The sequence below is a fragment of the Hylobates moloch genome, unplaced genomic scaffold (genome assembly GCF_009828535.3).
Source record: "Hylobates moloch isolate HMO894 unplaced genomic scaffold, HMol_V3 SCAFFOLD_9, whole genome shotgun sequence".
NCBI lineage: Eukaryota > Metazoa > Chordata > Mammalia > Primates > Hylobatidae > Hylobates > Hylobates moloch.
In genome coordinates this window covers 62264202-62408380 of record NW_026652284.1, presented here as the reverse complement: position 1 = coordinate 62408380, position 144179 = coordinate 62264202, and the positions used below count along the sequence as shown (strand labels likewise).

General features: G+C 36.9%; 1 long non-coding RNA gene across 1 annotated transcript; it reads right to left on the bottom strand.

Annotated features, from left to right (window-relative positions):
- Positions 1 to 52991: 52991 nt before the first annotated feature.
- On the bottom strand, positions 52992 to 112334 carry LOC131384182 (uncharacterized). The gene is made up of 3 exons (XR_009214770.1): positions 112249 to 112334; positions 70655 to 70762; positions 52992 to 53194 (listed from the first exon to the last, which is right to left on the bottom strand). It is a non-coding gene; the product is annotated as an uncharacterized LOC131384182 (long non-coding RNA).
- Between the last annotated feature and the right edge of the window lie 31845 nt (positions 112335 to 144179).

The following is a 144179-nucleotide window of genomic DNA, read 5'->3' as shown; positions in this document are numbered from 1 at the left end:
AAAACAGTTTGGCATTTTCTCATGGAGTTAAATATACGCTTACCATATTATCCAATAATACAATCAATCTTTACTATTCACAAATTCCATATTAGTGAATTTGCCTACTTGCTAAAATTTATTCGTGACCCCCAAAATCAATAGTCACCAGCAGTTTTGCAGTGGCTCACTAACATGTGCAGAGCGGCCAAAAATTTCAGTCATGCAACATGCTCTTTCCCAGCTGGGACTGAACAAGGTGATGCTCTGACTTTGAGTTTTAGTTCTTATACCATAAATAAGTGTGCTTTCTGTAGTCTAGTTAGTTTTTGGCATTTTTGTGCTTTCAGTGAGTGATTCTGAAGTTTAAAATGGCCCCCATGTGTGTAGCGCTGGAGTGCTGTCTAGTGTTTCTAAGCACAAGAAGGCTATGCTGTGCCTTACAGAGAAAATTTGTGTGTTGGGTAAGTTTTGTTCAGATGTGAGTTACAGTGCAGTTGGCTGTGAGTTAAATGTTAATTAACCAATAATATATATTAAATAAGGCATCGTTAAACAGAAACACAGAAAACAGTTATGTATCAGTTGACAAAAACATTGTCACCAAAGGCTCACAGGAACTTGACCCCATATTTCCCCCAGGAGCAATGTCTCATTACTCACCGATTTAGTCTTCAAGAAGACCTCACAGTACATAACTACCACAAATAATGAAAATTGACTGTGACACTCCTAGGTATTTACTCAAGATTAATGAAAACTTATATTTAAATAAAGGCATTTATATTTGGCTTCATAGCAGGTTTTTTCATAATTGTCCAAAACTGAAACCTATCTAGTTTTCTATTAGTGTCACAACAAATTACCACAAAGGTAGCCACTTTAAACAATACAAAACTATTATCTCACAATTTCCTTAGGCCAGAAGTTTGACAAGCTTAGCTTAGTTTCTACTTAAACTCTCACAAGGCTGAAATCAAGGTGTTAATATGGCTGTGTTCCTTTCTGGAGGCCCTAGGGAAGAATCCATGTTTCTGCTCATTCAGGTTGTTGGCAGAATTTTCATTGCAACTGTAGGACTGAGAGTTTTGTCTTCTTTTTGACTGTCAGCTGAGAGCTCTTATCAGAATCTAGAGGCTACCACATTCCCTGGCTTGCATCCCCTGTCCTCCATCTTCAAAGCCAACACAGCCAGTTGCTTTCTTCTCATATTGCCTCTCTTCCACAGACTCTTCTGTCCTCCTCATCTCCCACCCTTCAGTCCCAGGCTATGCCTTCCTAACAAACTGTTCACATTTTTTTTGAGATAGAGTCTCGCACTGTCACCTGGGCTGGAGTGCAATGGTGCGATCTCGGCTCACTGCAACCTTCGCCTTCTGGGTTCAAGCGATTCCCCTGCCTCAGCCTCCGGAGTAGCTGGGATTACAGGTGCCCGCCACCACGCCCGGCTAATTTTTTGTATTTTTAGTAGAGACGGGGTTTCACCATGTTGGCCAGGCTGGTCTCAAACTCCTTACCTCCTGATCTGCCCGCCTTGGCCTCCCAAAGTGCTGGGATTACAGGCGTGAGCCACCGTGCCCGGCCCAAACTGTTCACATTTTAATACCAAGGTCCTGCCAACAATCTGCATAAATTTTTAATTCTAATCAACTTTGGTCTTCTCTACTTTTCCTTCTTTTTGACCCAAACAACACTTACCTATGCTTGACCAGGAATGATACTTTGCGGCCAGTCTGCAAGTACTTACTGAAACTCAGAAGAAGTATGTAGCAGCCTAGCAGACAGTGTGTTGAAGTCCACAGCCACCAATGAGAGGTGACAACATGCTGGCAGTCCTCACATCCCTCACTTGCTCTCGGCGCCTCCTCTGGCTGGGCTCCCACTTTGGCGGCACTTCAGGAGACCTTCAGCCCACCGCTGCATTGTGGAGCCCCTTTCTGGGCTGGCCAAGGCGGGAGCCGGCTCCCTCAGCTTGCAGGGAGGTGTGGAGGGAGAGGCACCAGCGGGAACCCGGGCTGCCTACAGCGCTTGCGGGCCGGCTGAAGTTCCGGGTGGGCGTGGGCTTGGCAGGCTCCCCGCCCCCCTCCTCGGAGCAGCCGGCCGGCCCGGGCAATGAGGGGCTTAGCACCCGGACCAGCGGCTGTGGAGGGTGTACTGGGTCCCCCAGCAGTGCCAGCCCCCCGGCGCTGCGCTCAATTTCTCACGGGGCCTTAGCTGCCTTCCCGCGGGGCAGGGCTTGGGACCTGCAGCCCGCCATGCCTGAGCCTCCCACCCCCTCCATGGGCTCCTGTGCGGCCGGAGCCTCCCTGACGAGCGCCACCCCCTGCTCCACGGTGCCCAGTCCCATCGACCACCCAAGGGCTGGGGAGTGTGAGCGCACGGCAGGGGACTGGCGGGCAGCTCCACCTGCAGCCCCGGTGTGGGATCCACTGGGTGAAGCCAGCTGGGCTCCTGAGTCTGGTGGAGATGTGGAGAACCTTTATGTCTAGCTCAGGGATTGTAAACACACCAATCAGCACCCTGTGTCTAGCTCGAGGTTTGTGGATGCTCCAGTCGACACTCTTGTCTGGCTGCTCTGGTGGGGCCTTGGAGAACCTTTGTGTCCATACTCTGTATCTAACTGATCTGATGGGGACGTGGAGAACATTTATGTGTAGCTCAGGGATGGTAAACGCACCAGTCAGCGCCCTGTCAAAACAGACCACTGGGCTCTACCAATCAGCAGGACGTGGTTGGGGCCAGATAAGAGAATAAAAACAGGCTGCCCGAGCCGGCAGTGGCAACCCGCTCGGGTCCCCTTCCACACTGTGGAAGCTTTGTTCTTTCGCTCTTTGCAATAAATCTTGCTACTGCTCACTCTTTGGGTCCACACTGCTTTTATGAGCTGTAACAGTCACCGCGAAGGTCTGCAGCTTCACTCCTGAAGCCAGCGAGACCACGAGCCCACCGGGAGGAACGAACAACTCCAGACGCGCCGCCTTAAGAACTATAACACCTCGAAGGTCTGCAGCTTCACTCCTGAGCCAGCGAGACCACGAACCCACCAGAAGGAAGAAACTCAGAACACATCCGAACATCAGAAGGAACAAACTCCAGACGCGCCACCTTTAGAACTATAACACTCACCGCAACGGTCCGCGGCTTCATTCTTGAAGTCAGTGAGACCAAGAACCCACCAATTCCGGACACACCAAGAACCTTTCTGAAAAGTTTCTTCTAAAAGTAAATAAGTCCTTGAGATAATTTTTTAAATCAGTTCTGAAAATCCCCATGCTGGGTTATTCTCCAGGTCTATAACAGATAGGGTGACTACTGAGACGCAGACGTTGTCAAATTTTGGTCAAGAATTAAAAGAAATTTCTATGATGTGATCCAACAGTTAACTCAGATTCTCACTGGGTAAGGAGGGCACCGCTACCCTGACAGCACAAACTTCTATGTGGGTGGTGTATGCTATTTGCTAGAGACAGGATTTCTAGTCTCGATGTCAGTTGAGAAATCATGTTTGACTTAATGAGGAAAATAAACATATAAATAAAATACTCAGTTACAAATCGCCATGATTGAAATGTCATTGTTATTAAAAATCCTCATGAGGAGAGGGAGCTGAAATAGAGTTCTGGGGTTACAGTGTTTACATATTTTTGGCTGCCAGAAGAAGTTTATCGGAAACCTCCTAAATCTTGGGTGTAATATTCCTCCATTCAAAGTTGATTAACTCATTTTAAAATTTTTTATATTTTCCCTAGCACTTTCTGTACTAATATAAGAGACAGAGATATTGGGTCTCTAATTAGCTGCTGCTTCAAAATTCGTACTGGGAACTTGAAAGATCCAGACTGGTTTCTAGCTTCCACATTCCTCCTCATTCCCAAATGAGAGGCCAAAGCTTCTGCCGAGGAACAGTCTTTAATTAGCTCCAGCTTCATTACTTAGGTGTTAGCATCATCATTGTTGCTCTTGAAATAACCTAAATGCTACAGCTCAGTTCTGATCACTATGTGTCTCTTTTGTTCCTAAACATCATTTTAATTAGTTTGTCTGCACTTTGTATCTATGTCTTTTTATCTTGATTGCTATTCCTGGATTCTTCTTCTGGTTATCTGCCCCATATCCTAATAACCAACTAAGATAAGGGTATTTTCATCAGAGTCAGTCTGGTGTTAGAGAACTCTTTAGCCAGTGACATATTTTTGGATGGTGTTGCAAGGACTTCTGGATATTGGTCTTGCCAGGTTTTCATCTCTAAAACTTACCATCCCTCCTAATGGACTATCCCTGTTCTTCATTGTGCTCCCTTTTCTATTTCCTTTTCCAACTGCTTATCTGAAATTTACTATTATCATTACACTTTTTCCAAGGGAAAATTAGGGCAGCTTAAAATTGGCATTCGTTGAGAATCCATGGGATATTATGAACCCAATAAGGTCACTAAGAGAGTGAAGATGGGCCTCTATGTGCCGAGTCTGGATGAGATGGTGGCCAAAGTGCAGAAAGTTGACATGACACTGAGCTAAGAATCCAATCAGAAGACATGGATAAGGCAGATTTTCCTCTGGCCCCAGGAAATTTCATACATAGCTGCAGCTCCCAGTTCGGTAGAAAACAACTAAGAACAATGAGATCTCACCTCTCTCTTCTTAAGTTCCTTTCCATCTCTTAAAAACATTAACATAAAAACACCCCTTTTCCTATCCCTTTTTCTCCAAATCCTCTAAACTTCTGTACGAACTTAGTATCTACTTAGACAATTCCATTTTCCCCACTCTAAAGAAAAAGAAAAGAAGTACTGTAGAATTGCAGTTTTTCCTTCTCTTATAGATCTGTTTTACTAAACAAACTCCAGGAGCTCAGAAAGGGGAAGTGCTCAATCCAAACTCTGGGAGGGGTAGAAACTTTGCCTCTTAGGTAAGATAAACCTTTGTCTCATACCTGCAAGCATAGCAAACTTGACCTCCAAGTATGGTACTAAAATAAATCATAGAAAACTAAAGTGAAAGGTTCATGTGATGGTATATATCCATTTATGTGTATGTAAAGTACTAAACCCTGGTAGCCTCACTAAATTTCCAGATAATTACCACAATATGATAATAGTTGTGATACAGTAGTTCTTGAATATGGGATACTTCATTAAAAATTCATGCTTATCAACTAGAACTAGGTAGAAAATATTCAATTTTCCTGCCCTCTTTCTTCCTCCATACAACTAGACAATCCCCTGGCTATTGTATCAATCTGCCTGTTCCTCTGCATAGCCCCAACTGCCAACCAACACGTTCAACTGAAAGTCTACTCCATAAGCTCCATATTTTTAGAAATCAAAATTTTGGCCTTTCCCACTGACTATTTGCCCCTTTGGAATATATTATTTCTAGCAATGTTACAATTATTCATTTAATGAGACAACTTAAAATTCTTTGTAGGGGGATTATTCATTTCAACTATTATTTCAATAGTTTTTCAGGAACAGGTGGTGTTTTGTTACATTTTTAAGTTCTTTAGGTGTGATTTCTGAGATTTTGGTGCACCCGTCACTCGAGCAGTGTACACTGATCCCAATGTGTATTCTTTTATCCCTCACCCCGGTCCTACCTGTCCCCTCAAGTCTACAGAGTCCATTACGTCATTCTTATGCTTTTGCATCCTCATAGCTTAGCTTCCACTTATAAATGAGAACATGCGATGTTTTCCATTGCTGAGTTACTTCACTTAGAATAATGGTCTCCAACTCCATCCAGGTTGCTGGAATGCCATTATTTCATTTCTTTTTATGGCTGAGTAATATTCCATGGCACATATATCTATATCTATATCTATATATATAATATATCAAATTTTCTTTATCCATTCATTGGTTAATGGGCATTTAGACTGGTTCCATATTATTGCGATTCTGAATTGTTCTGCTATAAACATGCATGTGCAAGTGTCTTTTTCATATAATGACTTCTTCTCCTCTAGGTAGATACCCAGTGGTGGGACGGCAGGATCAAATGGTAGATCTACTTTCAGTTCTTAAAGGAATCTCCACACTGTTTTGCATAGTGGTTGTACCAGCTTACATTCCCACCAGCAGAGTAAAAAATGTTCCCTTTTCACAACATCCACATCAACAACTATTAGTCTTGGATTTTTTTTTTTTTTTTTTTTTTTTTTTTTTTTTAAGACAGAGTCTTGCTCTTTGCTCTGTCACCAGGCTGGAGTGCAGTGGCGCAATCTATGGTCACTGCAATCTCCACCTTCCTGGCTCAAGTGATTCTCCTGCCTCAGCCTCCCTAGTACCTGGGATTACAGGCACGCGCCACAATGCGCAGGTAATTTTTGTATTTTTAGTAGAGACAGGGTTTCACCATGTTGGCCAGGATGGTCTCAATCTCCTGACCTCGTGATCCACCCGCCTCGACCTCCCAAAGTGCTGGGATTACAGGCATGAGCCACCACGTCCGGCCTGGATTTTTAAATTATTGCTATTCTTGCAGGCATAAGGTGGTACTGCATTGCAATTTTGATTTGCATTTCCCTGATAATTAGTGACGTTGAGTATTTTTTCATATGTTTGTTGGCCATTTGTATATCTACTTTTGAGAATTGTTTATCCATGTTCTTAATCAACTTTTTTACGGGATTATTTGTTTTTTTCTTGCCAATTTGTTTGAGTTTGTTGTAGATTCTGGATATTAGTCCTTTGTCAGATGTATAGATTATGAAGATTTTCTCCCATTCTGTGGGCTGTTTGTTTACTCTGCTGACTGTTCCTTTTCCCATACGACAGCTCCTTAATTAAGTCCCACCTATTTATCTTTGTTTTTGGGTTTTGTTTTTCTTTGTTTTGTTTGTTTGTTTTTGAGACAGAGTCTCACTCTGTAGCCCAGGCTGGAGTGCAGTGCTGTGATCTCAGCTCACTGCAACCTCCACCTCCTGGGTAAAAGTGATTCTCCTGCCTCAGCCTCCCAAGCAGCTGGGATTACAGTTGCACACCACCATGCCCGGCTAATTTTTGTAGCTTTTAGTAGAGACGTGGTTTCGCCGTGTTGCCCAGGCTGGTCTCAACTCATGGGCCCAAGTGATCTGCCTGCCTCAGCCTCCCAAAGTGCTGGGATTACAGGCATGAGCCACCACACCCAGCTTATCTTTGTTTTTATTTCATTTGTTTCAGGGTTCTTGGTCATGAAATCTTTGCCTAAGCCAATGTCTAGAATGGTTTTCCCAATGCTATCTTCTAGAATTTTTAGTTTCAGGTCTTAGATTTAAGTCCTTGATCCATCTTGAGTTGATTTTTATATAAGGTGAGAGATGAAGATCCAGTTTCATTCTTCTACAGGTAGCTTGCCAATTTTCCCAGCATCATTTGTTGAATAGGCTGTCCTTTCCCCACTTTATGTTTTTGTTTGCTTTGTCAAAGATCAGTTGGCTGTAATTATTTGGCTTTATTACTAGGTTCTCTATTCTGTTCCATTGGTCTATATGCCTGTTTTTATACCAGTACCATGCTGTTCTGGTGACTGTAGCCTTGTAGTATAGTTTGAAGTTGCATAATGTGATGTCTCCAGATTTGTTTTATTTGCTTAGTCTTTCTTTGGCTATATGGGCTCTTTTTTGGTTCCATATGAATTTTAGGATTGTTTTTTCTAGTTCTGTGAAGAATGATGGTGGTATTTTGATAGGAATTGTATTGAATTTGTAAATTACTTTTGACAGTATGGTCATGTTCACAATATTGATTTTGCCCATCCATGAGCATAGGACATGTTTCCATTTTTTTGTGTTGTCTATGATTTCTTTCAGCAGTGTTTTGTAATTTTCCTTATAGAAGACTTTCACGTCCTTGGTTAGGTATATTCCTAAATATTTTATTTTATTTTATTTTGTAGTTATCATAAAAGGGATTGAGTTCTTGATTTGATTCTCAGCTTGGTTGCTACTGGTGTATAGCAGTGCTACTAATTTGTGTATATTAATTTTGTATCTTGAAACTTTACTGAATTCATTTATCAGATTTAGGAGCTTTTTTCTTTTGCCTATCCCACCTAAAAACTCTCAGTCAACTTTTAAAAAATGTTTCTCCATCTATCACGTTATTTTTATTCCTATTGTCACTGCCCTGGTCTAGGTGCTTTCCATTACATTCTTCGGCTACTGAACTACCTCCAAATAAATCTCCCTGGCTGCAGTTTTATTTTACTCCCCCATCAATCATCCTAATTTATCACAGTCAGAATGGCCTTCCTAAAAATAGAAGAGTTTTAGACTTTACCACAAAGCTTTTCCAGTGCTTCACACACTGCATTTTCACAGTAGAAACTGTTCAACATATACTTGTAAAACAAAAAAATGCATGTTATTCAGAATATCTTTTTCACATGAGAGACACTTTTCACATGAGAGGCACTCAATAATTAGAATAAATTTTCTAGTTGATGTTAATTTTTAATAGATCTTGAAGTAGAAGGCCTGAAAACTGAGAAATATGAATATATTGCTCATAAAGACGGTAATCAGATTTAGCTTCCAAAATGTACCTGAACAATGTTCCAGCAATGCTCCTGGGATGCTAAAAGGGTCCTTTTATCAGCTTAAGTTCTAACTTCATCATTTTCAATTAGTTAATTATTTGTTTAGTTTCATCTAAGTGAAGTTTCCCATAGATCCAAATGTCTCCTCCAAATTCCTGATATTTTTCTGTAATATTTTAGGTATGTCACTGTCATTGTCTTTGTTAAATAGAAATACACACATGTATGCACATACACATATGGGCACACATACACACATACATTTAACAAATGAATTAATTTCAAAAACACAAAATCAAGCTTTATGCTCATTATAATATTTTATTTCTTAAGATGCATATTTCTAAAAATTCAAGAAGTAGAATGTCCTTGAGTAGCTTCACTTGTTTTCAGTGTAAATTAGAACAACTAAAATCCCCTCTTAGAATTCTAAACACCCTAAAGTCAAACCATAGAAAAATGACTCTAAACAATTTTGCCTAGTAGGCAATTTGATACCCAAAGGAAATTAGACAGCCAATTACTCGAGTTATATAAACCCCTGCTGCAAAGAAGAAAAATCCAAAAAAGCTAGTCTCAAATAAAATAGAGGAAACAATAATATTACATAACAAGGATGAAGGTGATGTTTTATAATTCCTTTTCTTTCTTTGTGGTTCAAGCTATACCAGTCATGTATGACAGTTGCATAATTTTATCTCTCTAATCAGCAATGACCACTTTTGTAAAGGAGAATGACTTCTATACCAGGTCAAAAACAGTGTGAATCGTTCTATAGGAAAAAATTCTTTGAAAAAAAGTTCATTTAAGACTGTTTACTATCACAGAGGCAGAAAACTGTTTCTATTATCCACATGAACCAGCATTACTGCTTTAAGTCCAAAGCACAGTTGCCAAGATTGATGTGAGTCATTAAGCTGCAAGCAGATACTAAGACTTGGAAGGTCCAAGGCATTGCACACCATTCCAGTATACTGCAGCCCATAATGTCTAGGCAATCAAAGGTCAAATGAAGACAGCACAAGTCTACTATTATGGAAGATTATTTGGCACACACTCTCAATTTCACTGTCTTCCCTGGTGGTCAACAGTATTAACCTGAAATGCTATAAATTTTATACAAAACTTGCCACAGGAAGCATGATCCCTTTAGATAAAACTTGAAAGTGAATTGCCTATAACATGAGTAACTTGTTATTGCATGCCAATTCACTCCTTTTGGACACTCTATTTTGAGTGAAAAGAGACCTAACAATTTCACTACTTCCAATTTTTACATCCCCACACTCTGATCTCTGGACAATCAAATCAAAGAGTGAGAAAGTCCAGTCAGGAAGAAGCACAGCACCTAGCATCATCTCCTCATGCACACAGCCAGAAGGAATGGGACACAAAAGAGAGAACCACATCTTATTATATATGAGCCGGAGGAATGCATATTTATTGCTCTAACTTTCAAAAGGAAATATTTAAAAATTAGGAAGAAATAGACCTGTGAATATACTAAAATTCCTCACATAATTTAATGGTTTTCCAGTATCCTCAGTCTCTCCCTTTATAACTTCCTCTCCCATTAGGCCTTCAAACTTGTTAGTTACTACATTATTTTTTAATCAAGTCATGCTACCAGTAGTACAAACCACTGTTCTCTCTGTTTCCAACACTCAAATTTCAGCTTCTTTTATACCTTCATCCCTTACTGTTCACTCTTGGAACTCTATGCTCCAGTTGTCCCCAATTTGGGCCAATTTCCCAATGGAAACTATTTATTCATTCATTCATTCATTTCATCATTCCTGGACTTTGCAAATGCTGCTTTTCACTTGAAAAGTCTTCATGTTTGCCCTTATTACTTAACTAACCCTTAATCTAATTACTTCCTCTTCCAGATCTATTGATATCCAGTTAGGTGCAACTTCTGTATGCTCTTGTTGTACCTTATTCTTATTTCTATATTATCATGTTTTATGTTCTATTTTGTCACATTATTTGACTAAAGTCCACCCTCTCCTTAAAGAAAGGGACTGTTTTTTACTTCTCTATCCCTGGCCTAGGCAGTCCCCAGCACACAACAGGTACTGAATAAAAAATTATTGAATAAATAAGTCCAAATAAATAAGATGTATTTTTAAAAATTATTTAACTGTGCTTTCGACCCAGAAATTCATTCTCCAGGAATGAGGTAGTGCATTAGACAATCAGGCGTGTGTTCTGTTTCTTTTCTAAAATGGCAGAATAGAGGATTTTCAGCATGCTTCTGCCACTTGGGAATAGCAAGACAGTGCATAAAGATCAACTCTGTGAGCTTTAAATCAAGAAGGAAAATGTGAATCCACTGGAATCATGGACACCCCAGTTGCCAGGGAGAACACTGACAGCTCCTGTGACACCATCCAACTCATAAAAGTGAGTGAAGCCCCAGGAAAAGCTACAGGCATTTTCCCAGACCTGGGACCTAGGCATTGAGGGAACATACCTCAAAATAATAAAAGCCATTTATGACAAACACACAGCCAATATCCTACTAAATAGGCAAAAGCTGGAAGCATTGCCCTTGACAATGCCAAGACAAGGATGCCTATTCTCATCTCTCCTATTCAGCATAGTACTGGAAGTCCTAGCCAGAGCAATTGGGCAAGAGAAAAAACTAAAAGGCATCCAAATAGGAAAAGAAGAAGTCAAACTATCTCTCTTCACTGACAATATGAGTCTGTACTTAGAAAAGTCCATAGTTTCCATCCAAAGACTGATAGATCTAGTAAACAACTTCAGCAAAGTTTCAGGATACAAAATCAATGTCCAAAAATCAGTAACATTTCTATACACCAATAATTTTCAAGCTGAGAGCCAAATCAAGAACATAATCCCAGTTACAATAGTCACACACAAAAATAAAATACATCAAAATACCTCCAACCCAAGGAGGTGAAAGATCTCTACAAGGAGAACTTCAAAACGCTGCTCAAAGAAATCATCATAGACGGGCCGGGTGCGGTGGCTCATGACTGTAATCCTAGCACTTTGGGATGACGAGGCAGGTGGAGTGCTAGAGGCCAGAAGTTCAAAAACCAGTCTGGCCAACATGGTGAAAGCTCGTCTCTACAAAAAATTAGCTGGACGTGGTGGCAGGCACCTGTAATCCCAGCTACTTGGGAGGCTGAGACAGGAGAATCACTTGAACCCGGGAGGTGGAGGTTGCAGTGAGTAGAGATCGCACCACTGCACTCCAGCCTGGGCAACAAGAGTGAAACTCTGTCTCAAAATAAACAAATAAATAAGGAATTATCATAGACAACAAAAATAAATGAAAAACATTCCATGCTCATGTATTGAAAGAATCAATATCACTAAAATGGCCATATTGCCCAAAACAATCTACAGATTCAATGCTATTCTCATCAAACTACCAACGTAAATTTTCACAAAATTAGAAAAAAACCTGTTCTATTAATAAATTTCACGTGGAACCACAAAATAGCCCGAATAGCAAAAACAATTCTAAGCAAAAAGAGCAAAATTGGAGATACCACATTACCTGACTTCAAACTATACTGTAAGGCTACATTGACCAAAATAGCATGAAACTGGTACAAAAATAGACCCGTAGACCAATGAAACAGGATAGTGAACCAAAATATAAAGCCACACATCTACAACCATCTGATATTTGACAAAGTCAACAGTGAGGAAAGATGTCTACTAAATAAACGATGCTGAGAGAGCTGGCTAGATTCATTCAAAAGAATGAAACTAGACCCCTACCTTTCATCATATACAAAAATTAACTCAAGAGGGATTAAAGATTTAAATTCAAACTATAAGAATCCTAGAAAAAAAAATGTAGGAAAAATTATTCTGGATCTGGGCCTTGGCAAATAATTTGTGACTCAGTCCCCAAAAGCAATCGCAACAAAAACAAAAATCGACAAATGGGACCTAATTAAACTAAAGAGCTTCTGCACAGCAAAAGAAACTATCAACAGCATAAACAGACAACCCACAGAATGGAAGAAAATATTTGCAAACTACACATTTTCCCTTCCATGGAAAATTAAGGTACACGTTTTATTATGACCTTAATTATGTGAAATTATGTGTTTATATGAAAGATTTACCTTAAAATGTTTTCTAAAAGGTTCATTGTGATTAATTCTGTGAGACAAGATTTTAGGATCTATATTTATTCTACTTTTCATATGAAAAGTATGTTTTTTATTTATTATTTTAATTTTTTAATGTTTGTATTGAAAAGCTATTTCCTCAAAATATTAATTATTCTTATATTTCTTTTCAAGATCAAAAGAAATGCAGAGGGTATTATGTTGCTGTTTTTATTTATTGTGATTTTTTTCTTTGCTTTAAAATAGCTAATGACCTATAGGTAAATAATAAACCAAGGAATACATAACACAAAAACTTTATAATTTAAAGTAAAACATAAATTTCTCATTCTTTTCTTTTAATGATATGATCAGAAAGCAAAGATTTTCTATGCTCTTACAGATTTGCTTCCTAACCATATTAGGAAGGAGAAAAAAAAGTGAAGAGAAAAGCAAAAAAAAAAAAAAAAAAAAATGAAGAATTGATGAGACAAAAATAAGGCTGACATATAAAGATGGAACAAGTGCTTTCAAATTTATTCAATCTCATTCCTCTTTGAAAACCTATCGAAAAATATGGATAGTTGCCAGAAAAGAAAAATGTTTATTAATACAGCATCTGCAAACTTTAGTAAGTTTATAGATTCCATGAAACACATGCATACTATTAAAGAAAAACATATTCAATGACACTTGACAAAGTATAGTAAGGCAGACTTTATTCAAGGTCATTGGAATAGGTATAGGAACCTCTGCAATGAGATTTTTCATCAGAGAGAGATACTGGGTTTGAACTCAAATACAGCACGAGCAAGTGAAAATGTATAAACAAGAAGTAGGGCAGGCGTAAGTTAATGGAAAATTACTAAAAGGAAACATCAGGGAGAAGGGAGATTCTGGCTAAGCTGACCTAACAGAATTCTTGCTGAAAACAGGCCAGGGTGATAAGATATCACCTGAGGGATGGTAGAGGAAGGAACCTGACCAGATATTTGGGGTGATCAGATATTGAGGGTGGGAGGTTCTTGCTAAAATGACTTGGCAAGTTTTTTGTAAAAACTAGATTTTACAAGTAAGTGCACAGATGGGTTTATAAGGTTCAGGAGCCTGACTAAAATTTGGTCAAGCACAGAATCTGTGTCAATACATCAGAACAAAAACAACCAAAGATCTAAAGGACAAAAGAACTGATAACTACACAGAGTTAGACACAAAAATAAGAAGAAACAGAACCCAGTTGCAGATTGCCTGTAACAAATCTTTCATGTATCCTTTAATTATAGTTACTACCAACAGATTTTTAAACCAAGAAAGTCTTTACAACTTCAGACAGGATTAGGAAGTAACATTTCTTTCCACTTGCCTAGGAAGAATATTTTTTTAAAAAAAAAGTGAACACATCCAGATGTAAAAATGCAGATGTGAATTCCTGTGCCTATGCCTTAATATTTACAAAAGATAACAACCCATCTATTTCACAACAGGTGAAGTACTTTGAATGGTATGTCTTAAAGCCAAGCATTGTGATTTTGGAAGCATAGTTCCCTTAATTCAGTGCTATAAACTTTGGAAGGGTGGGAGGTAAACAAAATATAGAGAAACAAAGGAAAAAGCTCTCATCAAAATTTAATTTTTTAAGTTAAAAGAGAAACTAGAAAATTTTGCAGAATGACATCTGAGGACTAACTTAAATCATTTATATCTGAAGAGCAGTTTGCCAATTTTTACTTATGCTGTAACCCAAAAAACTAAGTTTGTTATATAATCAACTTTTACAGAGAGAGTTTGTTATTTTGTCTGTAACTAATCTGTTCTTCCTGCTGTGTCCCCCACTATTTGTATAAGTAAATACTCAATCTAATCTAAAGTTTAGTCTCCAAAAATGAGACCTTCAGGATATGTTTGGTTTCTGAGATAAAAATTCTGTCACAGATAACTTTCCTCCAGCGGCTTCTCTCCTTAGGATGGAAGCAGTAGTGCTGCTCACATGCTCTAGACTAGAAACAGAGGCAAACAATTTAGGGTTTTTGAATGCTAATTCCTTGACAATCCCGGTCTCCAGTACGTAAGTCTCCCCTTGGTAAGCTTTTGGTCCATTCTTCTTGAGTTGAAGCCAAGTTTCTGCTCAGAGTCCAGGCCTAGAAGGTCTTGCTGTGTTTCCCACTGATACTACAGATTACTTATAAGTTCTGACTTTGATTCTACCCCTTCCTGGAACAGATAATCCATCTGTGGCTGCTAAACAGCCAGACTGCTAATAGTGCTTTCTGTCAGGTTCTTTCTGTCAAATGCTTTCTCTCACACATATTATTGGGGATGTGGTAATGTCCCCAGCTGGTATGAATCATTCTGCAGGGTCCAAATCTAGCTTCCTCCTGGCGTCTCAAACAGAAGTATGAGGAGGACTCCTCTCTGCACTTCATGATACTCTCGTTTATTGGACACACTATCTCTCCAAGTTGAAGTGTGAGGAACAGAAGTTGAGACCCCTGCATTTGATCACTTTACACATCACTTTCTGTTTCTCCTTCCTACAATCCCTCCAGAGTGGAAAGGGGAGTTTTCCCTTTTTCTTCTCCCCTTCTATCTCCCTAGAGTTCCCCTACTTAGAAATTCAGTGATCTAGCCTGGTGAGCAAGATTTCTCCAAATAGGCATAAAGTAAACCTTCAGCAAACAATAACCTGGCTTGCAAAGGTAAAGTATAGATGCAAAAGCTCTCCTTTTAAATTTCAGAATCTGAAGCCTCTTTGTGTATTCATGGATTCCTAGGAGGACAAGAATGAATAAAGGCTCAGAAGGTCAAAAAGACAATCACATTTCTAAAATTAAGCTCCTAACATTGTTCTATTTGTTCTCTATCCTATGTCAACTCTTCTTGTCCCTGTGCATAAAGCAATTAGGCATCCCTTAACAGCAAACATTATAGGAAACATTGACAAAAGGCTATAGATAGAAATGATATCAATGCCTGCCTCCTTCTCTACTTTCCTACTCCTAACTTCGGTGCATGCTAGGATGGCTGCAATGCACAGCTAAAGCAAAGTTCATTGTTTTTCCTCAACCAGAGTGCAGCTTCTAACACCTCTATTCAGATGCTGGAGGTGAGATTCAGTGGAATTGTGTTGAGTCTCAGGGTATCACCTTGACTGGTAGCAGGAGAGCGACTAACACTATTTGAATTAGCTCAGCCAATGTACAAAATTGTATAGGTCCTCTCTCAATGTTTGCCAATCAGACAGCAGAACCAGTTTTTATACTTCTCTTTCTCTCAAGGCTCCTAGATTTCCTTCTGAGATTCAAGAAGAGGAGACACAGGTTGTCTACTAGCTCAACTACACTATTTTACTTTAAATGGCAAGTTTAACAAATCAGAATATTCTATTTGAATCCTGTCTACCAATACTAGGTTGTCTTTAATTCATGAGTATATATGCTATCTAAATTTTGAACAGTAGCATGGCCTTGCCTCTTTTTTTTTAAGTTCTAGGGCAGGGGTGTCCAATCTTGGTTTTTTTTTTTTTTTTTTTTTTTTGGAGACAGAGTCTCGCTCTGTTGCCAGGTTGGAGCGCAGTGGCGCGATCTCGGCTCACTGCAACCTCTGCCTCCCGTGTTCAAGCAATCCTCCTGCCTCAGCCTCCCAAGTAGTTGGGACTACAGGTTTGTGCCACCACACCCAGCTAATTTTTGTATTTTAGTAGAGATGAGGTTTCACCATGTTGGCCAGGATGGTCTCAATCTCCTGACCTTGTGATCCAACTGCCTCGGTCTCCCAAAGTGCTGGGATTACAGGCATGAGCCATCGCACCCGGCCTGGGGTGTCCAATCTTTTGGCCTCCTTGGGCCATATTGGAAGAAGAATAATTTTCTTGGGCCACACATACAATACACTAACACTAACAATAGCTGATAAGCGAAAAAGAAAGAGAATATCATAATGTTTCAAGGAAGATTATGAATTTGTGTTGGGCTGTATTCAAAGCTGCCCTGGGCTGCATGCGACCCATGCAGGTTGGACAAGGTTGCCCTAGGGGAAAATTCCCACACACAAATGAAACTCTTATTTTTCCTTTTTCATCCCAACTCTCAAGTTGGGAGTCTTTAGAAATTAAAGATGGTAAAGAGATTAATGGTGGGAAGCAGCAGAAAAGAGGGCAAAGTCCAAGTCTAATTTTCTAACCACCTTGGAAAAACAAGATGTTCTATGAGGGATGACATTTGAGAGCATAGTGAGAATTAAATAACAGTTTGCAGCTGTGGAGGATTGGGATTCCTAGATGTTCCTATATATAGTGAATAGTGAATTGAAAGAAGTTTATCCCTGGTCAGAGTATACTGGAAAGAACTTCCAGCAGATATTTGGAGAAAAGAGATCCAATCTGCTAGGACAGGGTTTGCAAAGTCATCGTCATGCCAAGAGGTTTGCTCCACAGTAATCACAGTAATAGGGCTGTCACATGGTAAGGCAAGTTGCCAATGCTTCTGTAGAAGTTGTCAAAACATTTCAGCTTCTCGACAACTTTCTCACTAAATCTTTGTGAGAATTAGTGCAAAGTATTATTTCATAAAAGTTCTGAAAACACAAAATACTTCAATGGCAAATTTTACTTTACATTCTAAGCATTCCCCACTGAGGCTCATTTAAGGTGCATACAAGGGTTTGTTTATCTCTGGCCAACCCCAAGTGTTACACCAGATGGATGAATGGAAGGAAGGAAGGAAGGAAGGAAGGAAGGAAGGAAGGAAGGAAGGAAGGAAGGAAGGAAGGAAGGAAGGGAGGGAGGGAAGAAGGAAGGAACGGAAGGAGGGACGGAGGGAGGGAGGGAGGGAGGGAAGAAGGAAGGAACAGAAGGAGGGAGGGAGGATGAGTATGCAATGTTAGACATAGCACTGCCCTTTTCTTGACTGATATAAAATATAATAATAAATCATATCAATCACTAACAGAGAACTCCCAAAGGAGTAAATGATGGAAAGATGAAACAAAATAAGTATCTTTGAAGCCAGAAGTATTCTGAATATTTGAGAAGGATTGGGTCTGGGCATGAAGAAAATCCTTAGTTGGCCATGGCAGGACAATCTCTCTTCACCAAGGAGTCGCAAGGGTCTTTGGTGCCTCATGGGGAATACAGGCTGAGAATAGTCCAAATATTCAACATGAACCACAGACACTATGGCTCTGGGAGCCTCACTAATTCACAACTAATATTGCAAAAGCCGATGCTACAAAGCAAAGAGCTCTATACTCTGCAGGGTGTGGGTGTGCACAGGCACCATGAGTTCACATAAGTGTACATAAACAGAAGGATCCATCTTGTTTTGTCACATTTTGTGTATGATACTTAGTAACTTTGGATAGCTCTCTCCTTATTACGAAAATAGAAAAATGATTAAGCAATTTTGGAAAAGTACACAAAAATCACACTAAAAAAAGAAACAAAAATCACTTATAATGCCACAAACAAGAAATATTCAGTATTACTATTGTGGTATATATATTTGAAGATTTGTTGCATTGGGATTATACTATGCATAATATTTTACACACTACTTATTCACATATTAATGTGCCCTGAATATTATTACGTTATGAAGTATGTATTTCCTTTTGCCATGAGTCATTAATGCCTAAAGTTTTTCCATCATATCGACATAAGGTTTTTAATAATATCTTGTGGCTGTAACTATGGGTTACTTTTATGTTGTTTTATGTTTGCTATAAAGTATTAATTCTCTAATTCACACTCATGGTTATTTCCTTAGGGCAAATTCTGGAAGAAAAATTACTAGGTCAAAAAAAAGATCATATAAAATATTTTTATATATTCACAGATTGTTCTACACATATGTTGCCTCACTTTTACTTCCCATTTAATTAATTAATTAATTATTTTCAGAGAAAGAGTCTCATTCTGTCATCCTGGCTGGAGTGCAGGAGTAGCCTCAACCTCAACCTCTCAGTCGCTGGGATTACAGTGTGAGCCAGCATTCCCTCTTTAATTTTTAAGTCTTATTCACCTAACTGTTTCCAATACTGGCTATCATTTTTTCCTCATGATTTCACATTTTAAAACGTAAAATATATGTATTTGTATTTTTACTTTCTTTACTCAATTGTGAGAATAATCAACTCACATTCTTTTTTTTATTTTGTATTATTTTATTGGTTTATTTCCTAACTACTTTTGCTATTTATGTTTTTATATTAATTTTTTTCATTATTTTCTGTATGGCCTCTTTATTTAAAAAGAATATTCACTGTTTTATGTTTGGGGAAAAAACTGTATTAAGAACATTTAATATGAGATACACCCTTTCAACAATTTTTAAGTGTACAATACAATATTGTTAACTATAGGTATAATGGTGTATAACAGATCTCTCAATCTTATTAATCTTGTATAACTGAAACTTAAGCTTTTAAACTTTCATTTATGATATGTTGAGATACAAAAGTTTTGCATTTTTATGTAGGCAAATGTACCAGTTTCCATTGTTTTGGCTTATTGTAAGTTATGATTTAACGTAAAGTTCTAGTTTATTAATAGGTAATGCTGTTTGCAGAGTTTCTATTTAAACCGTGATTTTCCTACTGGTTTGAAACTTTATCATATACCAAATTCTGATGGCAATGAAGCCTGTTTCTGACATTTTTATATAGTCCCATTAACTTGACTGTTGGGATTTGGTGATAGTGGCATTCTGTTTTGATTATCATGGTACTGTTTTATTTCTATTTATTTCTGAAACAGAGTCTCATTCTGTCGCTTAGGCTGGAGTGCAGTGGCACAATCTTAAATCACTGCAATCTCTGCCTCCTGGGTTCAAGTGATTCTTCTGCCTCAGCCTTCAGAGTAGCTGGGACTATAGGCACTCGCTACCACACTGGCTACTTTTTGTATTTTTAGTAGAGACGGGAATTCAGCATGTTGGCTAAGTGAGTCACAAACTCATAACCTCAAGTGATCCACCCGCCTCGGCCTCCCTAAGTGCTGGGATTACAAGCAGGAGCACCACATCCTGTCTTGGCACTATTTTAATATTAAGTGCTGGTGGTGCCCCCATGCCTTTCTTTTCTTTTATAAAAAGAAATGTATATCATTCACCTTTTTTTTGTTCTTGCATTAAACTTCTGTATGACTTGAAGTTCCAAAAAGTTCTTGGGAGGTATGTAATAAAATTGAATTACATTTTTTTAATTAATAGAATAAAACTGACATATTTACAATATTCATACCCATCCTGGAATCCTATGTGTTATTTAATCAAGCCTTTATTATGTCTCAAATTAACTGTATTAGCTTTATTTATATAGCTCCTAAACACTTCTTGCTCATTTTTTTAGTACTTGATTAATATGATTTGGCTGTGTCCTCACCCAAATCTCATCTCAAATTGTAATCCCCACATGTCCAGGGAGGGACCTGGTGGGCAGTGATTCGGTCATGTGGGCGGTTCCCCCATGTTGTTCTCATGATAGTGAGTGAGTGCTCATGAGATCTGATGGTAGAAAAGTGGTACTTCCCCCTTCGCTCTCCCTCTCTCTGTCTCTCTCTCTCCTGCTGCCATGTAAGATGTGCCTTGCTTCCCTTTCACCTTCCACCATGATTGTAAGTTTCCTGAGGCCTCCCCAGCCATGTGAATCTGTGAGTCAATTAAACCTCTTTTCTTCATAAATTATCCAGTCTCAGGTAGTATCTTTATAGCAGTGTGAGAACAGACTAATACACTGATCATCAAGAAAATGTTTTTAACAGCTTTCCATTAACTGGCAATGTGTTACTTTATTCCTGGATAGTTTAAAATTTTGCTGCTAATGTGAATGAAAACTGTTGTATAAAGAATGATTGCTGATAAATAATATAGCTCTTTATTTTTTTATATATATTTTATAAATGTTCAATGTCTTGTTAATTCTAATCACTTTGAGTTATTTATACTTACCTGGACAAAGAATCACATTATCTACAAATAATGACAATTTTGCACCATTCGTTTCAGTGTTTTTACTTCAAATTAGTTTATTTATAATATTTGGTTACAAATCCCATAATAGAATTAAGAAGTACATATTAGTAAGCCTAGAATTAACCATAATTATTTCTAGCCCTAAGACCCACTTTTGTTCCTCATTTTGTGTATGTGTTTTCTCTATTTTAATTGATTTTTAATTATGAAGCTTTGTCTATTTGGTTAGATTTTTTTATAAAAGCAATTTTTTCATATTAATCTATCACTTATATGTATGTTTCTCAAGTTACTCAATTCTGCCTTTACCTTACTATTTATGCCTATGTTCTTCTTAATTTTGATTTTCTGGACATTTCAGAAGATATTTTGAATAGAACCATAAAATAGCAGACTGCTTGGTGCAAACAACTTTATCAAGTTCCTTTCTGTGCTGGACATTACACTGGTAGCTCCTAATGAATCATGTCTCCCCATATTCATGCCTTGGGTAGTTCTCTCTCATATTAATTCTAGGCTTGGACAGAGGGCTTGCCTTGGCCATGGATGACCAGATATGAAGTCAGCAGAGGACTGGTAAGCATTTGGAGGTTATTCTCTTGGAAGCCAGGCTCCATGTTGTAAAGAATTGTAGGCTCTTTTCTTGCAGATAAAGTGTATGTGGAAAGACCCTGAAGGACAAGATGCCACATGGAGAAGCAAGGTGCCACATGGAGAAGCAAGGTGCCCTGGCCAAGCTCCTGCCCTTACACAGTCACCTGAGTGACCCCCAGATGGCAAGACATGAAGAAAGAAAACATGCAATAACCTACAGCATCATGAGAAATAATAAATATCATTTTTACGGCACTGAGTCTTGGAAATGTTTGCTATAAAAGAAAACTGAGAAGTTTTCTGTTTCAACTTGGTTTGATTCAATGATTTTTCTATTTAGCCGAGTTTCAGAGAAAGCTATCGAGCAGAAAGATATTTAATTCCCCATGTATCAAATATGTTAACTCACAAATAAGGCAGGAATGGCTCTAACCAAATGTGGATTCAAATAACATTCTTTTCTCTTTTTTCCCCCAACAATAATGAATTATTGCATCATTTCAGTATCCTTTTTTTAGTGCTTCAATAGAAACTTAGGGGATGATTTATCAGCTATAAACAGTCTCAAAGTTCTTGTATGTCATTTCTAAATCAGATCTGCTTTTGAAAATTCAAGCTGTCACATGTAACCTATGACTGATGGTGATTAATTCATTACGACTTACAAACTTTTTAAATAAATAAAAAATGTGTGTGTGTATCTTCTCCTCAGAAAAATATCACTACATGAAGAAACAAATTATCACACACAATTTCAGCAGTTTCATGAATCATCTGAAGCAAATTCATGGACTTATTAAGGATAATATGTAGTAAACTTGGAACACATTTTAGCCAACTAATCTGTTCCAAGATAAAAGCTTCTTGGGAAAAATAAAAATAAATAAAATAAATAAAACAGAGCTGCCATAGTTGAAGCAAAAGCAGAGCTTGAAAACCCACACTTTGCCTCCAGCCCTTCTTTTACCAGCCCTCACATCACACCTCTCCACAGAATAGCTTGTTAATCACTGCTTTAAAATGACACGATAAATTTATACACATAGAGAAAAAGAAAGACAAAGTGAGGGAACTGGAGTCAGAAAAGTGCTAACCTAAGCTAAGAGTAGATATATAATAGAACAAACGAAGATGGGATTCAGGCAAGTAAGGTACAAGAAAACATCAGATCAATCAATGTGGATGGAGGTTCAACGTGAGACAGCAAATGATCTGCTGCTTTGAAATAAGTTGGATGACCATACATCCCAGTGTGTCGAGAACAGACCAGGTTTATGCCTGTGGCCCAGTTGTAATTATTAAAAGCTCCCCCTTTTACTCTCAAAAAGATCCCAGTGCAGGAGATAAAGTATATATTCCTCCAAAGAGGGCCCCAGTTCTCACCATGTTTGTTTGTGGGCACAGCAGTATTGAGATGTCCTTGTTTATCCTAAAGTAGGGACTTTCCATCTTAATCAGTCCCTGCAGTACCAGCAACCCAAGAAAAGAGCCACCAGTGTGATGAATATATGTTACTTAAATAAGCAAAAAAGGCCGGGCGTGGTGGCTCACGCCTGTAATCCCAGCACTTTGGGAGGCCGAGGCGGGCGGATCACTAGGTCAGGAGATGGAGACCATCCTGGCTAACACGGTGAAACCCCGTCTCTATTAAAAATACAGAAAATTAGCCGGGCATGGGGGCAGGCGCCTGTAGTCCCAGCTTCTCGGGAGGCTGAGGCAGGAGAATGGCGTGAACCCGGGATGCAGAGCTTGCAGTGAGCCGAGATCGCGCCACTGCACTCCAGCCGGGACGACAGAGTGAGAGTCCGTCTCAAAAAAAAAAAAAAAAAAGCAAAAAAGAAGTATTAAATCAAGAGAAGAATTCTTGCTAAATTGACAAAGTTTTCAAAAATTATTGCTTTCTCAATGTTAGGTTACCACAGCAGTTTAATAGAAATGCTTTACCTTAGACGGAGGAAAAAACAAATTATGTTTCACATTCACCTTTTCTTCCAAATAAGTGAATTGAAAGTTCTAAAGCCTTAAAATATATCACCATTTTAAGTTCCATCCTATAGGATTATATCTTCACACTTTGGTTCTTTTTTCAATTAATGATCCATTTGTGGAATGCATATGTAGTTATTTCAGTTCTATATGGCTCATTAGAGAGCCTTCTCAGTGACGTGTTTCATTCCTCTTGGTCTAATATGAATGTATTCACTAGGAATATACTATAAAATAACTAATAAAGCAATTTTTGAACATTTAAGAAGAAGTAATAAAGCACAACTTATCTTCCTTAAAAATAATTTAATCTGTTGTGGCTGTTTTAAAGATTTGAAATCAGGAGAAAATCCTTTACAAGTAGTTTTTGTTATAACCTGGAACCTGACACCTCATTCAAATGTGCATATTAATGTATAATATATATCAGAGTGACTCCAGTGGGAAGAATAAATGTGTTAGATCGTGCAAGTATAAAGAATGTAAGAATAAACATGAAAACTGTCAGAGGGTCAGATAAGAGGAACCTCCATTCTATTTATCCTTTCCTGAGTAATTTCCAAGTCTGCATAAAACCATGGTCCCATTTAAATAGTGGAGCTGATTGTGATTTAATCTGACTTGTGGATAAAATCCTTTGTAAATGTGTTGCTCTTGCTATTCTATTTAATTATGTTTTACTTGTCCTTTTCTATTGCTTCAAGGAGGGTCCAGATTGCACCTTCTTGATTAAGAAGCAATTTCTTCAGCAAAACTCTACTACTTCAGAAATAGTGACAGTTTTACATTGAGAAACCAAACCCTGAATTTTTCATTGGCAAGAAAAACCAAAATTTTTTTCTGTAGGAATGTGAGTTATTGCTAATATTATCAACTATTCCTATAGAATATATCAGAAATAAATCATGTAAATAAAATATCAGATGAAAAAGTTTACAAGTCAAAAAATAGATATTTTTCTCTTCTGCTGACTTAAAAGGAAATCAATAGTAATTAACAAGAAAGTATTGAATAGAAAAATAAATATTCTAGATGCAACCTATAAATGTGAATTATAATATGACATACATGAAAAGCAAGACAAAGTACTTTGTTCATTGACAAATTGTGAGACTTCATTTGATCACCAGCACGATCACTTATAAGGACATACTTCAACTGTTTACTAAGATCTAGAGCTCCCCTTCACTGCTTTAGACCAAACACATGTCACTTGTGGGGTAAGTTCCCTCAAATTCACATACATGCTGTTAGATCCAGCTCTATTTTAATCTAGTTACATATCATATTTAACATTCAAGTTCAAAAATCATATAGGCAACAGTAAATAAAGCCTTCACTTGCAATGCTAACAACCTTTTGAGGAAACATCATTTTCAATTTATCTCTTACTGGTGTATTTCCACTGAGTTAAGGTACATATAGTTAAATGAATATTTGGGTATCAATGGCTCTCTTGTTTTCAATATTGTTCAACTCATACGTAATTGAAAGACAGACATCAGACATGCATAAAAAATATTATTCTTAGCCATATATTATGATTATATATAACTGTAATAACAAAATCTCAAAACATATTAAGAGTTCCACGCTTTTTATAAACTATACATCCAAACTTGACTTCAAAAGGACTGAAACAGAGTCTAAATAAATGACATAAAACATTTTAATAAGGAACATTTAAATTTGGTTAAATTAGATTAGGTCTCTAATTGTCAGGATGGAGAGTTATAAAGTCCATATAGAATGGAGGCAAATCAGCCATTTAAGACCTTTCTCATTCTTTTGAATCTCTAAGACTGTGAGTTCTTTCTGTCTCACCTCCCCCATCTCTTCCTTCAGCAGCTGTTTACAGTAGGCACCCAGCTGTTTACAGGCTGGCCTGTTATGAATAAATCATACTCCCAGAAATGCATTACATGACTCTTGTATGGAGTCATACTTGTTAAATATTTAAGATGTTTATATTCTTTTCCAGAAAGAAGGTCAATTCATGGATATAAGGGTTGAATTACTTCTTGAAATGAGGTCATTCCTATCGTTAGCCAGCTGAGACAACTCAAATGCAATGGAAAGGGCCTTTGTTAAAATATTAAGATACTACATACTAAGTTACTTTACTTGTAGAAGCAGGAAGAGAGTGGCAAAAAATAAAAAGGAAAACAGGCAAAGAAAAGGATAGGAAATGAAAGAAAAAAGTAAGGAAAGAAAAGAAAAAGGAAAGGAAAGAAAGAAAAAAGGGAAAGTAAAGAGAAAAGGGAAAGAAAAAAGAAGAAAGAAATGGGAGAGAAAAAAGGAAAGAAAATAGAAAAAGAAAGGAAAGAAAAGTGAAGGGAGATGGGGGAAGGGCGATTAAAAAAGAAAACAGAAAGAAAAGTGAAGGGTGGTGAAGGGAGGGAAGGGAAGGGAGAGAAAGGAAGGGGATGGAAGAGATGGGATGAAGAATTTGGCTTTGGAGTGGAACAAACAGGATACCTCATGTGGCTTCATTGTCTGCAAGCTGTGTGACATCTCAAAGCTTCCTTTTTATATAAAATGTGCCTACCAAATGGGTATATAGCTACTAATAACCAAGCTTACCCTTGTTATTAATCTTAAATGAGGTAATACAAGTGTGATATTTCACATTGATCCCACCAGAGACAGTCTCAAGGTGATTCTATTTAACTGTCCCAAGCAGAGAGATATGGCTAGGGATATGGCTAGCCTAGATGTGACTAGGTTTGAATCCTAACATTTTTTACTTACAAATGCCATGGGGATTTGCACCAGGCAGAGTCAGGGAGGGCAAGAATAAATACTCAAACAGGAGCAAAGCAAGTCTTTGGGCAAGGTCAGGTATGTTTCCTACTGGGCAAAAACCCCATAGGACCCTGAAGTATGAAGAAGTGAGGTCCTTAAAGACACTGACAGGAGGAACTGCTAGGACAGATTCTAGGTGGATGCAGTCCACGCAAGGTGTGTGCTCAACTGAAGGTGGGGCAGTCGGCAACGGCTCAGTTCCTGCGTGGAGCCAGGAAACCCAACAATGACTCTGCATTGATCATTTGCAAGTCCTCACATCTGGCTCTCCCCAGACACCAGCCTTCCCTTCCTGGGAAACTTTCCTGAGATCAGCTATTAGAGAATATGCTCTTTCTGAAAACCATCTTTTTTATCTCTCCTTTTTATTTCTTCTTATCAAGGCTTTTTTTATTTCTTTTCAATTTCAGGGTTTATTTCAGATACAGGTGGTACATGTGCAAGTTTATTACATGGGAATACTGTGTGATGCTGAGGTTTGGGGTATGAGTCCCATCACCCAAGTAGTGAGCATAGTACCCAGTAGGTAGTTTTACAAGCCATGCTCCCCCCACCTTTTAGTAATCCACAGTGTCCATGTGCTGTTGTTCTCATGTTCATGTCCATGTGTGTTCATTGTTTAGTTCCCACTTATAAGTGAGAACAAAAGTTATTTGGTTTTCTGTTCCTCCTGCATTAATTCACTTAGGATTATGGCCTTCAAATGCATCCATGTTGCAGCAAAGAACATGATTGCATTCTCTTTTATGGCTACATAGTATTCAATGGCATACACATATCACAGTTTCTTTAGCCAATCTATCATTGATGGGCACCTGAGTTAATTCCATGTCTTTGCTATTGGGCATAGCAAATAGTGCTGTGATGAACAGATGAGTGCATGTGTCTTTTTAGTAAAATAATTTATTTTCCTTTGGCTATATATCCAGGGATGAGGATTGCTGGGTCAAATGGTAGCTCTGTTTCCTTCTCTATGTATATGTGAGAAAATATTTTCTTCTGCCAAAGAAATGTACTATCTTCTGTCTCTTCAGAAAGCCTCTTCTCTTTTCTAATATCTAAGCAAAACTTTTCTTATATCCTTTAATGATAGTGATTAGTGGCTTTTAAAAATTGAGGATGTAAATGAAGGAAAATAAATTTCCTTTTGGCTTAATCTTCAAATCCAACTAGATAGTGAGGTGAAGAAGTCATATTATTTTAATGCAATCAAAAAAAGACGGAGAGAAAAAAATTAAACACCTATATCCTGCTACTTATTTAGGGAATTCTCCATGGTACCTGTAAATTTATTAAGCATTCAAAAAAATTAAAATATTAGGTAATAATTCCATGTTTGTGAACTCAAGCCTTGTTTCACTGGGCTGTCATGTAGAATAGAGTAGTGCTTAAAGATTTGAAGAGTAAGTCTTGGGTAAGTGAACAATGTTAATTTCAGATTACTATTGTTCATAAGTAAATACATGTTTCTCTGTTTGCATATCTTTTATCTCTCCATCTGTTCCATATCCGCTGTAATAAAGTGAACCACACTTCAAACATTACATTGTAATTATAAGAACTAAAAGTGTCCTTGAGTCCTTCACATAGAGTTGTAGAGACAATGATAATTCAGGATTTTAAAACCTGCACAGGGCAAATGAAACATAGCGGCCTCAAGTAGGGACTGCTGGAGTCCCTCTAACCTCTGCTTTGACTCTATGCATTTGTTTCTTAGCCAAAGTCAAAGAGATGCCACTAAGACAACTTACCAAAGCCTTTGATATGGTTTGGCTGTGTCCCCACCCAAATCTCACCTTGAATTGTAGCTCCCATAATTCCTATGCGTTGTGGGAGATACAGGTGAGAGATGATTTAATCATGGGGTCAGTTTCCCCTATACTGTTCTCCTGGTAGTAAGTCTCATAAGATCTGACAGTTTTAGAAGGAGAAACCCCTTTCACTTGGCTCTCATTCTCTCTTGTCTGCCACCACGTAAGAAGTGCCTTTCGCCTTCTGCCATGATTGTGAGGCCTCCCCAGCCATGTGGAACTGCAAATCCATTAAACCTCTTTTTCTTTATAAATTACCTAGTCTCAGGTATGTCTTTATCCGCAGTGTGAAAATGTACTAATACAGCCTTGCATCAACAAATGGCAAGTTTGGGGAAAACCTTTGTGTCTCCAAGATACTATTCCTCTAAATATCTAAACCCATTTGTATGGGGAAGGCATCACTTATTTGATTCCTACTTTCTGTGCTTCCTAGATTTTCAAGGCTTTTTTTTTTTTTTTTTTTTTTGACCCTCAGCGGCTTGAAGTGCTAATGCTCTGTGTCTCTACTAGTGGCTGAAGCCAATTTGCTGTAAATTTCATTTCTCCTACCACATCATCTTAGATGAATTTTCCTAGATTTAAAAAGCTTCGTCATCTTACAGAGCTGTATTATTTTCTGTCCCACCTATTGCATCCCTCTGGAATGTCAATATCCAGAAGAAAAGACCTAGTTTTGAGAAACCACTGACAACTTGGTCTGTGAAAATTTTGGCTGATGAAGAATGCTGCTTCTCCCTATCTCTCTTGTATAATTTCTGTTGCTTTCCATTAACTCTCACTCCTTACTTAGTCCACATTTGTTTCCACAACAGGAGTTAGTCCTGACATAATGTCTCACTAATAAAAGAGATGTAACAGAGCTGACAGTTCTTTGGTTTATATTTATGCTTTCTTCTCTCAAGTGGTTCAGTTGCGTCTGAAAATACTTCTCCAAAACCTAAAACTCACACCTATAGTCTGAATGCCTGGGACACTTGAAAAATATATGAAAATTAAAATCCAAAATATATGATCCATAGATTAATGCTTAACCAGTTTTCCATATCAACTTATTACAAATATTTTTATTGACTTATTTTTTAACAATTTATTGACAAAAGTATTCCCTTTTTATTCACCATGAATCCTACCTTTGTATAAGTGCTCTCCTACATTTTAACAGAGTTACCTTTTCTTCAGGAACCTGTGGCTTCATGTCCCTTTTACAGATAGTTTTCTGTCAATAAATATACCTTGTGGGTGTTCTTTAAGCTCTATGATGTTGCTATTCTAAGAGAGATTAAGAATATGAATATGCAATTATAAAGATGGTTATAGATAAAGGCAAGTATCGTAAAGAAAACCAAAAAGACTAAGAATATATTAGAAGGCAACAGTGGCTCAAGAGAAGCAAGGTGCAAAAACATCGTGGGGGAAGGTCTCCCTTCGGTGCTGAAATTAAAGCTGCAGCATTAATTTGGAGGACATAGCCATGCAAATATGCAGAAGAATAGATTTCAAGGCAGAAAGAAGGCTTTGAGGAGGAAAGGAGTTTGTTGCATTCCAGGACAACTGAGTCATAGTGCATGATAGGGAAAGTAGTAAACCATTACATGGATGGAGGCAAGGAGCCTAGTTAGGAGACTAATCAAATATTCCATGAGAAAGGATGGTGATGGGCTCAGATCACAGCTGTGGAGATGTCAGGACGTATCTATAATAGAGTCAGGATCTCTTCTAGAGGTAGAGCTGATAGCACTCCTGAGTGGATTAAATTTGGAATGCAAGAGAATGAGAGGTGTCAAAAATGACAACTAGATTTTGCTCTAACTAGGTGGATGGATTATAGCACCATTTACTGACATGAGAAAAGCGTATTTGGGGGTGAAAAACAAAAATCTGTTTGGTTTTGCAACATTTTGATATCTGAGACATCTGGTAGACATCTAAGTGAAGGCTGCCAGGAAAACAAATCTGAGCTATGAAGACAGTAAAGAATAAGATGAGCTGGCCGTTCTCTGCTGCAAGCACCCCTTTCTGTACCTGGCTCTGTGAGGCCAGGACTAGTTTTCTATACATTACATTTTCCATTTGCCCTTGCATTCTGGCTTTCATTTAGGTTGTATTTTTTATTTTAAGGAGATTGGAAAGAAAAATAAAGGTATGAAGGACTATTTTCATGTTTTCTAGTTGCTTCCAGCATTATTCTAGCAGCAGCAGAATAGTGGCCTCCAGCTTCAAGCTTCTTCTGCAAAAGAAACATCCCCCTGCTTCCTCACGCCCCTCGGAAGTACCCAAGACCCCAGGCCTCACTCTCTCGGAGCCAGAGCACCAGCCACTTGCCTGAGTCCCTGGGAGCTGCAAGCATGTACTAGGCCACACTTCCACCTCAGAGGCCTGAGCATCAGCCCTGCAGGGACCATTCTTTCAATCTCCCAGTTTCTAGTAGCATACCCTCTTTTCGAAGGGTAGTTGTTCCTTCCTACAGTTACAAATTTATGGGATACCACAGCTTTCTCTCTTTACTCTTTGAGCCCTATAATATATGTGTACACAATTCCATAAATTAGGTCATCTTTATTGGAAATTCTAAATGTAGTTTTTGTTTTCTTGACAAGACCCTGACAGATCCATGAGATAGATGATAGATTATATTGACGATAGATATGGTAGATGATAGAGATGAGAGAGAGTGAGAGAGATAGACCAGATAGGTAGGTAGGTAGGTAGGTAGGTAGGTAGGTAGGTAGGTAGGTAGGTAGATAGACCAGATAGATGATAGATAGATAGATAGATAGATGATAGATAGATAGATAGATAGATAGATAGATAGATAGATAGATGATAGATAGATAGATAGATAGATAGATAGATAGATAGATAGACAGACAGAGAGACAGACAGACAGACACATATTTTTTTTCCTTTCTCTCAATACTGATTGTCTATCATCCCTGAATTGGCTGCTTAAACTAATCAGGAGAGTCTTAGATTGCCACTCTTGGATCACAGCTAGGAAACATACTAACAACAAATTATCTCTATTACCTATTCACATCTCCTTCTTCTAATACTTTTTTCTTGTTCATCAATGAGTATATATCAAAACAGCTTACTGTTAAGCTAGAAAATTATTCTTCCCTTGCAAGAAAAATTCTCTGCCATTTTATATCTGCAATTTTGGATGCAGAGGAGAAGACACAAGACTCACTTAAATAATTAATTAAAGATATCTTAAGTGATGTACCTTATCCATAAGAAAAATATAATATTTAAATAACTATACTTATAGCAGTGCCTCATTTGTCTTCATTTGTCACTGAAAATGCAAGATCTGGGAGGAAATAATATTTGGCATATTTAAATTATTTTCAAGTTCCACTTAAGAAACCATTACAATCATCATTAGTGTAATATAAAATTTAAAGCTACATAAACATACAACACGTGCCACAGTGGAAAGTCTAAAGAGTGCATAATCAAAATATAAATGATAAATTTAAAATAATTTTTTCAGGATCTAATCATTAAAATAATCCTGAAGCATGATTTTTCTACTTTTGTCTTCCAGCTGATTTATATACATATACACAAACACACACATACATATACACATAAAAAGGGAAGTTAAAGTTCTTTTATAACATATTTTTGTTTTTATTGTTAACATTCTCTACCCTATAGGATTATGCTCAGAAAACTATAAAGTACAATCAGGATATACTTAAGTTTTTAAAAACTATCACCATACTTCCCTTTTGATGAAGGATTGAATAGAGAGTTTGGCAATTTGACAGCCACAAACAATTGTCATAAAAACACAGATGTTACCAAACATTAGTGCTGCAAAATCATTTTTTATTAGTATCACTTGCAGCCCTATGAGTGATATCACTTCCTAGTAAGCAAATATTTTTCAGTTAATCCCGTATTGGATCATACCTCTGTCAATGTTTGTAGTGAAGGTAAGCAGTTAGTTTTTGGCCCCAGGACATGCTGTTAGAAATAAAATGTGCATCTTCCACTGTGCCTTGGGAAAGGGTTTAGATATTGGTACATTTTACATAGTCTTCCCCACACTGGCACAGAAAGCATCATCTTTTCTTCTTTGGCAGCTCTGGGGTAACATATAAAGCTGGTTGGTACCGAGCTATGGGATGCCAACTGAAGACACCACAAAAAAGTGTTCTGAGGCACAATTCATTTCCTTTGGAAATAAGAATTGTCAGTTCTTCCAAAATGTGATTTAATTATGCACTTACATAAAATGTCATCATCCTAGTACACTTGACATTTTGATACATATTCTGTTCCTGTCATCTATATCAATGACAAATGACAGAATAAAGGCCTAGTTAAAAATTATATCATCCAAGAAATTTTACATAATTGTGGGCAATTAGAATTTGTAAAACATTTAAATGAATTTAGCTTTTCTTTTAAAAATCAGTCAGCTCATAAGAAAGCTTAAACAAGCACTCAATACTAAACCTATCGATCAAGAGACATGGTAGAGAACCAGGCACTAGGCTGAGTCATGGCACCAGCACTACCTTGCCTTTGACCTTGGATGAGCACCTCATCCTCCCCCAGATTTCTTCATCACTAGAGGACAAAAAGTAGAAGCTTTCTAAAATTATTCCAAGCAACAAATTCATAGTCTTTTAATATTTTGAGAGTATCCATACTTGCTAGATGCTGTAAGAGATCTAGACATAGTTTTTTAACCTAAGATGCATATAGTCTATTTTTGTAAGACAGGGAAAACGTTTAGGGCAAAATAAAAGACAATTAAGAAACACTTACCAGGTTATTTACCAGAGACCCTGTGGCAGCTAACCAGCATTATAGGAACAGGAGAAAAGAAGAGGTAAGTAATGGAAATCTCTGTTTAAGTTTAACAAGAATATCCAGATTATCTTCAGGTTGACTACAACCTACTTTCCTTAGAAAACCTACCATTCAATGGAATTATATACAAAGGAATGTATATTTATTGTATACTTTCTATATAACTAGTTAACAATGTATTTTACCACATGATTTTCCATTCCTATTTCATTCCATCACTGTTGGCTCTTCTTCCAAGCTTTGAATCTCTAAACTCTTTGGAGTTCTTTTTAATCATTGGTCCAGGAAGTCACTCAATGTTACCCAGCAACAGAGTGGGATAGGGAAAGTTAGAATGCAGGTTTGCTGACTATTAGTTCAATTCTTCGCTATGCCAATTGCTTCAATTACAGCACTCTCCTGGGTGAGCTCCCTCTCAGCAGTGCATCCTGCACACACTGCCAGATTAAGTTTCATATCACGCTCTTCTAAAGACCCCATTAGACTATACTAAGCAACACAGGCAGTAGGAAACCTTAGAAATCATCTAGTCCTATTTTTCTACACCACCCACAGACATACCCTTTAGCAACTACAGAATGATCTGGTCCAGTGCTGCAAGGTGATTACTTAGTGAAGTAATAATGCATGTCTTACCATACCTGATTAAAGCAAACCCTGGGTACCCTTAAAACAAATACATACTGGTTTTCTGTTTCATGAACCTCTCCAAAGGATGGATATCATATCTTTAAACTTCAGCATTCCCAACCGTGACTCCTAGAATTCTCTCCAGCCTAGTGAACTGACAACCAAGATATATTATGTTTTATTTACCTATTGCCTGGCTTTCTGCCCTGTCCCTTTTGCAATATATACATTCAGTCTTGAATAGAGTTCCACATTTGCAAATGCTTTTGCTATATCTCAAGTCCTTTCTCTCCTTGGCCTGATGTTCTAGCCTACCTTCTGGCTTTTTTCATGTGTGTGTATGTGTGTTTTCTGGAATAAGTAAAACTTGGCTTTGGTCTCAAGTCTAGAAATTTTAACTATATAGCTACTTCAGAACCCTTAGCTTTCCAAATCTAACCTGTCAACACACCCAAATATGATAAGGAACAATTGTGTTGAGTGAGAACGACGGATTAAGAAATATTTGATTTTAAAAATAACTCTGACACTATCTGCAGGTTTTGAACAAATTGCTTAACTTCTATGAGCCTCAATTTTTATCTATAAAGTGGAAATCATAATTATGCCTATATTATAGCTATAAAGATTAAATGAGATTATACATATAAAGTATCTGATATGTAATATGCCCTAAAAGTGGTAGCTATTTTTGCTGTGATTTTAAATGTGGTTGTAAGGATGGTGATGTTGGTAGAAATGGTTAGTTTTTTTTTAATGAAAGATAATCTCCAAAAATAAACTTTTGAGCACCTTTAAAATGTTTATATGTGTCACCTGTGTTAGAGTTAGGATTATGTTAAGGTTAGGTCACCTTGGAAAATTATGTTTCAATATTTGTTTTTAAAACAATGTATATTTTTTGCATATCTCCATATATATTTAAAGGCAAGTCCAACTATTTAAATACCTATGATTTCAGAGACAACTTTTATTTATGAAACTTGTTTTTAAAGGAATGAACATCCATTCATCAGAGACATATGCCGAATGTGAATTTTCTTAAAACATGCCTACCTGCAACTATATAAAAATATACATATATATATATTAAGCATACATTTATGTAACTCTGCATAGCTTAATTTTTGTCATGGATTGCCATTTAATCCTTTTAGAAATCTAGTGATATGAGCACAAAAAGCGTGACACAGACATAAAAGCATTATTATCACCATTTTACACATTAAGAAACTGAGGAAGGGAAAAGTAATTAAAATTAGAATGCCTAACTTCATATATTAATAAGTTTCACAATAAACCTGGCAACCTTCCTAAAACAACTCTTGTCAAGGCCACTTAATAATTCCAAATTACCAAACTCAGCACTCAGTTTTTTGTCTTTATTTTACTAAGACATTTGACAAAGTTGATCATTTGCTCCTTCTTAAAATATGTCTTGCACTTAGCTTCTTTGACACTGAATTACCTGATTTTTGCTTAGTTCAATCTAACTACTCCTTCTGGATCTCCCTTTGCTAGATGCATCTCCTACTCCTAATGTTAAAATTATGGAGTAGCTCACAATTTTCTCTGCTCTTTCAGTGCTTTCCCCTCAGATGATGTCTTGCAGTCCCACTGCCTTACATATCATCTGAATGTTGGTGACACCCTATTACACAATAGCCTCAGCCCTTAACCCCATGAACTCCAGAATTGATTATTTACTATTGATAGTACATCTCCACAGATCTCTGCAGACACCTCAAAACTTAACCTTTCCAAAACAAATATAATTATTTCTGACCCCAATTCTAAAACACTCTTCTCTCTCAATCTCCCTCATCTCTAAAATGGCTCCTGTCATCTGGCCAAAATCAGAAACAGAGTCCTTATCTTTCCTAACTTCACAAAGCCAATTCAGAAAATCTTACCTGCTTAAACTGCTAAATATGCCCTCAATCTAGAACCTCTTCTTTTTTCACAGCTGCCTATCAAGTTCAAGTTTTATTATTTCCTACCTGGACAGCAGAAATGGCCTTTTAACTGGTATTCCAGCTTCTATTATTGCTCTTCTACATGGCATTCTCTACGAAAAAGCTAGAGTAATCTTTATAAAACATATGTGGATTGTATCCCTTATCTGCTTAAACTTTCTAAGGCTTCCCATTCCATGCAGAATAAAACTAAACTCGTTACTGTGCCCCAAAAGCCCCTGCATAGTCAGCTTCTTGCCTGCCTCTCTGATCACTTCGGGATGATGCACCTTCACATTTACAATGTTCCAACCGCATTGCCCATCTTCTTCAGTTCCTTGATCTTCTCTAGATATTTTTTTACCTCAGGAATCTTTTTCATAGAGTGTACATTTTTCCTGAAATGGTATTGCTCCATATTTTCAAATAGTTGGGTCTCTCTCATCATTCAGGTTTTTGCTCAAATGTATCCCCAGGACCTAGTAAGAGCTCAATAAATATGGGCTGAATCAATAGAAAGAAATAATGAAATTCCATGTCCTCAGAGAGACCTTCCCTAAGTATCTGAAGCATAGTCATCTAAGTCCCCAGATCAGTCATTATCCTCATTACTCTGTTTCATTTTTTCATAGAACTTATCACTGTCTTGCAGAATTATTTTTTGATTGCCTGTTGATTATCTGTGTAAAGACTGAAGGGTCAGGAGAGCAAGAATCTTACTTGTCTTGTACTCCACTGCATTCCCAGTACCTGGAACAGTGCCCAGTCTTGAGTAAGGTCTCAATGACAGATATTTTATTGAATCATAAGGAGTGAATGAATAAATAAGTTAACTCCATTTTACAGATGAGGAAAAGGAGGCTTAAAGAAGTTACATAAATTTCTTACAAGTCATACAGATTAGTGGATGAACCGGCATTCCAAGCTGGTTTGACCTCAAATTCCCTTCTTTTTTCGATATGACATGGCAGATGACAAACTGAGGTCTAGACAAGATGCCAGAGACTCATTTCTCCCACTCCTCCCCACTTAGTGTAACTATAAACCCTGGAAATAGCATAAAAGGCAACATAGAAAAACTCTGAAAATGATAAAGGGGAGGAAAGATGATTTGAGACACTAAGACTAGAAAAATAACACAATAGGGTATTGTACACGTCCTCCCTTCCCGACGGACAGAAAAAGGCAATCCTGGTTCCCTGACCCTCAACCTAGCAACAGAAGGCAGCTGAAAGAGGTTATTACTTTCCCTGGAAAGAATCGTAGTTCCCCTGACAATGCCAGGTGAGCTCAGCACCACTAGCAAAGGGAAAAGATAGGAAACCAACTCCACTAATGATAATCTGTCATAGAAAGTTCTCTCCTTTTACTCAGGGCCTGAAACTCCCCTCCTCCATCAAAAGGTACCGGGCAGCTGGGTGACACTGCAAGTAGGATCTTGCCACAAACCCACCTGGCCTGGAAAGCCTCATAGTCCCAGTGGGCTGAGACTTCTCCCCTGCACCTGGAGATATGGGTTCCCTAGCTTCATGAAACCCCTTATCTCCCCTAGGTCAGCATTAATGGGGACCAGTAACATCCACACTAGCACTTGACAGAAGTGCAGGAAGACCAAAATAACTTCGCAAATGCTCTGAAAATTAAGCTGTTTTTGGAACCACAGCTCAAAACAATAGGTCAGAACCTGTGTACTAAACCTAAGCAGAAAAACTATCTGCTAAATATATGATTTAAATAGATTCCAGAGTCCCCTATGATAATAAATATTTAGGATAAAATGAAAAAAAAACCCATCATGCCAAGAATCAAGAAATTACAACTTGAATGAGAAAAGACAATGGATGCTAACAATAAGATCAAACAGATATTGAAATTATCTGACAAGGATTTTAAAGCAGCCTTCATAAAAATGGTTAAAAATCAGTTACAAGTTCTCTTGAAACAAATGAAAAAAATAGAAAATCTCGGCCAAGAAATGGAAATAATAACAGTAAACTAAATAAAAATCACAGAAGTAAGAAATATAATAATAGAAATAATAAATTTGCTGAATGGTCTCAATAGTGGTGAAGATAACAGAGAAATGAATCAGTAAGCTTGAGGACAGGTCTATAGAATTTACTCAGTCTTAAAAATAGAGGGAAATCTATGGGGAAAAAGTGAACAGAGACTCAGAGACCTATGGGATGAAAACAAAAAGAGTAAACATTCATATCATAGGAGTTCCAGAAAGCAAGGAAAAAGAGTGGGACTGAAAGGGTCTTCCAAGACATAATGGCTGAAAACATCCAAATTTGGCAAAAGACACAAACCTACAGATTCAAAAAACTAAGTGCACCTTGAACAGGATGAACCCAAATAAATCCTTCCAAAATTCATCATAATTAAACTTCTGAAAATCAAGAAAAAGAAAAACTCTTGAAAGCCATCAGAAAAAAAGTGATGTATCACTTACAGAACACCCAATCTCTTAACAGTGGATTGCTCATATGAAACCGTAGAGGCTGCAAGAAAGTAGTTAAATAGATCAATGTTATAATTTTTTCCCAATAAACAGGAAGAATCATTAACCGTCACTAAATAAACAGTAAATCCCTGATGCTACTTACCTAGAAGCAAACTGGATGCAGTTGCAGAGTGAGAGCAGTTCTATGCAGATCAATGCTTTAAATTCCACTGAAGGCACCTCTTTAAGGGGTTTCCTGGGTCTTCTCTAAGTGAATTTCTTACTTGATAAATAGCCTACATTTTAAATCAAATTATCCTAAGAAGGCTTCCTAAATTTAAGAGCAGCTATGCAGTCATTTTTACTAGATGCAGCAACTATCAACGAGAAACTTAGCTTTATTTATGTAGATTAGTCAGAAAAGCAAATTAAGCTTGATGTTCAATGCATTTTATAGATGCATGTTCAGTTTTCATTGTTGCACTAAAATCTTAAGCTTAGGTTTACCAGGCATTGCTTCTAAAAAAGGACAGTCATGCTGAAACATGCTCAGTATTTTCTTTTTGCAGATATACATCAAATATAGGTTTCAGACTTCCTTATAAGATTAAAATCCCCACTGAAAGACAGCAAATGTTCAGCATTTAAATGGTAGGGAACTATGTGGAGAGACTGGGGAGAAAGTAAGATTGCTGATTATAGCATCTTTAAAAGTTACTGCCATTATTTGACCTTGGCATTTCATTTTATTTAAAATATGCTTATTTCATACATACAAAAATGTTTAAATGATTATTAAGCAGTTGATAAGTCTTTTGAGGACCAAAGGCAGTCTTTTAAGTATGTAAGGTATTCCAGCTTTGCCTCTGATAGCATACTCTCAAATAAATGTATAACTCGAAAATGGATTTTCTTATCATCATGAAAAAGTATAAACTTAATCTAGTTTCTATTTCTTTATCTCAATACCCTTTTAATTGACACTTTGCCTCACCTAATGAAAAACCACCCGCTCCACAATCACAACTATTAGAATCTTATTCTGGCCTTGTCAGACTAACTGACAGCAAGTTAAAGCTTAAACACTGATAGTTGAAAATCTTCTAATCCAAAAGCCAGTAAAAATCTTCAGTATCCTGACTGAATACATATCTATTATTCTCTATAGCTAACTTCAAGAGGATTTAGAATGACAGATAACAAGATTTAAGAAAGCCTTAATGCACTTTAATTCTAGCTTTAAAAGTATTAGGTACTATGATTTTTTCTCTAAAATATATTTAAATATAGAAAAAGAGCTAAAGGTAAGTTATACAGACTTCTTAAAGTATACCATTTCCTTCCTTTTCTAAAATAATTCTATTTATCCACCATACATGAAAAAAATTATGAGCCCAAAGCTATGCTTTACTATATCAAAATCCCATATCAAAGAGAATCTGTACTCAAAATATGAAGTATATTCAGTGGGATATAGCTGATCATAACTCTACATTAGCAGCCAAAAGCAAAGTGAATCCACAAATGAGTGAGTCCACGCGTCTCTGAAATTCTCAACCCTACTTTAACTAGCAGAAAACTGTGATACTGGTAGTGATATCAGGGTTCTCTTAGAGATTAGAGAATTTATTAAATAACTCATGACTCATTCATATAAAGTAATACCATACAAATATTGCAAATCAGGTCCTCACAGTACATACAAAGGTAGGAAAATGTTTATTCTATATTTTTAAGAAAAAAACATTATGTAATTGTAATCACAAAAATATCCAGTTAACTGATTTTTGACAAGGGCGCCAAAAAGACATAATGGGGAAAAGCTAGTCTCTTCAATAAATGATGCTGAGAAGTCTATACATAGATATGCAAAAAAATGAAATTGGACCCTTGACCTTACTCCATACACAAAAATCAACTCGAAATGTATAAAACATCTAAATGTAAGACCCAAAACTGTAAAAGTCTTAGGAAAAAACACAGAAAAAAAAGTGCCTTGACATAGGCCTTGGCAATGATTTTTTTGGATATCACACCAAAAGTTCAGGCTACAGAAGAAAAATAAATAAATGGGAACATATCACACACACCAAAAAGCTTCTGCACAGAAAGGAAACAACCAAAAAGATAAAAAGCCTATATATTAGTAGAAAATTTGCAAGTCATTTATGTGATAAGGGTTAATATTCAAAATTTATACAGAACTCACAAAATTCAATGGCAGAAAAACAAATAACCCAATGAAAAAATGGGTGAAGGACCTGAATAGACATTTCTTCAAAGAATACATAAAAATGGCCAACAGGTGTATGAAAAGGTGCCCAACATCACTAATTACCAAGGAATTACAAATCGAAACCACAATAATGCTTCACACCTGTTAGGATGCTAGTTCCTAACAAGAGATCAGTGTTGGCAAGGGTGTGGAGGAAAGGGAAACCTTTTATGCTATTGGTGGAAATGTAGGTGGGTGCAGCCACTGAGGAAAACAGTATGGAGGTTCCTAAAGAAATTAAAAATAAAACTATCATATGATCCAGCTGGGCGTGGTGGCTCATGCCTGTAATCCCAGCACTTTGGGAGGCCGAGGTGGGCGGATCATGAGGTCAGGAGTTCCAGACAAGCCTGGCCAACATGGTGAAACCCCATCTCTACTAAAAATACAAAAATTAGCTGGGCATGGTAGTGGGCACCTATAATCCCAGCTACTCAGGAGGCTGAGACAGGAGAATTGCTTGAACCTGGGAGGCGAAGGTTGCAGTGAGCCAAGATCACCCCACTGCACCCCAGCCTGGGGGACAGAGAGAGACTCCATCTCAAAAAAAAAAAAAGAAATTAAAAATAGAACTATCATACGATCCAACAATAACTCTTCTGTGTATACCCAAAGGAAATGAAATTACCACCTTGTAAAGATATCTGCACTCACAGCAGCATTATTCATGACAGCCAAGATAAAGGAACAACCAAAGTGTTCCACAACGAGAAAGTGGATTAAAAAATGTGTTTAAAAAACAAAAATAAAACATAAATTGGCCAGATGAGGTGGCATGTGCATGTAGTCCCAGCTACTCAGGAGGCTGAGGTGGGAGAATCACTTTGGCCCAGAAAGTTGAGGCTGCAGTAAGCTTGATCCCACCACTGCACTCCGCCCTGGGCAACATAAAAAGACCTTGTCTCAAGAAGAAAAAACAAAGCAAAAAAAATGCGATGTCTATGTGTATATACATATATATATATACATTTTTTTCTTTTTACACCCACACACATAGATATAAATATAGATATAATGGAATATTATTTAGCCTTAAAAAAGGAGAGCCTGCCATTTGCTACAACATGAGTAAACCTGGAGGACATTATGCTAAGTGAAATAAGCCAGACATGAAAAGAAAAATACTGCATGATCTCATTATATGTGGAATCAAAAACATTTAAAACAGAAATAGAGAATGAAACAGTGGTTACTGGGGTGGGTGTGGAGGGATGGGTGAAAATGGGCAAAAATTACACAGTAGCAGATATGCAGGAGGAACAAGTCTAGAGATCTAAGGTACAACATGAGGACTACAGTTAATACTGTATTCAGAATTTTTGCTAAAAGAGTAGATTTTAGATGCTCCTGACACACACAAAAGATTCGGGTAACTGTGATATAATGGATATGTTACTTTGTTTGACTATAGTAACCATTTCACTACTTATATGTATATCAAAACATCATGTCATACACCTTAAAAAACAGAATAGGCCAGGCACAGTGGCTTACCCCTGTAATCCCAGCCCTTTGGGAGGCCAAGGCGGGTGGATCACGAGGTCAGGAGTTTGAAACCAGCCTGACCAACATGGTGAAACCCCATCTCTACTAAAAATACAAAAAAATTAGCCAGGCATGGCAGCACATGCTTGTAATCCCAGCTACTCAGGAGGCTGAGGCAGGAGAATCGCTTGAACCCAGGAGGAGGAGGTTGCAGTGAGCCAAGATTGCACCACTGCACTCCAGCCTAGGCGACAGAGCGAGACTCCATCTCAAAAAAAATAAAAATAAAAATAAAAATAAAATTTTAATGAGTTATAGAGATGGTTATATAGTGGTGTTGGTTGTACAACATTATAAATGTATTTAATACCACAGAACTATATATGTAAAAATGGTAAATTTTACTTTATGTGTATTTTAACACAATTTTAAAAATTGCGAAAAGAAACTATTTCTAGTAGCGTCTAGACTTGTATATCTCTCTCTCATTCTGGTTTATTACTTTGTATTTACATATGATTCAAACATACACATGTAAACATACATGTAAACTTTGATAGTGAGTCATAGCTGAGTTTTCATCAGTTTACCCAATTGACCAGCTGTCTCATTTTCATGGAGCTTATCTGACACTACTTTGGCCTCTAGGTGTGATAATTTGCTTTTAGGCAATTAAGAAGACACATAGCCTTTCAAGGTCAGAAGAATAATATAGTTTGTCCAGTATGATCATGATGCTGTGAGTTAATAAACTAGAGAAATGATCGGTCCTGCGAAGTAAATTCAAATGGTAATTATAGTTCAGGACAGGTCTATCTTCAGATAGATGGAAAGAACTTCAGAGTCCTCCATCATTTCAGATAAAATTCACTAAAATGACCATAAGTGATAACCGTGATTAGTGGTACCTAATCATGAGAATTGTATTCTGTGGTGACAGAATAGAATATTGTTGGGAAATGTTTGGATTTTTATGTAAAGACTTAGACTCTTTTTCTGTACAGCCCCCTCCTATGCACATTCATGATCTCATCCAATGCTGAGATTACAAATTAGAAATTTGACGTTACAAAATCTTGCAAATTTCCCAACAGCCCAAAGCTGGTGGGGGGCAGAGCTTAGATGTTTTTAAAACTTTTTTCACTATATGAGACTGATTGTGGGGTCTCACATAAAAACACCTGAGAAAATTATAAAGGACAAGTAGGGAGGTGATAGGTTGTTGCCCAGTCATGCACCTCCAAGTAAATAGCACTACTGTTCCCTCAGTTACTCAAGACCTACTTTTGTGGGCTTCTCTTTCTCTCAATATCCTTACGAATCTATAAGTAAGTCTTGTGCACCCTACCTTGAAATCCCATTTCAAAATCCTTACACTTCTTTCTGTCTCTACTAACATCACTCAAATCCAAAGCACAACCATGCCTTGCTTTGCCAATGCAATAGGCTCCCATCTGAGTTTTCTAATTTCTCTTTGGTCCCTTTTAGTACGTTCCTCACATGGCAGTCAAAAATGCAAACTAAATAAAATAATGTCACTATCTTCTTTTGGCTTATACATAACCCTTTCAGCACCTTATAAGATTTAGCTGCTGTTCTGCTACTTCCCAATACTCTCTCCTATAATCCACTACTCTCCTAACACATTGACCTTGTTCTGGCTCCTCAAAGAAACCAAGCTTGTCCTCAGATTTAAGATCTTTACACTAAGCTTCTCCTTTTTCTTGGAATATTTTCCCCCGATCTTTGCATAGTTGCCTCTGATCACTCAATTTCATGCTTAAATGTTATCTTTTCAGAGAGGACCCATTCCTAGCCTCATAATACAAAGTAACCACATAGTTACTTTCCATCACACCAGCCCATTAAAATTTTCTTTGTAACACTTATCATTATTTAAATATTAGCATTTACTTAATGAATTATCAATTGATTATTGATTGTCTCTCTGTCTCCCCACCAATACAATTCTAATATAGATGAGCAAGGATGTTGTCTGTTATTCACCCCTGCATCACCAGGACAGTCTGATATAGAATAAGTACACCATAAAAAACTGATAAGTTATTCAATGGCCCCCATTACCTGTCAACAACAATGCCTTCTTTTCTTCTCATTCTGTAGTCCTCTTAAAACATGCAAAATTCAGAGGCAATTCTTTCTGACTTCAAATATTTTATCTGTCATGGTGTTTCCTGTTGTTAGAGTGAGCCAATCTACAATAGTTTTATTCCTTTTTAGCATTTGTAAACCAAAGGTATCTGAGACAGGTTTCAATCAATTTAGAGGCTTATTTTGCAAAAGTTAAGGATCATGGCCCATGACACCGTCTCAGGATGTCTTGGGAACATGTGCCCAAAGTGGTTGGGTTACAGCTTGATTTTATACATTTTAGGAAGACAGAAGTTACAGGCAAAGACATAAATCAATACATGCAAGGTATACATTGGTTAAGTCAGGTTAGAGTTTTATCTTATTGCTCCGAACAGTCTGTTCTGTCAGTTTCAGGATCTCTATTTTAATGTTAATGTTAGTCAGTTTTGTCTAGCCTCCAAAAGAAAGGCGGTACAATAAGGCCTATTGGACCTGCCCTTCCTGTCATGGCATGCACTAGTTTTTCAGGTTTCTTTGGAATGCCCTTGGCCAAGAAGGGAATCCAGTTAGCTGGGGGCTTAGAATTTTAATTTTAGTGTATACATTTTAGTAATTTGTCTTCTATATTTGTTCAGGAAATTCATTCAATTTGTGTTACGAAAAAAAAGTCGAGATCAAAGTAGATATAGCTAATAATTCAAGCACAGAAATTAAATAAAGAGTTACCATAGGCCGGGCGTGGTGGCTCATGCCTGTAATCCCAGCACTTTGGGAGGCTGAGGCGGGCGGATCACAAGGTCAAGAGATGGAGACCATCCTGGCCAACATGGTGAAACCCCGTCTCTACTAAAAATACAAAAATTAGCCAGACGTGGTGGCGGACGCCTGTAGTCCCAGCTATTCAGGAGGCTGAGGCAGGAGAATCACTTGAACCCGGGAGGCAGAAGTTGCAGTGAGCCGAGATTGCGCCACTGCACTCCAGCCTGGCGACAGAGCAAGACTCTGTCTCAAAAAAAAAAAAACAAAGAAGAGTTACAACAGAGTTGCAAAAGTGGGAAGCAGACATATGGTAAAATAACTCAAGGCATAACACGTGCTATCAATATACTAACACTGCATTTCTGACTTAAAATAAATTAGCAAGCTGAACAAATAGCAAGCAAAATGCAAACTAATGAGGTGAGGGGCAGGAAGTGCAGAGAAAAAGGAAGCAAGTTATCCCAAAAAACTCAAATGTAGATGAAAAAATTTCATCATGGGCACTTGTATGTGTAAAAGTATCATAATTCCTGTTCCAATGGTTCCCAAGTCCCAATCACCTGGGAAGCATGTCAGGAATACATTGTCTTGGGTCTGAGGCCCTGAAATTTCAAAATCGTGGAGTGGAGACTTTGAATCTATATTTTTAACAATGTCTTGTACTATTGTGAGTTTAAAAACCTCCAGTATAGTATCACGACCTTCATTTTACAGATAAGGAAGCAAAGATCCACAAAAATTCTTTAATACCCAACCCAATAACCAGAGAAGATTAAGTTTCCATGGATTTTTTTTCAGATACTAAATGATCTCTTTAGAAGAATTTTAACTACTTTAGAAAAACAGATAAGAAAAATGGGCTGCAGTGAAATTAATAAGGAAGCCTGAGCGTGTCTGATGGATCTATTCCCCCAGGGGTATTTCAGTGTTTAAAGCACTTCCTATCAACCAACTGCCATTACATAACTTAAATTTTTGTCTACTTTCTTGAATTTGAAGTAGAAAACCAAGTAGAGGGAATTAATAGAGACCAGTTATGGCACTATTGTAGAAATTAAGAAGTAGCCAAATCTGGGATCCATGGGACTGCTGGGGACAGGGCAGTCCACAATGGTTGAGCACAGCATAACTCCTGGGGGACACAGTCACATAAACCACAGTAGAAATCACCTGAGTAGTGCAGTAAGATGAATCTATGAGCTAAGGTGGTATAGAGAAGGAAGGAAGAAAGGAGGGAAGGAGAGACAGAGAGAGAAAGAGAGAGGAAAACAGCTGAAATTAAGATATATTTAGGACATAAAATGTGTATAATTTAGATATACAAGTGAACAATGAATTTATGTGAATTTGTAGTTACATAGCTGTTCTAATATTGTATTTTCTTAGAATTACATTCTTTATATTTTCATTGAAATTTATGTTAACCTTTATACAGATCATATCCTACACACCTAATCCATATGATGAAAATAAAGAAGGAAGAAATCTTCAACTTATTAAAAAAAAATACTGTGCTCCTTTTTAATGTGTCGCCCTATACATCTTCCAGGGATTCCTACAGAAATAAATAAAGATAACCAAAAGAACCCATAGTCTATCTCCTTAAATTCTAAAATAGCTCAAAAAAATTAAAAAAGCTCTTGGTAATTAACTAATAAATTAATGAATAGATAATATGATCAAATATTTTAAAGACTCTTTCTCAAAACAGAAGTATTTGCCATTTAGTCTCTTTGCTTAATTCCAAATCACTATAGGTATTTTTCTACTTAACAAAGGAAAAAAATACTAATAATGTGAAACTAATAATGTGAATAACAGTCTCCCTTTTAAAGAAATATTTCAGAATATGTTTTCAGTGTGCAAAATGTCAGAAAAGCAAGAGAAAAGTTGTTACATTGAAGCTGTCACCATTAAATTGGTTTATGATCCATCTATTCATGTAGACTAGCTCCAAATTTAGTATACACAATGCAGTCTTGCAGTCTCTAATTTAGTATCTCAAGGATAAACAACCATCAGGTCTGCACGCATTGATTTTTTTTCCACTAGAATCTCTTAGTTTATTGTTCATGACTTAATTATCCATAGTTCTATAACTTTAATAAAACCTAATTCAATTAAGGAAGTTTACATTTATTCCAAAGCAGCTTGCAACAATTGCAAAAAGAAAAAAAAAGTTTAGTAGAAAAAATGCTTAACAGGGCAAAAGTTATGCTGTAAGAAGACCTTCTGGTAGTTCACTTAAAATTTTTAAAGAGGTACATTAAAGGTCATTTGGAAAATAAATGACCAAGTAAAACTTTTTTATGCTTGTGAGAATTAGCATGCCATATAAGAAGACACACAAGAAGCCAACAAATATATGAAATGCTCATCATCACTTATTAGAGAAATGCAAATCAAAACCACAATGAGATACCATCTCATATCAGTGAGAATGGCTTTTGTTAAAAATTCAAAAACTAACAGATATTGGTGAGGCTGCAGAGAAATGGGGACGCTAATACACTGTTGGTGGGAATGTAAATTAATCCAGCCACTGTGAAGAGTAGTTTAGAGATTTCTCAGGGGACAGTTGAACTACTATTAGACTCAGCAATCCCATGACTTGGTATATATCCAAAGGAAAATAAATCATCCTACCAAAAGGACACATGCATTGTGTGTTCATCACAGTGTTATTCACAATAGCAAAAATATGAAATCAACCCAGGTGCCCATCATTGGTGGATTGGATAAAGAAAAATGTTTACATATATACCATGTACACATACAACCACAAAAAAAGAATGAAATCATGTCCTTTGCAGAAACACAGATATAGCTGGAGGCCATTATACTTGGCGAGTTAATGCTGTGACAGAAAACCAAATACTTCATGTTCTCACTTATAAGTGGGAGCTAACCCTAGTATACACATGGACATAATGATGGAAACAATGAACACTGGGGACTTCCAGAGGGAGAAGAGAGGGCAACAGGCAAGGATTGAATACCTGTTTGGCACGATGCTTACTACCTGGGTGACAGCTTCAGTTACACCACAAGCCTCAGCATCACTGAATATATCTTTGTAACAAAAATGCACAAGTATCTCCTGATTCTAAAATAGAAGTTGAAAAAGATAAAAAGGGACTCTGGTCTGGTGCAGTGGCTCACACCTATAATCCCAACACTTTGGGAGGGCAAGGTGGGCAGATCACTTGAGGCCAGAATGTTTGAAACCACCCTGGCCAACATGATGAAACCCTGTCTCTACTAAAAATACAAAAATTAGTCGGTGTGGTGGTGCCTGCCTGCAGTCCCAGCTACTCGAGAGGCTGAGCCATGAGAATCGCTTGAACCCAGGAGGCAGAGGTTGCAGTGAGCCAAGATTAAAGCCACTGCACTCTAGCCTGGGAGACAGAGCAAGACTCTGTGAAAGAAAGAAAGAAAAGAAAAGAAGAAAAGAGAAGAGAAGAGAAGAAAAGAGAAGAGAAGAGAGAAAAGAAAAAAAAAAAAAAAAAAAAAAAAAAAAAAAAAAAAAAAAAAAAAAAAAAAAAAAAAAAAAAAAAAAAAAGAAAAAAAAGAAAGAAACTCATGGAACATGAATTGACTTACCCTTTCCTCCAGATCCCATCGGTATTAGGGTGCTAGGGCTGCTAACTAAGTACCACAGACTGGATATCTTAAACATCAAGAATTTATTTCCTCATAGTTCTGGTGGCTGGAATCCAAGATTAAGGAGTCAATGGCTTGGTGTCATTCTGAGGCCGCCTTCCTTGGCCTCTAGATGGCTGTCTTCTGGTGTCCTTATGTGGTCTCCCTTCTGTATGTGTCTGTGTCCTAATTTGCTTTTCTTATGTGGACATCAGTCATATTGGATTAGGGGCCACCCCAATGACCTCATTTAACCTTAATTATCTTGTTAAAGATCCTATCTCTGAATATAGTCACACTCTGAGATACTGGGGGTTAGGATTTCAACATATGAATTTTGGAAGAAGCACAATTCAGCCATAACACCATCTGATCCTCTCTTCCACATTCTTACTTCCTCAGTCCTAGTTGAGAATCTGTCTCATCATGTCTGTCTTGAATTTCAATCCCGGTCTAACTACTTCCACTCTCTCCTCTATACTGCCCTCAAACCTGCCTCATATCTACCAGGATTGTAAAACAGGAGAAAATTTAGAGCCCTTAGAATATTCTGCCCAAGTGTAAGCTCCTGCCTCAAAAATAAATAGGTTGATAAACCATGCTATGAAAGCTTATAAATGTCCACCAGCCAAAACCAAACAAAATCTTTAGTACTAGGGGTTCAGGAAAACATAATAAATTTACTTTTATTAAATGCTAGTTGAATCACTAGAAAGCTTTCATATATACGAAAGACCACACGAATTTTCCCAAGTGCTTACGTTGGTACTTTGTGCTCAGAAGACATTTCATTTCTTACTTATCCAATTTGTAAAACTTTAAACAAATTATATTTCCTGATACATTTAAAACTGCAGCTCCTCTGTTTTCCTTACTCCTATATCCCAGGGCTCAGAATCTATACAAGCTTATCAAATGCTCTTATACATTCCTGATAGAAGTGGTAATGATATAGCCCTTTAAAAAGTAATTTCCTAACATAAATTCAAAGCTTTAAAAATGTCCATTGAGCCAGTAATTCTAGGAGGATCCTAACCTAAGGACATTATTCTAAATATGGAAAGCTTTTGTATAAAGATACTTTTTGCTGCAGAAAAGTATAACTCTGAAGAAAGAATTTACCTGTGTTTATAAGCAGGTCAAATACTGTATAAAATAACAATTAAAACAACAATTTAATAATGGACTACTTACTATATGTCAGACATTAAGCTAAGCATATTACGTATGTTACCTGATTTAATCATCACAACAACACCATGAATTAAATATTATTATTCCTCTCTTATAGATGGGGAATCTGAGAGTTAGAAAGATTAAGAAACTGATCCAAATTTAAGACATTGTTAATTAATGGAGCCAGTTTGCATACTGCAAATGAAATTAATATTGATTCATTGCCCCCATGTTCCATACTCTCTAAGGCCACATTCCCTTCAAGTCTACATTGCTTTTATCCTTTCCATCTCTCCCACTCAGAAGGACTCAGGAATTTAATAAATTCACCCCAAGTCGTTGAGTAAATATACCTTGCTTACCAAGGGTCTTTGAATTCAAAAAATACAGCTGAAAGCAACAATGATTAACCTATATCAGCGCTTCTCAAAATATGGACCAGGAACCCACAAGAGACCCTGAAATATTTTCAGGAAGCTCATGAGGTCAAAATTTATTTCATAACAAATCTAAGACATCAATTTCCTTTTTCACTCTCATACTTTTATAAGTATATAGTAGAGTTTTCCAGGGCTACATGACAGGTGATATCTCAACAGATTGAATGCAGAGGCAAATATGAAAATCTAGCTGTCTTAAGTCAAACTTCAGTCAAATTTGCAAAAATGGGGGATTGGGGGAAATACCACTCTTCTTATTTTGTTTTTAGTTTTGAAAAATGTAGTTCTTTTTTGTGAAAATATTATTTATCTTAACAGGTAATGGTCTAATTATAATACTTTTTGTTTCTCAGTTCTAATTTTAATACAGCAATTTCAATAGATATAATCAAATAAGAGTTCTGGGGTCATCAGTTATTATTAAGACAAAAAAACTTTAGGAATTACTAACCAAAGTAAATTATTAAGTAACAATGAAGTTTCTATTAGTGGCTGCAGGTCGGGTGAAAAAATTTTTTTGGAGAATGTGATCATATATTTGAGGCAGGACCTTGCTCTCTCGCCCAGGCTAAAGTGCAGTGGCATGATCATGGCTCACTGCAGCCTCAACCTCCTGGGCTGCAGTGATCCTCACCTCAGCCTCCTGAATAGCTGGGACTACAAGGGAAAGTCACCACCCCTGGTTAATATTTTCTTTTAATTTCTTGCAGAGATAGGGTCTTGCTATCTTGTCCAGGCTGGTCTCAAACTTCTGGGATCAACCAATCCTCCCACCTCAACCTCCAAAAGTGCTGGGATTATAGACAAGAGCCACTGCACCTGACCTGGAAGATGTGACATTTTTATCAGCCTCCATCAGTTTCACAGACATGGACACCCACTTGACCTCAGCTTATTTTCAGGTTCTCATCACTCTGTCATGATCTTTAAAAGAAGCAAATATTGTAGCCTACTGAAGTTACATCCAACCCTGATATTCCAGGACTAACAACTCATTTGTCTTTAAATCTAAAAAACAGTTGTTAGGCACCTATGCAAATCAAGTATTTAATATAATCAAAGTTGACAGTGCTGAGATAGAAACCTAAGTTTTCTTGTTCCAAGTTCATTGCTCTTTGCATTACACTGCCACCAAAGAATGTATAAATAGTCCATTTAAGAATACCCGAGATGGAACACATCACTACCCACTCTGCCAGTTCTTTCTCTCTCTCCTTAACATACACACACACACACACACACACACACACACACACACACACACACCTTTCCAATAATACAAACTGATAGAGCTTCACATTTTCTGAAATACAAAAGAAATCACTATTTTGAACTTTGCTCCATTATGCCAAAATAGTCCCTTGATTATAACAATGACAGAAAAAATGTTCTTGTTTGGTTTCCATTGACAATAGCATTACTGAGTTATTGAGCTATCATCGTGTGCCATTTATTATTTCTGATGTTCTACATTCAGTGTCTCGGTTGTAAATAACTTGTTCCAAGTCACATAGTCATTAGATTACAGAGCTGGGATTCATACCCAAATTTCTCTATGTGCAAATCCTCATGTTCTTAACCATTTCAGTATCCTCTTTTGTAATGTTTAATTCTAATTAATTCTCTATGTGGTATGTGGAATGGAATTACTTGCTTGGTTATTACATGATTTGATGACCTACTTGAAAGACATTGCCTAGCTGTGGTGCACGAAGGCATGGAAAAAAAATCAAGTTTTATTCCTATTACCTACTAGCTGACTTTTCTTTCAAGACAGTTTTAGTTTCTACTGTGTTATGGTTCCTCAAAAGTTTAAACAACAGGTCACGAAGCAAATGAAATGATTAGTAGTGGTATTTATTCACTAGCTGTTCTAAGTTCAGTAAAAAATAATAAATTGGGTCTCTTTTCTTAATGTTAACTGAGCCACGGGAGAGACCTCACGCAATCTAAAGTATATGAAAAGAAATATGGACAGTGGCAAGTACAATTAATTGAACATTTTATAGAACATTGAGAGAGTTCAGGGAAAGTGCATTTCCCATTTTTTATCTTCCCATGTTTAATGAAAATCCACCTATTATGACTGCATAGAAAAAGAAGAAATAAAAGAGAATTATCATTTTTATTTCTACTTAGCAGCTCATCCAAGCATTTGAGTTTGCTGGGTCTAGAGGCAAAACATGTGGAGAATTGGTTGAAAGAGATAAGACAGAGCAGAGATATTTGTTTTCAACCTCTCTCTCCAAAACTAAAACCTTAATTAAAACATTCACACTGCTATAAAGACATACCTGAGACTGGGTAATTTATAAAGAAAATAGGTTTGTTTGACTCACAGTTCTGCACGGCTGGGGAAGCCTCAGGAAACTTATAATCATGACAGAAGGGGAAGAGGCACGTCTTACACGTCAACAGGTGAGAAAGAGCGTCCAAAAGAAGCTAAGGGGGAGCAGCCCCTCATAAAGCCATCAAAACTCATGAGTACTCACTCACTATCATGAGAACAGCACAGGGGAAACTGCCCCCATGATCCAATCACCTCCCAGCAGGTCTCTCCCTCAACACTTGGGGATTACAATTCAAGATGACATTTGGGTGGGGACACAAAGCCTAATCACATGATCCAGTCATAGTTACTATCTTTTTAACTTAACCATTACTTTTTAAAGCCAAATTATCAGTATGGAAGTGTGTATAAATCCTATTACTGATTTCACTTTCAACATATTCACTTTCTCGTAAAAGATACCTCTTTCATGAAACCTTTTAGAGGACATTTTATTTAAATTATTTTCATAACGCATACATATTAGACTCTAAAAACATATTAGCAAGGAAAAACAGAGGAAGGGAGGAACAAGAGGAGTTGTGATGGAAGAAGAAAGAAAATACGAGCTTTTGAAAATAAATGATGCTTCCAAGGGATTTCACTGTTAAAAATACTCAAAGCTACCACCCTCTCCCCAGGAGTTCCAAGTCTTATAAGAATAACAAGGGCAAATTCCCAACAGGCAGAGCTCCTTTTGGCTATAATCAATTTCTGGAAGTCAGACCATAAAGCGGAGGCATATGGATAAAACCGTGGAAAAGACATATTTTCCTGAAAACATAGGTTATGTTGCCTTTAAAGTAAATTTTGAAATAGACAAATGCACTTTGGAGTATTTGTCTCATGGGTCTTCCTCTAAAATAATGAATATTCATGCCATGAGATTTAAAGAAGGTGTTCTGGAACAATTGAAATGCCCTGAAGTCCAGAAAGCAAAGATAAGACCTGCAGACCAGATTCCCAACACCCCATTAGAAAGGTGCTTCCTCCTCACACAGGAGGCAGTCAGAAGATAGAATTCATCTTCCCACTACAATAAATCTCTGGAAACCCTCACAAAACTTTTGTCAAGTCTGATGAATGTGCATTAATTTACTGAGAGTATCAGAAATAAATAAAGGGAGGAGGCAGTATATGGAAGTGTGGACCACTTACTTTTACCTCTCTCTTGGCTCTGCTGAGAAGTGAGCAGCATTGCATCCTATTGAGTGACTTTATCCAGGAATATTCAGCAAGGAACAGCACCAAGGTAAACAGGCTCAAAGTAGGGCTGGGAAAGACTCCAGGGAGTAGCTTCAGTGGGAATGACTCCAAACAGGACAAGACCTTTTCTCCCAATAAATCCTAAAGCATAGTAAGCTGCAGAAGTCTGAGGGGAGAGGAAACAGAAGAGAGAATAGGGTAGGAAGGCTGGCAATTGAATGACATTAGGTTTTATCATATTTGTGCATAAACATATTCTATCTACAGTATTCTATTTTTCCATACTGAGCAATCCATGATTTTCCATGAAAACAGTTTGTAGTAGAATATTTTCAAGTGTAATAAATGACTATAAATTGCTGTCCATTTCCTTTATGAGAAAAATTAAAGGTATGCCTATTTGAGATATGTTCAAAAGGGAAAGAGCCATGGCTGGCAGAACACATTATTCTAATGTCACTGGGCCAGTAGAGGAGATGAGCTTGTGGTATTATGACTCACAAGTCTGTGGAGACATGCAGAGTTGTATGTTCTTTTCTCCTCTTCTTTTTTTTTAATGATTTTGTAACATTATGGACTACACAGTGTTTAATAGTTTGAAATTCACACACACACACACAAATTGACTTCTATAAATCAATTTTCATCAGTTCAACTCTCTGATAAAATTGGCCTAGATAAAATTTGATTTATAAAATACAAGAACATATAATTTTATCTCTTATTGCTTTTACTTCTCTGCCAATATTTAAGTACTAAAAATTCTGATTTGGGTTATTTCCGTATCATTTTTTATTTACTTTACAAAGGTTAATAACTTTATTAAAGTACCTTCAAACAGACAGATGCAGTGCTAAAAATAGCTAAGTTAGAGAGCCATCTTGGAACATAAAGATATTCATGATGATGACAGAAATTCATTCATTATTTGGTTTTATCCCTGTAGCTCCATCAAATAAACTTAACAGCAAAAGTGATAATCATCCTAACCCAACCACAATTTGCAAATTAGTAGTAAGTAAATTTAAGCCTAGTAGAATATCCACACATGCTTATTTATGGAACTGGTTTTATTGCCAGGGCAAGTCAAATGATCCTAAATCTCATTGTTTCTTTTATGTAAACGTCCTGCACCATAACTTCAGGTGGCCACCTTACATCATTTAAAATCTAATATTAAGGAAATCTTTAAATCAAATCACCAGAGTACTGATTTGACAAGCTATGAACTAAGAAGGGGAGGGGTTGTGGAATAATATAATGAAAATTACAGTCAAGTAAATACAGTTGCTTAAAGTTTCCTTCAAAGTCAACTTCGAAATTATCTTGGAAAGTAAAACTCATGTGGAAAGAGACAACAGAGTGAAGATCTCACATGAGGAATAGCCAACTGTGTATATCACGGTACACTATTTCTCTTGTTGATGTCTATGATCTATGAATATGTGTAGAATGTTAAAGTGATTAATGATAACATAACTGTTGAACAAGTTTTTAACAATCTACCTGAGGGTTTTTATAAGAAGAAATTCTATTGACTGGAATAAAATAAGTGAATGGGTGAATATGAATGGAGTCAAATGTTGACAGTAACAAGCACAGGGAAGTTAGCTTGCACCAAATTAATCAGACCTTCAGCAGCTATAAGAACTACAAAGAATTTAACTCAAATGATATGCTTCTAGATCATCTCAGTGTGTTCAATAGGTATTAGAGATGGTAAATATGACAATAAAGAATTGGTTTATCCACCTGAAAAGAAGCCTAGGAAAAAAACATACAATAAAAAAATGTAAAAAAATAGTTTAAATACTGTATGAATGCTAATCTATATATAAAACATAATCACATGAAAGATAAATATGAAGGATTATTCTACTACACAGATTTTTTTCTGTGAATGTGAGTTTTACTGTCCTTTGACAAGTTTTCCAAATTAGTAAAAGACCCAGAGCTCAGATAATCTTTCAGCACACTTGATGAAAAGTGGCTTGCTATCTCAATAAGATGATAAGTATACAGAAATTTTCACCTAGGTTAGCTTAAAAATTTTGCACCATACAACTTTACAGTAGCATTTGGGTACCTCTGTTCAGTGACTGAAGAAGTCAACCCTGCTGTTATTTATATTTATGCCCCAATGGGAGCCTGAATTAATATAAAAAGGAAATTACCTCAATGCTCAATTTAAAATATGGCTTCATTTCTTTGTAATTTAGTCTAACAATGGTAATGTGATAGACTCATCATAGAATAACATTTACAGTTAACTATTAAGTCCAGGTAAAAGATTACTATTTTTCATAGTGGAGAATAAAAAATATTGCTTTATATTAAAATACATATGACTACATATTTGAGTAGAACTAAACTAATGACACAATATGGAATATGGAAGAAAGTACTTTAAATGAGTATTGTGCTGGTATTGGACTATTTCAAGCTAAACCGGCAGACACTGCCCTTCATCTATTTTCTTTGGCCATAAGGAAATACTTTTGTCAAAGCTTGTGAACATAAGTGAAGTACATATAAATTTGAGTTATTCTATCTATGTTATTGACTAGTCTGTGACTTTGAAAATATTAACTTCTCTGAATCACAATTTCTTAATTTTCATAAATTAAGAACATCAAGTTCATCAATTATTTTGATGATTCATTGTAATGGTGATATAAAAGTCAAAACTTGTTCTCTATTCTTATCAACAGCCAACTGTGGGAGACAAGAATGGAGGCACATATGCCCATAGAGCATGGTGAGTGCTGTATCACATAGCTCTAAAACTCTAGACAGTACCCAGGAGGGATGGATGGATTGTTGATGGGGATAAAGGAGAAGTTACACAAAAGGCACTACACATGATAAAGCATGTGGCCAGAGAAGTAGAGTAAGAGTATTAGAGCAACCAAATAAAGGCAGCCACATAATGGGAATAAGAAGTAGATTTTCAGGAGGTGATGGGATCAAAAGGGCAGATGAGGATTACACATGAAGGTTAGGGCTAAATTACAGAGGGCCCAATGTGTCTTCTAAGGTCTTTGACTTTACATCATATAGAATGGAGAGTCAGTGGATACACTTAATTAGAAAAAATAGAGTGTATTGCTTTTTAAAAGGTCCTCCTAGCAGCAGTCCAGAGCACAGTGTGACAGGGAGACTCACAGATAAAGAAACTTCCACAGTAACCAAGAGCCAAGATAAGAAATAATGAGAAAATTGTAAACAGCAGTATAAAACATTAGGAGAAAAAAAAAACGCTTTTAAAATTTATGAGCATACGAGAAAATGAGAGAAAAAAATTAATTTATAGCAAGATGTACTAAATGCAAGCAAAGCAATATTCAGAGGCAAATTTATGATGAAAACAGTGTCATAATACTCATAATAATTACTTGAGCTAGTCAATTATCTGGAGAAACTTAAAAAATAATTAAGTTTTAAAAATAAGAGTAAAAATAAAATTGAAACAGAGAAAACAATAAAATAAATCCAGGAACTTATATTTTTTAAAATAATAATGTTAATAAATCTCTAGAAAACCTAGCCAAGAATAAAAGATTAAATAATGGGCAAATAAAATTAAATATAAAAAGTGGCTCTAGCCAGGCGCAGTGGCTCACGCCTGTAATCCCAGCACTTTGGGAGGCCAAGGCAGGTGGATCACCTGAGGTCGGGAGTTCGAGACCAGCCTGACCAACATGGAGAAACCCCATCTCTACTAAAAATAGAAACTTAGCTGGGTGTGCTGGTGCATGCCTGTAATCCCAGCTACTCAGGAGGCTGAGGCAGGAGAATTGCTTGAACCTGAGAGGCAGAGGTTGCGGCGAGCCAAGATGGCACCATTACACTCCAGCCTGGACAACAAGAGTGAAACTCCGTCTCAAAAAAAAAAAAAGTAGCTCTGATAACAAATAATTTTTCACTACCTGTGCATTAAATGCAAAATTGTACGTTAAGATATTTGAAAAAATTGATGAAATAGATGATTTTCTGGAAAAACACATGTGAAATCGAAAATTGACTCAAAGGAAAACAGAAATCTAAAAATAACAATAATCAGGTTAAAAAAGGCTAAAATCTATAAAAATATTAATTTTTGAAAGGAGGAGAAGCAGACTATTTTACCAAGAGGCTCCTTATGTCATTAAAGTAATATTTAATTTCAGGTATTACTAAAAGTTTAGCAAACTGCTGGATAGGATCAATTTCTAGAAATCAATAACGGGTTTACAAACAACAAGCAATTGGAAAATGCAATAAAGAGATATGCGGTGGCTCACGCCTGTAATCCCAGCACTTTGGGAGGCCGAGGCGGGCGGATCATGACGTCAGGAGATCGAGATCATCCTGGCCAACACGGTGAAACCCTGTCTCTACTAAAAATACAAAAAAATTAGCCAGGAGTGGTGGCGGGTGCCTGTAGTCCCAGTTACTCGGGAGGCTGAGGCAGGAGAATGGCGTGAACCGGGGAGGCAGAGTTTGCGGTGAGCCGAGATCGCGCCACTGCACTCCAGCCTGGGCAAGAGCGCGAGACTCCATCTCAAAAAAAAAAAAAAAAGAAAGAAAAAAAAGAGGTAATATTTCATTCAGAATAGCCACCAAATATAATATAAAACATTTAACAATAACCTTAACAATAAATATGTGGCCCCATAGAAAATAAACTCCCAAACCTTTCTAATATAGAATTAAAGATGTGAATAAATTATTCTAGAGGCATCTTGTATGATGAAGGACTATAGGAAATAAGTTAATTTTGCTAATTTAAGTAGAAATATACAAAACGTATAAATTACTGAAAATAGAAAATAATTGGAAACATCATAGTTAATTTGTATGTAGTGCTAACTATGTGCTATGACACCTTTACATACATTAACCATTTAAGCCTCATATCTATTCCATGAGGTGCAAACTGTGCTTTTCTGCATCTTATGCAGGGGGAAACAAAAGCTCAGAAAAAGAAATTGTCCAAGATCATGTGGCTAGTAGATTTTGGAAATAAAACTTAAAATCCAGATAGCATGATTTCAAAACCTGACTCTTTGCTCCTATGGTATTTAGCTTCTCAATCCCAAATGTCCAAAAATTAGAAACCAGTCAAATAAATTAGGATACATACGTATGTCTTTGAAAAGAGGAAATGTTTAAATATAATGTTAAGTTAAAAAGGAATAAATAAAACATTATAAATAATACAATCCTAATTTTATTATTTTTGCCTGTGGGTGTATGTGTGTCTGTGTGCATAAAGAGCACTTTAAAAAATGGACAGAAATATAAAAAAAATGTTAACTGTGGTTTCAGGTAATATTACATATAATTTTGATTTTTTATACATTCCAAGTTTTCTGTATGCAACAGATATAACAACAAACAGATAATAAAAGCTAATTTTTAAAATAAGTATGAGTTAAGTTAGTGATCACAAGATAAAAAGTTATTTAAAATAATATTTTATTCAAGTGAAATATAGTAAAATATTCAGACTCAGAAAATGCTCTTCCTTTAATCTTCCCAAAATATATGAAATCAACGAAGAGTTAATTATAGAGCAAAGCTAAAATACCCTCCTATGAATCCAACTCCCTGATGTATCTTTCCTGTTTCCCAAAACACATAATACTATGAGCTAATAGGAATTAAAAATTGGCTATCTAGGCCAGACATGGTGGCTCACGCCTGTAATCCCAGCACTTTGGGAGGCCAAGGTGGGTGGATCACCTGAGGTCAGGAGTTCCAGGCCAGCCTGGCCAACATGGTGAAACCCTGTCTCTACTAAAAATACAGAAATCAGCCTGGTGAGGCGGCATGTGCCTATAATCCCAGCTACTCGGGAGGCTGAGGCAGGAGAGTTGGCTTGAACCCAGGAGGCGGAGGTTGTAGTGAGCCGAGATCGCGTCATTGCACTCCAGCCTGGGTGACAGAGCGAGACTCCGTCTCAAAAAAAAAAAAACAAAAATTGGATATCTAACATTTATTTTTAAAGGAAAATCCCAGAAAGTCACATATTTATACATTTCATATAGTATGAAATGTTTATTTTAGTCTTTTATTACTCAGTTAGTATACAAGAATCAGCAAACTGTACACCACTCTGTCCAATTACAGACTGTATAATCCTAGGCTCCATGGCAGGCTTTTTCTAGCACATTTCTGTAATGCAAGAAATAAAGGAAAATAAAGCCAAAACTTTTAAATTATTTTATACCAAAATGAAAATAACAAATAAGCTAGAATATTTTATCAATTTGTTTAAATACTTGAATCTTTTATTTGTATTGTTAAAAATGCAATATTACTGAAATTTTTTATCTAGTGAACCTATCACTACAAAAAGAATTGATCTAAGATCTCCTTCAGTACCTCTCTTGCCTCAAAAACAAAGACCCCCAAAAAACATGGATGTTTAACTGCATAATTGTCTGCTTGAGTAGCTTTGCCAAGATCCACTTCTCTTAACTCACAGGTCTCAAATTGAACCCATCAACCACAAATTTTCCTGTAGTAATAGTATCCTCCATAGTGAACATGTCAGTACCAGCCTCTATCTGCAACCGCAGCCACTTTCAGCTTTCAGTTTTTATTTAAAAGACTTAATTGGAAGTTTTTATTACTACCAATTAGGCTTTTTAATTAAAAGGAAAAGTTGAAAGAGGCTGCAGGCAAATACTGCTGAAACCCATATCAGCATAAAATCGAAGGAAATAAAAACAAAATTACGCTACTGTAAAACAGCAGTAACAGGCTCAGCTTTCAATAATGTTTACCTCTGGTCATATTTAATGTTATGGTAGCACATTGACAGTGATGAAGTGGACATGACTGATTGGAAAAACCAGACTGCCTCTAATGTAACAATAAAATTCATCAAAATGATACTTAAAGGACCACATTAGCATTCAAGGCAAAAATCTACCAAAATGCACAGTTGACAATTCAGGCAGTTAGCAACTCTAATTCACCAACACGGCACTAACTCTACACACTAATGCAGACTCTTAAAGCTTCTTTGACAAGCAGAATACTACATATAAAAAATGTGGGTAAGTGCTTATTGTTGTAAGATGATTGGCTTTTTAATTCCTTGAAGAATTTTTTTTCTGTATAAAGCCTTAACTTGTCATCATTGTCAAGTTTTGCACTAGAACTACTGATGGTTTTTTAATTCAAAATGAAATTAGAAGAAATTTAAATTCCATGTAATGTCTTCAGAGCAAAATAGAGCTTCTTATATAAAGGTGAGATCATCATCAAAGGTAATAGGAATATGTAGAGATACTAGATCTATACCGGAGATAATTTCATACCCAATAAGCTTGACTATTTATCCTGAATTTTGTATATTATACTGAGAGTCAGAAGATGTTTAAAATGGCTCACATGTAAATTGTGATGCTAAAGAAGTTATTCGTTTGTATCTTCACTTTCCATCTCACATACTTAATTGATATTTGCCCCCAAATCATACTACCAAATTTGGGGTAAAAACACAGAGGTCTATGTAGAGATGATAAATTTCAGTAGGACCAGGCTGCAAAAATCTTTGTTGTTTATGTCCAGTCATGTGAGGAGTTCATATTTTGCAATTTGCATTCTTGATAAAAGATAATACAAATATATGCAGCTCCTCTGTCGTTTTCTAAAGACAATAATCTGGCATTTTCTCTTTCAAAAGGAGACACTCACTACAGTGCAGACTAGGGGGACAGGGGCAGGTTGGAAATCCTTTTATGTCATGGATTACAGTCTTTTTAGTCTCCTTGCCTTGACTCCTGACTCTACAATTCATTCGCTGCATAACAAGCTTTCATAAGGCATAAATCAATTCACATCATTCCCTTGCTTTACAAACTCTATTACGGCTTCTTACTGTGACTGGAATAAAACCTGAACTCTTATGCATGGCCTATCAAAGCACTGCCTGGTCTAGCTCATGACTCCAACCTCATCTTGAGCTCTCTCCCTAGCTCACTCTCTCCAGCAACTAGGATCTGTGGACACATTAATAAGCCCTTGCCTGCACTGGGGCATTTGCAAATGCCCTATTCTGTGTCTAACACTCTTCCTACTTTCCCAGAGGCCCACTTTTTCTATGCTTCTCAATTTAAACATAGCATCAATGTAAACATTACCTCTTCAGAGACGCCTTCCCTAACCACTTAAAGTGTGTTCATCACAGTTAACATCATAAGTCTACCACAATTCATAAATGTATATGCCCCATAACCCTTAACACAATCATAATTACAATACTTAGGTGACCATTTATATGTTTTCTTTTTTTTAGAATGTCTTCAACAAGAGTACATCCCTCTGCCAAAAAAAAATCAAGAACCACGACTGTTTGTTTCAACATATTCCACCATGTACCCAACACCTAGCTTCATACTGGGCAGACAGTAGGCAATCAATAATTTTTTTATGAATAAATGAATAAATAAAGAATATATGAATGCAAGTGTTAAAGAATTCCTTTCAAGTTGCTAGTAACAAAGGCACCTCATGTGTTATAAAATTATTACAATAAGGTAGTAGGGAATAGAAACACCATTCAGTTGTATTAAGATCAGCTAAGAATGTATTCGTGACCCCTCTAGCCAGACACATCTCAATCTAAACAAGAAGTGAGCTCTTGTACCTTCTGTGTGGTTTGGGATTTGGTCGGGGCGGGGGGGGGGGGGGGGGGGGTTGTTTGTTTTTGCTGTTTGTTTATTTCCTAATCATACAGTTTTTTTTCCCCCTTCTCCCGCCTCCCACTTAAAAGTTCAGCCCATAAGTTTACTCTGAGGTGTAAGTATAAGAAGTGTCACTTATTTCTATAGAGTATATGTCCCACAGTTAAAAGTATGGTAGTATTCCACTTATCAAAGCTAATTTCACACCAACTCACATTATGAAATGTGAAACAAAGTAGAAGAAAGTAGGAATTTTATAATAATATCAAGAGAAAAATGTAGAAGGAAAAGGAGTTGGAGGAGAGGAAGGAACCAAGTCAATATTGTAGCCCTTGAGATAAACAACTGGGGGTGAAGGTGTTAGGGAGCATATTGCTCATCAACTATCTTCACTTAAAGTTCACTTAGGGAGAAGAAAGAAAAAAGACAAGTTTCATGGCACCACCAGCCTATGCTTTCATACCTCCAGATGGTGGGTGTATAGAAACTATCTGGAGATGCATCCAAGCACCTGCAGCCTCTAGGAAGATTGCTTTCCAAAATGGAAAGGTGAGCTGGGATTAGACCTAGGAGACTGAAAGAAGCACGGAACTAAACATTAAAGCTTGAACAATCATATAAATATTCTCCTACCTTAGGAGAGAAAGCTGAAAGAAAGAAAAATATAACCAGGCATGTGCAGCATCTATGTCATCCTAGTATTACATAAAACTACATGTTAACATCTGTATCATTTTCTTTATTTTGAACAGAATAGACAGCTCAGATAGGATAAATGATTTGCCATGAGCAAGACAGTTAATAAGGGTCATAGCCTGGATGAACACAGACTTCTCTGTCTCCAAAGCCTAATGAGTTATCTTCAATTCAGGCAGAAAGACCCTTCAGACCATTCGCTTTTTACCTGTTCCTTTGGTTTGCAATGTTTCATTTTGTTTTGTTTTACTTTGTTTCATGTTTCAACTGACATGCCTGTGCCACCTACTTCAGAATACTTGCAGATTTTCCAGAGCCAAACTTTAACATCATTGCTTATGTTTAAAGGGACCTGGAACTTTTGTTGCAATTCTAGGTTCTACACTGTGTTTGAAGAAGAGAGAAATCATGGGTAGTTTCACAAGAAGAAAATTTCACAGAGGTAAAGGGCTCTATCTTCTGAGCTAGTTAAATATGAGCTTTTTTCATAGCTCTGCCACCAGGTATCTGTACTCTGAAATAAAGACCATTGCTGCATTATTTTTATTGTTGTCATAAGAAATTATTATAAATGTAGTAGTCGAAAACAACACATATTTTCTTACAGTTCTGGAGGTCAGAAGTCAGACATGGGTCTCACTGAACACAAATCAAGGTGTTTGCAGGGCTGTATTCCTTTCTGAAGGCTCTAAAATAGAATTCATTTTCTTGCCTTTTTCAGCTTCTAGAGGCTTCCTGCATTCCTCAGCCCTGGCCCCATTTCTCCACCTTCATAACCAGCAACATTGCATCTTTCTCACTTTCTTCCATCATCACATCTGTATCATTGATCATAGACAGGAATGATTCTCCTCCTTTTAATGACCCATGTGATTCAATGAAACCCACCCACATAAGCCAAGATAATCCCCTCACCACAAAGTCCTTAAACTTAATCACATCTGCCAATTCCCCATTGCTAGGTAAGATAACATGTTCACAGATTCCAGGGACTAGAATATGAATATCTCTGGAGAGGTTATTATTTTGCCTATCACAGTTATCTGAGTCTCAATTCTCCCACCAGTGTAACAGGAAAAATAGCTCCTACTTTATAGAATTTTGAGATTGATAAGTGAGTATACACACAAAATGGTTAGCTTAGTATCTAACATATAATTATGGGCCTGAAAATGTTGGCTATTGTCATAAGTAATAACCTGTTCTTGCTCTTCTCATTTGCTTCTAGCAAAACCCACTTCCTGCTACCACAAAACCATCAGGGTCATTGATTTCAAACCATCCTCTATCCCAGATTCTTCTCTATATTTCTTGGAGGACAATGTTTTCTTAAACCTTTCATAAGCATTTGTCTCCCCTTCGAATAAGCTGGAGAGGTGACACGGGGGGTTATTCCTGTACACTTGAAATTTTCAAAACTGCCACTCAATAATGGGCCCTAAACCCCTGCAAAACTTCTCTTATGACCATACATGTTACTTTTCAATCTAAATAAACCCCTCACTGAAATTCATTATAAACACTCCCATGTCTCTCTCTCTGAGGCCCAGGGCTGCAAGTGGTGAGGAAGCCAGCCAATCACCTGCTACTTTCAGAGGTCCTGGCGTCACAGTATAACCAGATTGTCAAGGTTCACCTGGAGGATTACCTGCTAAATCACAAGTTTAAAGAAAACAATTTGGAGTTACCCAAGAGGAAACAACACACTTACTTATCTCCAGACTCTCCACACAGACTGTATTAAATTTTCCATAACCAAATTTACTGCAGGGCTGAAAACAAGCATGAGATATTTCTGCTGAAAGTTTTTGATATTTCAAACTGCCTTTTAAAAAGAAGCTTAAAACGCAAGTGCAATTCCTCTCTTCAGCAAAACTCATTTTTTTTTCATTTGGGAAAATGCTTGGCTGTCTAATTGTTCCATAGTACAAAGTAAAAACAAGTTCAAAACACAGGACATAAATTAAACCAGGTAATAATGCCCTTCACTGTCAAGATTTTGTAAACACCATATTTGACATCATCAAACTGTCCAGGAGTTCTTTCAGCACCCATTTCTGTGACATTTATAAATCAATAAAACACAAGTATTCACACTAGTGGAGGGAAAAAGAAATGAAAGATGGCAGAAAAGTTACTTTTTAAATTTCTAAACTAAATGTATATTCAAGTATAGCAACCCTTGAGCCAAACAGGTAGTGAACTCTTGGAGAACTATTTAGCATTTTTCCCAATGCTTGGTAGTCACTGCATTAAGTGTACAATGTAGGAATATAGAAAACAAGTAGAATTCAGCCAAATAGATTTGCTGTAGTCAATATTCAGCAATACTAAAAGGAAAGGCATGTTTTGTTTGAAAAGAGCACCTCAATTCCCATCCCTGCCCATCAAGTGAAAAGGAAAATATATGAGGATATCAACTGTGAAATGTCAGCATACTAAGTAGGGTATATAGCTTGTGTTTCCTGATATGAAAGGGAAAGATCTCGGTTAATGCTATTTGAAAGTCCATCTGCCACAGAGCTATACGATGCTTTCCCGTGTTCTATAAAGCTGCTCAGAAGGGATGCTCAGAGTGCTGAAGCACTATCTCAGTACATCGCCCCATCACCACCCACAGCTGTTCATGGGAGTGCCGGAGAGAATTGGATGTACTAAAGAAAATGAATTTGGAAATAAAATAGAAGAGCCTCAGAATTTAAACAAGAAAAGGAAAAGAACTGAAGCAAATGATACGGTTACCTTATCCCATGAGACAAGCATGTGTGAATGAATGTTATAAGATTTTTTACTAAGCCTAAACATAACTATGAAATATAAAAAGGGCCTAGGTCTTTTGTTGTCGCTATCAAAGGGGGGGAAATGAGCTAGTCCAGAGTGACAGTGCTGGAGGCAGATAATGAAAGCTTGAAATTGAAATGGTGATAAACTCTGTGTACAAGTCCTGCAGATTAGATGAATATTTATTAGAGTTACATTTCACATTCTCTTATAGAGTATGTAGCATCTTAAAGAATAATTTTAAAAGCTCTCATCTCTATTTCAAAAAAAAGGGGTGGGGGGAAGAAAAAAGGGTGCAATCTGCATGGAGTAATGTGAATTCACAAATGGCAATACTCACAATATTTTAACATGTTTCTCAAACCAAAGAACCCCATAATCACTTCTCAGATTTAACAAGCTGACATCAAACTATAAACAGGATCATTTCACACCAACGATAACACAGTCACCTCTCAAGAGAAAGGGAAGCCACGTTTCACAGTTTAAAAGTGCATATGAAAAGCAAAAGTGCAACCAAACTACCCAGAGTCTATGAGGGAACATCGTCAGATTAATAATGTGTGAAATGTAGTCAAAACCCTGCTGCCCATAGCAGGTATTTCAGCTTTTCTTAGACTGTTAAGATAACTGGAAACTTTTAAAGACAGGATACTGTTATTTAAAATGGATTCTGCTTTAAAAGAGATAGTTTTGATATATCACTACACAGCTTCAGAAGTAAATGGGCACCGAAGTGCAACAAGGGCTCTCAGGAAGACACATTTCAGGACTCACCTGGCCAAGTGCAAGACAGTGGAGATATATTGGGGTTTGATTTTGTGTCCGGAATTGGTGGGTTCTTGGTCTCACTGACTTCAAGAATGAAGCCGCGGACCCCCGCGGTGAGTGTTACAGTTCTAAAGGTGGCGTGTCCAGAGTTTGTTCCTTCTGATGTTCGGATGTGTTCTGAGTTTCTTCCTTCTGGTGGGTTCGTGGTCTCTTTGGCTCAGGAGTGAAGCTGCGGACCTTCGTAGTGAGTGTTACGGCTCTTAAGGCGGTATGTCTGGAGTTGTTCGTTCCTCCCAGTGGGCTCGTGGTCTCGCTGGCTTCAGGAGTGAAGCTGCAGACCTTCGCGGTGACTGTTACAGCTCATAAAAACAGTGTGAACCCAAAGAGTGAGCAGTAGCAAGATTTATTGCAAAGAGCGAAAGAACAAATCTTCCACAGCGTGGAAGGGGACCCGAGCGGGTTGCCACTGCCGGCTCGGGCAGCCTACTTTTATTCTCTTATCTGGCCCCACCACGTCCTGCTGATTGGTAGAGCCCAGTGGTCCATTTTGACAGGGCGCTGACTGGTGCGTTTACCATCCCTGAGCTACACATAAATGTTCTCCACGTCCCCATCAGATCAGTTAGATACAGAGTATGGACACAAAGTTTCTCCAAGGCCCCACCAGAGCAGCCAGACACAGAGTGTCGATTGGTGCATCCACAAACCTCGAGCTAGACACAGGGTGCTGATTGGTGTGTTTACAATCCCTGAGCTAGACATAAAGGTTCTCCACATCTCCACCAGACTCAGGAGCCCAGCTGGCTTCACCCAGTGGATCCCACACCCGGGCTGCAGGTGGAGCTGCTTGCCAGTCCCCTGCCGTTCGCTCGCACTCCTCAGCCCTTGGGTGGTTGATGGGACTGGGCGCCGTGGAGCAGGGGGCGGCGCTCGTCCGGGAGGCTCTGGCGGCACAGGAGCCCATGGAGGGGGTGGGAGGCTCAGGCATGGCGTGCTGCAGGTCCCGAGCCCTGCCCGGCGGGAAGGCAGCTAAGGTCCAGTTAGAAATCGAGCGCAGCAACGGTGGGTTGGCACTGCTGGGGGACCCAGTATACCCTCTGCAGCCGCTGGCCTGGGTACTAAGCCCCTCATTGCCAGGGGCGGCAGGGCCAGCCGGCTGCTCTGAGTGGGGGGGGCCCGCCAAGCCCACGCCCACCCGGAACTCCAGCTGGCGGGCAAGCGCCGCGCGCAGCCCCGTTCCCGCTCGCGCCTCTCCCTCCACACCTCCCTGCAAGCTGAGGGAGCCGGCTCCCGCCTTGGCCAGCCCAGAAAGGGGCTCCCACAATGCAGTGGTGGGCTGAAGGGATCCTCAAGTGCCACCAAAGTGGGAGCCCAGGCAGAGGAGGCGCCGAGAGCAAGCGAGGGCCGTGAGGACGGCCAGCAGACTGTCACCTCTCAATTTGATGGTTGTCTCAAAAAAAAGAAAAAAGAAACAAAATCCTCTCCCGTTGTATCAATAACAAGATAGGGACATTTGTTTTCACATACCCAAGGAAGTAATTACTTGTATTGTAGCATATATATCATTAATCTCTTTTTTTTTTTTGTCAGAATCTCACTCTGTGCCCAGGCTTGAGTGCAGTGGCATGATCTCAGCTCACTGGAACCTCCACCGCTGAAGTTGAAGCAATTCTCCTGCCTCAGCCTCCCAAGTAGCTAGGATTACAGGCAAGCACTACACGCCTGGCTAATTCTTGTATTTTTAGTAGAGACGGAGTTTTGCCATTTTGACCAGGCTGGTCTCAAACTCCTGACCTTAAGTGATCCACCAGACTCAGACACCCAAAGTGTCATTAATCTCTTTTATTAGACCAATTATAATTTGGATTAAAATTTACAGACCACAAGGTATGGTGATTCAAAACAGTATTAAAAATCCACCTAGTTAATGAAATCCAAAACTTTCATTTGTTTTCCCTTAATCATCTGAATAATTTGTCAAAAATATTGCCCCCATCTACTACATCTTTTTAAAAAATTCAAATGAACAAAGTTGATTCATTTTAAAATTGTGCCTCCTCCACCATGACACATTAATATATCATCCTATTTATCAGAACAAAGACATTAAAATGACATACCACATTTTAATATAAAATGATAGTAGAAAATATCAGAAGACAAAATATACTTTTCTTTTATTTTAGCTAGTTTAGGGAAAGAAAACAAAATATATCTGTCTTGCTTGAGCTTTTAATTAGTTAATCCTCCAAACAGGTAAGTCAGTGCTGTGAAGTGCTCCTCTGGTTTCAAATAATTACCTGAAAATGAGTGCCTAGAGTTGGATTAACTATTGCCTCATCAGCATTCATCACTATTGCTATAGCATGAAGAGAATAAAAAATAAAATAAATGAAGAGAGAAAATAAAACTATGACAAAAAAGGACAAATTTTTTTTTAATCTTGCCATTGATCATATCTCCATAAGTGTTATTTCACTGTACATGTTGTGATGGTTGCATAACAGCCACATTCTTGAAGCATATACTTACCTGAAACAAATTTTGTAGTTTCTTCTGCTTTCCAGGCAGAGACTTTCACACTTAGTTGGCACCAGAACCACTTGGGAGCTTGTTAAAAGTTGAGATTCCCAGGACTCTATACACAGCCAGTATAGTTTGGGGTCTGGGCATTTTCAAGCACCCCAGGTTGACTATCATGCAGTAGGTTTACGGATCATACCTGGAGAAACATTGCCCTGCACATTGTGTTCTACATCCCTTCCACATCCCCAAAGAAAACAAGATTTCCTGCACATGCTCTGCACCCTAAGGAGGCAGAAAATCACCACATTTCTGTCTCATTGCCCATTGTATGAATGAGGCTGTTGCCACTTATTAGTCAGCTGTTCCAAACTGAACCTCTGGCGACAGGTCCTCGTATCTTCACAAGTACGTCATTCCATCTTTGAACAACTCTGACTTTTCTCTTCTTCTTATATTTGAATACAAGTTTTTTTTCTAACCTTTGGAACCATATTCTGTAACCGCTGTTTTGCTCCCTCATACCGACAGTGTAGGCACGGGTAGATGGTTCCACCCAAAGATTGGCAGGGGGAACAAATTCAGTGAAAATGCCCTGGAGCTCATATGACATGACACATTCTTAGAAAGGGCTGGGGGGATTTAAGTGATTTGAGATTTTGGTAAAGCTGTAAATGATTATAAAAGGTATAGATGATGAGAACAGAGAATGGAATTGCCAAAGGAGAGATTATTTTCCTTCCAGCAATATAGGATACACATGAAAAATATAAATTTAAACAATATGGAAGTTTAGAGTAAAAAGGTAAAATCTCTTTTCCCAAAGCTGACCCTCGTAGTCTCCTAAAACAAGTATCTCAACATCTTGTATTTCCAGTTATTTTACTGGCTTTCATTACCACAATATATTTATATCTCTCTTTACCTGACAGTGCCCATTGCCTTCTCACCTAGAGAGATTAGGAGTTTATGAACATGCTCTACCCTCTTCCTCTTCTCTCTCCTCTACCTTGTATTATTAATTTAAGCTATTCTAGTGGTTGCCTTTATGACTAACTTTTGTGGTTAAGTTTCTAGCTCTGAATTAGTCATCTTGGGCAGCATATAAAGATGCTATAAAAAAAATAGGATATTCACACATTTATGCTTTCTAAAGGTAAAATGTTAAAAATGCTTTCTTAATCACTAACCTATGTGTTAGATGACTGACCTAAGGCAAAGCTACTGAAATCATTCTCTCTTCTATCCATAGTCAGTAGTATTGTTGACACGTATACTGTAGAGAATTGTTTGAAACTTTCTAAAGCCTTGTGTTTGACATAAATACGAATTTGTGTAACATATACACTAGATTGACTGTCCCCATGCACCTTCTTATAACTTTGATACATGATTTTAACTCATGTTAAAAAAAAAAACATTGACCGGGAGCAGTGGCTCATGCCTTTAATCATAGCACTTTGAGAGGCCGAGGAGGGTGGATCACTGGAGGTTAGGAGTTGGACACCAGCCTGGCCAACATAGCAAGACCCTGTCTCTACGAAAAATACAAAAATTAGCCTGGCAGGGTGGCACATGCCTGTAATCCAGGCTATTCGGGAGGCTGAGGTAGGAGAATCACTTGAACCTGAGAGGCAAAGTTTGCAGTGAGCCGAAATTGTGCCACCGCACTCCAGCCTCCAGCCTGGGTGACAGAGTAAGACTCCATCTCAAAGAAAAACAAACAACAACGACAACAAAAGAAACACATATTTTTAACTAGCACAACATAATTTGTCCCAGAAGAGTTGATCCTCTATCTTGGGGATTCTTTAGTTCCACACTCTATTTCAGCCCCATAAAAAAACCCTTCTTTATTTGACAGGCCCCTGGATTTCTAATCAAGCTACATTTGCATTATCCAAGAGTAATGAAACATCTACTGACAAAAAAAAAAAAAAAAGTCACTAACTAATATCCTAGAACAAAGCTAAGCTATCAGTTCTGAAAGAACGTTGCTTCCAAACAACCTCACTGTGTTAGTCTTGGCTGGAGAACAAACGACAGAAAGTTATTTAAAAGCTGATATATAAAGAAAGAAATGGCAGTGCCATAAACAGGTAGTTAATGAATCACAAAAGTAAAAGAAAATGGCATTGTTGTGACATGGTAACAAACCACAATGGCCAACTCACCTGTCCATCAGAGTACAATTATGCTCAGTGGGAGGATGGCTGTTTTTGTTGTTGTTTTGAACAATGATATAGACAGTGAATCAAAGACGCAGAGAAATAACGCTGCAACTGCAAACCAAAAAACAACTTTTATGAGATTTCTATGTCCTATATAACCAGAGATGTAAATGTTGATTTTTCTATGACATTACTACTACACAGGAAATTAGCGCTTCCAATATCCTTGTGAAGGCTAACTTATGTAGGCCAATCCTTAATTTTGCTGGGATTGATTCTTTACTTTTTCTACTAGGAAGTTACTGTCTCTTGGAAAACATACAGCATTAACTCATTGCACAGTGCCTTTAAAGAACTAAAGGTAAGGTTTTTTGGGAAAGTGAAAACCTTTATACATATTTACAAAAATATGCATTGTTACAATGATATCCATAAATAAATACATCCTAAAGGAATACACTATGCAATGTCAAAGTGATTGTTAAAAAATCAATATGATATAATGTAGCATGCTATTATAATATAAAACTTTAATAAAATTTGTCTACAGAATGCCCAGTGTGAGATTAAAAATAAAATCCCACAACAAAATTTAAAATTTCGTAAGAGCCCATCCAACGGGTATAGTAGAGAGAGGAAAAGATATTAACAAACAGCAACCAAGACATGTAGGGTAGGAAAGACTGAAGTAAAACTATTGTTTAATTTTAAAATCATAACAAAAAAGATAAATGCTTTTTAATAGACCAATTAGATGGAGTATGTTATACATACTATTTAATGGGAAACAAAGCAGAAATTAAGAAGCAGATTTAAAGTTTTCATAAATTGTTTGCTATGTAGGAATAACATGGGATTACAATAATCGAATTTTTGAAGTTAAATAATAGTGACTTTAAATGTGAAAATCCATTTTTAAAACCATACTCTACATCCTGATGGTTTGGCATCAGCTACTATGCACAGAAGAATGTCTTGATTATAGATAAAAGTTCTTAAATTCTAGCCTTTTCTTGGATTATAGATATTTCCAAAAGGGAGGAAAAATCATGGCCAACAAAATTCAAAATCCTAATCCTAATTAATTTTTTCACTTCCTAATCTATTCACAACTCAGAAATATATTTGAAGAATTTATTCCAGCAGAAAAATGCTGCCTAGTTCCAAAGACTATTTAATACAGTGGTTTTTCATTATTCATAGCACCAACCGATACCAAGTGGTAAAGAATTCCACAGTGGCATATGTCATTATCAAATGTACCAAGAAATCACAGTTCATAAATATTAATGTTTGTGGCTGAGTCAATACTTTATCAGACCAATTATTATAAATGTGAAAGTGCTAACAATCCCCTTGTTTACCACAGCAGAATTTATACTAGTCCCTGGTGAACAACATTTAATTTTTTAAATGCTAATATTCTTGGCTTCAGCTATTTTCACTGCATATTCCATATACTTTTAATGTGTACAAAGTTTGGTAACTGTAGCTACTGTTTACTGTGTAATATAACCCTAAAGATTAGGTTACAGTTACCACTTAGCAGTTACTACAAATATGTTCAAGTTAACGATAATAAGGATTATCTATAACTGCTTTATGAGAATTGAAGTTCCCACGGAGGTAACTATTCCAATTGCTACAACTACTCAGATTCGATTTTCCAATTCTTACCATTTTCACTATAGACAGGAAAGCATACAAGAGCTAAAGAACAGAAGGAGAAAATCAGAATTATTAGAATGATGAAGGTGCTGAACTGAATTTCCTCACTCCAGCTCTGGAGGTGCACAATATGCAGCCCAAACTTATCCTAAGAAGAAAACCCAAGAATCAGACTAGTGTTCTAATCTGAGATGTGCCACTATCTCTGAGAATGTACATAATTAAGTTCTCTGAGCCTCAGATACTGCTGCATCTTTGTTATGCTATTTCCCTTTTGATCCACAGCCTGTCAAATTGTATCCATCTTTCATTGGTCAAAGAATATAGATTTCCTCATTAAGTCCGTTTTTATTACTTAAGTCAATTAATATATCCTTATTTTGAATATTTAGAGCTTAGATAACCCAATTTGGTGCAGAATTATGTATATTCCACTTATTTTTTTTTTTTAATTATCTCCTTTGGGCCGGGCACAGTGGCTCACACCTGTAATCCCAGCACTTTGGGAGGCTGAGGAGGGTGGATCACCTGAGGTCAGGAGTTCGAGACCAGCCTGGCCAACATGGTGAAATCCCATTTCTACTAAAATACAAAAATTAGCCAGGCATGGTGGTGCATGCCTGTAATTCCAGCTACTTGGGAGGCTGAGGCAGGAGAATCACTTGAACCCTGGAGGCGGAGGTTGCAGTGAGCAGAGATTGCGCCATTACACTCCAGCCTAGGCAACAAGAGCAAAACTCCATCTCAAAAAAAAAAAAAAAAGAAAAAATTACCTCCTTTGTACACAATAATAATAATAATAATAATAATAGCTTCCTGTTTTGATTACCTACTATATGCCAAAAATCATAATTGAACATTTGGATACACTATGACTTCTTTGCTCAACTAGGGAACTCCATTCAGTCATTTATTAACACAGTGTAAACATGTAGCTCAGTCACATGGCAGTGAGTTCACTAAACAAATGTATAGTTCATGGCAGAAAAAGAAAACAATGCATTTATCAGCAAGGATGAAATAAAGGTATGATAGCAAGATTTCCACTTATTTTTACGAATGCTCTAAATCTCCAATTGCTAAAAGGCAAAGCTTAGTTTGAATTAGAAGGGCTGCTCTATGAGTTAACTAGTTGGTAAATGTGGAAAGAATGACAGGACATGCTCTGCTTAACTCCACTCACTTCCTCTAGAGAGGGAGCTTTCCTGCAGAGAACACAAATTTTCTTCTCTTTCATGCTGTACGTCTTACCCAGGCAGGCTTCTGGCATAGGCAAGCCCTGGTTTAGAGCCACCTAGAAGTAGATGGGGCAGTTTCTGTGATTCTGGAGTTTTTTATTTGCAACCCTATAAGGCAAACAGATAAAAAGCTACTCTCTACCTAACCTCTGTTAGTGATAAAGGTGGTATTTTGGCCCCTACATTTTTTGGCTTTTGTTGTTTTCTAATTTTTCAGATGTGGAAAGAGGGTGCTGTTTATTGGTATTTCCTTGAAAAACTCATAAACCCAATTTTGTAAAATTCTGCATGTATGCTTACTTAAAAATCTGAAAAATAATTAAACCAAAATGATACAATGGAAGACAATTTTTTTATCTTTGCATATTCTACATTTTTACTTTATGAAGATATACCACAGTTAGGAAAATGGTTAAATATACATTATATATATATACATATATATTCATACAAACAGGCATATATATGTTTTTAAATAGAATGCTGACTTCTCAGAAAAAAAGAATATTGGTTATGTGTAGTCCTCACAATAGATGTTGTCTTAAAATGCTCAATATTCATATCATAAGTATTTAACAGTATTTTAATGATAAGCCCCCAAATGGATTGCACAGTTGGGATAAGCTTGCAGGAAGTCTTGAGCCTCCTATATTATTAAGAACACTTTCTAATCAGTTAACAGACCCTTGGAGCAATCAAAGAAAATTACCTTCTTTTAGCCGTTACAGATCCACATGGCTTTTCAAAAACATATCACTGCATTACACGCCCATGGTAGACACAGAATCCCTTTGGTCCAGCAGAAGCTATAGTATGCTTTTATGGTGACATTTTCCTCCAAATATCACTAACTTTCATAGAAGCCAGCAGTTTCAAAGTGCTGGAGGCAGCAGGCTTGTAATTAGGAGACATTTATTCCCTCCTCTGTCACTATATTTCTGCTCACTTAGCCTCGCTTCATTTTGCCCATGCACAAAATAAGAAAAACAACTTTTGCTTTTTTCTTAATAGTGCTAGTTAAGAAAATAAATGGACATATCTTCATGAATGCTATAACTCTATATTCTTATAAAGAAAGCTATATACATATATACATTCTTTAATTAACTTTATTACAGTAATTGCTATTACCATAATTAATTTTAGCAGTCCATCAATGATGAGGCTATGGAATTTTTCTTTTGTTCCTTAACTCAAGATGCATTTAAGTATGTGACATTTTTTCTCCCGATACCACTATTATCACAAAAGTCCATCACTTCAAGGTGCTAGAGGCTGGGAAGGTATCAAAACGGCAGAGGAACAAGCTTTGTCTGTAGGAGGAAAGCTGGTATTCTCCGAATCGACAAGAAAAACATCACCCTTGAGAGCTGCTTTCCCCAATCAAGATATGAAAAATCACTTGTATGTGGCAAGTTAACCAAATAATAGTGGAAGAATGCCAGTTTCAGGAAAAGTCATTTTGATGGATGTGAAAGGAATGAAATGAGATGCCTGCTTTATTAAACAGCAGCTGATCTGTTTTCTGCCCACAAGAGGAAGTTTACAAAAGAGTTGGACAGTTGTGTCAGGGAACTGAAGCCCACAATCACCCGTGGTAGTTTGAAAAGGACAAAAGCACAAAGTACATCCAGAGAATAAAGACAAGTGACATCTGATAAAACACAAGAGACTCAGTGGAACGGCGTTACAGCTTGAAGATAGAAAGCAGCAAATTAGGGTCAAAGAAAAAGCTTGTTTTCATGAATCTGAAAACACTGAAAAGACTAAGGAGACAGAGAAAATCCCTTACAACCTAGCAGGGCTATAGATGTCAAATAGCCAGGAAAGGTCATCTTAAGTAGTTCCACTGCCAGAGTTTTGTTTTGTTTTGTTTTTTAATGAACTGAATTAATGAGCTGGATTTCACTGCCCTTTTAAAAAGAAGGCAAAGGAAATAAGCCAGTGTTGACAAACAGCATTAAAAGATGGCTAAAATATTCTGCAATAGTTATGCTTGCAGCCTGCAGCTAAACCCAGCTGTTGACTAAGGGTGACAGCTGCAGAAAACACTGAGGATTAAAAGTATCACTTGAAATTGGGGTGATAGGTTTTGAGGTTTGTTGTTCTCTTTTTGAAGTGATGATTTTGCCTGATTACATCAGAGGCTTAAAAGAGATCAAAAGCTCCAGATGTTGTAACCTGCTTTGTTGGAAAGACTTCTAATTTAATCAAGCATAAACAGAATATAATTACATAAAAAGTAATAAAGTCTCTGATCAAGATTTGAAGTTGCAATGTTTGGACTGCTCAAATACCCTTACTAACTCTTTTTAAGAGACATTGGTAATTAGAGATATGCATTATTTCTAAAAATCCAATAACTCCTGTTTGGTATGGGAGAAAAGATCAGAAAAAAATCTTAGAGACTATTAATGTTTTTGATATGAAAATTATATGCACATTAGTAAAAAGTGGGTAGAGCATGGATATATGGTTATAACGAACAGGGATAAACACGGCTTCATATCTGAAATTATAACGGAGCACTTGGGCAGAGCTGGCAAAGTCTAATCCCCAACAAAACCAGATGGATCAACATATCACAGAGAGAAACTCAGAATTCAAAAACAAATACCTATTCCTGAATATGTTTTAGACAGTATGTCTACATATTTGTTCTTCATATCTTGGCCAACACTCTCCAGGTAACTTCTGTGCTCCAATTTTGAAAAACATAAAATGATAAAGTGGGTGGGATGTTTACTTCCAACTCAGTATTGACAGTCAAAAATACTCCTTAATACTCACAAGGCTTTTAACATTACAGTGAGTACATGGAGGTACACATTAAAGAAGTTAGATAACGTTTTTGAACCAAAGAAAATGTACAATAATGATTTCAATGATACAGGGCATGTATGTTCTGGGATTCAAACTAGAAACTGGCATTAGAGAAAGAAACCAAATGCAGAAGATGCAAGAAGACATTTCTGACAGGAAACTGATTTTTTTTTTCCTTTTTACTTTTTGTTGTTGTTCAGAGGTCCTCCTATGCAGTAACTAGCACAGCCAGCCTCTCCTTACTTCATACTGCCACCTAAAGGATAGCAGGCAATTGCTACATAATAATGTGTTTTCTTTCTCATGGCTGAAAATAAATGTCCTAATTAATTTCATGATGCCCCTATTTTTCATGCAGTATTAAAGTTAAGTACGCAAGTGCACATTGGATCTTATGTCTATAATCATAAAATAAAAATGCTTCCTGGAGTTCGAGATTAGTTTAGGGAAGCTGAAAAAGCCCCTCCCTGCCCATGACATTTAATAGCAAGGCACATTTTCATTCCTGTTCCATTTCATTTCAGAAAGGAAGCAGATTATCAGGATAGGTGGTCAAAAGATTCTAAATAAGGATCCCAGTTCTGCTAATGGAGATAAATGTAATGTTCATATGCAGTGTTTAACGAATGCTTTTGGTGGCAGTTGTGGTTGGCTATATGTTTCATTAACTGTGATACAATTAGCCACTCTTTCTCAAAGAATACACTTCCAAAATTCATATTTTAAAACGATTTGGATTTTTTAAAATAACCTTTCTGAGAAGCATAAAAAAATTGAAATTAAAAGTAAAATGAAATTTAGTGACATGAATAATGTCGTGACAGGAATAAATAAATTCAAGTATTAGTGTCCAGTGAATGTAAATAAAAGGACCAAAATATCATGGTTATTAGAAAGAGACCATTATGAATTAAAAGAAACAATTTGGTTCTTTCAATTTCGTAACAAGAACATTATGACATTTTCTGTCTGAAAAGAATTATCAAATTACTTGCTTGAAAAAAATTGATCAAACCAGGCCAGAAGAGCAGCTTCCATGGCAACCAATGCATTAGAAGATCATGGATGTTCTATATCCTCATTTAGCATCTTGACTGATAAAATTCAGAGAAATTCAGTGGGCCCTAGATGAACTGAAAGATAAATTTGACTATGCTGATTGGTGAAAGCTACAATAAGATTACCAGTGAAAGTAATCAACAGATTCCCAAGATGGATTCAGATATTTGTTAAATGATTTAAATTCCTCCTGCACACAAATGAATCAGAAACAGCCTTATATTGAAAAAAAATCTTTCTCTCTTTTTGTTCTATGATAGATGTGTAACTGAAAAGTTCTGCACATGTCATGTTTCTGTTATTCAATTCAGTCTCTTAAATGAACTGAAGAAGCTCCCTGATTGAAGGAATCATATGTTGCATCATTTTGTAAAATAGAATCTTTTTATAGTACAAATAGTAACAATTTTCTCTCCTCCATGTATTTCGTAAATAACAATCCTCAGATATTGAATTTTCTTAAAGTAATACAGTCATAATTTGCAAATAACAAAATGCCAGGAGATACAGAAATTACTCCTGGAGAGTTCAGAATTCAAAGGCACAGCATTACCAGAAGAAGTTTTGAAAGATGATTATCATTTATTTTCATGTACTACAGGTAGTAAGCATTTGTGAATTAATCAAGACTATTGTCAAACAAGTTTCCTGCAATTCAGGGTCTCAGGTTGAGTTTAACTCGGTTGCCCCAAAAGAGAGAAAATAATATATCAATGTTTTTCTTAGTTAATAAACTTCATGATAGCTAAATTAATTTAGTTTTCTCTTTAATACTAATTCAAACCTGCAATGTGATGTATCATTTGGATTGGTATATATATTTTTGTGTGACGCTTTTTGCACATAACCATAGACCATCTGAAAATCTTTCAAAAGAAACAAAGACCTCATTTTAAAAACTGCAGATTGAGAGTTCATTTTGGGATAAAGATGTTTCTGTATACATTTTCAAAATTTGTTTTTGAACAAATTTTGGGAGGCCAAGGAGGGTAGATCACTTGAGGTCAGGAGTACAAGAACAGCCTGGCCAACATGATGAAACTCCATCTCTACTATAAATATATATATAGTGTATGTGTGTATACATATATACTATATATATATAAAATGTATAAAATGTGTGTGTATACATACTGTGTGTGTGTGTGTGTGTGTGTGTATACACTCCCAAAAAATTAGCCGGGTATGGTAGCAGGTGCCTGTAATCCCAGCTACTTGGGAGGCTGAGGCAGGAGAATCACTTGAACCCAGGAGGAGGTGGAGGCTGCAGTGAGCCAAGAGGGTGCCACTGCACCCCAGCCTGGGTGACAGAGCAAGATTCAAAAAAATAAAAAATAAAGCTAACCTGGATTGTTTATTCCTTCAATACTACTGTGTGAACTTAAGAAGGGCCAAAAACCTCTCTATTCTATTTCTTAAGAGGGTAATGCTGTTTTACCCAAAATTATTTTAAATATTTAAAAATATTATATGTAAGACTTTGCAAGCCAAAAACCATTTTTGCTTGAAATACAGCCATAAAGGGAGAAAAGGATTTGACCCCTTTTTGCATTAATTAGCAAATTATTTCCGTTTTTCCACTTAGGTTCATATTTGTAAGAAAAGCCTCATAATCATTGTGATTGCATTAGAAACTTTTATACTTATGTTACAAGGGGAAAATATACACAGTTTGTGTGATAACATCGGATAATTACCATGCCTATGACAGGCTTTTCATATTGTAATAAGATATTTATATATCACATTACTTTTGAATAGATCACAGGGCTACAAAAATCATCTCCCTAATTTTCACTTCATCCATTTGGCAGATAGGATCTCCATCAGAAGCTACTAGGTAAGAGGTAAGGGAAAATGGAATGATGGCTGGAGGTCAGGTCTGTTCTAAGATGAATAATTACTATAAGCTCCTTGAGGGTGAGCATAATATCTGATGGTCTCATTTCCCCGACTGAGGACATTGCTTTGTACAAGTTTTAAAAACTAAAATGAATTTGTGCCCTTTGTGCTACCATAACCCCTTTTTCTTTGTACAGCATCACCTAATTCCACTATAATACAACCCATTTTCACATATTTGCTTACAGGTAAATTTCTGAAATAGAATGAAATGTGGTGAAGATCATATACATGAGTTTATCTTCCAGGTGGCAATTCTCTATATTTAACATGAGAAATAATTCTCCTTAATCTTTGAAAAGTATGAGATGAAATAATTTGGAAACTAAGGTACAATTTAGATCACCATCTGAAAGTTATTATAAGGCTAATTAGAGTATGCTAAATTAATGATAATTTATCTGAAATTAGCCAGAGGACTTATAAAGGCTCATATTCCCAGTCCACTACCACTACTTAATTAATTTATGTGGAAATTACTAATTCTCTGGGAAGAATCCTAAAATGCTTCCATTTGAAGACTAGGATGGGAAACGGAAAGCATTGGACAATGGTAACTAGTCTTCAAGATGGCCTCAATGATCTGCACCTCTTGTGTTTCGCTTTCTTGTATAGTCTCCTCCCACTTTGTACCAGGGATGATCTGGTACAAAGTGATCAATACCATGTGGCAGAAATAATGGTGTCACTTCTGAGATTAGGTTATTGATAACTGCTGCTTCCATCCTCGGTACTCACTCCTTCGTGCGCTCTCTCTTCCTCTCTCAATCTCTCTTTCTTTCCTTTTTTTTTTTCTCTCTCTCACTCTCCTTAAATTCTCCAACTAAAAGCTACTAAGGAACCAAAGTTTCTCAAGTGAGTTAGCTTCAAAGTGATTCTGTAGCCCTAATAGAGCCTTGAGATGACTTCAGCCAAGCCTACACATTGGCTGCAACTTGAGAGACCCTCATCCAGAATCACTCAGCTAGGCTCCCAAGTTCCTGACCCTCAGAAACTGTGTGAGATAATAAATACTTGTTTTAGACTGCTATGTTTGGAGGTAATTTGTTGCACAGAATAGATAACTAGTATAGGCCTGGGGACATATACAAAGATTTCATATTTTCTCAAGTTGAAGAGTATGACTATAGAAGTAAAATCTTAAAAATACAGAAAGTGAACATCTAACTACCTAAAAGATGATTACTATGATTTGGTTTTCCAGATGGAGGTTTATTGACTCCTAAATCATGGGCTATTTGGAAAAGAGATAAATTGTTAAAAGCCTGTGAAGAATATATTTTGCTATGATGAAAATTTGTAAGACATGAGGAAGGAAAGATAGTGACCAGTTTAAAAGATTAAACAATACAAAAATAAATTCAACCTAAAAAGGGTAATGATGAAAGTGATGTTTATTGATTCACAGGAGATAAGTTTGGTAATAAAACCAAGGCCTTATGTGTTTGGTTATGGTCTGTATCTAGAATAGTTAAGAATATGGGTGCTTTACAAAACAAAATTTAAAATGCCACCTAAAGAAGTAAGTTGATGTTGCAGATATCAGGGACAACTAGTGGGAGATGGAACACACGCCCAAAAAAGCAACAGATCTATACCACAGATACCGTCGAAGAGGAGAGTAGGGTCATATTTAAAGAATATATACCTTCCTGTGATACAGGATGGGGGCAAGGAAGTGCTGAGTAGAGATGGGTGGGTGCCTGGCGAGGGCTCCACCCCCCGGTCTGTGCCCACAGACCTAGGTGAGGACAGGCATTTCTGCTTTCATGCCCAAATGTTGAATTTCCCAGGACCAACCTGGCCCGCCAAACCCCCATCCTGTGCGTATCAAAACCCGAGACCCTAGCAGGCAGGGACACAAGCAGCTGGACATTGAGAGGAACACACTGGTGGAAGAGCACACTGACAGGCCCCAGCAGACACCAACAGGCCAGTAGGCCATCAACCAGCAGAACAATGGGGAGTTTGGCCTGGGCGGTGGGAGGAGAGCCTGGCTGCTGAGCAGCCTGACTCTGGGAGAAAACTACCTTCCCACTCCATCTCCCTTCTGGCTTCCCCATATGCTGAGAGCTACTTCCACTCAATAAAACCTTGCACTCATTCTCCAGGCCCCATGTGATCCAATTCTTCAAGTACACCAAGGCAAGAAGCCCCAGGATACAGAAAGCCCTCTGTCTTTGTGATAAGGTAGGGGATCTACTTGAGCTGAATAACACGAGCCACCTACGGACAGCTACACTGAAAGAGTACATAGCAACAAACACCCACTGGGGCCTCAGGAGCTGTAAACATTCACCCCTAGATGCTACCATGGGGTTGCAGCCCCACAACCTGCCCATTCCCATGCTCTCCCTAGAGGCTTAAGCAGTGGGGCACTGAAGAAGCAAGCCACACCCCCATCGCACACTGCAAGGGGAACAAGGGAAATTTTCCCATTTCACCTGTAGAAAAATCCACAGTCCTAAAAGCAGAAACACAATTGGGTATCAAGAGGCAAGATTAGGAAGAAAGTGTAAAAGAAACAACATTGTGGAGTCCGTTCCAAGATGGCCGACTAGGAACAGCTCCAGCCTGCAGCTCCCAGCATGATCAACACAGAAGACGGGTGATTTCTGCATTTCCAACTGAGGTGCCTGGTTTATCTCATTGGGACTGATCAGAAAGTGGGTGCAGCCCACAGAGGATGAGCTGAAGCAGGGCGGGGCATCGCCTCACCTGGGAAGTGCAAGGGGTTGGGGGATTTCCCTTTCCTAGCCAAGGGAAGTCGTGACAGACTGTACCGGGAAAATTGGGACACTGCCACCTAAACACTGCACTTTTCCAACAGTCTTAGCAAACAGCACACCAGGAAATAATATCCCGTGCCTGGCTCAGTGGGTTGCACACCCATGGAGCCTTGCTCACTGCTAGTCTGAGATCGAACCATGAGGCCGTAAGCCTGGCTGGGGGAGGGGCGTCTGCCATTGCTGAGGCTTGAATAGGTAAAGCGGCTAGGAAGCTGGAACTGGGTGTAGCCCACCGCAGCTCAATGAGGCCCACCTGTCTCTGTAGACGCCACCTCTGGGGGCAGGGCATTGCAGAACAAAAGGCAGCAGAAACTTCTGCAGGCTTAAATGTCCCTGTCTGACAGCTCTGAAGAGAGCAGTGGTTCTCCCAGCATGGTGTTTAAGTTCTGAAAATGGACAGACTGCCTCCTCAAGTGGGTCCCTGACCCCCGTGTAGCCTAACTTGGAGACACCTCCCAGTAGGGGCCGACTGACGCCTCATACAGCTGGATGCCCCTCTGAGACGAAGCTTCCAGAGGAAGGATCAGGCAGCAATATTTGCTATTCTGCAATATTTGCTATTCTAGCAGCCTCCACTGGTGATACCCAAACAAACAGGTTCTGGAGTGCACCTCCAGCAAACTCCAACAGATCCGCAGCTAAGGGACCTGACTGTTAGAAGGAAAACTAACAAACAGAAAGGAATAGCATCAACATCAATAAAAAGGACATCCACACCAAAACCCTATCTGTAGGTCACCATCATCAAAGACCAAAGGTAGATAAAACCACAAAGATGGGGAGAAACCAAAGCTGATAATTCTAAAAACCAGAGCACCCCTTCTTCTCCAAAGGATCACAGCTCCTCACCAGCAATGGAACAAAACATGATGGAGAATGACTTTGACGAGTTGACAGAAGTAGGCTTCAGAAAGTCGGTAATAACAAACTTCTCCGAGCTAAAGGAGGATGTTTGAACCCTTTGCAAGGAAGCTAAAAACTTTGAAAAAAGACTAGATGAATGGCTAACTAGAATAAACAGTGTAGAGAAGTCCTTAAATGACCTGATGCAGCTGCAAATCATGGCACAAGAACTACGTGATGCATGCACAAGTTTCAGTACCTGATTCGATCAAGTGGAAGAAAGGATATCAGTGATTGAAGATCAAATTAATGAAATGAAGCCAGAAGAGAAGTTTAGAGGAAAAAGACTAAAAAGAAGCAAACAAATCCTCCAAGAAACATGGGACTATGTGAAAAGACCAAATCTATGTCTGATTGGTGTGCCTGAGGGTGAAAAGCAGAATGGAACAAAGTTGGAAAACACTCTGCAGGATATTATCCAGGAGAACTTCTCCAACCTAGCAAGGCAGGCCAACATTCAAATTCAGGAAATACAGAGAACACCACAAAGATACTCCTCGAGAAGAGCAACTCCAAGACACACAATTGTCAGATTCACCAATGTTGAAATGAAGGAAAAAATGTTAAGAGCAGCCAGAGAGAAAGGTCAGGTTACCGACAAAGGGAAGCCCGTAAGACTAACAGTGGATCTCTCGGCAGAAACTCTACAAGCCAGAAGAGAGTGGGGCCGATATTCAACATTCTTAAAGAAAAGAATTTTCAACCCAGAATTTCATATCCAGCCAAAATAAGCTTCATAAGTGAAGGAGAAAAAAATCCTTTACAGACAAGCAAATGCTGAGAGATTTTGTCACCACCAGGCCTGCCCTAAAAGAGCTCCTGAAGGAAGCAGTAAACAGGGAAAGGAACAACTGGTACCAGCCACTGCAAAAACATGACAAATTGTAAAGACCATCAGTGCTAGGAAGAAACTGCATCAAATAATGGACAAAATAACCAGGTAATATCATAATGACAGGATCAAATTCACACATAACAATATTAACCTTAAATGTAAATGGGCTAAATGCCCCCAATTAAAAGACACTGACTGGCAAATTGGATAAAGAGTCAAGACTCATCAGTGTGCTGTACTCAGGAGACCCATCTCATGTGCAGAGAAACACATAGGCTCAAAACAGAGGGATGAATGAAGATCTACCAAGAAAATGGAAAGCAAAAAAAAGCAGGGGTTGCAATCCTAGTCTCTGATAAAACAGATGTTAAACCAACAAAAATCAAAAGAGACAAAGAAGGCCGTTACATAATGGTAAAGGGATCAATTCAACAAGAAGAGCTAACTATCCTAAATATATATGCACCCAAAACAGGAGCACCCAGATTCATAAAGCAAGTCCTGAGAGACCTACAAAGACATGTAGACTCCCACACAATAATAATAGGCATCTTTAACACCCCACTGTCAATATTAGATAGATCAATGAGACAGAAAGTTAACAAGGATATACAGGAATTGAACTCAGCTCTGCACCAAGCAGACCTAATAGACACCTACAGAAATCTCCACCCCAAATCAACAGAATATACATTCTTCTCAGCACCACATCACACTTATTCCAAAATTGACCACATAGTTGCAAGTAAAGCACTCCTCAGCAAATGTAAATGAACAGAAATCATAACAAACTGTCTCTCAGACCACAGTGCAATCCAACTAGAACTCAGGATTCAGAAACTCACTCAAAACTGCTCAACTACATGGAAACTGAACAAGCTGCTTCTGAATGACTACTGGGTACATAACAAAATGAAGGCAGAAATGAAGATGTTCTTTGAAACCAATGAGAACAAAGACACAATGTACCAGAATCTCTGGGACACCTTTAAAGCAGTGTGTAGAGGGAAATTTATAGCACTAAATGCCCACAAGAGAAAGCAGGAAAGATCTAAAATCGACACCCTAGCATCACAATTAAAAGAACTAGAGAAGCAAGAGCAAACAAATTCAAAAGCTAGCAGAAGGCAAGAAATACTAAGATCAGAGGAGTACTGAAGGAGATAGAGACACAAAAATCCTTTCAAAAAATTAATGAATCCAGGAGCTGGATTTTGAAAAGATCAACAAAATTGATAGACCACTAGCAAGACTAATAAAGAAGAAAAGAGAGAAGGATCAAATAGATACAATAAAAAATGATAAAGGGGATCTCACCACCCATCCTACAGAAATACAAACTACCATCAGAGAATACTATAAACACCTCTATGCAAATAAACTAGAAAATCTAGAAGAAATGGATAAATTCCTGGACACATACACCCTCCCAAGACAAAACCAGGAAGAAGTTGAATTGCTGAGTTGACCAATAACAGGCTCTGAAATTGATGCAATAATTAATAGCCTACCAACCAGAAAAAGTCCAGGACCAGACGGATTCACAGCCAAATTCTACCAGAGGTACAAGGAGGGGCTGGTACCATTCCTTCTGAAACTATTTCAATCAATAGAAAAAGAGGGAATCCCCTCTAACTCACTTTATGAGGCCAGCATCATCCTGATACCAAAGCTGGGCAGAGACACAACAACAAAAAAGGGAATTTTAGACCAATATCCCTGATGAACATCAATGCGAAAATCCTCAATAAAATACTGGCAAAACGAATCCAGCAGCACATCAAAAAGCTTATCCACCAAGATCAAGGTGGCTTCATCCCTGGGATGCAAGACTGGTTCAACACATGCAAATCAATAAATATAATCCATCACATAAACAGAACCAAAGAAAAAAACCACATGATTATCTCAATAGATGCAGAAAAGGCATTCGACAAAATTCAACAGCCCTTCATGCTAAAAACTTTCAATAAGCTAGGTATTGATGGAACATATCTCAAAATAATAAGAGCTATTTATGACAAACCCACAGCCAATATCATACTGAATGGGCAAAAACTGGAAGCATTCCCTTTGAAAACTGGCACAAGACAGGGAGGCCCTCTCTCACCACTCCTATTCAACATAGTGTTGGAAGTTCTGGCCAGGACAATCAGGCAAGAGAAAGAAAGAAAGGGTATTCAATTAGGAAAAGAAGAAGTCAAATTGTTCCTGTTTGCAGATGACATGATTGTATATTTAGAAAATCCCATTGTCTTGGCTCAAAATCTCCTTAAGCTGATAAGCAACTTCAACAAAGTCTCAGGATACAAAATCAATGTGCAAAAATTGGTGCATTCTTATACACCAATAACAGACAAACAGAGAGCCAAATCATGAGTGAATTACCATTCACAATTGCTACAAAGAGAATAAAATACCTAGGAATCCAACTTACAAGGGATGTGAAAGATCTCTTTAAGCAGAACTACAAACTACCACTCAACAAAATAAAAGAGAACACAAACAAATGGAAGAACATTCTATGCTCATGGATAGGAAGAATCAGTATCGTGAAAATGACCATACTGCCCAAGGTAATTTATAGATTCAGTGCCATCCCCATCAAGCTACCAATGACTTTCTTCACAGAATTGGAAAAAACTACTTTAAAGTTCATATGGAACCAAAAAGGAGCCCGCATTGCCAAGTCAATCCTAAGCCAAAAGAACAAAGCTGGAGGCATCATGCTACCTGACTTCAAACTAACTACAAGGCTACAGTAACCAAAACAGCATGGTACTGGTACCAAAACAGATATAGACCAATGGAGCAGAAAAGAGCCCTCAGAAGTAACACCACACACCTACATCCATCTGATCTTTGACAAACCTGCCAAAAACAAGAAATGGGGACAGGATTCCCTATTTAATAAATGGTGCTGGGGAAACTGGCTAGCCATATGTAGAAAGCTGAAACTGAATCCCTTCCTTACACCTTATACAAAAAAACTAATTCAAGATGGATTAAAGACTTAAATGTTAGACCTAAAACCATAAAAACTCTAGAAGAAAACCCAGGCAATACCATTCAGGACATAGGCATGGGCAAGGACTTCATGTCTAAAACACCAAAAGCAATGGCAATAAAAGCCAAAGTTGACAAATGGTATCTAATTAAACTAAAGAGCTTCTGCACAGCAAAAGAAACTACCATCAGAGTGAACAGGCAACCTACAGAATGGGAGAAAATTTTTGCAATCCACCCATCTGACAAAGTGCTAATATCCAGAATCTACAAATAACTTAAACAAATTTACAAGAAAAAATCAAACCACACCATCAAACAGTGGGCAAAGGATGTGAACAGACACTTTTCAAAAGAAGACATTTATGCAGCCAATAGACACATGAAAAAATGCTTGTCATCACTGGTCATCAGAGAAATGCAAATCAAAACTACAATGAGATAAGATCTCACACCAGTTAGAATGGTGATCATTAAAATGTCAGGAAACAACAGATGCTTGAGAGGATGTGGAGAAATAGGAATGCTTTTACACTGTTGGTGAGAGTGTAAACTACTTCAACCATTGTGGAAGACAGTATGGCGAATCCTCAAGGATCTAGAACTAGAAATTCCATTTGACCCAGCCATCCCATTACTGGGTATATAGCCAAAGGATTATAAATCATTCTACTATAAAGACACATGCACATATATATTTATTGCAGCACTATTCACAATAGCAAAGACTTGGAACCAACCCAAATGTCCATCAGTGATAGATTTGATTAAGAAAATGTGGCACCTATACACCATGGAATACTATGCAACCATAAAAAAGAATGAGTTCATGTCCTTTGTAGCAACATGGATGAAGCTGGAAACCATCATTCTGAGCAAACTATCTCAAGGACAGAAAACCAAACACCACATGTTCTCACTCATAGGTGGGAATTGAACAATGAGAATGCTTGGACACAGGGCAGGGAACATCACACACCGGGGCCTGTCATGGGGTAGGGATATGGGGGAGGGATAGCATTAGGAGAAATACTGAATGTAAATGACGAGCTAATGGGTGCAGCAAACAAACATGGCACTTGTATACGTATGTAACAAACCTGCACGTTGTGCACATGTACCCTAGAACTTAAAGTATAATAATAATAAAAAAAAAATTGTTAGGAATGTGACTTACAGAGCACCTAGCCACATCAAAGTTAGGGATTCAAAACTGCATAGGTAACAAAAGAGAAAAGGTAAAAGTACTTCCGGTATAACGATATCTTGTAAAGCTTTTTTTCTTTTAAACCAAAGTGCAGAATATCTGATGATAAATTCTAGGCATTCTTTGTTGAAAATTTCATGTTTCATGCTTCACAATACCCAGAGCACTGAAAAGATTAAGAAAGGTCCTCATTCCAGAATCTTGAAGAAATTGATGGAGGGGAAGAAATTCTAGCATATGTACTAGTTTCCAAACTATTAAAGATAGATATCGCCAGTTATTTTCCAAACAGAGGGAAAATATTATTCAATGAATAAACTAATGGCACAAATCCCTGTAAGAATTTTAGAATCATGTATAAATACTTTAAAAAGCAAAGAAGTTATCTCCAGAAACCAGCCCAGTCACCAAGAACAGATTCTAACACCCTAATCTCCTTATCTGATAGACTTACAAGACAAATAATTTTGATGTTACTTTTTAAAGAGTATATTTTGATTTAACATATGTTTTGATAAAGCCTCAACTGAAATACTTGTGAAAACACTAAAGAACAGAGAACAGCATAATTAGGTGAGATGTTAATTATAACTAAAATATGTTGATTGTTAGATTGATGAAAAATTACAATAAGTTTCTAGTGATCTATTGTCCTCTCATTTGGAGGGATAGATTAAAGATGGGTTTACACTATTTATTGATAACAAATAGCCAGGAAAAATAAATTTGATGGCAGAACTATAATTTTGTATAAGAAGTGTAAATTTAACAGAAAGCATTTAAGGTCTTAGATTTAATCAATTGCATACATAGAAATTGGGAGACAAAGGCTAATGGCTAATTTGGAAAACATTCTGGTGTATTTAATGGACTATAATCTCAATGTTAGCCCATAGAGTAAAATACAAAAAAAAAAAAAAAAACTTATAATCCAATATTAAGTCTAAAATGTGTATTGTCCAGATCTAAAATGTAATAATAACTCTGTATTCTGCATTGACCAGATAATTTTAGGGCTATGATATGTAGTTTTGGGCAATACTCTCAATAGAAATATTGAAAAACTATAGAAAGTTCAATGCTGGCTGGTTATTCATTCTTTTAACAGACAATCCTCTTATACTATTTGGAAATTAATTTTTGATTTTCTATTCTGTTTCAGGCATTATCTGAAACTGGTAAAAGAAAAAAAATTTAAATACCCTGTCCCTGTCCACAAAGAGCAGATGACACAGTAAAGGAATAAAACAAATACACAAGACGGTGTGTATCTGCAAACTCTGTGATGTAAGAGATATTTGAGATAATTGGAATGCTCTGCCTGGAGGACAGACTTGGGGAAATATGATGGATGTCTGCAAACAGCTGAAGGGAAGCATTAGATGCGTGTCTAGATGTATCGTATCATACCAGAAAGTAAGGAGGAAAATTACGGGAAGGCAAGTCTTGGCCTAAGAACTTGACAACATTTAGAAATGCAGAGCAAGAGACTTAATCATGAAGTAGTGAGCCCTATTTTAGAAATGTCTGATCGTAGGGTAGATGAAACCTGGAAGAAGTACTGTAAGAAGGATTTTCACTTTGAGGTATGGCTGCTGCTGCCCCTACTGTTCCTAGTGTGAAGGGGATGGGGTGTTCAAATGTGTTTAACAAGGAACAGAGAAGTGGGGTAAAAATGTTTGCTCTGTCTCCAATATTTATGATTCCATGTTTCACATGCGTCCATGTGAAGAGACCACCAAACAGGCTTTGTGTGAGCAATAGAGCTTTTTAATCATCTTGGTGCAGGCGGGCTTAGTCCGAAAAGAGAGTCAGTGAAGGGAGATAGGGGTGGGGATGTTTTATAGGATTTGGGTAGGTAGCGGAAAATTACAATCAAAGGGGGTTGTTCTCTGGCTGGCAGGGGTGGGGGTCACAAGGTGCTCAGTGGGGGAGTTTTTGAGCCAGGATAAGCCAGGAGAAGGAATTTCACAAGGTAATGTCATCAGTTAAGGCAGGAACTAGCCATTTTCACTTCTTTTATGATTCTTCACTTGCTTCAGGCCATCTGGATGAATACTTGCAGGCTTGGGGTCAGAGGCCTGACACCGTGCATAATAACTATCATTCTCTATCTTCATGAACACGATTTTTTTTTTTTTTTTTTTTGGAGACAGGGTTTCGCTTTGCCGCCCAGGCTGGAGTGCAGTGGTGTGAACAGAGCTCACTTGCAGCCTTGAGCTCTCAGGCTCATGTGGTCCTCCCACATCGGCCTCTCAAGTAGACAAGACTATAGGCGCATACCACCACATATGACTAATTTTTTTCAATTAGGTTCTTGCCATGTTGCCCAGTCTGGTCTGGAATTCCTAGGCTCAGGCAATCTTCCTGACTCAGCCTCCCAAAGTGCTAGAATTACAGGCGTGATCCACTGCACCTGGCCAAAACACTGTTTTTATTTTAGATCCCATGTCAAAATTTGTCACGCTTCAAGAACCAACATAATTAGGCAGCACATTTATCTTAAGAAAAAGATTGTCCCCTGATCAAGAGATTAATTCTAGTGTGCCATGCCTAATGTGTTTGAGAACATAGAGCAACTTTTAGAAAACACGTAGTTAATAGATCCACATGCAGGAGGCTTAAACACTTAACTTAGATTTAGGATTATTTGGCTTCATATTTATATAAAAATTGAAAGAAGTTATGCTGTCTAGGAAACATTCATTCTTTTGTATAACTCTTTTCAGAATTTCTTTCAAAAGAGTTCCTTTAGCACAAACCACACTCTTTTCATCTTATTCTCTGATTCTTAATACTGCCTGAGTTGTAAGAAGGTGACTGATATTTTCTTTTGAGGATGGTTCAAACATCTCAGGGGATCAATAACACAAATTCTAAGAAATTTAGTACCCATCACCTACCAAGTATTGCTAGATATGTTAAAGGACCTAAAATCTTCAAAACACATGACTCCTTTTTATATTATCAAACACATTACTTTGAACCACAGTTTTAAAAAGACACTAGCTCATTTATATCTTGGACAATATAACCAGGTTACAGAATAAATAAAAGAACACTAAATATTCCAAGTCAACCAAAATAAAGCTTAAAACTAATTAGTATATTAATTTTAAAATGGCTAAGTAGGAGGTATTTGTTAACTTGACTTTTAAAATAATATTTTAAATAATTTTTTCTATTCTCTGTGGAACTCCACAGGCAATTCATATCAGTGCTTTTTGTGGGAATTTTTTCGTGTGGCCTCTTTCAATTTCATAAGAACAAATCATATCCTATATTCAGCATATTTATTGATAGCAAAGAGCCAGGATAATAAATACATTGAATGACAAAACTAAATTTTCTTTTTTAAAAAGTACATTTAACAGGAAGCATTTAAGGTCAAATTACATGGTTGCCACTTGAATTAGCAAAGTTTAATTTCTGCAATCCAGATTTTTGGCAAATAGCAGAATCATAAATACTAGCTATTCTTACATAAGCTTCAATTGTGATGAGTCACATATATGGAAAACTGCCAATTACTCCTCTAAATCAATATTTCTCAAATTTTAATCTATAGTCCATGAGCACCAGAATGAACTAGGGGCTTTTGAATGACACAGGTTCCTGAACCCCACCCTTTATCTGCTGAGTCAGGCTCTCCCTAAGTAATCCTTGTGCCACCTAAAAATTGAGAACTTATTTTAGATTGCTTCATCTTTTTTTTTTTAGAGACAGAGTCTCAGTTTGTCACCCAAGCTGGAGTACAGTGGGGCAATCTCAGATCACTGCAACCTCTGCCTGCTGGGTTCAAGCGATTCTCCTGCTTCAGCCTCCTGAGTAGCTGGGACTATAGGCACATATCACTCAGCTAATTTTTATATTTTTAGTAGAGACAGAGTTTCGCCATGTTGGCCAGGCTGGTCTCAAACTCCTAACCTCAAGTGATCTACCCACCTCAGCCTTCAAAAGTGCTAGGATTACAGGTGTAAGCACCGTGCCCAGCCAGATGTGCTTCATTATATCACCAGAAAGCTAAAGAAAAAAAAAAAAAAATATATATATATATATATATATATATATACTCAGCATTGTATTGATTTTACATGTTTATTAGTGGACATTGATGACATCACACAATTCCTTTTCTATAAGAACATAGAAAGTATGACTTTCAGGAAAAAGTTTTACTTTTCCTGGAAAACAGCTTTACTTTTATTTTATCCATGATTCTTATTTCTGTCTTTGTTCTCACCACTAGATGGTTCAAAAACAAATTTTAGACCTGTCTTTTTTAATACTAAAGTATATAATAAAATTTATTGAACATGTTTCAACAGTTTAATGTTATTTCTTAAAATATTTAGGTAGTAAATGGACTCAAATCCAGAAGAGTGAAATATAGATTGATTGATAGGTAAGTCAATAAATCTCCTAATAGTCCAGTCTAATATTACTTTCATTGATAGCCATATTACACATTTAACTCTGGCAATTGAAATATAAATGTCTTATCGCACATTTTACATACATGTCTTCCCTTTTTTTTCTGTAAATTATTTTAAAATAGTTTTATTTAATTATTCCTGTTCTCTGCATCTCAGAACTGGTGCAAAGGTGCCACCAGAAAAGTGAGAACGGCAAATGTAGGAAGGAGCTAGGACTCAGCCACCAAAGGTGAGATAGAGTGTACAGGAAATAACGGAGTAGTAACTGGAGCAGTATTCACTGACTCATAAACCAGATCTTTGGACATAATTATTTAATCAATAATCTACTTAATAAGGCCAGCACTTAGCCCATAGTTTAACACCTTTTCCAAAAAACATATTGTGAGGGAACTTATCATGTGCCAAAATCCATATAGAGATGCTCCTTGACCTTTGATGGAATGACATCTCAATAAACTCATAATAAACCGAAGATATCATTAAGTCAAAAGTGCATTTAATACACCTAATCTACTGAAAATTGTTTTGCCTAACCTGTCTTTAACATGCTCAGAAAACTTTCATTAGCCTACAGTTGGGCAAAAGTTATCTAACACAAAGACCATTTATAATAAAGTGTTGACTATCTCATGCAATTTGACTACTATACTAAAAAGAGAAAAAACAGAATGGTTGCATGAGCACTTGAAGTATGGTTTCTACTGAATATGCATCACTTTCACACCACCGTAAAGTGGAAAAATTGTCTGTACACTAGATACACTATGTTTTCCTGGTATTTCTAGATTAGTTGTTAAAAAGAAAAATAAATGTAGTCTGATATTAGTTGTTCTCTTAATATCAACCCATGCTAATTCCCAGTGATCACTTTTTTTTTTTTCATTTTCTTCAGTAAATGCTCAAATCAGTGCTTCACAATCTGGTAATGAACAAGTTTTGTTCTTTGTAATTTTCAAGCTATCAAGAATTAAATTTTCATAAAATAAAATGATTGTTATAAAAATAGAACAAAAAACCCAAAGACATACAGAATGCAGTGCATTTTTAATTATTTTAATTTTTAAAACATCATTTCAAATTATTATTAAATTCAATAGTCATAAAATTCTCTAACAAAATGTCTACAAAATTTCTAAATGCTTACTCTGTCTTTCTTATTTTATCACATGGAGCAGTAATAAAGAGTCTACAGATAAGCATCTGTCTGTGGACTATACTTTCCACAACTTTTCATGAACAATCCATCCAATACTCCACTGATTTTTCATCTGCAGAAATCCACTTTCTATAAATGTTTAGAAAATGGATTATACCTTCTCCTCTCAACTTTTCTTAACCTTCTTCCACTCTGCACAATTATTCAATAATCACTGAAAATTGATTAGCAATCCCAGTGGCAAATCTTTTTAGCAGTTGTGTGGTATAATTAGACCAAAGCTAATTGGAAGAGCTAAAAGTGCTTTTTCAATTTTGACAATAATTTGGGGCTTTATTTCCCTCTTACCATTGTTTCTTCTAATGTTTTCAGTTCAAAGGTGATTACCTTTGTTCACCAATGGCAAGTTCTCTTCCCTTAGGGGCACATGGAAAACTGTATTTCTCAATCCCATTCCAATTAAGGAGGACTATGTGGCTAGTTCTAGCCAAAGAACAGTGGGAAGCCCTCAGGTGATTTTTCCAGTCTCTCTACTCCTGACCAAGAAAAGAAAGAGAAAAAAAAAAGGAAAGAAAACCCACACACAAAGGAAAGAAAAAAAGAAAACACTTGTTCTTTATAATGGAGCCTGTCTGAATTATCCTAAGTCCCTGAATAATCATGTAATGCTGAATCTGCGGCTGACCTGCACTAAAAACAAAGCATGAACAATAAACAAACCTTTGTTTTTTTAAGTACTTGAAATTTCAGAATTAATAAACTGCCTATCCTGACCAATAGAGTCTTTTTAGAAAGGAGGAAAAAGAGTAATCAAACAAGTATTTAGAAATGAGATAATTCTAGTAAAATTGAAATGACAAAGGAAACAAAGGGTGGCATTCTCATATATCAGAAGGACCTAATTCAGTTTAGGTAAGGCTAGAGGTTCAAGGAAGGCTTCCCAGAAGGTGTGAAACTTAAATTGAGACCTTAATCATAATAGGGAATTTGGAAAAAGAGGGAAAATGAGAACTCCAGGCAAAAGAAATTGTGTGTGAAGACCTCACTGCTAGGTGTGATGACAAAAATGTAGAAAGGGATCAAGCTTCCAGAAGTCAACTTCAGGCCCATCAGCTCCTACCTTGACAATTTTGTTTACCTCTTGCTCCCAGGTCACACTGGAGACTCCTCCCTATAGTTTTGATTCTCTCAAAACACCTGATCCATGTTCTGGAGGGCACAAATTTTTCTGTAGTAGTTTTGCACTCACTTATTACTTAAAGAACTTCGTGTTTATTGCATGCCTGGCACATAGAAATGCCTACTAAATAACGGATAACTGACTAAATGAATCAATAATTAAAGTATGATTAAAAGGAATAGTTTGCACGGATCCACAAGGTCTGTGTAGTCTATTCTCAAGCAGAAACAAAAAGCAAAAATCATATTAGAGCTATCTTAAATATTATGATTTTCTAAATTGTGTTCATATTGCTTCTTTCCCAAGCATAGAGGAAAACTGTATTGATTCTAATCAAATGTGGAGAAAGCCCACATGAATTAATGAGAAAAAATATTAATTTTAAAGTATAAAAGACATGCCATTTTATTACTTCCAAATACAATAACACAAGTTAATGGAATAATAACAATGCTAAAAAGGCATTCTATAATTTCTTTTTTAATGAATCAGCCTGCCAACAAGTATTTATTGGATACCACCTCTATACCTAGTAAACAGTCTTTAGAGTCTGTGCTACAAATCTCAAAGAACACACAATTATAAGAAATCACTGTTTTTAATATGCTTAGCTGCTAGGCAAGAAATTATTAAAGATTGCCACTGAGTCAAAACAATGTATACTGTCAAAAGTTATCATAGTTGTTGTTAGTCCATTTGGGCTGCAATAAAAAAGAATATCCCACAAAATGGGTAGCTTATCAACAATGGAAATTTATGTCTCCCAGTTCTGGAGGCTGAGAAGTCCAAAACCAAGGCTCTCACAGATTCAGTGTCTAGTGAGGGTTTATTCTCTAGTTCATAGATGCCATTTTTTCACTGTGTCCTCACACGGCAGAGGGAGTAAACGAGCTCTCTGGGGTCTCTTTTATAAGAGTACTAATTTCATTTGTGAGGGCTCTGCTCTCGTGACCTAATCACTTTCCAAAGGCCCCACCTCCTAACACTATCAGCTTGAAGGTGAGTATTTCAACATATGAAATTTTAGGGGATGTAAACATTCAGTCCATTGCATTTTCATTAGCATACTCATTTGTTTCTTTCAAATACATATAAAATATTGAAAATACTTTATTGTCTGTAATTTATATATTCCCAAATATTTTTAAAAGTCCCAAAACAAGCAAAGAAGATAGGACCTTTCTTCTAGAAGTGCTTTAAAATTTCTGCTTTTCGCAAACTAGTCTTGGTGACCTTTCAGATTCCCTTTATTCATTAAACAGTCATCATTTATGAAATAACTGCCTTAACATTCCATCCACCTCTGATTTAAGAACTATCTCCAGTTTAAGGAAGGTCCTAGTATAGTGGTTGATATCCTTAGGCTTTGTGTCCCCACCCAAATTTCATTTTGAATTGTGATCCAAATTGCAATCCCCATGTATAGAGGGATGGACCTTGTGGCAGGTGATTAGATCATGGGAGTGGTTCCCACATGCTATTCTCATGATAGCAAGTGAGCTCTCATGAGATCTGATGGTTTTATAAGGGGCTCTTCCCTTTCACTTTGCACTTCTCTCTGCTGCCACCTTGTAAAGAAGGATGTGTTTGCTTCCCCTTCTGCCATGATTGTCAGTTTCCTAAGGCCTCTCCAGCCATGCAGAACTGTGAGTTAATTAAACCACTTTCCTTTATAAATTACCCAGTCTCGGGTATTTCTTTACAATAGTGTGGAAACGAAGTAATACGGTGGTTACAGAACAGATCCCAACTGCTTCTTTTTATAGCACTGTCACACTTGTCATTCCCAATGAACTATCTTTTTTTGCTCTCCATGTTATTTTATACATAGACAACTAACAATGCAATCTGTTTTCAATCTTTAACGTTAGTCATTTAATTTGATATTTATCCTAGATATTACATTCTGATCCTTTTTGCCAATAATTGGCAAGATTATTTCCACAATTATATTTTGCTTTGAAATACTTCATATTTCAATACAATGAAAAGTCATCCTCACTATATGATATTGGTCCTTTATAAATCAGTATCAATTAATCAGGTATGTGGTCTTCAAGATCAAGCCAATGCTGCTTGTTGCAACATCTAATCCATCATAAACATGATCCTCTGAAACAAAAGTCACATGGAATACTTATAATAACTATGTCTGTTTTCACCAAAATCAATGTTTGCACTTCTACTTGATAGTTTTAGTAATACTGAGTCATATTCTGATCAATTATTTTTAACCTGCATATTTTGCTCTTCATGGCTAGATTCTAGTTGCATGAAGGCAAGAACGGGTTTATGTATTATCCAGTATGAAATATGCCAGGAGCCCTAGCAGGAAAACACTATGTCCACTATCACTTAAAGCTCAGTCACTGCTTGCCTGTATAGGCTTGTAGGGTGTGGGGGTGGGGGGGTCAAATACATTATTACCCCTCAGGCTTTCGGTTATTACCCATGTCAGTGAATCATCTCATAAAACATGGCCGAAAACTTACCAGAATTCCATCTCTAAAAATCTGTCATATTTAATAGCATGCCATTCATTTATTTCAGTAGTGGAGATTTATATCCTGTCTGTATTCAAGGTACAATATTAGAAATCAGTTGATACAAACAGATTCTCACAGTAATATTCAATGTTTCAAAATTCTACTCTTTCTAAAAGAAACATTCTTAAATGTTAGGGGACAGAGTTAATGAAAAAATCATAAGAAATCACATTATGCAAAGATAGCTTTTACTCAAAGTCCTCAAGGGTCTTTTCATATTTCATATGAATTGCAATTTAAACAGATAAATAGATGGGTTCTGTCTCAACTTGAAAACTTATAATTTTCTCTTGTTTAGAGAAGTTAACTTAAGCAAAAACACTTTTCATCACCATTTTATTCTCATCATATTCACTCACCAATAATGCGAGAGATTGAGGAGAGTAGAAAGGTAAATGCATATTTGATAATGGAGTGGATATTATACCTTTTAAGAGTAGGTCACTGGTGTCTTTCCAAAGTCTATTGAATGGTCAATGGTGAACTTAAATGAGTATTGTTGCCTTATATAATAGAGGTCAATAATTTAAGGTCATATTTATCCAGAACTAAGTGTGACTTTAAAGTCTAAAGATCAAGGCATTTCTGTAAGTGCAAAGAAAGAGAACATCTTACTTCATTTTTTATCCTGAGTTACACACGAAACTTAGGGGAGAAAGAATTTTAAGGATGCTTCTTATTTTGCACCATGACTATAGAGAGAACCGTCTTATCACAAGTAAACTTTGGCCCCTACCCTTCTTATTTCTAGCTCTATAAATGAGAGAGGTAGATAGAGAAACTTAGATTTTATTTAAAATTAGATATCATAATGTCTAAAATTATATAGTGACTTTCATTTGCAAAATGATTTAACACATATCTCACAGAAGATAGATTTAAAATACTAGCAAACACACTTAAAACTTGCATAAGTTGTTAGCAATTTGAAAGAACTTGTTGTAACTGTAAGATGTTTTATATAAGCCTCATGGTAACCACAAAGCAAACATCCATAGTAGACGCACAAAAAATGAAAATTAGGGACTCAAAGCCTACCACTAGAGAAAAATTACCCAATCACAAAGGAAAACAGCAACAGAGGAAGAAAGGAATAAACCTTCTAGAAAACAGACAGAAAACAATGAACAAAATGGCAGTAGTAAGCCCTTAAAGATCAATAATTACAGGCCGGGTGCAGTGGTTCATGCCTGTAATCCCAGTACTCTGGGAGGCCGAGGCAGGTGGGTCACCTGAGGTTGGGAGTTCAAGACAAGCCTGACCAACATGGAGAAACCCTGTCTCTACTAACAATACAAAATTAGCCGGGCATGCCTGTAATCCCACCTACTCAGGAGGCTGAGGCAGGAGAATCCCTTGAACCCAGGAGGTGGAGGTTGCAGTGAGCCAAGTTCATGCCATTGCACTCCAGCCTGGGCAATAAGAGCAAGACTGTCTCAAAAAAAAAAAAAAAAGATCAGTAATTACAGACATCTTGGAGATATTGCAGGTTCAGTTCCAGATCACCACAATAAAGTGAATATTTCAATAAAGCAAGTCACATACAGTTTTTTTGGTTTCTCAATGCATATAAAAGTCATGTTTGCACTATATTTTACTACATTAAGTAGGCAATAACATTATGTCAAATAAAAAAATAATTTATACTCCTTAAAAATACTTTATTGTTAAAAAAAGTGCTAACAATCATCTGAGCCCTCAGCAAGTTGTAATCTTGCTAATGGGGGGTCTCTCCTCCACGCTGATGGCATCTGATTGATCAGGGTGGTGGTTGCTGAAGGTTAGGGTGGCTGTGGCAATTTCTTAAGGTAACAATAAAGTTTGTCACAACAGTTGACTTTTCCTTTCACAAAAGATTTCTCTGTAGCATGTGATGCTGTTTGATAGCACTTTACCTTCAGTAAAACTTCTTTCAAAATTGGAGTCCATCCTCTCAAACCCTGCCAATGCTATATCAATTAAGTTTACGGAATATTCTAAATCCCTTGTTGTGGTTTTAACAATGTTCAAGCATCTTCACCAGGAGCAGATTCCATTTCAACAAGCCACTTTCTTTGTTCACCCATAATAAACAACTCTTTAACTGTTAAAGTTTATTATAAGACTTCAGCAATTAAGTAAAGAACCAAAGTATTTTCTGCCTCACCAGCCATACTGTCACTGTCACAACTGCTCAACTCCTCTGCTGTGTTGTAGCGTGAAAGCAGCCATAGACATTGTGGTGAATAAATGGGCATGGCTGTATTGTTACAGCAAAACAGACAAGAGTCAGATCTGGCCTGCAGGCTGGAGTTACCAAAGCCTCATCTTAAATTCAGTTTGGAAGTTATCTTTTCTGACTCCTTTCACGAAACTTTTTTCGCTTTTACCCCCATTGAGCAAAAACAGAATTTCTCCTTTCGTGCTCACCTAGAATTTGTACGTATTTTTATTATAGCATTTCTCTCATTGTACTATGTAAATTTTTTACATATTTTGTTGTCCCTTTAGACAGTGAATCCATCAAAAATAAAAACCATGTTTTATTAATTGGTATATAAGAAAATGGCTAGTATCCTGTAGGTGTTCAATAAATGTTGACTGTTGAATGAATAAATAAATGAATGAACAGATGATGAACATACATGGTAATTTGAAGTGGATCTTGAAAAATGGATAAGATTTAGCAGATGACCCTTTAAATAAAAGTGTAAAATACTTTTAAATCTAAAGGAAAATGGTTTATTTTTCTCCCTGAACAATCTTCTTTATTCATTCTACAAATATTGATTGAAGAGCACCTGCTAAGGGCAAGGCCCTTGAGAATTAACATTCTATAAAGCAGTGCTTCCCAGAGTTGAAGACTATAAAGTACACTAAGTCATTGTGCCCACTAAATGTGCCTATTATCGTCTGTGCATGAAAGTCCTTTTAAAAGTTAATGGGATCCGAATGCATATAGCAGAATAAAAGAGAGGAATACCCACACCAAATTACCCAAGAATTTATGACATTCTGTCCCTGTACGTTGAGCCAAGGGATTTGGGTTATTGAAGATAGCATTCTAATGAAGTGTTTTCATCTGTTCTGCACATCACTGTCCTTTCATTAGCTGCACAAGAAGAGGAGAGCATGGCATAGCACCAACATGTTAATTCTTTGTCTGAGAAGGTCCCTAGGTCTTTATGTCCCTTTTAAGTACTCCTTATCTTCTTTAATTAACTATGAATTTCTTAATTTGTATTGTTTATTATTCTGTCCAATTGGCTCTCCTCATGGCCATCTGTTCTAATGTATCTTTTATAAGTGATCTTCAGATATTTTAGATGCCATATCACTCTAGGCAGTGGTTTATACAATTACTGCAAAAATGACACAGCATCAATTTCTGCGGCCCAAAAATTTAGTATTTAAATGATGTAAATCTAAATTTTTTTCTTCAGACATCTGAGTATCTATTGCTAAGCTCTGAACAAACATATCTCATTGCATTAAATTCACTGCTCCAGGTTTTTGGCAAGTAGGATTCATGTATATATTAGTTGCCTGAGCTTTCACAATGTTCTAATCGGGTCTGATGAATTGTAAAAAAACAACAACAAAAACTGCAATTTTACTGGCTCAGAAACACTCACCAAGGCTGAACTTCAGCCCTGTGAAGTTTCCCTCAGTCACCCTCAAGTGTTTGAGGAATTCCCAGAAGATATTTTACATATTCTCAAGAAGAAATTAACTCCCACTGGTTGTTAATGGTGCTCTACCATTGCATGCTAGAAAGCAGGACCAATATATGGTGTCCTCAAAGTCTATTACTATGGTAATAGATCAAATAATATCAGACTTTTTGTTATATTTTAGTGGTGGGGGTCAAGGTGGGATGCTTTATATCCCAACAGTTTATATATTTTAGTCAGATAAATCTATTACCACTTTATGAGCTGTATCTTACTCTGTTGCCCAGGTTGGAGTGCAGTGATGCAATCATAGCTCACTGCAGCCTTGAACTCCTGGGCCCCAGCAATCTTCCCACCTCAGCCTCCTGAGTAGCTGAACAAGTCTATTTTTCATTACTGTATGTTTTATTCTTAACACACAGGGATATGTCCATGGATCAGGAATGGGAACAAATGAAAACTGATACACTGTCTTCAGAATAAGTTATTTCCTCTAATGCCAAAGGTTTTGTTCTTGGAAAAATTTATTTCCCTGACACTTTCCTTCAGGGCCTGTTCTTTCCCAGGGATTACCTCACCTCCTCAATTAATAGAATCTGATGCCTCCCTCATTGGCCCCCACCCCCACTGCTGTTTGCCATATTGAAATGCCGACTGTGTGAAAGAAAGAATCCTTGCTGCATTTATAATGTTTTCATCCTGAATGCCTTCTTTCATTTAGTAAAGATTGCTTATAAAAATTAACAAAACACAGTTAATCTCCTTCTTTCTGACTGAAAAATATAGGTTACATGAATTAATATTACTCAAATCTTATCGGAAACAGCTGCCCTTAAGGAGAACGGCATTAATTACTTTGCCATTTCATTTTAGAGCTGGGAAAGATCTGGGATAATGTCTTTAGTAGCAACGTCCTGCAAAGGAGAGTATTTGGGTCCAGAAAAACCAAGAAAGCTCTTAAAAATCACACAGCTGGACATTTATTGTTGTAGTCATTTAGAAAGACTAGACAAAGTAAACCATTGAAGAACAACCTAGGGAAAGTCCATCGTGAACTTCAAGGTCCTGGAAGACATTAGCACCCAGCCAGGTATGATAGCATGTTAGGCAAGCTGAAGACAAACCTAACATATACCACAGTTTATATATATATATATATATATTTTTTTTCCCCAAGGAAGATTTGTAGTGAGAAAACATTGCCCACCAAAAATTATGCTGAATCTTCCATGGTCTTATTTAAAGTTCTGCACCAAATTTTAAAAGATCTATGACAATACGGTTATTGTCATTCAGTATAATTTCTATGTGCCCACTCCCTTTCCTCCAAAATGTGATTTTAAGGAGGCAGGTTGTTTTTTCTCTATTTATCATATGGTACCAAAAGACAGGTCAAAGGACATCTTAGACATTCTCATGAGCTAAGAAAAGAGAACATATTTCAGTGTCTCCTAAAAACAAAAGGACTTCGGGAATGGAAGCAATGAATTTGGTCTCTGACAGCTCCTCCGTTTGTGATGGTTATTGGTTACAGGGTTTTACTGCTACCTGGAGGCGTAAATTGCACCCCTGAGATTGTTCTGCACGTAACCTTTAACTCACACTTGATAGCAAACAAATGAAAGAGAGGCAATACCATCAGATGTGATGATTTATTTTTAAAGCATGAGATTTTTGTTTAATATAAATGTAAAAACATAACTTTCCCTTCAAGCCAGCCAGGTAGTTTAGGCAATTTATCAAACCAAAAGCACTGGAGCTCTGCAGTAAGAAAGGAACAAAATGCATTTGTGCCTAAGTAATTGTCTTTCTCTTCCTGAAATCTAGTAAGATGGATTCAGGGCATAGGTGATTCCAAATAATAATTATAGTCAAACAAAGAAACTTCTGCATGCAATTAGTCTAATTTTACTTCATCTCTAATTTTCAGAGGTGTTACCACACAATTTATATTAAATTTCCTTTTTGCCCTTTGAACTGTTTTGTGAATTTTTATTTCATCAAGAAGACTGTTGTCAGCTCCTCAGTCACATAATAAATACAGTCCTTTCAAAAGCCATTTTTCTCATTTTGTCTCCTTTGGTGAAAGCTATTTTATAACCTTTGCACTAATCATGCCCAAATGCAAAGCTGATTCAAGTACCACTACGTAAAGCATAAGTTGTATTGTGACTACTTTAGCCATTCATCCACTCAAGTATTTATTCAACACTTACTATATGCTAGGAAGAATTCTCAAAGTTGGAAATACAAGGATTAACATAAATTACAAGATCCTTGATATCATGGAACTTAAAATACAGTATAGAGAGAAGAGTGCAGAGAAGGGAATAAATAAAAAATATAATTTTAAATGGGTAAGGTGACCTAGGGTGGAGATGGCAATCATTTTAAGGTGAGTGGAGAATTAAAGCTTCTCTGAGAAAGTAATATTTGAGCTAAAACCTGAATGGGGAGAAAATCTGAGAGAAGATATTTTGGCTCGAGGGAATAACAAATACCAAGACCCCGAGTCAGAAAAGAGCTCAGCATGTTTAAGGAATAGAAGAGGAATCAGTGTAGTGGAGCCCAGTGAGTGATGGGGGATCGCGGAGATGAGGTCTACGGGGCCAGATGGAACATTGGAGGTCATCTCAAAGGATTAGATTAATTCAAGGTGCAGTGGGCAGAGATTGGAAGATTTTAAACAAAAAAAGTGACATGGAAGTCTTCAAGAGGAAAGAAAAGAGACAGAATGCAATCATTTTACTACTAAGTTTTGTTTATGTATTTCCTTGTGTGGGCTAACATTTGAAAGCTTTAGAATTTAACAGAATAATAGTATAGCACGTTTTACAGTAACAATGCTTTCTTACAATTTTCAGCTAGTTCCTTGTTCTGTGATCTTGGTACAGAAAAGTGGAGAGAGTATGGCTACCTGGTAATACAGACACTCCCAAATGTGCTTATATGGGATTGATACTGAATAAAAGAGATAAGCTGAAACAAGAACCAGAACCCCAGGAACAGGGAAAAAGAAGGATAAATGCTACAAAACCTGAAGGATAGCTTGAATCATCGGAGAAATTTACCTGGTAAGTAAACCTTTCATTCTCTGACCAATACAGAAGCCTACATAGATCTTTATTCTCAATATAACAAACAAATTTCAGAGCAATATATACTTTAAGGTGTCTTGCCTTTACAACCTTCAAGAACACACTCACGTAACAAGTCAACAGAGAGAATTACATTTGAATTAAAATTGTATACATCCCATTTCAAAATCAGAAATAGCTGTAACGCTAAGAGATTTCCAAGCACAAAAATATCAAGGAAACAAACTATACACTAAATCCTTTCATCCATTAAATTCTGCATCATTTTCCACATATTCTCAGAACAATAGGAAAAATACACAGGAACTTATTTCCAGAATTAGATCAGAAAAATTTAAGATCATTTTTATGCAATTTACTGTATGTTTTCAAAACAAAATTCTTAATATCAACGAAAGCCTCTAATAAACTTTGAGTTACATGTTATGAAGGTAAAAGCAAATTTCTACTGAAAGATGCAGCTGATCTGATACACGTTTTGAATATTGACTGTATCAAAAGAATTAGAATATGTAGAAGGACTAATTCAAAGTAAGCGGAACTAGTCTTTTGAATGAATGTTATGTTACATATCTCTGCAAATATGATACCAGAAAATGTCTATAAAAAAATAATTCATCTTGCCTGATTTTCTTATTGAAGCCCCCATATCCTATCTACACTCAGAATATACTGCCATTTTCTTTCTCTTTGGGTCTCTTCTTTTTCTCTTTTTTTAATTTGTATATATTTAAGGGGTACAAGTACAGTTTTGTTACATGAATATATTGCACAGTAGTGAAGTATGGGCTTTTATTGTGGCCATCACCCGAATAGTGTACATTATACCCATTAACTAATTTTTCATCCTTCTCCCCACTCCCACCTTCCCACCTTTCCTTGTCTTCAATGACTATTATTCCACACTCTATGTCCATTGCCCGTTTGTACTCATTATTTAGCTCCCAATTGTAAGTGGGAACATGAAAAATTTGATTTTATGTTTCTGAGTTGTTTCACTTAAGATAATGGGTCTTTTCAACTTTAAGACCCAAAGATCTTAATGGTTTAGATGAGTCTCTTGTCACACCACTGTCACTGGTGAGTTCAAGATTGGCAAGGACCTGACCCATTGATTCTGTCTTTCCAATACTACATTGTTGTTCCTTTTGATCTGAAAGATCGGAGACCTAGAAAAAGATGCAAATGCCAACTAGTAGCAATGCCCCAAAATTCCTCCATTGTTTTACCATTAGTTTTAGTCAAGACTAAGTAAATTTGAATTGAATTTGAATTCTTATTGAATTCTTATAATAAAAGATCTACTGTATATAATTTACAAACTACAGATGCAGAAGACTCAAAGCACTAAGGATAATTTAAAGATTTGTCAGTGTTTCAAAACTTCACTACTTAAATTCAGTTCATCTTCCACAGTGTTTCTCTGATAGGTCCTATTATTCTTCCTGGGAAATGGAGGCTGGCATTAAATTTATATATCTCTGAAGAGAGAACAATAAAGAATTGGTAACCAATTAATTAAGAAGAGGAAGAATAATATAGGAGTTTAAACATGTAGACTTTGGAAGCAGGTCATCTGACTTGATACAGGCCCTTCACTTAGTCATCATAAATTTCTATTGCTGCAGTTTTTTATTTGTAAAATGGTGTAATAGTACCTACATCATTAGATTTGGTAAATAATTAAATGAGAAGTTATATGTCAAATATTGAAAGCTGTTCCTGGAATGTAGTAAAATCCATATATACTTGTTAGCCATTATTTTTGGAGAAGTAATAGTTTACTTATGACCAGAAGTTGTTCAACATGATTAAAACTCAATCTGTGGAGTACACATTTTAGAAACTATGAGTAAGTTACAAGAAAGGTTGCTTAAAAAGTCAATGTGATGCTGTATAAGGTAAAAAAAAAATCAGATTTTTTTTCATTCTAACTATAATTGGAGAAGAAATAAAAATAGTACATCAACCAAAAAAGGAATATTAGTAAATGTACTGATGTTTAGTAATTAATGAAACAGGATATGCATTCAGGAAAACACAACATGAAAAATTATGCATAGACTCAAAGGGAGCTGATTTTAAATCTAGTCTTCATTGTGTCTAAATTTTAGCCTTTTTTGCTGTAAAATTGAAATTTTTTAAAAAAATTCTTATGAGTTTGGAGTAAGAATTAATTGAGAGTACATCTGTAACAGCCTTTAGTGTCTAGTGCATAGCAGATATTCAATAAGAAAATTCTTTCCTCCTCCTTTAAGACTGATATTACCGAGATCAGGCCAACCTTCTCATGGGCACCTGTATGTGCTGCCACAGTCAGAAGAGGCTGAGTAGATGAGTGGCTGATCCTAGGAAAAGCATTGACTCTTCCAAACATTTATCTCATTAGATGAAGGCAATAGAGAAACATTTTGTGTCAAAAAAAAAAGAAGAAGAAGATGAAAGAAAGAAGAAGAGTCTTTTCTCTAAGGCCTAAGGTTTTTTATTGCCAAGATAATATAGATTGGTGTAACTTGCCCAAGATTCACAGAGTTCACTGAAATGTGATGGCCCCTAGCAGACTGAATCATCCTCAAGGATTATCACAGACCTCAAATGCATTGAGCTGAGACAGATCTGGCAAGACAGAGCAATCACAAGCCAATTAAAAATAAATCAGTAAGTGTTTTTAAAACGTAGGAACAGCTGCCTCTCCTCCCTGTGGTGTTTCTCTGTTTGGTGTTCATAGAAGTACACATTTATATTTACATCAAGCAGATGCTTTTGCTCTCTTATATAATGATATGGGGGATCACTAGGGTAGGAGTGTGGGAGGACAGATGTGGCCCCAACAAATATGGCATTTTACTGAGAACAGAGCCAAAGGAATTCCGGCAAATAGAATTTTCATAAGCCTACTCATCTGTGTAACTATTTGGAAGAACATTTAATCTAGAACAGTACTGTCTTATAAAAATAAGTGAGCTGCTTGCAGTGAGCCGAGATCACGCCACTGCACTCCAGCCTGGGCCACAGAGCGAGACTCCGTCTCCAAAAAAAAAAAAATAAAGTAAGTGAGCCGCATGTTTAATTTTAGATTTTTTTCTAGTAACTACATAAAAAATAAATAGAATAATTTTAATAATATATTTTTGTTTAATTCGATATTTCAAAAATTGATTTCAAGATATTAATCAATATGAAAATTGTTGAGATAATTTATAGGGGTTTTAATGTATTAATTTGCAAAATCCAGTGCATATTTTACACAACAGCATACTTCAGGTCAGAATAGCAAATTTGGTTAGTGAACAACATATTGGCTCAGAGCCAGAGAGTTGATATGAAATAATAATAGTAGCCTGGGCTTTATCATTTCCCTTTAATGAATGTATGTCTGAGCTTAACAAGAACTACAGAAAAATACCACCACGTGCCATAACACTCTCCTTCTTATTTTTTAGTCAGTTTTCTCATCTATGTCAATTCCTAGGTACAAATTAGGTGGTTTATGTGGCTATCATTGTCTTATCTAATATTACCAGTGAGAACCTCGAAGTAGTGGGCTCTATAGGAAACTCAGAAGTGCCAGATCAAAACCCACAGTGATCTGTCTTTCAAAGTATCCTAAAATGCTTTATAAATGTTACTTACAAGTTTGTAAGAGGACAGATATTTGCTGAATTCATGTGAAAATGGATGATGATGAAAAATGTATAATTGGATAAAATTTACATTTTGTAATTTTATAATTTGTATTTTTTAATAAAGATTACATTATATTAAGCAATTTTATATCAACAGAAAAATGATGGATAGGTAGATATTACTATGAGTTACCTAAAACTCTTTCTAGTAAAAATGTTTGATTACAAAAATCTGCAGTTACTTCTACATCATTCAGTTAAGGGTAAGGAATGCACTGTCAAGACAGAATCATGGTATAAAGAAATCTAGGATGAACAATGAAGGTTGAAAATTAGAACCTTAAACTCATTCCTTAAGTTTTTTTCAAGACTGTGTGTATCTTTATGCTTTCCAATTGTTCAAAACCTGAGGGGGAAAAATTGTCATTTTTTACTTCTGATTGTATTCTGCTTAAGCAGGAAATCTTAAAACAATCATTAAAACCTCATTATCACATGTCAATCCTATGATTACTTGTTATTGCCTCCTATTTCTTCCCCATGTTAGCTTAACCAAGACACCACTTCAAGGTCTCCTGATAAGACATAGTTTTCATTACACTATTCCCATACTCAAGGACTCTCTCTCCACTATTAGGTTACCTCCAAACTCTTTGGCATCCTAAATCTTCCATCAGTTGTGCACACACCTAATAATGTCTCCTGACTCACTTTCTTATCAGCCACTCCTCTTTACACTTCTGCACATTCTGTACCTAACAAATTATTTATGCCTAGAGTCTATGAGAAATGGTGGAGAGAGACATGCCAAAGTGCTCTATGAAACTTCATTCTGTCCTTTCTGAGGCCAGCCCGGGTGCCCATGAATCAGCAGCAACAGACATTTACCCAAATCTGGCCAGGGAACAGTGATAAATGTGAATGGAGAAATTATGGGATCAAAAACACAGGTATGGGCAATTTGATTTTATGGGATCAAAAACACAGAGAATGAAAAATCTGTTCAGCTGGCATGTTAGAAACTCTTGCCAAAAATTGAATAAGTAGCTAAATCCTGAATCACGACTGGGCTGCCCAGTGCTAAGAATTTTTAGTGATATTTGAAGTTCTGTTGTGTCAAGATCAGAGAAATACATCAAATTAAATAACCTATCCTGACAAATGAATTAGCCTTGGGAATTTTAAGAAAAGAGGTTTTTTGGCATACAAGGAGACTTAACTAAACTCACAGCTAAATGCTGATTCCTGTTGTTTTAATATGAAGACCTTGGCATTATTAAGAAATCAAAAATATAGACAATTGGCATTACAATTCATGGAGCTACCTTTATTCAGAGAGAAGGTCTAATGTCAGTTCTATAATTGAACAAAGGAGAAAACCTGTAAAATTGGTCTGGCTATACTACATGCTCTATCCCTGTTGTATCCCTGCTGGATTCCCAGTGCCAAAACTAAGAGACATCTTACAGATTTTTTTGTTTCCTTGTTTTTTCCATTCTCTCAGTCATTCATGACTGATTAGTGAACAATCTAGATGACAAAAAGTGAGATTTTGAGTCATAAGCCGTCTATAGAATTTACATTGCCCAATGTACTACTCTACTTTCTAAAAGTCAAGTGAACAATAGAAAAAAGGGACTGGAAACTTTTATTCACATAGCTACAGTTTTTGAAACTACAAAGGAGTACTGTTTATAGGGAATGCCAATATAACGTGTGCCTTCCAAAATTAAAAATATTATTTTGTAGTTTTCAGAATTTTAGGCTAGCTCTGGGTAACTACAGGCATTTGGATAATATGTAGTTTTCTCATTTAAATAAAAATTGAGGCTGGGCACAGTGGGTCATGTCTGTAATCCCAGCACTTTGGGAGGCCGAGGCAGGCAGATAACCGTGAGGTCAGGAGTTTGAGACCTACCTGGCCAACATGGCAAAACCCCATCTCTACTAAAAACACAAAAATTAGCTGGGTGTGGTGGCACGTGCCTGTAATCCCAGTTACTAAGGAGGCTGAGGTAGTAGAATCGTCTGAATCCAGGAGGCAGAAGTTGCAGTGAGCCAATATCTCACCACTACACTCCAGCCTCGGCAACAGTGAGACTTCGTCTCAAAAATAAATAAATAAATAAGAATTGAATTTGTTTGTCTTTTGAAAATATCAAAAAAAGTCATGTTCTTTACCAGGGTTAAATATATGAAAAATGCTATATAATTGCTCTGTTTTTTGAGACAGAGTCTTGCTCCATGTCCCAGGCTGGAGTACAGTGGTCCGATCTCAGCTCACTGCAGCCTCTGCCTCCTAGGTTCAAAGAATTCTCCTGCCTCAGCCTCCTGAGTAGCTGGGACTACAGGCCTGTGCCATCACACCCAGCTAATTTTCCTGTATTTTTAGTAAAGATGAGGTTTCACCATGTTGGCTAGGCTGGTCTTGAACTCCAGACCTCAGGTGATCCACCCACCTCGGCCTCCCAAAGTGCTGGGATTACAGGCGTGAGCCACCACACCCAGCCAAAAGGCTATACAACTTTTAGTTAGTATAATCATTGTTCTTTCCAAGTATAAAATTCTATATAAAAGAGTTGTTCTTCTACCAAGGGCTGGGGGGAGCAATTTATAACAATGATGTCTTTAAGTCTACTATAAAAAGGTAATCATATTAGAATTTTCAGTGCCTGTGTATGTTCATTGCAGCACTATTCATGATAGCAAAGACATGGAATCAACCCAAATGCCCATCAATGGATAAAGAAAATGTGGTACATATATACCATGGAATACTATGCAGCCATAAAAAGGAATGAGATTATGTCCTTTGCAGGGACATGGATGAAGCTGGAAGCCACTATCCTTAGCAAACTAATGCAGGAGCAGAAAAACAAACACTGCATGTTCTCACTTATAAGTGGAAGTTGAACAATAAGAACACATGGGCACATGGAGGGGAACAACACACTGGGGCTTGCCGGGAAAGGGTGAGGGGGTGGGGAGGGCATCAGAAATAATAGCTAATGCATGCTGGGCTTAATACCTAAGTAATGGGTTTATAGTGCAGCAAACCACCATGGCACACATTTACCTATGTAACAAACCTGTGCATCCTGCACATGTACCCCAGAACTTAAAATAAGAATTCTCAGTGCCAAGAGTATAAGCATTAGTGTGTATGTTATATAATTGTATCTCAAAAATTATATCAAGCATTGTTGTAAACATTTTTCTCCACTGGTTTTCTATTCTTAATATGGATTACTGATCAACTCCACCAGAATTACATTTTATGAAATACTTATGAAAGTCAAATTGACATACCTGTCAAAACAATGTGATAAACATCCCCTGCCCCCCTTCTCCTATGTACACACATGCATACATGTGCACACAAAAACACATAGGAATTACAGGAAACCAAAGCCACCTATTAGTGGCTGAGTCCTACTATTATTAGACACAGATTGTAGGATGTATTATCTCATTGACCCCTCCCATAAGTATCTACATGTTACAAATGAGAAAAGTGGGTCTCAGAAACGTAAGGTGATTTTTCAAAGTTCACACATGTAGGAAGAAAAAATTAGGGTCTAATTCAAGTGCTTGGTTTCTATAAATTATATCTTCTACTCTACAATCCTGCTTTTTCTAGGCTTTTGTCCTTGAAACGACATTTTGGGGAATCATAACATTTTCCGTCAAATGGGTTTTGATATAGAAACATACATACACACACATAACCATATGTAAAAGATATTTAAATTAAATCATCTACTTAAAGCTTCTCCTGGGCCACTGCCCAGGTGTGATGCAATCCCAATGAGGAGATGCAATCCCAATGAGAAGATACAATGAGAGAGGTGTTAGATACTAGTGGTGGTTACAAACATGTTTTAGCATCGGAGAGACTCGATTCTTCCACTTCATGGTTGTGTGACCATGACCCAACTGTGCTTTCTCTATGTTGCAGATTCCTCGCCTATGAAATGGGTCTAAGAATACCATCTGCTTCATAAGGCTGTTCCATAGAGCCCCTAGCCTACAGCCTGGCATTCAGAGCATAGTTAAACAGGCTGACAGCAAGTATAAAGAGAATGAGCAGAACTGCTTCCTGGCCCCTAGAACTGCTGTTGAATTTTTGAAGGTATGTTGCACACCACTAACTGTGGAGTGTTTTGAAAAGTGAACTTTACAGGTTTTTACAATAAGAAGTTATTAACTTGCATGCTGGGCTGTCGCATATTGGCTATTGCAAGAACTCCAAGGCTGAAGAAGCTAAGTTGGCAAAGTTCAAAAAGCAAGTTCCTCAGCTGAGCTACATAATAGACGAAAAGGTCACCTTTGACTCATTTTTGCTATTGGCTATCAAAGGTGACCAGTTTTTCACAGCATATACCCCATGTGCTTTAACAGACCCCTGATGGATGCTTTTGATAGAAGATGGGAAGGAAATGTTAAAGAAGTAAAATGTCAAAACCAACCTTTCTCTCTGCAAGAAGCTGTCTTCTATTGTGGCTACTTCTGGCTCCACCATGAGGCACTCTTGAAAAGAACCCCTTGAAAAGCTAAAAATAAAAATAAAGAAAAGAATCTATGCTACAACTCCCCATTAAAATGCTTTTATATTAAATTTGAAGATTCTACAAACATTTAGAGACTCAGTTGGAATATTATGCAGGAAAGGAACCCCAGAGTCCAGATGAATGTTGATGAATGCACCTCGACTTGGCAGGGTACAAATAAACAATAATTCACAGTTATTAGCATTTACTTTCTATAAAATTTCAAAAGAATAGATGCAAGCAGGACTGAGTGTGCAGAATCTCCATAAACTAAAACATTGTCTGCATGAAGCCATGATAACCAATGAAATGAAAAAATACATAATCAATAAGAGTGTTTTTTGATTATGTATGAGGCCAAACAATTTCTTGGATCATATTGTTTTTCTGATTTTAATGAAATCAACCAGTTGCTTTCCTGTCATATAGAAAAAGCTAAATAGATAAATTTCAGTATTATAGAAACATCCAGATGTACAAAGACTTAGCAATTATGGTTGGGATGGAAGTCTAGAAAGCATGAAAAGATCCAACTTGAACACAGACAGTAATGTTTAAATTTATATTATTCCAAGAGAAATGCATATAAGTAATAGAAGTAGAAAATGTGCATTTGCACTTTCCAGTTGACTAAAAAACTTGGTGTCATCAGTAGCCTTTTCAAGCATGTATAAAGATCTGATATTTTGTGTTATGCAGTTCTTCATTTAGAAAGATGTATTATCCACCAAGGGATAATACAGTTAGAATGCCTCCTTTGAAGCAGTGATAAATTGTTTCTCAACAGGAAAGCGGTTTGATACACTATTGTGGTAAATTAGATTCTTGTTCTTCATTCTTCATTCTTTCCTATTACAAAATTATGAATCTTTTCCCTTAGCCATGTAATTTTGCAGTTCTTCCCACTATGGGGATGCTTCCTCACGCCATTAGTATTGAGCTTAGACTTGTAGCTTTCTTTGTAATGTGTGTGGATATGACATGAGCAGAAGCATTAAAAAAAAGGTGTGTGATCTGATGGGGTTATCGCTGGTGGCCATGACAAAAGTACACTCCTAATGCACCCAAAATGAGATAAATGAACAGACATGAACCCAATCAAAAGCTGGAGTCTAGCCCTGCTGACCGACAGCCTGAAACAGTGCTCTCTTAGCAGACCCATGGACTACAGAATAAGAGAAAAAATATATATATATATATACATGTTATTAAAAACCTCTGAATCCTGGGATAGTTAGCTATATAACATTACTAAATCAATAGCTTCTTAGCAAGTGTGAAGAAAGTAGACTTTAAAGTCATGGAGGTCTAGATTTGAATAGTCACGCTGCAGCTAGCTGTGTAATTGTGGGCAAGTTTCTCAACCTACCTGAGTTTCAGCTTCCTCGTTTGTAAATGAGGAACTGTAAAATATCAAATTGTACAGTGATGCCAATCTCTATAGTACTGCTGTAAAAATTAAAGAGCACAATGTATATAAAACAAATTGAATAGGCCTGAGACATTAGTTCATAAAAGTTGCTGTCATCATCATCATCATTATAATCTTTATCATAAAGACCTTCTTTCTATATCCAGTCCTCAATGAGGAAATGGTAGCTTGTATCATGAAATAGTTTGTGTACAAATCTATAATAGTGTCTCATCCAGAGTAGATCCAATAATTTCTTTCCTAATCACATGTTCTCTATTGGCCCATTAAGACATGGGACTCATAAATTTTGTTTCAGTAGCATCCTATGCTAAATAACCAAAGTGATAAAAAATACAGTCCTTTTTTTTTAAAAAAAAGCGATACATTTGAACCCACACTTTTAGTCTATCCCAGACTGAGGCCAAAATCAAATCACTTTGATAATAAAAGTTTATACTTCTCTGATTCTCAAATCCATCTAATATTATGGACTCAATAGTATGCATGGTATACACACGCACACACATACACACACACGCACAAACAAACACACACCCAAAGTACTGCTCTGAGTCCCCAGTGGGAATTTCATACCAAGCTAGGGATCTACTCTTAGTCTGTCCTGGTTGCTATAACAGAATGCTATAAACTTGGTGACTTAACAACAAACATTTATTTCCCACAATTCTGAAGTCTGGAATTCCGAGATCAGGGTGCCAGCATGGTCAGCTTCTTGGTGAAGGCCCTCTTTGTGGTTTATAGATGGCTGTCTTCTCTGTTTGTTCTCTCATGGAAGAGAAAGACCATCTCTCTTATGTGTCTTCTTATAAGGGCACTAATCCCATTCATGAGGGCTCCACCTTAATACCATGACCTAATTACCTCCCAAACACTCTGCTTCCTAATATCATATTAAGAGTTAGGATTTTAATATATTAATTTTGGGGAGACACAAACATGCAGTCACTAACACTCATCTTGTAACTAGGCACCACCATCTTTCCTAAGCCTTGCTATCACTTCTGCTGGGTACCACCATACTATAATTCCCAGGTACCCCACACTTAACAATCCTGGCTTTTCCTGCATCACAGCCTTTTCTGGTGCTGCTAATATACTGAACACCAGGGTATTCAAATCTACTGAGTGTTCTATACCAATGTAGGGAGAGATGAATCCCTTCTTTCATCTGTAACAATCTGCAAGGAATTAACCAATGCAACAATCTCTTTTGTCCCGATGTAGTATAGAAATTTTAATGGAAGTAATTCTTTCACTTTGTACTCATAGTTTCTCTCTCATAATATCCAAAACTGAGCCTATCATGGAAACAAGTAGGAAGAGAAGGAGCTGGGCCTTGGACAAATCTGAGAGATGGCCACCATGCTGTGGCCAAAATTAGCCCTCTGATTTGACAACTAAAGCTGCTGCACTATTAGACCAAGCTTGTTTTCTTTGCCTTTCCCTTAAAATGAATTTATTTTTCATGCAGTCCTTCAATCTCTCTTTTGTAAATTATCTTTCAGCACACCTAGTCTTGCCAGTGCACAAGATATACCCACACAAGTTCAGGCTTATAATGATAATGCACTGATCCCCCTGCTATAAATAGACAGTCATTAACAAAAGGGAATAAATGACAAAAATGTGAGTTTGGATAAATTATCCATACTCAGATCCTCAGGATTATTTTATTTTTTAACCACCTCACTATCTAATAAGTAGCTCAAATTTAATATGTCAAAAATTGAACTCTTAACTCTCAGCCCACTCTCCAGACCTGTGGTTCTATAGTATTTTCTCTTTAGTAAAAAGCAATTCCATCTTACTACTTGCTCAGGCCAAGAACCTCAGTCACCTTTGACTCTTCTGATTCTCACATTTCACAACCAAGCCACCAGCAAATGCTTTTGGCTCTACTTCAAAACATATTAAAAGTCCAACTATTTCTCACCTCTCCAGCCAGTGCTATACTGATCTAAGCCCCCTTTATCTCTCACTTGGACAGTTTTAAAAGCCTCTTAAATGTTCTCTCTGCATCCACACTTCACTCTAGTCTATTCTCAGTACAGATGCCTGAATGATCCTTTAAAAATATGTCAGAAAAATTTTCTGCTCTGCCCTTAGCCTTTTACTGCTTCCTATCTCACTCACAGTAAGAGCTAAATTTCCTACAATACCCTCTAAGACCCTACGTTGCTGAAGCCCTGGTGCCCCTCTTGCTCACTCTGTCCCAGCCCACTGGTCTGTCTCCTTGCTATATTTGCACTACGTCAGGTCTGCTCTCATTTTAGGGCCCTTGTTCTAGCTGATCCCTCTGCCTAGAACATTTTTCTTATAAATATCTTGGCTACTCCCTCATTTCCTACAAATATTTGCGCAGATCTCACTTTCGCAGAGGTCTGCCTTAATGCTACACCCCTCTCCTCCTCTCCTTCCCCCTCCTGAGCTAGTTCTGCATTTTTTAGAGAATTTGTCCGCACCTGTCATAGTAAATAATGTATTCATTTATTGTTCTGATTGCCCTTTGCCTCTCTCTTTTCTTTCCCTATTTTCATTAGAATATAAGTTCCATGAGGGAAAGGGACTTTATCTGCTTTGTTCATTAAACAGCACTAGGTATATTAATGAACATATATTGAAAGGATAAATAAAATTATTTCATAAAGTAATTAATCTTTATTTATATTAAACAGGGCTTTCCACATTATTCGAGCTTTGCAGAGGGCCAAGGCACTTGTAGTTTAGGCACTTGTAGTTTGTTCAAATCTTACAAACTATTCTTTATTCTTCAAGTCTAGAGTTATTTTTTAAAATATTCTGAATACACATAATCCTTTTACACTCACACACAATGTAATTATGTTATCAATTTCAAATGTCTTACAGATCCAAACGTTATATTTGGTGATGCCCAGCATTGTCTATTGATACGTAAATGGTTTATTCTAAATGGTTACAACATTATATAATTGTTAGTAACAGAAAAATTCAAAAACAACTAATATGAAAATGACACAGATGACAGATGCTATGCAGAGAAAGTGGAAGACACTTTTGTACAAGTGAAATGAATGCTATAGATCAGCTTCATAAACATGTTTTATTTGCATTTTCTCTAAAACAGCATGTACTTCGTCAGGTATACACAAACATCTCAAACATAAAACAACACATGAAAAGGAAAAAGCTTCTCTTCAAATTCCCTAAACTTTCTTCTCCCTTAAGAACAAAAATGGCACTAACATCTATCCAGTTAATCCCTCATCTTCTGTATCCAATTAATACCAGTAGCCAAGCTCTGCCAATTCTACTCTGTAAATGTCTCTCAAAACAACACCTTTTTCCCCATGAGGTTGTTCTTTGCTGCTGTCATTACAGTTGGCCATGATTTTTTTGCCTGGAGGAACAAACTCCTAAGTGGACATCCCCTTCAAGTCTTGCCTTTCTCAAATTCATCCGTCACAAAGCACATCTGATCTGGCCATTCCACTGCTAAACTTCTCAATGATTTCCCCTTGCCTTTAGAGTTAAGTTAAAAACAAAATCTTAACATGACTTACCAAAATATCTTTGATAGTTTCATATTCCCTGCCTCTTAAAATTCAAGGAATGATTTTATATTTGTGTGCAAAGTATACAGCAGGATATTTTTAAAGGGGTGATTAAGGTTAGGTTTCCCCAGAAGCAAGCCGTGAGACTAAGATCTGAGTCAAAGTAGATTATATGGGAGGTGACTCAGGTAATACCAGAAACAGGAAGCCCTTAGCTGGGGACTGCAGGTGCTTGCCATGGGATAGCAGTTGTGAGTGGGAACTACAAGTGCATAAGGCAGATGGTGGGGCACCAACAGCCTCTGCTGCAAGGGTTATAAATAAAATGAGCCTTTCTCAGGGGAAAATAATCAGAGCAATGAAGGATCTTGAAACTATATAGCATGAATAATGGTTGAAGAAATAAAGAATGTTCTGCCTAGAAAAAAAGAAATATGTAATCAGAAATTTCACTCTCCACTTAAGAACACAGTTAACCTTTATTGAAGAAAAATTGAAAAGCAAATCACTTGGACATAAAAGTTCTTCTATTTAGTCAATTTTTATATTGTAATGATTTTCCATTTTTCTGATAAAAGGAAATCTGAGATCCAGAATATTTATGACCTAGGGAGCTACCCTAAAAAAGCTACACATATTTGCTAACTAATCAGGTTAAACTAAAGTCTAAAATAAAATTAAATTTGGATATAAACTGTTCTTTGTATTAAATGACAAATTTCTATGCTGTATTTTTCTGCCATTCAGTGTAAAATATAAAGACTGCTTTGTGACGAAGATAGATGGGTGAATAGATAGATAGATGATAGATAGATAGATAGATAGATGATAGATAGATAGATAGATAGATAGATAGATAGATAGATAGATAGATCCGATGTGTTCTATGGAGGATGAGTTTGAGAAAGGCCATCTAACCAAATTATATATATATGATGTAAACTTATTTTTTTGGAATTGTGGAACATACTTTAATTAATTATGAAATAAAGCATTACTAGATTACTAGTAAAAAGATACATATTTTTCAAATTGTAATTTTGAATCCCTTCAGATGTGTATGAGTTCATAATGTATGTTTTGGAAGTTCCTGGTCTTAAAGTTCTGCCTTTTCCTCCCTTCCCACAACCCACAACCCACAACCCACAACCCACCAAAAAAAAAAAAATTTAAATATCTAGGACAGCTTTGATTTCAGAGATGGCTGCCAAAACGCACTATCTTCTTTCTACAAAAGTTTGCAACCAGCATGATTAAAATTAACAGTACTTCTGACAGCTTCTAAAGCCTCCCCCAGGGGAGAGCATTTACACTTTGACACAGAATAACTGCCTACACATCTTGAAATCCTGACCTATGGAAGAGGGATTTGATTTCTGTATGGCCCCAAGAGATAGACTTAAGATAAAAGCAGGAAAAGGATTTTAGCTCAAAGAAGATAGAGGAGGAGGAAGAGGATAAATAAGTAGAAGAAAAAATACTTTAAAATATGTTTTGTTTTGTTTTGCTTTGCTTTGTTTTGTTTTGAGATGATATCTTGCTCTGTCACCCAGGCTGGAGTGCAGTGGCACAATCTTGGCTCACTGCAACCTCCGCCTCCGGGGGTCAAGGAATTCTTCTGCCTCAGTCTCCCGAGTAGCTGGGACTACAGGAGCCAGCCACCATGCCCAGCTAATTTTCTTGTATTTTTAGTAGAGATAGGGTTTCACCATGTTTGCCAGACTGGTCTTGAACTCCTGACCTCAGGTGATCCAACCTCCTCAGCCTCCCAAAGTGCTGAGGTTACAGACGTGAGCCACTGTCCCTGGCCTAAAATACATTATTTTTAAAGATTAAGGCTAGCAATACAGTTCTTTAAGTATAGCTTTGGCTTGGGATATAGAAAGATTAAGGAACATCCAATTAACTAAACTAGGTCACTTTAAGTTCTGTTTGTAATGCCAACATCTATGATTCCATGATTCTAAGTTTCTAGGGTTCGTCTGACAACAGTGTTAGAAGATTAATTAGAGACCAGTGTGTAGATAGAGAAACCAGCTAAGAAGTTTCCCAATAGTACAGGTAAGAGGTAAAATCTAATTAAATAATAATTCTAGAAATGGAGAAGAGCAAATAAATATTAAAATATTGAGGACATGAGAGAGGAAGGACTCAAAGGTAACATGAATGTTTGGAGCCTCTGTGTAGGGAGGTTAGTAACCCCTAACAGAAATCGGAACCTGAAAAAGAAGAGCAGGTCTAGGAGCAAATAATACAAGGATTTCGAGTTTAAGTTAGTACTCAATATAGTTAGATATAACCAAGTCATTGCAAATATAGTACTGGAACTTGGAAGAGAGATGAGGACTGGGCATATAGAAGTGGAAACTGTCTGCACATCATTGATTGTCAAAGTCGTGACTATATATATATACATACACACACACACACACACACACACACGTATAGTCACAACTGACCATTGGTGACTCACAGATATATTGAAAGAAATAATGGTTGACAAGTACTTGACTTGAGGATGTCTTCAGATCCTTGCTGGTGCATTTTTCCATAAAAATAATATGCCAAGTGCCTCTGGCATGTATATATATACACATATATATGTATATATGCATAATTTTTTGAGAGAGTCTTGCTCTGTCATCCAGGCAGGAGTGCAATGGTACAATCTTGGCTCACTGCAGCCTCCACCTCCCAGGTCCCACTGATCCTCCTGCCTCAGCCTCCCAAGTAGCTGGGAGTATAGGCACATGCCACCATGCCCATCTAATTTTTGTATTTTTAGTAGAGACAGCGTTTCACCATGTTGACAAGACTGGTTTCGAACTCCTGAACTCCACCTCCCAAAATGATGGGATTACAGGTGTGAGCCACTGCACCTGGCTCAAAGTCATGACTTTATATGAGATAGTCTACCAAGAGAGTTGCTCTGGAGGGAAAATAAAGTGGACAATAAAAGATCTTTCCATGCTTAGCATGGCTAAGGAGACAGAGAGAGGGAGAAGGAGGAGAAAGAGGAGAGGGAGGGAGAGGAGGGAGGAAGGGAATGAAGGAAGGGAGGGAGGGAGGGTGAGGGAAGAAGGAAGGGTGATGGAGGGAAGAAGGCAAGAAGGCAGGCAGGCAGGCAGGCTTTGTCAGCACAATCTTCAGGTGATGAGTTAGTATGTAGTATGTTTTGTATGAAAGGGTAATATAACACTTTTGAAAATTGTATTTATGCAATAACTGAATATTGTAATTGGAAAAATTCTTACTGCAGGATTTTTTTCTATTATCCATATTAAAGCTTGTAGCAACCTCTTAGTTGCATAAAGAAACAATAAGTCTAAAAATAATAATATATCTCCTTAATGAAGAAGTGTCTATTGCTCATTTCAAGTTAAAACTAGATGACAGAAATACTGTTGTTGCTATCCTTGTTTATTTGATTAATTCTTGGGATTCATAATTGTTGGATTGCTCTATTTCATTTAATAATATTAAATTACAATTATACAGTTTTATGATTTGAAAAGCATTTTCCCATGCTTCATCTCTTTCAGCTCTCATGAATACCCTGAGAACTGGACAAGGAAAGTCTAATTACTGAGATATTAAGAAACTTGTCCCAATGAGTAGATGACAAAGCCATTCTACTGCTCCTTTACTCTATCCCCGGACCCTCTGTAGGAACTGTGGGCACTTATTTGTAAATTAGATGGTTGTGCAGCTGTCAGACTCCTTTCTGAACATTTATACTCATAGAAACATGGAACGTTACAATAAGCTACCTTATACCAACTGATTTGTCTCTTCACTAGTAGAGGAGAAAATAAGACAATGAGATTCAGGGACTTGTCCCAGGCACAATCTATTAATTCATTATGACAGCAGTAAGTAGGCTATAAATAAACTGTTTTCTCTCTATCAGTAAAAGATAGATCAAGATGAGACTCATTTTTAATAAAATAATTTCAGTTTTTGTTTCTTTTCTACATACAAATGAAAACATCTAGTGGGAAAGGTGAATAAAATTAATAAGTTTTCAGAATCTTTATACTTACAAATTAAAAAAAATAACAGATATAGTGAGATTAAGTCTTCTGCTTCCTCTTTATATCACTCTCATTCTTTCCATTCTCCCTTTCTCTATCTTACAAATAACCTTGGGATAGAGAGCTGAAATGATTGGCATTTTAATGTATGTTCCAAATCTTTTAATTTTATTATTCCTGTTAATTATCTTACCTGCTGTGAGCTATGGAAGCTCACACCCTGCCTTTAGTTATTCCTCAATAAATCTACATCTCAAAACTTTTGCTGTTTTCCTCTTCAACCAGAGACACTTGGCATATTATTTTTTATGGGAAAATGCACCAGCAAGGATCTGAAGACATCCTCAAGTCAAGCACTTCTCAATCAGTTTTTCTTTCAATAGATCTGTGAGTCACCAGTGGTCAGTTGTGTAATATGTCATAAGTAATTTTAATAATAATAATACGCAAAAATTTACTTATTCTCCTAAAAATAAATTGGATTACATTCAAGATTATTTCTAGAACATCACAATGGTGCTTTTCTTGCATTCTTATATGCATGCTTAAATGGGAGATAACAGGATGGTAGACAAAGGTAGAAATTGCAGAAATTATATTTACACCTTAAAAGTGAGTTTCTGTGACTGTTATCTGAGCCATAAACCATGGTAGCAAGAAAGGTTGATAAGCACTGTAACCTATGCAGCAAATCATCTCACAAAATCCAAGAGGTTTTTTGTTTGTCGGGATGGAGGGGTACAATAATTGACAACAAATATTGAACATTCGCTCTATGTTCAAAGCTGTACCGCAGCCTTGCAAACTTGGTCATACGGAACCCAATTTATAATTAAGAAAACTGAGGTTCAGTGAAGTTCAGTGACTTATACAATATCACACAACTAATAAGCTGTATAACTGGGAATCAACTAGGACTATCTCACTCTAAAACTTATGCTCACTTCACAAGAATAATGATGTCTTGGCATCAAGACATCTTTCATACATCCATGGAAATACCCATAACTATTCTCAGCTCTCAAGCTGTGCAAAGACTAACTCAGAGTCAGGTCAGACAAGCCAAGAATCAAAACCAAAATGTTGAGATGTTGAAAGAAAGTAAGAAGGAAGGAAAAGAAGGAAGGAGGGAGAAAAGAAGGAAGAGAAGAAAGGAACCACAGAAAGGGAGGGAATGAATGGGACCCAGAAAACCGTCAATTTCTCCCCATCTCACTTCTCCCACTCTGTCCTGGGTGCATTTTGAGTTCAAAATAACCTCATGGTGGCAGCGATTAAATTCTAACAAATGAGGCACGTGTATTCATTTCTGGTAAGTGCATAGGTGGGAGCCAACCTAATGCTTCAATTTCTCTCTTCCACTTTATTGGATGTAACATGCTGTGCACATCACAGTTCTTTATGACAAATGCATTTCAAAAGTAAAATTAGCCTTGAACATTGAAACTTGCAACTGTGTATATTTTACCACATGTCAATTGCCATTTGCTGGGTAATTTGAGTTAGTCTGATTCGTTATGTAATTCTAAGCCCAAGAAAGTTATTTCAAATAGAAAAAAAAAAAAAGACTTGACCGAATTTTGGACTACATGCAGTTTCCAAAAGTGCAATTTAAGCCATTATCTATAATTCAGTTATAATTTTGCTTTCTACTCCCCTGCTTCCAGCTAGGTTACAATCTCCTGACCATAAGAAAAATTGCCTCAAGTCTTACCTTAATTCTGCCATTTTAAGATAATTTCAGATAACAGCACATATTTGTCCAAGTGTCTACTGTACCATTCTCCTTTCTCTGGTTAAATACTGTACTGGATTTCTTATTATTTCAAGTTTCTCTTTAAACTTTTATCACTCTTGTTAATGATCAAGTACAACATTATTTATATTATAGAATTCTTCTAGACACAAAATGCCTCAAGATGTGGGTTTTTATGTCATGATTGTCAAATTATTTCCTGAGAGAAGTTTTAAAATAACATAACGAACCAAATTAAACTTATTATTCTCTGTAACACAATAATCTACATAATCACTACTAGCAGTGATTCTGAATATGTTTTATGGCTCAGATTTGTTTCATAATAATAATAATAACAACACTCATTTTGTGTTTACATGTACCAGGAAATATAGTATATATATAGTACATATGGTAAATATTGAATGAATTATCTCATTTAAACACCAAAATAGTCCAAGGAGGAGTATCTTATTATATGCTTCAGATTATTTCCTTAGTTAAAACTTCAAGATGAGAGGTTTCTAGGTCACTGAATATGGGCAATTTGCAAACTCAATACATAGTTGTGTCCACAAAGATTTTATTAATTTATGTTCCCATCAGCAATGCATATAAATCTTCTTTTATTCTATACTTTTGTCACCATCAGGTCTGGCTGTAATTCTTTTTCAAAAATCTCCTAATCTGACAAGCAAAAAATGAAACCTCCCCATTATTTAAATTTGCATGCTGATAAGTTTCTTAACCTAATTTATTTCCTAATTATCTATTAGTATCTCACTCCGTTATCTATGAGGATCTCCTTAGTGCTGTTGTTCTCAATTTGAATTGAATTGAATCTTTAAATATTAAAACTATTAACCTTTGTCACATTTATTATAAATAGTTGTCCCAGTTTAGCTTGCTTCTTAATTTTAATCTTTTTTATTTTAGACCTGAAGCCTTTTAATGTTTAAATAATTAAAGCTATTGATCTCAGTCTCTACAAATTATTCCATTATAAAGCAATCTTAAGAAAACATAAATTGTTCATGTCACTCCCCTATTTCTTTGACCTTAAGTGTCACATTCCTCAGCATAATAATCAAGACCTTTCATGATTTAGGTCTCCTTCTCTCTTATGAATCATCTTTCCACAATTTCCCTCTCAACCCTGTGCTCTTACCTTGCCAAATTCTTTTCAGAAAACCAATCTGATTTTTCTTCCACCTCCGGAGCTTAGCTCTGGACTCTTCTTTCCCTACCAACACTCACTATCCCCAGATCCATCCCATTTACCTGATTACCTGATTAACTCCTCCCTGTAATGACAAGATTCAAATCATATGGTCTCTTTCAGGATTCCCTTCCTAAGCCAATCACCCTAATAGAAATTGGATGATTTTCCCAGGTGTTCCCATAGCATTCCAGGCTCACCTCCCTCAGAATACCTATCACACTATGTCATACTGTCCCCTTCTCAACTAGATGCTGGATACTGTATGCAGATGTCTACCTATTTGCATATCTACATTATTTGACACACACTATACGCCAAAACGTGTTTGATAAATGAATGAATGAATGAATGACAAAAGTTGACGGTAAAGGGTACTGGCATATATTTAGAAATATTTTATTTGTAAGTATTTAAAATTTTTATTCCTAATCCATGACGTTAAGAGAAATAATTTGGGACAAACTAAACCGACTTCAAATTCTTCTGTTTCTTAAAAACATTTCCTGGGAAGTAAGTACAAAAGGAAAAGAGAATGCTATATGAAGAAGTATAAACATGTTTCTAAAATCATGGAATATCTAATTTATGCTATATCATCTAGTTGATGTATCAGTAAAGAATAATTTATTATAGCTTTTTAGAACTTTTTTCTATTTTTCATACTATATCTCTTTTATTTAACATCAAAAAAGCATATTAAGTGGACTAAAATGCTATATCAAGGCAGAAGAAAAAGATAATACTCTAACAAAGACTTTTAAGGAAAATAAAAAAGAAAAATTACCAAGAAAAATCTTAGGGTGTTGCAAAGAAATATCAGGTATAAAGTAATTTTAAAGTGAATTCAAATGGGTAGAAAACAAGGTTCCATTTCATTAGATACGTAAACCATTTCAGAGTGAAGATCACAGATTAGAATTATGAACCTTCCCTCTGGCTGCCAGGTAAAGTAGTCACCAATATTTATTTTTTCGGTCTGCTTCATGGATTCCAGCCTGATGAAAACTTTAATTGACTCTCTGAGTCTATTCACAAATCACTAAACTGAAAAATACAGTGGGTGGGTTTGCAGGGGACGCAGGAACCTGGGTTCTTAACCAAGTTTCAAGTTTCAATAAAGGGCTTTGTCAAAAATGAATACTTTGCCCTAAACAATAAAAGTGCCCTCAATAAAACAAAATATTGATACCACCTCAGTGAGAAAATCTATAAAATCAAATAAGTGTTTCATATTGTAACTGTAAAGACAAAAGTCTGGATTTCTTTAGTGTTTCTGTGAGACACATTTCTGAAAAATAGTAAAGCAAATATGAAAGCCATAAACCTTTCCAGGGAATCCAGTTTAAAAGAGCACAATATCCAACATAATTCACTAAATATTTGTTTATCTCCAATGACTTTTATACTGGTTTAACCTCAGATCTTTGCTTATTTTTTAAATTTAACATAAATGTTGAGTCTTTGAACTGATTAACACACTATTAAGGACTTCACTAAAGCAATTATATATTATTATTCTATAAAGCTATTACATATTATTATATAAGGTTATATAACTTAATGAGATATATAACCTTTCTAAGGAGTTAATAATTTAATAAAAATATAATAAAGCAACAGATAACTTTAAAATCAACAATTAGAAAGGATGGTGAACAAACTCAATAATTTTACTTTGTTTAAACTAGTATTACAAAAATAAGTACTTGACTCACATATTAAGAATTTAAATATCTATAGCCATTTAAAAGGGCATGGAATCTCACTAGCCAAATTAATGAAATTTAGAACATCAGACCAGTATGTTTCATCTACCATATTGGAAAATAATAAAAAATATTTAAAAGCCGATGGTGAGTGAGAATGTGGGGAAACAGACACTCTACTTTTCTGATGGGCAAAGAAATTAGTATAATTTTTATCCAAGGCCGTCTGACCATATTAACTGTCTATATATACATATATATACATACATACATATCCTGTAACTTTAACATTTTTCTTAATATTTTTTCAGCTTTTTGGCCAAGGAGAAACCTATCTCCTAATAACACTGTTTCTTAACTGCACTGGAAGACCTATATAGTCTTAGTACATATATCTTAGCACATCTACATCATAGAGTTAGGTCTCATACATGGTAACTTAATAGTAGAAGTATAAAAATAATGTAACTGACTAGTGTTTTAAAGTTTAAAAAGCACTTTTCTAGTACAGGCACACCTCAGAGATATTGTGGGTTCAGTTTCTAACCACCACAATAAAGCAAATATTGCAATAAAGTGGATCACACAGATTTTTTGGTTTCCCAGTGCATACTAAAGTTATGTTTACACTATACTGTACTTCATTAAAAAGGTAATAACATTATGTCAAAAAAAACTATTTATGTACCTTAATTTAAAAATAATTTATTGCTAATAAAAATGATAGCAATCATCTGAGGCTTCAGCAAATTATAATCTTCTTGCTGGTGGAAGGTCCTGCCTCCATGTTGATGGCTACTGATTGATCAGGGGTTGCTGAAAGTTAGGGTGGCTGTGGCAATTTCTTAAAATCAGACAAGAATGAAGTTTGCCACATCAGTTGACTCTTTCACAAAAGGTTTCTCTGTAGCATGCGATGCTGTTTGATAGCATTTTATTCACAGTAAAACTTGTTTCAAAATTGCAGCCAATCCTCTCAAATTCTGCCACTGCTTTATCAGCTAAGTTTACGGAAAATTCTAAATCTTTTGCTGTGACTTCAATAATTTTCACAGTATCTTCATCAGGAGAAGATTCCCTCTCAAGAAACCACTTTCTTTGTTCAACCATAAGAAGTAACTCCTCATTCATTAAAGTTTTATTATAACATTGCAGCAATTCAGGCATATCTTCAGTTTCCACTTCTGTTTCTCTTGCTATTTCCACCACATCTGCAGTTACTTCCTCCACTGAAGTCTTTCACCCCTCAGAATCATCCATGAGGGTTGGAATCAACTGCTCCCAAACTCCTGCTAATGTTGATATTTTGACCTCCTCATAGGAATCATGAATATTCTTAATGGCATCTAATGGTACCATCTAATGGTGACTTCTTTCCAGAAGATTTTCAATGTAATTTGCCAAAATCCAACAGAAAAAATCACATCTATGGCAACTATGGCCTGAGGAAATGTATTTCCTAAATAAAAATACTTGAAATTTGAAGTTACTCTTCAATCCATGGGCTGCAGAAAGGATATTGTGTTTGTGGGCATAAAAACTACGTTAATCTCCTTGTACATCTCCATCAGAGTTCTTGGGTGACCAGGTACATTGTCAATGAGTAGTAATATTTTCAAAAGAATGTTTTCTTCTGAGCAGGAGGTCTCAACAGCAGACTTAAAATATTCAGTAAACTGGCCAGGCACGGTGGCTCACACTTGTAATCCCAGCACTTTGGGAGGCCAAGGCAGGTGAATCACGAGGTCAGGAGATCGAGACCATCCTGGCTAACATGGTGAAACCCCGTCTCTACTAAAAATACAAAGAATTAGCCAGGCGTGGTGGTGGGCACCTGTAGTCCCAGCTACTCGGGAGGCTGAGGCAGGAGAATGCCGTGAACCCAGGAGGTGGAGCTTGCAGTGAGCGGAGATCGTGCCACTGCACTCCAGCCTGGGCAACAGAGCAAGACTCCATCTCAAAAAAAAAAAAAATTCAGTAAATCATGCTGTAAACACATGTGCTGTCAGTCAGGCTTTATTATTTCATTTCCAGAGCACAGGCAGAGTTGAGTTAGCATAATTCTTAAGGGGCCTAGGATTTTCAGAATGGTCAATGAGCACTGGCTCCAACATAAAGTCACCAGCTGCATTGGCCCCTAAGAAGAGAGTCAGTCTGTTCTTTGAAGATTTGAAACGAGATATTGACTCTCTAGCTTCAAATGTCCTAGATGACATCTTCTTCCAACAGAAGGTTTTCTCATCCACATTGAAAATCTGTTGTTCAGTGTAGCCACCTTACTCAATTATCTAGCTAGATCTTCTGGATAATTTGCTGCAGCTTCTACATCAGCACTTGCTGCTTCACCTTGCACGTTTATGTTATGAAAATGGCTTATTTCCTTAAACCTTATGACCCAACTTCTGCTAGCTTCCAACTTTTCTTCTAAAGCTTCCTCACCTCTCTCAGCCTCAGAATTGAAGAGCGTTAGGGCCTTGCTCTGAATTAGGCTTTGGCTTCTGGGAATGCTGTGACTGGTGTGATCTTCTATCCAGACCACTCGAACTTTCTCCATATTAGCAGTAAGGCTGTTTCTCTTTCTGGTCATGCATATTTTCACTGGAGTACCACTTTTAATTTTCTTCAAGAACTTTTCCTTTGTATTCACAATGTGGCTGCTTGGCACAAGAGGCCTAGCTTTCACCCCGTGGTCTTCAACATGCTTTCTTCAGTAAACATAATCTTTTCTAGCTTTTGCTTTAAAGCCAGAGATGGGCAACCATTCCTTTCATTTGAACAGTTAGAAGCCATTGCAGCATTATTAATTGATCTCATTTTAATATAGTTGTGTCTCAGGAAATAGGGAGGCCCAAGAAAGGGGAGACTGGTAATGGCCAATTGGTGGAGTAGTCAAAATACACATTTATTAAGTTTGCTATCTTATCTGTGCATGGTTCATGGTGCCCTAAAACTATTAAAATAGTAACAGCAAAGATCACTGATCACAGATAACCATAAGAGATATACTAATAATGAAATGTTTTTAAATACTCTGAGAATTACCAAATATGGCACACAGTCACAAAGTGAGCACACGCTGTGGAAAATGTGGTGCTGATAGACTTGCTCAATGCAGAGTTGCCACAAACTTTCAATTTGTAAAACATGCAAAGATAGTGAGGCGGAATAAAGCAAAGAACAATAAAATAAGATAAGTCTGTATGTGTCTTCTCATATATTCCTCAGAGTTACCCTCTGAGATAGGATTTTAGGTTAAACTGAAACTGACACGTTTTCTTACTAGTGGTAGAGACTGAGCTTCCCCAAATGTTTCTTCATTCTGTTTAGTTTTAATATAAACTGTCAAGGTTTAGCAGTGCACACGGCACCCAGGCTAGAGACTCTATTTGCATTTGAATAAGCCCTGGCCACTGGCTTGTAAGTAAAATTAAACTCTGCAACTTCTGGATCATGTCACTGAAGCCTATTTCCCCCGTACTTACTCCCCCACCCTAGGCTGCAAGGTGAAAGTGGTGGTGGTGGTGCCAGATTAAATCTTTGAGTGAGGACACTATACTAAGAGATGATGGAGCAATGAGATAGAAAGAGATTGGTTCTTGAGGGCCTCCAGAAGCAGAGCTGCCTCCTTACATAGACCACAACCATCATCTTGACTGTTACATGAGAACATCAATCCCAGTCCTATGTTATCTGAGACCCTGTACTTTAGGTCTTTCTTTTGCTTTTTTTTTTTTTTTAACATTATCTTCATGTTTTCCCTTGCCAATTTATTTAATGAGTTAGAGATCACATGGCTAGAGGTGGAGCCTTGACTTCAGAGCCCATAATCTTTCCATATACAGTAGGGAAATAAGCAAGTGTTGCTGCAAAACCAAAAACTGCTATAGTGATTTTCTGGATCTTTTTAACATTCTCACACCCTGTGAGACAGAGCACCTTGAAAGTAATAACATATGCTTCCCTGTATTTTACCAGCCTTAATCTAAACATTTTAAAAATAGAGTAGGCAGAATGATAAGACTCTCCTACTCCCACAGAAACCATTATATACCCACTGCCAATTCTAGCAAAGGGAGCGTGGCCATCTCCACAGCAGACCTGACCTGTGTTAAGGACAAGAAGCTGAGCTGCACTGCAGAACTAGAGGCTCTCATTGTGGGCATCTTCCTGCTATACCACTCAACCTCAGTCATGAGCTGCTCCCAAGGCCATTTCCCATTCTTCATTGTTCCATCACTGCATCCATTCCTGCACAAATCTTAATTTAGCCACACTATGTGTTTTTATGCCTCTATTTTTTTCCCTTATTCTTTCTCTAACCACAGATTTTTTTTACAACGATGTTGTTGCCTTTTGCTAATTTGTCAACCTCAGTAAAAGAAACACAGTTTACTTTAAAATATGCACCAAAGCACGCATATGAAACAAAAGTTAACAACAAAAAACTTATCCCAATTATTTGTGATAAAGAACATAATAAAGTTAACATCTAAACCAAGTTTATTAATATTTACTTTATTAATATTTAAACATAATGCAGTAAATAATTGCCAGTATAAACGAAAGTTTGGAGTGATTTTACTCAAGAGCATGGGTACACTTTCTTGTTCATTAGTTCATTCCAAGGTGGAATGCACATAAACATACACACTGATCTGATTCATCATGTCTGAGCCTATTTCTTTTGTTTTCAATCAGGTCTTGCTTGAAAATCCTAATTTACACAAACAGGTCATTTTGAATAGTATTAAAGCAATACATTCCATATAATAAGAAAATTATTTAAGCTTAATCAAAATTCATGATGTCATCCAAAAGACCACCAGGATGGCTAAATAGGAGAAACGAGAGATTAACTGGTGACGGGGTTTGCAATCAGGAAGAGAACAAACATCTCCAGCATGGACTGAAGGTACTGTCTCTTTAAAGAGGGAAAGGACAGTTTGGGTTTTATTCCTCTCAGGAACAGTATCATTCATTAGGTTTGCCTCTATATTTTTCACTTCATCCTTCCCATTCTTTTATTAATAAAATTATTTATTTAAAGGCAATTGTGCTACTTCAATTGAAATGTTACCTTTGTCTTAAATTCTAAAATAGTCATATTTCATCAGCTAATTTTATTTTTTATTGATTGATTGTTTTTTGAGACAGCGTCTCTATCTGTTGCCCAGGCTAGAGTGCAGTGGCGTGATCTTGGCTCACTGCAACCTTCGCCTGCCAGGTTCAAGCAATTTTCCTGCCTCAGCCTTCCAAATAGCTGGGATTATAGGCGTGTGCCACCACGCCCTGCTAATTTTTGTATTTTTAATAGAGACAGGGTTTCACCATGTTGGCCAGGCTGGTCTAGAACTCCTGACCTTGTGATCCACCCGCCTCAGCCTCCCAAAGTGCTGGGATTACAGGCGTGAGCCACTGCACCCAGCAAGGTTCTTTTTTTTTTTTTTTTTTTTCGAGACAGAGTCTAGCACTATTGCCCAGGCTGGAGGGCAGTGGTGAGATCTTGGCTCACTGCAAGCTCCGCCTCCCGGGTTCACGCCATTCTGCTGCCTCAGCCTCCTGAGCAGCTGGGACTACAGATGCCCACCACCACGCCTGGCTAATTTTTTTTGTATTTTTAGTAGAGGCAGGGTTTCACTGTGTTAATCAGGATGGTCTGGATCTCCTGACCTTGTGATCCACCCGCCTCGGCCTCCCAAGGTGCTGGGATTACAAGCGTGAGCCACCATGCCTGGCCCCGGCAAGGTTCTTTTTTAAAAAAGGCACATACACACTTAAACCAAGTTGAAAGACTCAACACTTTGCCAATTGTGAGTCAGTTTCTTCGCACCTTGTTTCACAATGAAATGCCAATTGTGTTAATATAAAATTAAATCATATAGTATTGGGCCAAATGTAAAATGGTCAATATAGCACTGTGTTCATGAGCACAGATTATAGAGGCAAACAGCCTGGTGCTGAACCTTGTTGCTCTTCATGCTTGCTGTGGACTCTGGACACATGACTGCACTCTGTCCATTTCTTCATCTGTAAAATGGGACTAAGAAGAGTCCTTAAATCAGAGACTTGCTGTGATTATTAAATAATTAATGTAGGTAAAGTTCTTAGAACAGTCCCTGACACAGAATCAGGGCCTTTTTTGCATTAAGTAGCTACTGTTATTATACGCCTCAAATTCAGAAAGCTATCTGAGAGCAAAAGATTAAATCTCTTTCCAGCCAAGATATTACATTTATAACATCTCTTCCGCTAATTGTATCACACACAAATTACAAGTGGCCACAGCATTAGTTCTGATGTGCTACAGATCTGTTCTTGCTACAGATCTCTATGATGCACTCAACTATTTTTTATTTACATCCTGGCCACATAAATCTTCCCTCTTGAGAATCTTACAGGCTGCTTGACTGAGACCTGGAAGCTTAAAATAATAATCATGGAAATTTGGGGGAGAATTATAAAGACTGCTTAATCATTTTCTTCCCCTGGAGCTATGATAAATCCCCCAAACTGCACACTTTGTAATGAGACAGGAGCAGGGGGGATGTTGAGAAGACCACCCCAATATTCACTATTGTGCATGTGTTATTGCATACCTGTGAGTAAATACCTTGGGAAATTCTCATTTTCTGATCATTGGTTCTTAATATTGTTTAACTCCCACAATATGGGTTAAGACATATTTTAATAAAATCTCCTAGTGTTGTGTCAGTTCCTCTGAAATGCTGCTCATAATCCACTAAATTGACTGCATGTCCCATGAATAAGTTATAATTTACAGTTTAAAAACTCTGTGCTACCCCTGTAATCCCAGCTACTCGGGAGGCTGAGGCAGGAGAAGTGCTTGAATCTGGAAGGCAGAGACTCCAGTGAGCCGAGATAGGGCCACTGCACTCTGGCCTGACTACTCTGTTCTACCTATAATAACTGAGGAATCATTCTATGCCTACTCCTAGTTCAGCCTTAACAAAAATAAGGAAAAAACAAACGCAAACAACATGAAGCCAAGACCTTCTTCCAGTGTCCTCATCTGTCCCTTCCTGACCTTCACCCCATTTTATGCCTTCATCACTGCCTAATGCTTTTTGTCTCCTTTCCTAACATCACAGTGTAGTATTGAGGAACACGAACACTGGAATTAGAGATCTGAATTGGAGCTTCAGCTTTGCCCCTTATTAGTTCTGTGACATTAGACAATGCTGCTTACCACTCTGAGTCTCAGTTTTTTTACCTGTATAAATGGGAATAAAATAATTAGCATATTAATAATATTAAAGTGAGGATGAAATGAAATAAGACACGAAGTACCTAGAACATGTAAAAGAACTCAATATATGTTAACCATGATGGTTGCTATAGAAACCAACCCGCATAATAAGATAAACTGATTACTCATTGGTATAAATGATGGTTTAATGTTTCCATTCCGGGGCACTAGAAGTCTAAAACTAAAGCAAGAACTTTCTAAGTAAAGGATGTCAAGGATCGGTGAGCCGATGAAGAAGGAATTTTTATTGCCAAAGAGTGCTTTTCACATGTCCTAAAGTCACATAACAGACATACTTGACTCTGTTATTGGTGAAAAGGAAGAAGAAAAGAAAGGAAAAAGTAAATTTTTCCTAAAGAACACTATCAAAATGTCTTTGCCTTCAGAGTTAGCCTGACCGTGTTTCAGAGTTAAATGCAGTGAGGTGAATTATCTATCTTCTTTTAAGTCTAATATTTTAGAAAAAGAAAAAGAGAGAACTTTGAGAAATGATTAGACACTGAGCTCTTTTGGAAAACAAGTCAAAAATGAATTAGCTGACTTAAAATTGTTTTTAGAACCATTAACAATCTGCATGACCCTCCAACCCTTCCCCGATGAATCTTCCAATTTGCCACATGCTATTTTATACTTTTCTTAAAATCTATTTATGCATTCACATTACTTATTCACAGCCAGGAGATCAGAGCCCTAAAACAGAAATCACATTAAATGCTACAGACAGAATGTGGAAAGGCTGTAAAATTACCCATCCATAGTTATGGACCTGTTATTAACCCTATGGCAACATGCCAATTTAGAGAAGTTATTTAAAGTTGTCATTCAGGGAGTGTTAGCACTCCACTGTGGTTCTGTGTTTTTTATGCCAATTACATTTGATTTATAAGTTTTCACTTTTGTGACGCCTAACATTTGGTCCTTGGTAGTATTGCCTTTGGCAGTTAGTTATAAGTAAGTAGAAATTATATTTTATACTTGACAATAAATGCATTGGGTAGTTTTATGGTCTTGTTTTCAGTTTTACATTGTCCTGAATTTTCAATTTCCCCCCAAAAAAGCAACTTCCATGGCCTCAGCTGCTACCCATGAGCTTGATTAGGTACTAAACTAAGGCACTCTCAGCTTGGGAGTTGGAGAGGAGGAATGAAGGAGGAAAAGCTGAATAATGTCTAGAGACAAAAAATAGTGAGCCGATATTCCATCCTTTAGATTCTACCTTTTTTAAACTGATTTGACATAGGAGTATCTTATGAGTAAATTAAATTTCAGTAAGCTTATCAGCTCTGGAGTTGATCTTAATTCTTTCAAGTTATTGCAGGAATATATCACTCTTTAAATTGATGCTTCATCATACTAATCATTACACAGAAATGAAATGGTTAAAGAAGACCTAACTTATGACTGGGATAAAATGGGAGCATAAAAATAATCAAAACTTTGCATGTCTACCTAATTATTGATGAACTTTTCTGTACAATTGATTCTATTTTAAGATGAGCTTAGTCTATGCTTTAAAAATCATCTCATTATACTGTAACTATTATTCCTTCTAAATATACTTATTAAAAATGTATTCCATCTTTCTTAATGGATTAAAACTAAGCTGAAGTAAATAATAGATGGAACCAAATGCAAAGATATAGGTAGGCTATTACAGATGCCCCTTGATTTACAATGGGATTATGTCCCTGTAAACCCATGGTAAGTTGAAAATATTGTAAGTCAAAAATGCATTTAATACTCCCAACAAACCTATCATAAAGTGGAAAAATCATAAGGCAAACCATTGTAAGTCCAGATGCTCCTCTACTTACAATGGGGTTACGTCTCAATAAACCTATCATAAGGTCAAAAAATTGTAAGTAGAACCATCATAAGTTGGGAACCATCTGTACTACTAATTAATTTATATCATCAACAACTCTTGAAAATGCTTGCATAATTTATAATGTTTTTATAGTAACCCTTACAAGAGTACAATACAATTTCATAAAGCTCAAAACCAAGGAAAATTAAACATATTATTTACCATATGTATTATCACAAACTATGTTTATAAAAAGCAAATGAATGATACACGTTTATAACTAAATGAAAATTAGAAATAGAAATTGAAGAGCGATCACCATAGGAAGAAAGGCAAGGATATCGGATAAAGGAAGAACGCAAAGATAAAAGCTATTGCTGGTGTCTAGGTAAAGCCTTCAAACCGTGGCCCAGAGGTCAAATCCAGCTGCAACTTCTTTGGTAAAGTTTCATTGGTACACAACCATGTGCATTTGTGCATATATTTTCAATGGATGATTTTGTGCTCCAACAGCAGAGTTGAATACTTGTGAAAAAGATATGACTTGCAAATCCTAAAATATTTGTTATCTCACTCTTTAAAGAAAAATGTTGCTGACCCCTGATTTAGCCAACTAAAATTTAAAAGCCCTCTATTAATTGTTAGTTTATGTAGAATGATATACTGGCCACTTCATTCACTTCAGCTTTACTTATCCTCATCCCTAAGCAGAAATTGTGAAGGCAGAAATGCTGAAGGCAGCATAAAATTACATACAAGTAGTGGAAGAAGCAATCAATACTGAAAAGATCAAGTTTTTTTGTTATAGATTTTCCAATATGAAAAAAGTAAGAATCCAATATAGTCCTTCTATCATGGAACTAGGGAAGGGGTCTTAGCTTTGACCATAACAGAATGATAGAATAATTTTCCAGCCACCCACAGAGGCTAACCCTGTCTGAACTGAAAGAGAACTTAATGGAAATATAAGGGAATGATTTTATATTATCCTCTAGATTTTAATTAATTTTTTAACTTTTATTTTTACTATTATTTTTTATTTTGTAGGTACATAGTATGTGTATATATTTATGGGATACATGAGCTATTTTGGTACAGACATGCAATGTGTAACCACATCATGGAAAATTGGACATCCATCCCCTCAAGCATTTATCCTTTGTGTTACAAACAATCCAATTATACACTTTTAGTTATTTTTAAATGTATAATTAAATTATTATTGACTGTAGTCCCCCTGCTTTCAAATACTAGGTTTTAGATATTCTTTCTAATTTTTTGTTTTGTACCCATTAACCATCCCTACCTCCCTCTTCCCCAGTACCCGTCCCAGTCTCTGGTAACCATACTTCTATTCGCTATCTCCATGAGTTCAATTGTTTGAATTTTCAGATCCCACAAAAAAGTGACAACATGTAGTGTTTGTGTTTCTGTACCTGGCTAATTTCACTTAACATAATGACCTCCAGTTCCATACATGTTGTTGCAAATGACAGAATCTCATTCTTTTATGGCTGAATGGTACTCCATTATGTGTAAGTACCACATTTATGTATCCGTTCATCTGTTGATGGACACTTACGTTGCTTCCAAATCTTAGTTATTGTAAACAGTGTTGCAACAAACAAGGGAGCGCAGGTATTTCCTCCATATGCTGATTTCCTTTCTTTGGGATATATACCCAGCAGTGGAATTGCTGGATCATATGATAGCTCTACTTTTAGTTATTTTGAGGATGCTCCAAACTTTTTTCCATAGTGGTCATACTAATTTACATTCCCACCAACAGTGTACAGGGGTTCTCTTTTCCCCACATCTTCACCAGCGTTTGTTACTGCCTGACTTTTGGATAAATGCCATTTTAACTGGGGTGAGATAATATGTTATTCTAGATTTGGTTTGCATTTCTCTGATGATCAATGATGTTGAACACATTTTCATATGCCTGTTTGCCATTTGTATGTCTCCTTTTGAGAAATGTCTCTTGAAATCTTTTGCCCATTTTTTTAACTGGTTTATTAGATTTTTTTCCTATAGGGTTGTTTGAGCTCCTTATGTATTCTGGTTATTATTACCTTGTCGGCTGGGTAGTTTGCAAATATTTTCACCCATTCCATAGATTATCTGTTCACTTTGTTGATTGTTACCATTGCTGTGCTGAAGCTTTTTAACTTGATGTGATCTCATTTGTCCATTTTTGCTTTGGTTGTCTCTGCTTGCAGGGTATTACTCAAGAAATTTTTGCCTAGAACAATGTCCTGTAGAGTTTCCAAAGTTTTGTTGTATTAGTTTTATAGTTGGAGGTCTTGGATTTAAGTCTTTAGTTCATTTTCATTTGATTTTTATATAAGAGAAGAGATAGGGATCAAATTTCATTCTTCTGCAGATGAATATCCACTTTTCCCTGCACCATTTATTGAAGAGACTGTTTTTTCCTCAATGTATGTTCTTGGCACCTTTGTTGAAAATTAGTTCAATATAGATGTATAGATTTGTTTCTGGGTTCTCTCTTCTGTTTCCTTGGTATATGTGTCTATTTTGTTGCTAGTATCATGTTGCTTTGGTTCCCATTGCTCTGTAGCATAATTTAAAATAAGGTAATGTGATTCGTGCAGTTTTGTTCTTTTTGCTTATGGTAGCTTTGGCTATTCTGGGTCTTTGTAGTTCCATATAAATTTTAGCATATTTTTTCTATTTCCATGAAGAATGTCATTGGTATTTTGATAGGGATTGCATTAAATCTGTAGATTGTTTTGGGTACTATGGGCATTTCCCATCCGTGAACATGGAATATCTTTCCTTTTTTGGTATCATAATTAATTTTAAAAATCAATGTTTTATTGTTTCCATTGTAGAAATCTTTCATTTCTTTGGCTAATTCGTAGGTATTTTATTTTATCTGTGGTTATTGTAAACATGTGATTACTTTCTTGATTTCTTTTTTCAGATTGTTTGCTAGTGGCATATAGAAATGATACTGATTTTTGTATGCTGGTTTGGTATCCTGCAACTTTACTGAATTTGTTTGTCAATTCTAATAGTTTTTTGGTTGGCGTCTTTAAGGTTTTTTTAAATATAAGATCATATCGTCTACAAACAAGGATAATTTGACTTCTTCCTTTCCACTTTGGACGCCTTTTACTTCTTTCTTTTGTCTGACTGCTCTAGCTAGGACTTCTAGTACTATGTTGAATAACAGTAGTGAAAGTGGGCATCCTTGTCATATTCCAAATCTGAGAGTAAAGGCTTTCAGTTTTTCCCCATTCAGTAAAACACTAGTTGTGGGTTTGTCATATATGACCTTTATTGAATTGAAGTATAGTCCTTCTATACCCTTCTTCTTTTTTTTTAACTGAGACAGTCTCACTCTGTCACCCAGGCTGGAGAGCAGTGGTGAGATCTCGGCTCACTGCAAGCTCTGCCTCCTGGGTTCACACCATTCTCCTGCCTCAGCCTCCTGAGTAGCTGGGACTACCGGCACCTGCCATCATGCCCAGCTAATTTTTTCGTGTTTTTTAGTAGAGGCGGGGTTTCACCATGTTAGCCAGGATGGTCTCGATCTCCTGACCTCGTGATCTGCCTGCCTTGGCCTCCCAAAGTGCTGAGATTAGAGGCGTGAGCCACCACGCCTGGCCAATACCCTGCTTTTTTTGAAGGTTTTTATAGTGAAGTAATGTTGAACTTAATCAAATGCTTTTTAAGCATCAATTGAAATAATCCTATGGTGTTTGTCCTTCATTCTGCTGATATGATATATCACATTGAACAACTATGTTGAATCATCCTTGCATCCCTGGAGTAAATCCCACTTGGTTATGATGAATGATCTTTTTAATGTATTGCTGAATTTTGTTTGCTAATATTTTGAGGATTTTTGCATCAATATTCAACAGAGATATTCTTATAGTCTATTTTTGTGATGTATCTTTGTCTGATTTTGGTATCAGGGTAATGCTAGCCTCATAGAATGAGTTTGTAGTTTCTTTTCCTCTATTTTATGTAACAGTTTGCATAGGGTTAATATTAGTTCTTCTTTAAATGTTTGGTAGAATTCAGCAGTACCCCATCAGGTACCAGGCTTTTCTTTACTGGGAGACTTTTTATTATGACTCTGATCTTATTACTTGTTATTGGTCTGTTCAAGTTTTGGATTTCTTCATGATTCAAGTTTTGTAGGTTGTGTGTGTCTAGGAATTTGTCCATGTTGTCTAGATTTTCCAATATATTGACATATAGTTGCTCATAATAGCCCCTAATGTTCCTTTGAAATTTCTGTGTTATCACTTGTAATGCCTCCTTTTTCATCTCTGATGTTATTTCGATCTTTTCTTCTTAGTCTGGCCAAAGGTTTGTCAATTTTATTTAAAAAAAAAAAAACTTCCGTTTCATTGATTTTTGTATTGTTTTCTTCATGAAAAATTCATTTATTTCTGCTCTGATCTTTATTATCTCTTCTACTAATTTTGGGTTTGGTTTGCTCTTACTTTTCTAGTTCTTTAAAATGCATCATGAGATTATTTATTTGAAGTTTTTTATGTAGGAACTTATAGCTATAAATGTCCCTCTTAGTACCACTTTTGCTGTATCCCATAGGTTTCAGTATGTTGCGTTTCCATGATCATTTGTTTCAAGAAATATTTCAATTTCCTTCTTAATTTCTTCATTGATCCACTGTTCATTCAGGAGCATATTGTTTAATTTCCATGTGTTCGTATAGTTTCCAAAATTTCTTATTACTGATTTGTGGTGTTATTCCATTGTGGTCAGAGAAGATGTTTGGAATTATTTCAATTTTCTGAATGTTTTAAGGCTTGTTTTGTGACCTAAAATATGGTCGATCCTTGATCCATGTGCTGAGGAGAAAAATGTGCATTCTGCAGTTGTTGGATGAAATATTCTGTAAATAACTATAGGTCCATTTGTTCTATAGTACACAGTAAGTCCTATGTTTCTTTGTTGATTTTCTGTATGAGAGATCTGCCAATGCTGAAAGTTCAATGTTGAAGTATCCAGCTATTATTGTACTGGGGTTGATCTCTCTCTTTAGCTCTAATAATATTTGCTGTATATATCTGGGTGCTCCAGTGTTAGGTGCATATATATTTACAATCATTATATTTTCTTGCTGAATTGATCCCTTTATTATTATATAATGACTTTCTTCTTCTCTTCTTACAGTTTTTGTCTTGAAATCTGTTTTGTCTGATATAAGTATAGGTACTCCTGCTCTTTCATGGTTTCCATTTTCATGGAGTATCTTGTTCAATTTCTTTAGTTTCAGTCCATGTGTATCTTTATAGAATGAAGTGTTTCTTGTCGGCAACAGATTGTTGGGTCTTGTTTTTCTCGTCTGTTCAGCAACTCTGTGTCTTTTGATTGGGGAGTTAAATCCATTTCCATTTAATGTTATTATTGACAAGTAGGGATTTACTCCTGACATTTTGTTAGTGTTTTCTGGTGGTTCTAGTCTTTTCTTTTTTTCTCTTTTCCTGTCTTCTTTTAATGAAGGTGATTTTCTCTAGTGGTATGCTTTAATTTATTGCTTTTTATTTTCGGTGCATCCATTGTATGTTTTTTGATTTGAGGTTACCATGATGCTTGCAAATTCAATTTTATTTTAAACTAATAACAACATTTATTGCATAAACAAAGAAACATACAAAAATACAATTAATAAAAACTCTACCCTTTAACTTCATTCCTCCTTTTTGTTGTTTCTCTTTATGTCTTACTGTATTGTCTATGTCTTGAAAAGTTGTTGTAGCTCTTATTTTTAATTAATTCATCATTTAGTCTTCCTACTTAAGCCAAGAAAAGTTTACACATCATCATTACAGTGTTACACTATTCTGTGTTTGTCCATAGGCTTACTATTACCACTGACTTTTGTTCCCTCAGATGATTTCTTCCTGCTCATTAATACCCTTTCCTTTCAGATTGAAGAACTGTCTTTAGCATTTCTGGCAGGACAGGTTTGGTGTAGATGAAATCCCTCATTTTGTTTGTATGGGAAGGTCTTTATCTTTTTTGTGCTTGAAGGATATTTTTGCCATATATACCATTCTAGGGTAAAAGTTTTTTCTTTTTCTTTTTCTTTTTTCTATTTTTAGTAGAGACGGGGCTTCACCATGTTGGCCAGGCTGGTTGCGAACTCCTGACCTCAGGTGATCCACCTGCCTTGGCCTCCCAAAGTGCTAGGATTACAGGCATGAGCCACCACACCCAGCCAAAAGTTTTTTCTTTCAGCAACTTAAATGTGTCATACCACTCTCTCCCAGCCTATAAGGTTTCCACTAAAAAGTCTGCTGCCAGACATATTGGAGCTCCATTGTATGTTGTCTGTTTCTTCTTTCTTGCTGCTTTTATGGATCTTTTCTTTAGCTTTGACCTTTGGGAGTTTGACTATTAAATGCCTTGAGGTAGTCTTCTTTGGCTTAAATTGGCTTGGTGTTCTAGAATCTTCTCATATTTGAGTGTTGACATCTTTCTCTAGGTTTGGGAATCTGACAGTATTCCTTTGAGTAAAATTTCTACCCCTAGCTCTTTCTCTACCACCTCTGCAAGGCCAATAACTCTTGGATTTGCCTTTTAGAGGCTATTTTCTAGACCTTGTATGCATGCTTCTTTGTTTTTATTCTTTTTTGTCTCCTTTGACTGTATTTTCAAATAGCTTGTCTTCAAGTTCATTGATTCTTCTGTTTGATTAATTCTATTAAGATACTCTTACCTCCTCTTTCCACAGGCAGAGCAGCCTTTCCATTTGGCCATCATCATTTCATGGGGGGTTCTGCCAGGCCACCACTGATGTTTGCTTGAAGTCCAAGGGCTCTTCCATCACATTATTGTGATTGCTGCCAGGCCTAGGACTCATCTTTCAGGGCAGTGGGCTTTCCTCTGTCCCAAGGAAGGTCCAGAAATGCTGTCCAAAATCCTAGGCTTGCACTCAAGGACTTCCAAAAGCCTGCTTGTTTCTCTACCCCACTGTGGATGAGCTGGTACCTAGGGTGCAATACAAAGTCCCCTTTAATTTTCCCTGTACTTTTCTCAAACAGAAGGAGTCTTTCACCATAGCCACTGTAGCTGATCATGTGCTGGGTCTCCCCTGAAGCCAGCATGTCTCAGAGCACGAGGCCCATGAAATACTCCCTGGGTAAGGCTGGTGGTTATTCAGAGCCCAAGGGCTTTTTCGTCAGCAGGTGATAAATCCTGTCAGGATGGATTCTTCCCTTTAAAATAGTGGGCTCCCTTTTGGCCCACAGTGTGTCTGGAAATGTCATCCAGGAGCTAGCATCTTAAATATGGGCCTTGCAAGTCTGCCTGCTGCTCTATTCTACTGTGGCTGAACTGGTATCCAAGGTGCAAGATAAAGTCCTCGTTACTCTTCACTCGCTTCTCCTTAAGCAGAAGGGAGGAGTCACTTTCGTTGCTATGAACTGCACTGCCTGGGGTTGTGAGAAAAATGGCATAAGCCCTCCCTTGGCCTTCCCAGCTGGTGTCTCCCTAGGTCACATGCCACACTCTTTCACTGGCTGTAAGCCTAGCCTAGCACTAGGAGTTGCCTAGGAATTGCAGTGTTTGTGTCCTAGACTGCCTTTCAAGTTAACTTAGTATCCCGGAGCACTTCAGCTCTTGCTGGTGAGGCCTGCCAAGAAACTCAAGTTCCAATGATGGACAATTTCCCTCTGGCTAGGGTTGGTCCAAATGCTCCCTCCATGCTGGTGCTGGCTGGGCCCAGCACAGCTTTATTCTCCACTGTGATGGGGTAGCACTGAGTTCAATGTTAAGTTCCCCAATTGCTGCACTCTCCCTCTCCAGAGTACACAGATTCTCTCCCCAGGAGGCACAGCTGCTGCCAGAGGGTGGGGGTGAGAGGATGGGGGCAATTCAACATTGCCTCTTTTTCCCTCTTCAATGTTTCTTTCCACAGTATGAAATTAAAACCAGGTACTATGATTGCTCACCTGATTTTTGGTTCTTGTGATGGTGCTTTCTGTGTGCAGATAGTTGTCAAACTTTGGTGTTGTTCTAGTGAGGTGGGTGATAATAAATGGTACTGGCTTCTATTTTGCCATCTTGTTTGGACAGTCCATGGTCCCAATTAACTTCTTGATAAGATACGGTGAAAGTAAGTGGCTCTTTTTGATATTTAGCCATCCTTCTAAAGTCTTTTAGAAAGTGAAGATTATAACAGCCAGGTTATATATTGACCAATGGTTCTCAACCAGGTGCAATTTTGAAACTCCCCCAAATGAGACATTTAACAATATCTGGGGACATTTTTGGTTGTCACTGCAAATGGGATGTTTCTATTGGCATCTAGTGTGTATAGGTAAGAGAAGCTGCTAAGCATCAAATAATGCAAAGGGCAGCCCAACAAAACAAAGCCTACAATGTCAAAACTGCTGAGGTTGAGACACCCTGAAATTGATTCTTGGATTGGGTATGTTGACAATTAGGGTCAAGATTCTGACAATAAGTCTAAATCCCAGGTAAGTAACACCTTTTAGAACATTCCTTCTGAATTTTGTACACATGCTACATACACTGACATATGTGCAAACCCATCCTACACACTCTAATACATTCTACCTAACAGGAAAACTTGAAGCAACTCTCCATAATGGAAATTACTTGGGTATATATTTTTTTAATTCAAAAATATTGTTTACCTTAAATTATACCTAAAAATTGCCTCAGTTCTTTTATTTATTCTGTACACACAGAGATAGCATACAGAAATAATTTTTTAAATTATACTATTGCTTACGCATTATCATTTCATACAGAAAATTGGCCATCTTTCAAAAATATGAAATGCAAAAGGACACTTTCATGAGGCTTCTTATTTGTTATGCAGCTTTGAGTAGGGCCTTAGCATCTGCACATGCCTTAATCCACATCCAAATGATATTATTGAGCATTCTAAAAAGAGTGTCTGGAAAATTATATGTCATACGCTTAAACAGTCTGGCTGTCACCATCAGGAGAAAAAAATGGTTTTAGAAAATGTTTCAGATGTATCCCAAAAAGGCTGTGAACATTTTCATTAAAATCAAGAATTTATTTTATAATTAGCATTCCATATGTAACTATTCCCTTCTTAATTTT